Source organism: Rhinolophus sinicus, linkage group LG02 (assembly GCF_036562045.2).
Source record: "Rhinolophus sinicus isolate RSC01 linkage group LG02, ASM3656204v1, whole genome shotgun sequence".
NCBI classification, from domain to species: domain Eukaryota; kingdom Metazoa; phylum Chordata; class Mammalia; order Chiroptera; family Rhinolophidae; genus Rhinolophus; species Rhinolophus sinicus.
Window position 1 is genome coordinate 35,780,123 of NC_133752.1, and position 144,179 is coordinate 35,924,301.

The 144,179-nt window shown below is 35.0% G+C and overlaps 1 protein-coding gene and 1 pseudogene across 2 annotated transcripts; both read left to right on the forward strand.

Annotated features, from left to right (window-relative positions):
- The first annotated feature begins 15,226 nt into the window (after positions 1-15,226).
- EMCN (endomucin) lies at positions 15,227-112,947 on the forward strand. Of its 2 annotated transcripts, XM_019757679.2 has the most exons (12): positions 15,227-15,491; positions 55,062-55,178; positions 63,523-63,600; positions 73,532-73,642; positions 84,480-84,518; positions 90,565-90,657; positions 91,397-91,450; positions 92,991-93,086; positions 97,102-97,126; positions 99,311-99,372; positions 104,386-104,459; positions 110,368-112,947. In XM_019757679.2, exons 1-11 carry the CDS (start codon positions 15,425-15,427, stop codon positions 104,418-104,420), a joined length of 777 nt encoding a protein of 258 aa, XP_019613238.2. In that variant the 5' UTR covers positions 15,227-15,424; the 3' UTR covers positions 104,421-104,459; positions 110,368-112,947. The 2 variants fall into 2 exon arrangements, with proteins under 2 accessions (XP_019613238.2, XP_019613237.2); XM_019757678.2 differs by lacking the exon at positions 104,386-104,459 and having other exon boundaries at positions 15,243-15,491; positions 110,368-111,701.
- LOC141570315 (U1 spliceosomal RNA) lies at positions 80,244-80,392 on the forward strand (annotated as a pseudogene).
- Positions 112,948-144,179: the final 31,232 nt, after the last annotated feature.

The following is a 144,179-nucleotide window of genomic DNA, read 5'->3' on the forward strand; positions in this document are numbered from 1 at the left end:
ATGGAGGGAACCAACCTACCAGAGAGAGTTCAAAACACTAGTTATGAGAATGCTTAAGGAATTTAGTGGGAAATTCAACAAAGAGATAGTAAGCATAAAGATATAGAAACCATAAATGAGAACCAGTCAGAAATAAAGAATACAAAAACTGAAATGAAGAATCTACTAGAAGGAATCAACAGCAGGTTAGATGAAGCAGAGAACTGAATCATCAATTTAGAAGACAAAGTGGCAGAAAACACCCAATCAGAACAACAAAAAGATAAAATAATTTTTTAAAACATGAAGATAGTTTAAGGGACCTTTGGGACAACATCAAGCATAACAACATTCACATCATAGGAGTGCCAGAGGAGAACAGAAGACACAAGGGATCGAGAACCTATTTGAAGAAATAATGACTGGAAACTTTTTCCAACCTGTTGAAAAAATACACATACAAAGCCAGGAACTACAGAGTCCCAAACAAGATGAACTCAAACAGGCCCACACCAAGGTACATTATAATTAAAATGGCAAAGTTTAAAGACAAAGAAAGAATCCTAAAAGCAGCAAGAAAAAGACAACTAGTTACTTACAAGGAAGATCCCATTATACTATCAGCCGATTTCTCAACAGAAACTTTGCAGGACAGAAGGGAGTGGCAGAAAATATTCAAAGTAATGAAAAACAAGGGCCTATAACCAAGACTACTTAATCCAGCAAGGCTATCATTGAAAATTGAAGCAGCGACAAAGAGCTTCCCAGATAAGAAAAAGCTAAATGAATTCATTACCACAAAGCCAGTATTACAAAAAAATGTTAAAAGGACTTCTTTAAGAAGAAGAAGGGGGGAAACAAACAAATAAACAAAAGAAGATAAAAAATATGAATGATAAAATGGCAATAACTAGTACCTATTGATAATCACTTTAAATACAAATGGATTAAATGCTCCAATCAAAAAGCATAGAGTAGATGAATCGATAAGAAAAAACCACGCATATGTCATCTACAAGAGACCCACCTCAGATTGAAAGACACACATAGACTGAAAGTAAAGGGTTGGAAAAATATATTTCATGAAAATAGAAACAAGGAAAAAGTTGGGACTGCAATACTGATATTAGATAAAACAGATTTTTAAAACGAAGATTATAATAAAAGACAAAGACAAAATAATAAAGGGATCAATCCAATAAGAGAACATAACCTTAGTAAACATCTATGCACCCAACATAGGAGCACCTAAATATATAAAACAAATATTGACTGACAAAAAGGCAGACAGTGACAGTAACACAATCATAGCAGGGGACTTTAACATGCCACTGACACCAAAGGACAACTTTTCCAGACAGAGAATCAAGGAAACACCAGCTTTAAATGGAACATAGGACCAGATGGATTGAATTCATATTTTTAGAGCATTTCATGCCAAAGCAGCAGAATATACATTCTTTTCAAGTCCACCTGGAACATTTTCCAAGATAGACCACATGCTAGGCCACAAAACAAGACTCAATAAATTTATGATGATTGAAATCATATAAGTGTCTTCTCTGACCACAGTGGTATGAAACTAGAAATCAATTACAATAAAATCAATTACAAAAAAAACACTTGGAGGCTAAATTAACATGCTACCAAATAATGAATGGATCAAAAATGAATTCAAGGTAGAAATCAAAAGATACCTTCAGACAAAGGAAAGTTAAAACATAATGACTCAAAATCTATGGAACACAGTGAATGCAGTTCTAAGAGGGAAATTCATAGCAATGCGTGCCTACCTAAAGAAACAAGAAAAATCTCAAATAAACAGTCTAACTGTACATCTAAGGGAACTTGAAAAACAACAGCAAACAAAGCCTGATATGAGTACAAGGAAAGAAATAATAAAGAGCAGAGCTGACATAAACAAAATAGAGGCTAAACAAGCAATATAAAACATCAAGGAAACCAAGAGCTGTTTTTTTTTGTTTTTCTATTTTTTTAAGATAAACAAAACTGACAAACCTTTCATCAGACTCATCCAAAAAAACAGAGAGGACCCAAATAAATAAAATTAGAAATGAAAGAGGAGAAATGACAAAAGAAACCATAGAAATACCAAAACAAACAAACAAACAACAAAAAAGAAAATACTACAAGCAACTCTATGCCAACAAATGGACAATCTGGAAGAAGTAGATGCATTCCTAGAAGCACACAATCTCCCAAAGCTGAATCAAGAAGAAACAAAAAGTCTGAACTAACTAATTACTACTAATGAAATTGAATCAGTAATCAGCAAGCTTCCAACAAATAAAAATCCTGGAGTTGACTGCTTCACAGATAAATTTTATAAAACACTCTAAAAAAGGATTAACACCTATTCTTCTCAAACTATTCCAAAAAATTCAAGAGGATGAAAGCCTCCCAAACTCATTCTACAAGGCCACCATTACCCCAATTACAAAACTAGACAAAAACATTACCAAAAAAAAAAAGAAAACAATAGGCTGATATATCTAATGAACCTAGATGCAAAAATCCTTAACAAAATATTTAAAAATCGATTCAGCAGTGCATTACAAATATCATACACCACAATTAATTAGGATTCATTCCTGATTTGCAAGTTTTGTTAAATATCCACAAATCAATTAACATGATACACCACACAAACAAAATGAAAAATAAATTATATGGTCATATTAATAGATGCAGAAAAAGCATTTGACAAAACCCAGCATTTATTTATGATAAAAACTCTCACCCAAGTGGAAATAGAATAGAGGGAACATAGATCAACATAATAAAGACCATATATGACAAACCCAAAGCTAATATGTCACACTCAATAGGGAAAAGCTAAAAGCATTCTCCTTAAGATGAGGAACTAGACAAGGATGCTCACTTTCACGACTTATTTTCAACACAATACTGGAAGTTCTAGCCACAGCAATCAGACAATAATAAGAAATAAAAGTCATCCAAATGGGAAAGGAGGAAGTAAAAGTATCATTATTTGCAGATGACATGATATTATATAGAGAGAATTCCAACAATTTCACCAAAAAACTATTAGAACTGATAAATGAATTTAGTAAAATAGCATGACACATAATTAATATTCAGTGATTGGCTGCATTTTTATACACCAATAGCAAACTGTCAGAAAGAGAAATTAAGAAAACAATCCCATTTACAATTGCATCAAAAAAATACATAAGAATAAATTTTACCAAGAAAGTAAAAGACCTGTACTGAGAAAATTATAAGACATTGAAAACAGAAATTAAAGGAAATTCAAGTAAATGGAAACATATGAGGTCTGACAATTAAGTTCATGAACTTGTCCTAGAAAAAGTGCTACCTACCTCATTGCTGAATATCACCACAGTCACCTTTGAAATACTCCCCTTGGGAAGCTATGCACTGACACCAGCGCCTAGTCCTCCCTTCAAAGCAATTTTAGAACTCTTTTTTCTGGAATGGACATCAAAGCTGTCATCATATTACTCTTGATGTCCTGAATGTCATCAAAATGTTTTTCTTTCAAAATTTTCTTTATCTTCAGGTAAAGAAAGAAGTCATTGGGGGTCAGATCATGTGAATAGAGAGGTTATTCCAATACAGTTATTTATTTACAGGCTAAAAACTCCCTCACAGATAGTGCCGAGGGAGTTGGTGCACTGTCGTGATGCAAGAACCATGAGTTGTTGGTGAAAAGTTCAGGCTGTCTAACTTTGTCATGCAGCCTTTTCAGAACTTCCAAGTAGTAAACTTGGTTAATTGATTGTCTAGTTGATACAAATTCACAATGAATAATCCCTCTGAGATCAAAAAAGTTTAGCAACATCATTGCAACAAGTTCACAAACTTAATTATGACACCTCGTATACCATGCTGATCAATAGGAAGAATTAATATAGTTAAAATATCCATACTACCCAAAGCCATCTAGAGATTCAATGAATCCTTATCAAAATACCAATGGCATTTTTCTCAGAACTAGAACAAATAGTCTTAAAATTTATATGGAACCATTAAAGATCCCAAATAGCCATGGCAATCCTGACAAAGAACAAAACTGAAGGTATCATGCTACCTGATATCAAATTATACTGAAGGCCATAACAATCAAAACAGCCAATGATATTGGCATAAAAACAAACACATAGATCAATGGAACAGAACAGAGAGCCCAGAAATAAATCCATGCTTATATGGTCATTTAATTTAAAGATAATTTATTTAATAAATGGTGCTGGGAAAATTGGACTATACATGCAAAAAACAAAGAAACTGGACCGACCAAGTTCTTACGCCGCGTACAAAAATAAACTCAATATGGCTTAAAGACTTAAATGTAAGACCTCAAACCATAAAACTTCTGGAAGGAAAGATAGGAAGTAAACTCTCAGACATTACTCTTAGTACTATTTTTATTGATATATCTCCTCAGGCAAGGGAAACAAACGAAAAAAATAAACAAATGGGACTACATAAAACTAAAACATTTTTGCATAGCAAAGGAAACCATCAACAAAATGAAAACACATCCTACTGACTGGGAGAAGATATTTGTCAACGATACATCTGATAAGGGGTTAATATCCAAAATTTATAAAAAACTCATGATTCAACACCAAAAAACAATCCAATTAAAAAATGGGCAGAAGATCTGAACAAACATTTCTCCAAAGAGGACATACAGATGGCCAATAGACACATAAAAATATGTTCCACATCATTAATCATTAGAGAAATGCAAATCGAAACCACAATGAGATATCACCTCACACCTGTCAGATTGGCCATCATCAATAAATTAACAAACAACAAGTGTTGGTAAGGATATGGAGAAAAGGGAACACTTGTGCATTGCTGGTGGGATTGCAAATTGGTATAGCCACTATGGAAAACAGTATATAGGTCTCTCAAAAAATTAAAAATACAGCTCCCTTATGACCTAGTAATTCCACTCCCGGGTATTTATCCAAAGAAATCCAAAACACTCATTCAAAAAGATATATGCACTATATACAGCACTATTCACAATAGTCAAGACATGGAAACAACCGAAATGCCCATCAATAGATGATTGGATACAGAAGAGGTGGTACATATAAACAATGGAGTATTACTCTGCTATAAAAAAGAATGAAATTTTATCATTTACAGCAATATGGATGGACCTAGAGGGTATTATGCTAAGTGAAATAAGTCAGACTGAGAAAGACAAATACCGTATGATTTCACTTATATGTAAAATCTAAAGAACAGGCTAAATGAACAAACAAAACAGAAACAGATTCATAGATACAGAGAACAAACTGATGGTTACCGGAAGAGGGGTGGGTTGGGGGATGGGTGAGAAAGGTGAAGGAATCATGAAGCACAAATGATAGTTACAAAATAGTCATAGTTATGGGAAATATAGTCAATAATATATATAAAAAAACTATGTATAGATAGTACCCCGAGATCACTTCATAAATTACATAAATGCCTACCACTACACTGTATACCTGAAACTAATATAAAATAATACTGAATGTCAACTATACTTAAAAAAATATATAGTCACAGAATGCAAAGTACAGTATAGGGAATATAATCAATAGTATTGTAATAGCTACTTATGGAGTCAGACGGGTAGTACTTGTTGGGGTTATCACTTTGTGAGGCGTAAAAATGTCGAATCATTATGTTGTTTTATACACCTGAAACTAATAATTATTATTATAATAAAGTATTTGTAAATGTTAACAAGAGCATAAATCAAAAACCATTTTTCTTTAGAAATAAATAATTTATCAAATCAGAGTTTTAATGAAATGAAATTTCATCAGAATTTATAAAAACAGGAAAGCAAGTTTAAGGAAAAATGTCAACTTTTTCATTAAATTCCAGAATTCAAGGCTCAGAGAAGTCATCTTGGAAGTTTAAAAGAGTCATTTGGAAAAAAAGAAAAAAAGAAAGTAATACATTTTATATAGTGCAGTTGATAATTAAATTTGGGGATTCTTATTGTGACGGGAACAACAACAATACAAATAGACATGCCATCCAGTGACACTCAGGCAGGGTTTCCATAGAGGAATGACTTTGTTAGGTCACAGTGAATCAGCATCTAGCTTTTAGTTTTATATACTCAGAAACTGAAATTTGTCAGATCTGGAGAATTCAACCAACCAGTGATATTCAAGGGACTGGTTGTATAGAAACACAAATGCTAATTTATTAATTTATATAGAACATAATTACTGATTAGGAATTGAGACACTCGCCTTATGGGTCAGCATGGCATTTTTTTTTTCCAAGAGGATAATTCTACTGGGGTGGTAAACTGATAATTAGAAGATTATTTGGACAGCATGCAATGAAACATGGTATAACTAAACTGAGTAGACAGAATACCATTCTAATGGAATCACACCTTGGTCACCATGTCTTAAATTTGAGTGTTTACCTCAGCCAAACAAAACGGAAAAAAACTAAAACTACTTGGAATATAACCATCACCTCAAAAGGTGGGAGTATTTTATTCTATTTCTATAAATCAGAATGCAAATATGATATTCAAAAGGGGATTCATGCATGTTTGTTCAAGGAAATTTAGAATATTTGGGATTTAAGGGCTCAAAATCATAAAAACTAATTATGTTTTTCTATAGACTGGACTCATTGCCACTTGAAAAGATCAAGCCAGGTCTAATTAGCTGTGAGTTTGACAATATACATGGAATTTATATTTTAATTTAAAGCAGTGAAAAATTCTGTAAAAGTGAGCTTCTAAAATACTGCTATTGCTTCTAAAAATTTTATTATACTGATGTTAAGAAGTCTTGATATGAGTCAATTAGAAAGATTTATAAAATATTAAAATGAAAACTTTTGGAATAAATGCTGAGAGTAAGAACCAGAAAATATAGCTGCTTCCTTTTAAATAGTAGCAAGCACACATTTAAAAAAATCTTTTTTACAATGATCTAAATCATTAATTATTAACTGAGGGTAACCATCAGAATCACCATATATATATGTGTATTTTTTCTTTCTTTCTCATATGTATTCCTGACACTCACCCTTAATTTTATAAGTAAGACAGAAAAATATATTTAAAAAAAAACTCCATAGGGTGATTCTAATATTAAGATTCATGAATAAACATGGGCAATATGGCCAGTGGTACAGTGTCAGACCAGTCCAGGATATCAGACTCCAAGACCTCCTAAGACAGGAAATTTGGATTCTGTGATTGGAAATGTGCTCAGCTCAGCACTAATCTTCCTGTACAAGCTATTACTATGTCATTTCTTCTGACCAAATTCTGGTTTTGGAATGATTGGTCAAAGTGGGTTTCAGCTTTGTTGTTCCTCCAAGATATTTTTATGTTTAGTTACACAGGGTGGGATAAAAACTAAGCCAGTGCTAGTTTAATAAAGCTGAAAACAGTTATAAACAATTCTAGTTGGTGATGAAATGGAAAGGATTAATTTTGAGTAGCTTGGTGCAAAAATCATTTTCATCTTGCTAAAGTTGTTTGCATTCTAGCAAGGCAAGCCTTTAATAACGGCCATATTGTTAATTATTAACACCCCATTTGTAGAAAAATTTGGATTACTTTATGAAACATATTCTTAATTTTCAGAAAACTTAAAAAACAGTAACTTGTAGGTAAAAAGAAACTAACAGGTTTTAGAATACTTCCATTCAAATTTTCTTTACTTTTTTGAAGCAACACTATCAGCTTAGGAGTTTCAGAACCAAGAACTGTCATTGTCACTTTGTAGATGTAAACTAAGATTCAAAGAAAAGTTATTTCTATTTCTATCGTAGTAGCATATAACAGGACTGGCATGTGAGAACTGTCAACTGCTTCAGGTAATTACATATATAAATCTCAGGTATTATTTCAACAGCCCCATGAGAAAATTGTTTATTTTCTCTATTTTAAAGATGAGAAATTGAGTATTAAAGGGCTCTGTTAATGTGCCTTTAGTCACATAGGAAAAATGACAGAGCTAAGACTGCTTGCCCCCAAAGCTCATATTCTCATGTTATACTAAAGTGTCTCAGTAAAATGAGGAACTCCACATGTTCTCCAAGAACCTATCTGGACCTCTTCCCTCTGCACCTACCTCCTGGACCAATCAATGAGCCTTCAATTAGACCAATCAGGTTTCCACTGCATTTTATTACTGAAGGAAAAATGGAGCAAGTAAATGTAGGGGAGGAAATAAGACTTAATATAAGACCTTCCTAAAAGTTTGGGATCAGAGCAGTTGATATAAAAATGTAATTATTTTGTGTTAGGCACTGTGCTAAACTATGGTGATAGAAGACCAAGACTAATGGTTTGCCATTGAGGAGTTTACTATTTAGTGTGGGAGGCTGATGATCTTCAACAACTATAACCAATTTAGTTTTAATTCTATCAGATTAAGATTTTTAGAAGGTGTCATGCAAGGACTCTGATCCTACTCCCAGTGGGTGGACATAGAATATTGTGAAGCCAAAAAGGAGCAAGAACAGAGACATAGACAGGGGAGTTCATACCACTATATTCTCTACGGCGGCTGGTCAAGACACAAAAGCGAACATCCACCAGTACCCCAACGAGGGGTCGTTCTGAACTCCAGTCTCACTGGCAGCCGGGCGAGACACAGGAAGTAGGATCCACATGATCCGCAGTCCGCCATCCTCGCTTGCTAACCCCACTTGCTAGCCACAATCAGCCATCCGCTTCTCTGCCAACCAACCAACCCCCTAGCATAGCCATGGCAGTTATATTAGTGGCTAATGGCTAACTGGTAACAGCTGATGGCCACCTAGCCACAGTGGATGGCCTTCTGATTACAGCTGATGGCTATCTAATAACCGAGCCAATACCTTTCCACATGAGGCCGAGAGCCTGGAAACTACTCTCTGGGACTCTGTCCCCTCAGAAGGTAATAGATAAGATCCTCTACGAGGCGTATGTAACAAGATAAACTTGGAATCTCAGTGGTTTAAACAATAAATGTGTATGTGTTGCTTATGTAAATTCAAAGCAGATATACGGTATTGGTGGTGGAGGGCTCTGCTCCACACTGTTACTCAGGGACCCATACTGCACCATTGGGAATATAGTCTCAAATGTTGCCGTGGAAGGGGAATAGAAAACATAGAGGACTTATACCTGCTCTTTTATGTATTGTTCTGGAAGTGACACGTATTAACTTTTATTGAAAGCCTCTGGCCAGAAGTAACCACATGAACCTACCTAATACAGAGAGCTGGACATTCAGCAAGCAGTAAAAGTCTACAGATCTTAGCCAGTTTTGACAAGAGTTGGGGTAGAGTGTATAGAATATCATCATCTGGGAAAACTCTCTACAGGTTAGCAGAATGTCAACCTGAGAAACAGCATCCAATGGAAAACCAAACTAAAATAATTGTAGGTAGAGGCATAGACTAGGCTAAAAGTCAATCCTAGAAGGAAATGACTAAAGAAGATTGGGAATGAAATATAGACAAAGAGCAAGCAGCAGTTTTTTGAATCCCTAGGGTATATAGCCCAGGAGCCACCAGTAAGGTAACTCTTTCATGGAGCTATGTGTACAGTGGTTTAAGAGAAATGAGCCAGTATAGACTTTCCATTTCTAACTTTAAGTTTATATGTTTCTATGAATACCAGAAAACTGTGCCTGCAGTTGCCTTTCTTTATTTGGAAAAAGAGAGAAAGAAAACAACAGTTTTTAGAGAATTAACTTCAACTTCCGTTCATCTGGAGTTTGGAAGGGAGGTATAAATAAATCACCTCATCATGCTTTTAAATTGGTTCAGATCTGGTCATGTGAAAGATTCTTTTGAGTATTACGAAATGGCCACAGAGATGGACAATGCAAAAAGGGGTTTGGGAAACTGAGAACAAGAACGAAAATGAGTGAGAAAAAAAAGAGTAAATTATAAATAGGTAAAAGAGTAAAGCAAAATTAATAAATCATCAGAGCACATATAGAGTGAAAAGTAAATGGTCTTAGATGCCATTCATTTGTATGTCACACTTTTGTATGAACATATCTATAAAAAAATCCTGGGCATATACTACACACTTGGTAACTTTTAATAGGTGTCGCTTGACATAGAAAAGAATATTTCCCAAAGATACTATTTCTGGCACACAAAAAATTAGACATCTGAACATAAATCTCAGACATGGGGCATATGGCAGTGGCTCAGCTAAATGGAAAGTTGTGTAAACCACTGAAGAACTTTATACTTGCTATTTTATTTTTTAGTTTATTTACATAGTCCAGACAGGAAGTAATAATATTTGTGATTCATTAGATATAATTAAATGAATTATATGCCATCTTATTCCCCAAAAGATCTTGGAAAAATCTCATTTCCTTATTCATATGACCTACATGATTAATGGAAAAATACTCTTCAATTCAGTTTTGTACATGAAAAATCAGTTTATGATTTTTCATCAATTCAGTGATTTCCAGAGCTTCTTAATGCAAAATAAGGATGAAGAAATGGCTTTTGAACTGTTTAATAAGAAGAGTGGTCCAACAGGAGAATGGACTGCCTCACAGAATAACAAGGTCCAATCATTTCAACTGTTGACATGCAGGCTCATTCATCACTTGTCAGGGTGATTCTATTAGATAAGAATTTGTACTAAAATAACTTTTTGTATACCTCATCTCTGACATACTGTGCTTTTATGATTTCCCCCCTGTTTTTATGTATTAAGAGAATTAAGAGATTAACCCCTATGAAGTTAGGGAGTTGGTGTCAGGTGAGAGACTTGTCTTCATAATGTTGAGGAGTAAAATTGTGATGGACCATTGGAAACTGAAAAATAAGCTCTTTGGAAGATTCAAGAATCAGATTGCCACATCTTCTTTTAATCTGAACAATAATGAAATAGCACTGGCCCTGGGCCATGGGAGTTGATTAATAGAAATGTAGTAATTGATGAAGATATTTGGCCAAATGTCTGGGCCCACCCACTATTCCTGCTCATTATCCATTTTTGCTGTGCAGCAGAAGGATTTAATATCTCTAGTACCATGGGCCTAAATATCTGTTTGTCTTTAGCTCTGTTTCAATACTTTTAGGAGATTCCTCAATTCCATTTCAGATAGGCAGGTAACAAAAATAAGCTGTGTAAGTTCTATCTCCACTGAAGAAAGCACCTGGTATTTAAAGTACCTTAAAGTAGAGCATAAAATAAGTTCATGAAAAAAAAGAGTTGGGAGTCTGTTTAATGTGTTCTCAACAATATTTGGGGGCTCTCATCATCTGAATATTTCTTAAGAAGTTGATTAAACAATCTGGAATGAGATGATTTTTATATAAAATCCTAACAGACCAGACCACACACTACTGAACTAAGACAATTTCTTTAGCCTTAAAGATTCTGGAAGTTTACGGTTAGTTTAAATGTTTCTTTGTTGTAATATACACTTTTAGAAGACTTTCTGGAATCTTTACAACATTTGAAGTTGCCATTGTCCCCATTTTTTTGATGGGTAAACCAAGGCATAAAGAGGCCAAGTACTCAGTCAAGTCTATGAGAGGGAGTAAGGATTTAAACCCAGAGCTCATGCTCTTTACCAGTTCATGAGGTCACCTTTTGGCATTCCCTACCATTTTAGATGATTATTCAGTGACAAGCTGGCAGAGAGGAAGAAAGCAAGTGTGGAAAGCAAGTTTAATTAGGGGGCTTAATAATGGTGCCAGCTGAATAAATCTTCTTAGCAACACATAAGTTAATATAAATTCATCAGTGTTGGAGTCTTCATTACACAATTTCTTCAGTGTCAAAGATGTCAATGACAAACTTGTTATATACTTGGAAAGAACTCTGAGATTGCTTTTACATGACCTCACAATAGCTTATCTTTCAGATTAGATCTTCACAGTTCAGGAGACAAAGTGTGAAAAAACAAAAGCAAAAACATCTTTTCATCTGTCAGGTTAGGGTGGTTTAGTTCTCTTCACATATTTTCTTTCATTAAAGTACTCTTAAATCACACACTTCCTAATGATTAAAATATTCAAGTAAGGTAGAATAAAAAATGTTTGTATAAATATTCCCTCAAAATATTAAATTAAAAAAAAAAAAGCAAGTCAAACAAAACTTTTTTTTCTTTTTTTAAAGACAGAAATAATGTGTGTTTAGAAATTTTTTAAAGAAAAATAAACAAATATAAGATAAAAACCATTCGTCATTCACTATAGGAGTTAAGCAGTATTAACATTTCATCTTTTACTCTCTTTCTACATATATATGTATATATATTCTCTCTCTCTCTCTCTCTCTCTCTCTCTCTATATATATATATATATATATATATATATATATATATATATATGTATGTATTTTCAGGGGTGCCAAAAGAATATATACATGACTTGTATTCATCTTTTGTTATCGGTATATATTGACTATTACAATTTTAGTACAGTTTTTCCTTTCTTAAAATATGTATACATTTTTTGGCTATAGATAGATAGATAGATAGATAGATAGATAGATAGATAGATAGATAGATAGAAACACATATACACATATATGTACATATTACATGCATATGTACATATACATATGTACATACAATGAAGTACGAGTATATTTATACATGTATAAAATGTTTCTAATACTATTTTGTGACAGAATAATATTCCATCTTCTTCTTAATAATAAATGCTGCTGCCAAGTGTTTGTAATAACATTAACTTTAATGAGCATCTTCATTCTTGGAATGTTTCTAAACATATAATTGGAAGTTCAAAGGGTGGTTCTTTAAGAATTTTGATGTATATTGCCAAGTCACACCCCAGAAAGTCAAACCCCAAGAATAAGATAGTAACCGCCCTTGATCATTCATCAAAACTCAGTTGTCAGAAAATATACCTAATTATATTTGAAGGGCAAAAAGTTTTCTCAATTCTTAAATATCCATTTGTTTGATTTCTAATGAGAGGAACATATGTTTCTGTTTGGTTGTTCTTCTGTTTCTTCTTTTATGACATTCTTTTGTCTCTTTTTCATTCGCAGACTCATTGTTTTATTGTTGATTAGTAAGAGGCCTTTACATATTAAAGATATCAAATCTTTATTGTGTATTATTTTTATAAGTTTTTTTATTTGCTTTGCATCTTATGGTGTGTTGAGCCAAAATCTTTTAATTTTTATGTAAGAAAACAGATCAAGTCTTTCCTTTATGTGTTGTACTTCTGGTGTCATGCATAAAATGTCCTCTCAACCCAGTTATATGCAAATAGTCACCCACATTCTCTCCTAAAATTTTGTGATTTTGCTTTTTACATTTAAATCTTTAGAATATAAAAAAAAATATTTTGGTATTTGATGTAAAATAGAGACCTAACTTTTATTTTTTTAAAGATGGTTAACAACTTGTCAAAAATCACTTACTAAATAATACATCATACCACATTTACTATATATATAAAATCTCTCTCTACATACACAGACACACACATATCAGTAAATATATTTTTATTTATATCTCTATATCGGTATCTGTAGCTGTTGCTCTGTATCTATATTTACATATATTTCTGTGTCTGTGCATTCTATTTATGCCATTTATCTGTCTTTTTGGTGGCTATTTTAATGAATTATTTTGCCTTAAAAATACGTTATGAGCTATTAAGACAAAGCTGACCCACAGTATTACTCCTATTTTTTTCTATTTTTTTGCCTAATCATTTAAAAACATATTTTCTTAGTTTTAGTTTTGTTTTTCCATTTACTCATCCTGTCTTTTAAGTAGACATAATATGCTATTATCAAACATTCTTGGAATAGGTATCTAGTTTATTCCATGCCAATGCCTAGAAGTCAGGGCTGAGAAATCAAAATGCTAATGAATTCTGGTAGCAGTGATTGTGACCAATATCAGTGGTGACTCTGTGTGCTGAAAATTCCAGAATTAGAGCAAAGCAAGGAGCAGGAAGTGAGGCACTGTGAGTGTTTGACTGTGAGTTCATGGCCACACCCCAACTTATTTATGGAATGTGCATGTGACATCTATTCACATACATTGCTATCTTTATACTCTCCCGGATATGCCAAAAAAAGTAACAATTCCAAAGGCAGTCTGTTTTAGAAAATTAATTTAAAAAGAGGGTAAAATTAAGTCTTGCTTATGCACAAAATCAAAACTTGGAGACTCAATCAAAAATGGAGACTTAGCATAACTTAGGATGAAACAAGCTAGTGTTCTGGGGTGTTTTGATTAGTTGACTTGCTCTAACCACTCTTTCAGTGAATCCTTCCCAGCACAGCACAGTAGTGAAATGTGTGTCTTCTTTATAAACAGGTAAAGGTATAATTGTGGAATAGCTGGGGTTCCTTGGTGGAGCAGATGAATCTATACCGACCCTCTGACAGTCTTCTGTCCAGGAAGCTTCATTGCTAAAGGTATAAAAAAGGATGATTGGCTGAGATTAGATGTGCAGCCTGTGGCTGAGGGAAAGTGTAGTTACTTGGCACACACAGGGGTTGTAGCCAGCATTGTGGTTGTGTTATCACCATGTTTTAATCAATTGTTACTAACATCAAAGAGACCCTTGACATAGAGAAAGTATCTTGCCATTCTGGTTTGAAGAATCCATCTCTCCAAACATCACTGATTTGTTGTGAGAGCATTCTGTCCCAGTGCCATTCCAATTGCATTTCCTAAAAAAAAGCATCCAGGAAGTATTATAAGTAACTTTTCTGTCCTCTTCATCAAATGCCACCAATAAAAACCAGAATGAGCAGTGAACACTCACATATCTTTGTTTAATTCTATTAGAAATATCCTGAAAAGTCTCCCTGGATATCCCTAAGAAGTCTCTGCTTGCTCACAAGCACAGCACAATCTGTTCAATAAGGTTTTGCACTTATATCCAGAAGGTGGTCTTTGCTAATCTGGATTTTAAGTTGGAAAGAGAGAAACGTTGATTCCTGGTGGATTTTGCTCTAAAATTTAACCCTCAGGCAGTTAAATCCTCTTTATCCAAACTGAGTCACCCTTTATAACGACTCCAAAGTGCACTTTCAAAACAAAAGTTAGAACGCTGTATGATCCATTCTCAAGAAAGATCTGTTTCTGTTCAAAACCCGCCCTGACCTTTTTGTTGAAGAAGAACAAAATAATGTAGTAACAAAAACACAAGTGGCTGCCAAAGGAAGAGAGAAAAAAAAAAAAGTTCCTGTAAGGGACTGAAACAATAAATCTCCTCTCTGCTGAATTCCCAAAGGGAGTGTGTGTATTTCCTCCTGTTCTTTATCAGAGCCCCCGAAATAAGTAGGAATGGGCAGTGGCTGTTCACATTCAGCACACCTTTTCCATTTGCTAATAAGGTCCTGCCAGACTGGAAGGGAGTTGTCCCTGGCTGACTCTGGAGTGAGAAGCCACTGCGACGATCCACGGGTACCATGAAACTGCTTCAAGTGACCGTCCTTTGTCTTCTGTCCAGTCTTTGTAGCAGTGACGACGACATAGGTACCGTTTTCTGTTATTCCTCTGATGGTGTGGTTCAGATAAACTGAGGGCTGTTAGCCTCAGTTTACCTTCAGGGAGCTTCCCCTGAAACTTAGATGCAGCAAATCATTTGCTGAGTGGAGCGTGTGGGTGTTGACTAGTTGTATATCGTGAAAGCTCCACAGAGAGAATGTTTGTTTTCCCTGAGGGGAAATGTTTGCTAGGGCAGCAGTCTTGAAGTGTAGTTGATGGCATCATAAAGGTACTGTGGATATACAATGACCTTTTTAGAGAATAAAAATCTGGGGATTAAACGCTGGTTTCAAATGTGCTCTCTTCAGACAGAAGTCTAGAAATAACAAGATTGTCATGTAGGGGGAAGGCTGTAATCAGAAATACTGCATTGCAGATGCTGGCCTACATTTGTCCCAATTATATTTCAGCTTTGATAAATTGAGAGGTTGAGTAAAGCTGCCTAGGGGAGTGAATCCTAGTATCTTGAGGAAGTAGGGGTGGGTAAAGAGGAGAGTCATTTGATTAAAGTTTATAGATGTTTGCTTCAGAAATATGCACATGTCTACACACATTTTTGTGTAACATTTAAGGGAATTATAGACATAAAAACTTTACCCATTGATTGCAGATTTTGACACTCAGACAAAGAATATATATATATATATATATATATATATATATATATACATATATACGTATATATGTATATATATATACATATATACATGTATATATGTATATATATCTACCTAAGCCCTGACTATATTACTGCAATGACCAGTTACAAGAAATGATTACATTTGACTCTTCACCATTCCTGAGGGATTCACAGTAAGCAATTATATTTAATCAATATTTATTAGGCTCTTACCATGGTCTCAGCAGTGCAAGGAACACAAAAATTAGCAAGACGTTGTCCTTGCCCACAGTGGTAAATGTACTTCTGGGAGAAATGAGCATGTAATTCTAACATAAGACAGACTTAATAAATGTGAAAAACGAAGTACAAACTATCATAAAAGAACACGGTTGGGAAAGATTCATTCTGACTCTGAGAAGCCCTGGGGGGGGGGGGGAGAAACTCCATTCTTATTTTATTTTCCAAAAGTTTGTTTCCCACAAAATTCCAATTTCCAGTGATAATGTAGGAAAAAATAGGCATACTCCTTCTTGAAAAACATTTGTCATTAATTTCTTAAATATGTATATGTAAATTTAGCACAAATTCTCAAACACTTCAAAATCACATATGATTGCTTACCATGCTTCTTCAAATTTTCAGTGTTAAGCTGCTATGGATATCAATGCCATAAAGTTTAACTTAGAAGAGTTCCTAAGAATATGGTGTCTTAAAATAAAGAATATGTATGATGTGTCACAGAAATCAATACACTAGCTTACAGGTAACTCTTCAGTAAGCATGGGAAAGATTGATAGAAATCCTGATGCCATGAAAAATACTGCTCGCAAACAGGTGTCATGTCAATCAATATAAATTCTGGTAATCTGGGTTAGGCTGCTTGCCATTTCAGGTTTGTAGGCATCAGTGAGGACACTACTTTCCTGACATTGTTAAACTCTGAATGGATTACATGTCCTTCTGAAAGCAAAGTGGAATAGGACCAACAGAAGCAGCCCGTGAAACCTGGCCATAAGGAAGATGGAAAGTTCAAGTACAACCCAGAGATGACCTCGCAGATTTTTCTATTATGGTCATTTTGGGAAAATACCAACCTCCTTTAGCTTACTGGTAATGAGTCCAACCTTTCTGTTAACTGGTGTCCTCTTTCTAATGAACTATTAACCCAAGTAAGATAAATTCCCATTGGAACAGAGACAACAGTTACATAATGACTATATTCTTCAACTTCTGCCAACAAGCCTATCTGTTAACTTCAGGCGAGTGTCTGTGAAAACCGCTCCATTTATCTGAGAAAAGGAAGCTCTAACTCGGGAACATAAATTGACCATCTGAGTGGTGCCCAGAAGGGATTAGAAGAGATTTTCCCACCCACGTATATAATTTTGTTGCACCTGGCTCTGCCTGTTTTATGTCTTCCTTTCCAGATATGGTGCAGGAAATGAAGCATTTCCTAAGCTGATTTATTAAGTTCTTCCCCTAACCCCCTGTACCAGAAACACATTGATATAAAAGCTTTGTATGTTCCCCAAACTTAGAAAACTAAACATATTTCTTTGGCACAGTTGATTATTGGGGGTGGAAAGGAAGGCATTTCATCTGTCTTAAATTTACAAGTTGTCAAAAAGATCCATGCTTTCTTGCATAGTAATTTATTCCTAAAGAATGATCTTTTAGAAAAATTGACTGCTTTTCTTTTTCTTTATGATGTTTTTGTTACTCCGAGATTTAAATACATACAATATATTCTTTTGTACTCTTTGTGAAAACCAAGGGTATCTTTCTACATGGCAGTGAGTGACTTTCTATTACTTGGTTGGTGGTATAATATTTTACACTCTCCAATTTGGAACGTTGCTCTGTTGAGATATGTATGGGAGGTTCCTGAAAAGAAACTGTCATTCTTTCTTGAGGTTTTTTAAATTACATTTCAAACTGAGTTGACCCCTACAGTGGCTTTTAAGCCCCTTTGGCTTTTAAGGCTAGATCGATAAGCGTTTTTGACTGTTAGGAGTGAGAGAAGTCAATGAAGAGGGATTCCAAGAAAAAGAAGGCCCTGGAAGCAATTTACTCCTCAAGTGCCATTTGCTTTTTGAACTTTACATTAATTTAGAAAAGATTAAAATGTCTTAGGCATTTGTAAGCAATAACTTTATTGGTATATGAAGAAAGATTCAATTGCTTGGAGAAATTCATTTGTTAGTGATTGAACATTCAATTTCATGGGGAAAAATAGATTGAATACACTGTAACACAGACACTATGCTAAATGGCATAGGTTTATAGGGATCAGTAAGTCTCAGACCTTGCCTTAGAAGTGGGGGAGAGAGTAATTATAAGTTTGATTATACTGCAGGCCTTAGGTGGTAAATAAAGAATATTTATTGAGAATTCACAACCAGTTTAGTTTTGAGTGTAGGGACATCAGAAAAGTCTTCATATAAAAGTGGAAATTAGGATGAACTCTGAAGCTTGAAAATGAGGAGGTTTCAGATGGATGTAATTTCCTGAGTAGGAACATTAAAACATCAGTATATTCTAGTCTACAAATGTGAGGAGGTCACAGGTTGGGCATAGATACGTAAGTGTTGGGAAATAAGATTGGAAATATAGGCTCAGGATATGTTGAATACTGGGATGAGAAATATTGACTCATATAGTTAGTTTAGTGCCTCTAAATGTGTTTGAGTATGAGAATTACATTACTGGGGTGATAGACTGAGAAGAGTAATCTTCAGCAGGATGTAGATTAGACTATTGCAGTCAGGAGAGGTCGAAGTTAAAGAAAATAGTTCAAATGTAATTGCAAGTCTAAGTGTCTGTCAATAAAATAAAAATAAAGTTCTGGGGAAAAGTTTTAAGGAAGTAGAAAGTTTTTGATTTGCCATGTCATTGATTGGCAGTCAGGGATAAAATGAATGAGATGTACAGAGAGGCTTATTTTAACACTTAGACGTAGGGAGATGGCTTGGGAGCAGAGGTAGGGAAAGATAGGAGGATATGGTTTAGGGAGAAAAACGATTTTTTTTCTTATTTGGGACATGGTGAGCTTAATACTAATAAGACATTCAAATAGAGATGTCCAGTGGTAAATTGAAATTGTCTGGTAGGCAGTTGGAATACCTCTGGAGGTGGAGGTGATGGTGAGGGAGTGAGTTTTCTTTACTCTTGAATCCCAAGAATTCTTAGTGATGCCCATTGTAAGATTAATAACATAGAGAGCAATTTATTTCTCTTCTAGATGATCATATTTCCAACTCTCTTATGTCATTTATTTTCCAAACCTGTCATAGTTATTTATGTGCATATCTTGTCTCCTTTACCAGACTATAAGCACTTTGAAAGTAGGGGTCATAGTCATTATAGGTTTTCTAGTAATAGTCCAAAACACATAATAAGGGCACAAATTAGCTAACTGAATGCATAAATGAATGATTGAGTTGTTTTCTTATTGTGTACATTTATAATTTCTTCCTATGACAATCACTTATCAATTTACTACCTTGTCTTTATGAAAAGGTTATGGACAGGTACGAATCACAGAACATGGATACAAGTGGATTATTTTGATTCTTGGCTATGAAAGTAGGCACCAAAATATAAGGCAAGGGATTTATTATCAAAAGTAAGCCAATTCCCAAACTCCAGAAGGAGAGAAGATGCTAGGGACAGATGGACATCCTAGTTCCAGGTGATAGTAATTTACAACAAATCTGGAAGAAGAAACTACTGCATCTATAATCCTTGGAAGGAAGAATATCTAAATAGAATTGACTACTTTTTTTTTTTTCCTTTTTGGGTATCAAATATGTTATGTAATATCTCCATACAGTTAGAAATATTCAAAGAGAAATTTTATTCTAAACCAACTTCTCAAAAATACAAAATGTTTTTCTAAAAAAAACAAAGTTCACAAAAAGAGAAGCTGGAATAAAGTTAAATAAATACTGTACACTGTTAATTCATCTGTTATTTTAGGTAACATAAGTTGCTTTAGAGCAGATCATTTTACTTATCCTTCCGTTTAGCTTAATTACTATCAGGGGATCTATTATAGGATCTTTTATAGGAAGAGTGAACCAATACGGAAACAAATCCAGTGGAAAAGTATTCAGTCCCCAATTCATTTGTTTAGCATTCTTTCTTCACTACTCATTTTTTTGAATGGTCTCTATCTATTTAAGGTAGAAGTGATCATTCCAGAATTCTTATTTTCAAGAGATTCATAACAGTCGTCACCAGCAAATTCTCTGACAATTTTATCTTGCTGATTGTAATTATTCAGATAATGAGAAAACTCAGTGAACATTTGAGAATTTCAGAAGGCTTTTAATGTACTGGATAATTGCTCACCTTTTCCTTTTCATTGATAAAGTTACATTTCAAGCTTCAGGTAAATATTTTAACTTGTAAGCAATTATCTAATCCAAGTAACTTATACTATTTTTTTCTTAGTCATCACTTCCCAACTTCCTCTTCATCTCTGAGAACAATTTGAGATGCACATTTGTAAACAGTGAATGTCAGAGCAGGAATTTACTCTAAGGGACATTCAATTCCTGTGTAGTGTCTCTTTTCCTGTTACTGAATTCCTGTGGGTCATAATAGCTCTAACAAGTAGGATCATAATGCCTGTTGGGTGTTAGAAAAAGCTCTTTTAGTTAGCAAACAAGATCCTTTTTGTACTGTTACTCACAATATCAGCACCAGCACGAGAAACATTAGTGGTGTCAATTATATCTAAAAAGGCCACTACACAGTACCCAAATTTCAGGCAACCATAAGAAAAATAGTTTTCTAAACGTGAATAGAGATTTTAGGTCTTGTAGAAGGACATAGTCATAGAGATAATCATAACTAGTCTCTAAATAGAAGCAACCACCATGTAAGTATTAGACACCCGTTGTGTTTTCCCCTTATTCTCTCTGGCCATGTTTAGTCCAGCCATTGCTATGGCAACCTGCTATGCACATGTATCACCTCACAATACCTTGCCTCACATGAGTGCATTTCTCTAGTTTTCCTGTCTGCTGTTATTCTGATATCAAGGCGTGCTTCATCTGCAGAACCGCACTTAGCACTGTTGTATGTTTCAGCTAGAAGTGCAAGAGCAACAGCACTCTATGAGACAGCTGTTGCCCAAAGGGGGAATGGGGCCAGTGAATACATGCTTTCCTCTTCTGTTCCTGCTACAGTTTTACTATTTAGACCTCTATTCCTTTCCCTGAGATCACTTTCCTATCTAAACTATCTGCACACAAGCCCTCATCTCAGGTTCTTCTTTCTGGAGAAACCCAGGACTTATTATTTTGCTTAATTAGAACATTTTGGGTTGGATGATTATGTATATACAGGTATAAATTAGTTACAGTTTCTCTGATACTCTAATTAATATTTACTACCTTTCTTCTTCTTCACTTCAAAAACAAACAAAAAAGAAACCTAAAAAGCTTTGACCAATCTTTTGTTACATAAGTTAAACAATATTCTAAGCATGTCCAGTTCTAAGGCAATCATTTGTTTGTTTGTATAGAGTCAGTAATGAATTAAATTGTGATGTTAATAGTCAAAAACGTCAATGTCATTGATTTAATTCTTGGTGTACTGCTCATCTGAAATGTGAACTGCGTTTTGGGGGGGTTTTTTTGGACATTTTAATTTTTTTTATTTTTCAGTTAAAGATTTTAAATCAGAATATTTCACATTCAACGTCTCCTATTGAAATCTATGGAAAAATTGGAATATATGGCCAATACTGAGTCCCAATTCCACTCCCCACCCCAACTGAGAACCTGGAATAGAAGAGCCAGCTGTCCTTTTAGATGGGAACCTGTGCCCAGTCCCCAGTGCTGGCATTGCCTCCTTGGCACTGAAGCCCAGCATCTGCAGATTTGTATCTGAACTGTTTTTAATCTTTTTCATCAATCATATTCTGGCTTAAACCTAAATTAGTTGTGTCAAAAACTAGAGACTGGAAATCACCATTGGGTTTGGTACAAGTTAAACCAAATAAGTACTGTCATAACATCAACTGACACCTACCACTTTTGTGCCTGGCACTTTACACACATTACTTCCATCATAACATTTCAAGGTCAGCTTTATCATTCCTATTTACTGATTAGGAAACAGAGGTTTGGAGGTAATATAAAGTTACACTAGGGTGATGCGGCTTACAATTAAACCAAAGTGTATTGTTCTTCAAAATTTTCCTCTATAGTCTGCTACCTTCCAATGCAGTGAAACTGCAATAAGTTGAGTGTTTCTGATTGAAAATAATAAGGATAGAGATTTGCCATTTGAGTAATTCAGAAGCCACTGCTATCTCTTGGCACTTCTAAACCAACAACCAAGACCACAGAGCTATGAATGAATTTGTACTTAGTGATAATCCTCTTAACATTCTGGATTTAATGAATTCTTAGAGAATGGGTTGAAAAAAATCATATACATCTGCCTACCTACCCATTTGTTATGTTGGTTGGAAAAAATAAATGTGCTTGGCTCTAATATTAATGTCAGTGCAGCTAATATGGGACTTGAAGGCAAAGGAAAGAAGCCAAGAGGAAATAAATTTCAGTGAATTAATAGCTATTATAATTAATAGTTAGTGTCACATTCAAAATTCTTCTGGAGCCAGACTGTCTGAGTTCAAATTCTAGCTCTGCCACTTACTATTTGTATGTACTTGGGCAAGTAAATTAAACTTCAGCTTTTCTCAGCTGTGAAATAGAATGAGTACAATCCCTACATCACAGGGAATTGAGAGGATCACATGTGGTAATGTACATAAAACATCTAGAATAGTGTTTGACATGAGGTAACCCCTCAAGTTTTGCTGAGTTTTAGAATGCAGAGTCCTATAGTTTATTATATCCCATTGCTTAGATAAGCGACTTTATTTGCAAATTGATTCCAACCCAGAAACAGAAAATATTTAAATAATTTTGTTAATTCTCACAGAATGAAAAACCGGCACATGAAAATTTTTCATAATAAAATGATATTGCATAGTAGGAAGATGGTTGCCAAGTTATATTCTTAATCACAATAGAGAGAGGCACAATTGGAGATATACAGAAAGGTATATTCTCTAGAATTCCTTTCAGATTTGTAAGTTATTTAACTCACTGTGTAAACTAATCACTCAAATTAATAAGCAAAATTGTATTTGTATTTAATGAGAATTATAACTTTTTAGTCTGAGAATCATTAATATCCTTGAATTATAATATTACCTACCTTAAAGTATAAAGCATTGCTTAATCTGAGAGGTGGAATATGTTAGTGGAAAGAACCTAGGTCTTAATGTGAGACTTTGAATCTAGCTTCTTAATATGATGAAATTGGTCAAGACACTGAATATTTCTTAGTCTCAGTTTACTTAAAAATGAGAAAAATATTTGGTGACAGTATTGGTGTTACATGAAAATCAGAATACCTATTTTAGATGTTGGGCAAGTTATGTTACTATTAAAATATCAATTATTAATATGCAAACTAACATTTAACTCACAGAATCAATAGATAAATAGGAAGGCATTTCATAAATTTGAGAATTCTTCCTTACTAGCTGAGCCTTTAATTGCCAATTCGCTATTGCTTTTAGCCACATCTTTACATATTATTTTATGGCTGGCACACATTCAAATTGCCATGTGTTGAAATAATGCCTGAGTTATAGAAATCACATACACAGAACATGGGAAAATGTTTGTATAACACATTGAATTTATTTTTAACTGAAGGGGGAAAATAAATTATTTTTTGCTAAGAACTATGAAATTGTCCTCCTAGGACATTCAGCAAGTGTGGGGACACAATCATTGAACTCTTGGGCACTCTCCCTAGGGTACAGAGGCCATTGTTGCATTCATCAGCTCAAGGCTGTTGTGACAACTCCTCTGTCGTACAATAAGACACACCCAATTATCTATCTCCCTGTAAATCCAGTTTTAAAAAGTAAGACTCACCTTTTTAAATGCATAGAATTGGTTTAAAGATTTATTAATAGTAATTGCATAACGGATTAGGATAATTCAATGATGCAAAGCAATAAGCTTTCTGTTGTTTTCCTTTCTTTTTTCTTTTTCACTTTCTGACAGCCTCATTTGTTGGATACAAGTTTTATATCAATTAAGTTTAAAAACTATAGAATTGCAAAGTAGAAGAAAGAAAAATGACTACGATGCCAAACATTTTAAAAACCTGTTATTAGGGTCCATTACGACCTAACCAAATATAAATCTTTTGGGAGCAAGGACAATGCCTAATTGATTTTTCCCCCCAGAATTCATCTTTGAACACATTGATGATGCTTACTAATTAGTTCTTGCTTTAATTTGGAGAACTATGTTTCTTCAAAAGTCAGCAGAATTGAAAATACTCAAGGCATTCTTGGACTTGTTTTCAATAACTTGAGGGCAATTTTCATTTTAATCCTTAGCCTGTGTAGTGGAGAAGCTGTGAGTGTCATTTTGGGATACTCTCTTGGTTAGTGGGATTTATTCAACTTGCTTTATGAAGTTGACCTGCCATCTTATTATTGTATAAATAGCAGAAAATGTCTGCCTACGAAGGCATGATTATCTGAATGCAAGTCGTGATTCATTCCTGAATCTTGCTCACAAGAGAAAAAAAAATGGTATCCTATAATTCCATGCATCTTTCATCAGGTAATCCTGAACCATTTAGATCAGACTAATACTCACCCTCGCTAGAATGAAGTGTAAATTTATAGAAATTCAATTGTAAAGACACATTGATTATAGATTTCTCTCCTCCACCTCTGAAGTTTTGGTTCAGTATGTTGAGTAATTAACTTTATTCTAATTCTGTCCAGAAACAAAGGCATCAGATAATTCAGGTATTCCCAGATTTTTAAACTTCTGTTGATTGGTAAATAACCAAAATGTCCTTTGGAGAGTTGACATTGGATCAACAGCTTTTTATTTTGTCAAATAAAGACACAAAATCCTTACAGCACATATGCTGTTTACCAGTATGTCACATAAAAGCAAGGCTACTTTAGCTCATACCTATATATTTGGCAATATGACAAAGTTTTCATATTTTATTCTCACCGAGCTCTGACTGGCGTCATAAACCAACACTGTGCAATGGTGGATAGTGCACTTCTTCTGAGCCAAGAGCCATTGGCTTTCATTACCACAGGTCACAAACTTACTATTTGACTGAGGCAAACAAATATTTTAGCCTCTTAGTGCTTTAATTTTCTCATCTACAAAATGAGTGTGGTTTAACTAAACAGTATTAAAGTTTTCTTCCAGATCTACAATTATATGATCTTACTGTAAGCAACAATTTCGGTACATTTCTCCCCAAGTTAACTTGCCTCACTTTCATCCTGTTATTCCTAGATATGTTCATGGGAGCAAGGTTTCAATTCTATTCCCTAATGTTTACCTCCTTGGGGAATCTTCAGATAGGGCTGCTGGAAAGAAACTGCTTTGCATGTGGAAGGCCTATTCTCTGTCATAAGAGATATTTCTCACGCTATACAGGTACACCAACAAATAATACTTCATTTTTCATTTTCCATGTGGTATTATTTGTATATAAATTGGAGAGCTTTAGTGGTGGGAGAAATAGAAAACAAAAGGCAGAGACAGAGAGACAGAGAGGAGAGAGAGAGAAAGAGATAGCGAGAGAGAGAGAGAAAGAGAGAGAGAGAGAGAGAGAGAGAGAGAGAGAGAAATTAATTGACATCCAGAAGAAAATTGAAAGTTATAATGAGGTTAAAAGAAATTGAGATAGCGATAGAGACTGGGAGAAAGCGAGAGCTTCTCTCCAATATGTTTGTGCTGGGAAAGACCAACAATAAGAAGGGGAGGGAAAATAATAGAAATGTGAGGGGCGTACTAAATGCTCTTAACAATTTGGGAGGAGTATTCCCCATAGTCTTTCTAGCCACTCTTATAGGCCCAGTACCCAGTGAATTTCTTTCTTTTTATTAAATCTCTTGCCAGCCCTTCATTTTTCCATTCATTCCACTTGCAGAATATTGTACATTTTCATTGATCAAGCATCTAATTGAATCTTTGCCATTGCCCAGGGGATTGGGCAGGCTGGTGTTATTTGTGCTCATTATCAGAGGAGGAAAGCCCAAGGACAAACACTATGTGACACAAACCAGTAGCTCTTAACATTTATTACTCACAGGGACCACATAAAGTATCTGTTGAAAATACATTTTCCCAGGGCTCACCCCAGAGATCCCAGGATCTTTTTCAGTAAAAGCAAAAAACACTGTTTCCAGCAGCACTACAGATAATTTTTACACATTGGTACATCAACACACTCTCTGGACTAGACTCAAATTTCCTGACTGGTCATCTGAGCTCTTTTTACTACCCCCAAGACAATCAGAGATGTTTACCTTTCAATAAAAGTGCTGGGATTTAGTGCATTCAGGGAATATTTTGTTATTAATGCAGAGCTATTTTAGTTGTTATTGTTTTTGTACTAGTTTAGTATAATCAGAAACTAGATTTGGCCAAGACAAATATTAGTTGAAGCACTGGAATCATCCTGGGCACATGGGCTTAAATTCCACCTTTTTTGACCATCTCTTTAAAAGGAGATACCCTTTACTCCCTACTCATTATACGATCTTACTGATTGCTTTCAATCCTACTATTAATCTCCCTCTGTTTTCATTAACGCTGAAAGACCCTGGGCCTCTGCCCTGTAGGCTTCTCAAGAAAATTAGCCACCTTGAATAATACAGTATTTTAATTAGGGAAATAGCCACAGTACTCCCCTCAAAGTTTCAAGTGGAGCCAGGATATGTTTGATAATCCAAACACAATATTTTCTGGTTTCCAGAAAACTGTTAACAGCCAGAGGAGTTTGAGAAGGTAGAGAGGATTAAATGACTAGTGTTAATAAATATTTTGTGAGCATGAAAAGAAAATCTGTGATGTTATGAATCTAAGCTAGACATGTAAGAAAATGTCTAGTATTGAAAATGACAAAATGAAATTCATCAACTGGTTCATTATTCTGCCATTACTTAACAAGTTGGGATAAGTTATAAAAAGTCAACAGCATTTCTTCCAAAGTTCACAAACTAGCAACCTCTGACATAACCTGCAGGTGTGTGCTGTTTGGTCACACAGTGTTTTATGATTACAAGAGAATAGTACTTAAAAATAAGAATATTTCACAAAACAACAGTAAGACAGAAAAAAAAGAGAAAATCATGTTTTTCAGCTCTTCTGGCAACTCTGGGCCTCACATTTCCTCATGGCAGCATACAATTAAATCTGAGTAATATGTCCCTTTAAATTGAGACATTGTCTCTCTCCTACAAGCACGTGTGCCCTTATACCCTACTTGATTCTCTCATTTACCTCTCTGCCTGGCCTCTGTGGGTGCTGAGTTCATCCATTTACCTTTTTCATAGAATTTGTAGGATTTCATCAAAGCATTAGGTATGCAGTTTGCAAAGCTATCAAATATGAATCACCATGTTTGTTGTGTGGTGCAATGGATTTTAAAAGGACAGAGTTTGGGGGCGATTTCCAACAACTGACTAGGCTTGCCAGCTCAATCTGAGAATTTTTAAGACATATTCTAGTCACCAATTGATTTTATTTTACATAAAGAACAATGCTTTTCTTAAAATATTTCTATAAATAATTAACAGCACTGATTACTACTCTAGTTCCATAGCTTTTAGAAAGCATAACATTTAGAAAATGATTTAAAGAATGTATAAAATGTGATTAAAATTCTACTTTATTTTTAATTTCTGCAATCTCTTTAACACTTATTTGGACATTAACTTTCTGCCTTTGATAAAAACATTGGAAGTCCATGACTTTTTTGTTCATTCTTAATAAATGGATAATTCTGTTGAGAGCTAAATTTGCATAGTGTATCAATTCAGAATTTGAATGTACAATCCAAAATAAAAATTGAAAATTCTCTTCTGTTGCTGAAGTTGGAATTGTATTAGCAATGTGAAGTTGGTTTAACACTAGGGAATCAAACAATGTAATTCACTACATTGCTAGATCATAAAGGAAAATAATGATCATCTGAACAGATACAGAAAAAACACTTTTAACAATTCAAAATTTATTCATGATAAAAACACTTAGGAATTAAGACTATAGGGGATTTTCTTAATCTGATAGAGTAGCTTCAAAAATGTAGAGTCTTCAACATGCATAATGCAGAAATGTTAGATTTCCTTTAAGAATAAGAACAAGGCAATTTTTCCCCAGCAATGCTACTTTTATGAAACGTGGTACTAAATATTCTGGTGTATGTTGTAAAAAAGAAAGAAAAATGAATATTACAATATTTAGAAAGGAAAAACCAAAATTGTTAATGTTTGTAGATGATATAATATGATTGTATAAGTAGAAAATTCACAAGAATTTACTAATAAATTATTAGAATTAAAGAATTCATCAAGGTTTCTGGATATAAAATTTATATAAATTAATTGTATTTCTATGCAACAAATATTTGAAAAAGAAAATTTAGCAATATGCCATTTACAGAAAATCAAAAAAATAAAGTATCTATAAATAATTCTAATAAAAGATATAACTAATTCTAATAAAAGAATAATAATAAAACTTTATTGTATGTCATTAAAGAAAACTTTAAATATTGGAAAGATGTACCATGTTCATTGGGCAACCCCATATTTTAATGATGTAAATTGTCTCCTAACAGACCTATCAATTTAATATAATTCCAATTGAAATCCTAATAGACTTTATTATGGAACATAAGAAGCTGATTACAAATTTTATGTGGAAATGCTTAAAGTCAAGAAAATCTTAGTAATTCTTGAAAAAGAAATACAAAAAAGGAGAACTTGATCTATCAGTTATCAAGTCCTATATCACAGATAGAGTAATTAAAACTGTCAAATCGGTGCATGGTAGACATATTAAGCAATAGTGGAATTGATGCCACATAGGTCAGTGGATAGAATAGAGAGCTCTGAAATAGCTCTACCAATATATGGATCTTTGATATAAAACAAAGATGGTACAATAGAACTGGGAAAGCCTTTTCAATAAATGCTGCTGACACAATGAAATAGCTATTGGGAAAAAATTATGTTGGATTCCTATGTAACAATTCAAGTAACCAATTTCAGATGAATTACTTACTAGAATGTAAACTTTAAAATTTTTTAAAGAAAATATAGGAGAATATCTTTGTTACTTTATTCTAGGAGAATACACAAAAAGCACTAACCACAAAGGAAAAGACATACATTTCATTGCATTAAAATTAATTACTCTATTTATCAAAAGACACATTCGCTAAAGTAAAAAGACAAACACAAAATGGGAGAAGATATTTGACATGGATATGACTGACAAAAAAAACTTCATCTATGTATGTATACAAAAAACAACAAATCAGTAAGAAAAATAAAAACAACTGAATCCAAAAACAAAAGCAGACTTAAATAGGTACTTAACTTTTGCACAAGAATAGATATACAAGTATGCTTATAGCAACATTTTTATAATACACAAAAATTAGTGACAGCTCGTGCCTATGAACTGCAAAATTAATAACTAAATTATGGTTTTTCATTCAGTGAACTGTATACAGTGACTGTGAATGTACTATAACTATAATAAATAAAATGAAAGGTCTTAGAACATAATATTGAGCAAAACGCAAAAAATACCTACAATATATTTCCTTTTGCATAATGTTAAAAACAGTCAAATCTAAGTTCTATCATATCACATGTACACATAGACAGTAAATCTATAAAGAAAGGCTAGAAATGATTACCATGAATCAGATTAGCTATGTGTTACCTCTAGAGCAATGGGAGAGGGATATAATTCATAGAACATTCCCAAGGAGCTTCTGAACTGCTTGTAATATCTATTTCTTAATCAGGGACATAATTACACCAGGTTCTGGCTAATATTTAGTATTTATATTTATATTTGCACTTTTCTGTCTGTGTTACCTTTTGGAATTATAATAAAAGTTGGGAGGAAGGAATAAATCACAGATCCCAAACTTAAGAAACTTAAAAATTAGATCTATTAAAAGGGAAATAAGCTGTCTTATTGGGTGAATATGATAAAACTCATCAAGGTTTTAAGAATTATTAGTACATAAAAGAGGACGAATATATTTAATCAGAAAATCTTAAGAAACACCAAGAAAAGAAAGCTATGAAGAGAAATATCAGTAGCTTTCTGAAGCATTTTGTGACAAGAAAATCTCTTTTTAGCAAATAAATTTCTATTGTTATTTATCAAAAATTATTTGTAAATTCTCCATTTCCCTGCATTTCTAAAGAAAATCTCCTATGAATAGGGAAGACAGTATGTCTTCCCTATTCATAGGAATTAAACTTTAATTTAGCTGTTTTCAATTTCCTCTCAATTTCATTCTGTTATTCTCTTGAATTTTAGGTTGTCATCCACCCTTACTTATTTAGGGTCACATGCCTTCCATGTAAGACTTGCCTCTGCTCAGGTTTGTACCTTGTATTTTGGTTGCCTTCTATAAGCTGTTACTACCCAGAATTTCAGCAGTCAGAGGCCTTCATTATCTTTAATTTGATATGCACTGATTGATTTGTAAGTCTGTCCCACTGCACTGACGGCTAATCCCAAATACTCATGCCTAGCAGTACACCCTAAGATCTCTGGTTTCCACCAAGACCTCTTCAAGAACCTATCTTCTGATGTGTAAATTGAAGCTTGCTTGGTATACCTTTTGGTATTTAAGACAGGCAGTCATGAGTGGCACAATGTGTAATCCTCCTGAGGACTTTAATTTCATTAAAAATCAACTTTCTCCAATCTGCATCTAATTCAGGACAAGAGAAGTACTTTAAAAAAATGTTTTAACCATTTTTAAGAAGATTCTATGTGCTTTGTTTTCCATAGAATCATTTCAATATGGTAGCACATCTGACTTTATAATTTAATAACAAGAATGTCATATTTGTGTATTAATTGAGAGCTTACAAAGTACTTTTTTCATGTGTTCTCTCTACAAAAGCCTAAAAGGCAGGCAAATTGGTATATGTTAACCATTTCCAATTTATGAATAGAACTTTAAATACTTATGAGAGTTTAATTAACCAAATATATAAATGAGATTAAATGTTAAAGTGTCCATGTCATTGATAATTTTTCTATATTAACAAATAGAATAACATTACAAAATTGAACTGAAAAGCTTGAGAGAGAAATACATTTTTTATTCTCTGAATTAAAAAAAAACACCACCTGAATATTAACTTTCAAAACTGAATTAACCTCTGAAACCCATTTTCTGCACTCAAAATGTATACTTGGGGACATTAAAAAAACCCAAAAAACTTACATTTAACAATTTGAAGACTATACTCGCAAAACATATATTAAATATTAGCATCATGAATATGCGATATACAAATGAATTATTTGGATTGATAAAGAAAATAAATAATTCATTTTATAGGATCACCTAATACAGGCCTGGTACACACTACACATTCAGATCTTGTTTGTGCTAAATGAAAGAAAAGGACTCATTAAGTGTTCAATTATGTTTAAGCATTGTATATATATATATATATATATATATATATATATATATATATATATATGCACTGTAGATGGAAATAATAAATAAGGTTTCATGCAGATGGTACAACTTCAGTTGAGCCTTAAGGAAAAATTATTTATATTCTCTAGGAGTTTTATGAAATATAAATAAAAAACAGAGGGAAAACATGAATAAAACTACTGCATAGCAAATAAAAATGCCATATTTAAGGGATAGCAAAGAAATCAGCTTATCTGTTGGGAAGCAATGGGAAATTTGAGTAGGTAAATTCAGGTTATAAATAAAACTTTGACTTTTTTTCTAAATACAGAATTTTAAAAAAATTTAATCATGTCTGTGCATCAAAGTAATTCACAAATTGTAAACTTGTGATAGCCATTCTCCAAAATGGCCTCCAGTGATTCTTGCCTCTTGATACTCAAACATTTGAGTGGATCATTCTCGCTTAGTTAGGGCTGAATTGTGTGACTCACAGAATACAGAGGAAGTGATGTGTGATTTCCAAGGGTAAGTAGTAAAAGACATTAGGCTTCTACCTCAGCCTCTCAGATTGCTTTATCTTGGGAAAACTAGCCATTGTGTTGTGAGAACAATCAGGCAGCCTCATGAAGAGACCCAGTGGAGAAAAACTGAAGCCTTCCACAAACAGCCAGCATCAACTTGCCAGAAAAGTGAGTGAGCCACCCTGTAAAGAAATCTTCCATACCCATAAAGCCTTGAGCTAATTGCAGCCCCAGCTGCAAATTCTAGAGGCTACTATCTCATGAGAGACCCCAAGCCAGAATTGCTCAAAGCTTACACTCAAGTTACTGCCCCATATAAACTATGGGAGATAATAAATGACTGGTGTTTTAAGACACATTTTTAGGTATAATTTGTTGTACAATGATAGATAACTAGAAGTGTCATCAATTAAAACTTATAATATATTCAAGCTTTTGATACAAATGTGATTGATAGATCAACAGAAAGGACACCTGTATCAAGGAAATTTTTCTAGATTGCAAGGTAAATTTTTTTCTCTCAAGCTACATCAACAGTAAATTTCAATTAATATTGGCTGAATTTATTTAATTGATTTACTTGCTTCATAAAGCCCAAAACATCTTTAGGATCATATGCCTTGCCTATTAAGTTCTTTAAGTTCATATCTTTAATTTATCATTGAAGAACTTGGACATTTGAATTAGAATGATGTTTTATCACCATCTCTGTAATACTATAATAATAATAGCAATAAATTTTATAAACATTACAGTTTTTTCTAGTCTTCCAACATAATTAAAAAGTTATACATTATAATTATGGAAGTTATCATGTTATTTTCACAGCAGGTTTATTTTACTAATGAAATTCGTTTTTGGTTATCATTTGCACTTCTTGATGTGCTTACATGAACATAAATTTGTTAATGAACTACATTTGTCTATTTATTTTCTCTGAATATTAGTAAAATAATTAGTGATTTTTTTATCTAATGAAATACCAGAAATTCTAAGGTGAAATTTCTGTTCACTTTCATTCATGCATTAGGAAATGAAGTTAGAGAGATAAATGATATAGAAACTTTAATTTGGAAAGGATTGAGTTTAGTTTCAGACATTGTTTCCTTATGTTAAACAGTCAATTATTCCAGTTCCTTTTCTTTTCCTCCTGGAACCCAATTTTCATCTGAACTCACATTAGCTCCTCTTCTCTGACAACTTTGTTTCTATACTTGTATGAAATGCAGACATAGAAATTGAATTCATGTTTAATAAGAATCTAACCATTATTGAGCAAAGTAACAGTATTTACTTTTCAGTTGTAAAGTATGATCTCATCACTACAGTTCCATTTGCAAGTACAATTTTAAGATAAAAAATATTAATTATTCATTTTTTGCTTTGGGCTTGCTTTGGGCTTTCTTTGGCTTTACATTGTTTCCTGCTGTATTTATTCATATACTGTTTTACTAAATTGCATATATTTTGCTTTTGCTCTTTTGCTATTTATATTTATTCCTACAGAACTTTATCCTGTAAATAAACAATAATTCATCTAATTATTATTTTCATATTGTCATTTTCTTTACTATTATCAAAGACATTAAAAATGCAGTTCAACATACTGTCCTTTTAAAACCTGACCTGGATTTTTTTAATATAAAGATCAGATTCATTTGAAATACTGTACTAAATATTTTTCTGAATTGATTCTATCCCTTATTGGCTTATAGTTTAGTCTAGTTTGTAATTTCATAAATCAAAAGTATTACACAATGTTAACTAGATTATTGTAGGCTTTATGATTTCTGGTTTGTATAGCAGTACCCCCTAACTGTGGGTAATACTTACAAGGTCTCCAATGGGTGCCTAAAACCACAGATAGTACAGAATTTTCACCTTTTCACTTAACAAAAGTATTTTATGGCTACTCTTTGGCATATCTGAATTGTTAGCATCATTATTCTTGTCCTTTGGGGCCATTATAAGTAAAATAAGGGTTAGTTACTTCAACACACGCACTGTGATGTGATGATTGATCTAATAACTGAGAAGGCTACTACATGACTAATGGGCAGGGAGCACATACAGCGTGCAGACACTGGACAAAGGGATGATTCACAATACAGGTGGGAAGGCTAATGGCATGAAACTTCACTGTACTACACAAAAGGGTGTGCAATTTACAACTCATGAATTGTTTATATCTGGAATTTTCCATTTAATATTTTTGGAGCATTGTTGATTGTGGGTAACAGAAACTATAGAAAGTGAAGCTTTGGATAAGGAGGGGAAACAACTGTATATAATATTTTCTCCACATAGGTATTTGACATATTAAATGATTATTAATCACCTTATTAATCACCTTATTAATCAGCCCTTATTTTATAAGTATATTATAAATCCCTTAAACAATACTCATCTTTGGACTCCTTTGACCTTGGTTCTTAACGTATGGGAACTAATGCATATTAGTATGAGGAAACAGAAGGATAAAAATGGAGTCAGGGATGACTTTCTGCCATATGGAGAAGCTATAATTTGATGCATTACAAAGTACTTTAAGACTGATTGGGTGCCTTAAAAGGCTTTCGCCTAAAACAGTATTTCCAGAGTGTGTAATGGGTATAACTGGTGATACTTGAGATAAATTTAGGTAGCAATAACCATAGAATTAAATAACATTGACTCAAATCTCTATTTTACTTCTGGTCTTCTAAGTGTATATTTAGTGTTCTTATGTCTTTGTGCCTAATACCCACTAATTTTACCTGTCAACATAAAGAGGGCAAAACTCAAGCATGGAACCATCATGGTATCTTTAATGGTATCTGTATAAAATATGACTTTTTCATAGTATTTATTTTTAAGGTTACTTCAATGATGAGTGATCTTATCTTCTTTTTATGATAGTATTATAATATTTATTTTAAAAACTGAATTTAATTATAAATATTGATTTTAAGAAAAAGAGTAAGGAGCTAATAGTAGATAAAGAATATGAAAGGGGGGAAATCCAAGATGGTGACGTAGATAACCACTGTGCCTGCATCTTTCCATGAACACATTAAAATTACAACTAAATTATAAAATGATAAACCTGGAGAACCATCTGAAGTTAGGCTGAACAGAAGTTATAAGACTAAGGATATAAAGAAGAAGCCATGTTCAGACTGGTAGGAGGGCAGAGATGCAAAATGGGACAGCCCCAAACCTACGTGTGGCAGTTGAGAACCGGGATGGGTATCTGAGCATGGAGGTTCCCCCCAAAGGAGCAAGAGATCTCTGCCTCACACCAATCTCCCCAGCCCAGAGTACTGGTGCCAGAAAGAGGAGACCCCACAACATTTGGCTGTAAAAAACAGTGGGGATTCCAATCATTCAGGTTGAATGGAAGGCTGTGGGAAACCCAGATGTCCTCTTAAACAAGCTGTGTACAAACTCTCTCACTTACAGGCACTCACCTTGGGCTCTGATGGAGGGACAGTAATGCGGGGAGGTGTCAGAGGCATACCAGGGCAGACTGAACTGTGTGTCTTAGAGCGAGGGCTAGAGGACAGTCGCAGTTTTCCCTGTGTGGGGTCCTTCTCCCATGCAGCCCACAGGTGGGCACCATTTTTCCCGTGTTGAACCCTCCTTCACTGGTAAAATCTGAATCTGATTGGCTTAGTGAGCTCCACTGCTCCATCCTGCTGACTCCCTGAGACCACATTCTGCCCAACTTGCTCAACAACAATGGCAGTTTCTCTGAGAGCAGCCAGCCTCACTTACATTGCACTCTTTCTTAAAAAAACTATTGGAATCCATGGGCCCCAGGCACGTGAAGACTGGCCTCAGTGTGCTCTGAGAAATTTGCTGTGTAGCTCCAGGCTAAGCACTGGAATCAAACCAGAGTCTACATTAACCTATTGACACAATTCTTCCCACCCTAGTGACTCCCTGAGACCCTGACTCACCCAACTCTTATACCTCACAGGCTATATCAGGGGTTGAACAATAAGGGAGTTGGAAGGTGGCAACAAACCTCGGGGTATCCTGGCTTTTTGCAAAGCTCCCCAGGTCTGGTACTGGTGGCAGCTGTCCTGAGTTCGCAGTATAGCCTCTGCCACACACCTCTAGGGTAAGTATAGGCAGTGAACAACCATAGATCACATTGTAGCACCTACCAGGTAGTCCCTCCCTGGTCACAGGCAATGGCTGACCTGGGCCTGCACCAGATCACCTCCCAAGAGACCTCAGAACTAATACACTTGGAAGTTGGTTTTAGACTATAGCAGAGCACCACCCAATTAGCCCCACAAGTGGCACACCCAAAGAGCAGTCTCAATAGGCACCAGAGACTGCTGGGGCAAATCCCAATCAGTGGAGTAAGGCTCCCACAAACCAGCCTCTAAGCTGTGGATAAGGCCAAACCCCATAGCCAATCAACCTAAAAGTGAATCCCACCCACTGACATGCGATTAGCAATAGGCTCAATTATAAGAGGAGGGCATACACAACCCACACAAGAGACATTCCTGGAGCACCCAGAGCACTGTCCAGAGAGACTGTGTCACTGGGCCCCACAGAACACTTACTACAGAAAGCCACTCACCCAAGACTTGGAGACATAGGAGATCTCCCTAATACATAGCAACAAACAGAGAGACAGCCAAAATGAGGAAACAAAGAAATATGTCCCAAATGAAAGAACAGGGAAAAAAACTCCAGAAATAGAAGTAAAGAAAATGGAGGAAACCAACTTACCAGAGACAGGGTTCAAAACAATGGTTATAATTGTTTTGTAATTATTTTATTCCTTGGATGCTCAAGAAATTTAGTGAGAACTTTAACAAAGAGACAGCAAGCATTAAAAAGGATATAGAGATGATGTCATAGAAATGGCAGTGTGAGGTAAGCCTCTTGCAAGCTCCCCTGGAATTCACAACAATTGAACAGAATTCTACAAAGGACTCCCTGCACAACAGGCAAGACTAAGAGATGTGCAACTGAAATCATCTGAAGGTGGGCAAATTGGGCAAGCAGGGGAGGAGGGAAAGGGGAAGTTGGGAGATACGGGCTGTGGGTGGGCTGGAGACTGGAGCTCTAAGCTCCCTGCGTTCCAGAACTACTGCAGTTCCAGGAGAGGGAAGAATTCATACTGCTAGCGCTCCCCTTATGGCCCACACTCTTGCCTGATGGATCAGCATATAACACAACTGAACCCAATACTCATGGCAGAGACCTCAGAGCAAAGACTGAAGGAAGAAGGGTGAAAACAGCAGTCTACGCCCTCACTGCCAAGCAGAGGATGAAAGGCATAGGCACGGAGCCTGGCTGACCCCTCCTGGAGCTCACTGCACCCCCACCTGCCCAGTGCTAGAAGCAGAACAGTAGCAGTGTCAGATCAAAAGAACAGAATATTTGCAGTTCTGAGAACTGTGGCCTGCAGTCTAGGAATCACAGCTCAACTATTTCCGGCGAAGAAAAGACAGACTTTGGAGCAGGACTGACTGTGCTGGTGGTAGCCACCATTGTTCAGAGCCACCCCTCAGGACCCATCCCACAACTGCCCCCACCTATGTGGGGGGGGTCCCGCAGGGGTAAACAGAACCGCTGAAACACACGAGCACTGAAACTGACACAAAAAGAGTTTTGGAACTTCAGAAGCTCTCCACATCCCCCCACAGAGGCTGTGCCCTGAGACACTGGTGACCTGCAAACCGAGGAGAAGTCCACCTTCCAAGGAATCCCCCCATTGTGTGAGAAGATGGAAAAGTGCAGAGAAAATATAACACTACAGTGTAGTATTAGAATAAAAGGCTACAGTTCGTAGAGAAAATAAAGCATTCTACCAACACCTACTGGAAAGCAAAAGAAAGACCTATTCCTACCATCTTATTGCAGAAACCACTCCTGTAGATGCCTAGGAAGAGAAATAATAATTCATTAACTGCCATGAATAACAAAGGTAACAAAGTAGCAATGAAAAAAAAAAATGAAAAGTTTCCAGAAAATGAACTTAAAGACATGGAAATTTATGACTTAAATGACAGAGAATTCAAGATTGCAGTTCTCAAAAAACTCATCGAGATGCAAGAAAACACAGACAGGAAGTTTAATGAACTTAGAAACACAATCAAAGAACAAAATGAACATTTTACCAAGAGATTGAGATTTCAAAAAAAACCAAATAGAATTTCTGGAGATTAAGAACTCAGTAAAAGAAATGAAGAATGTAATAGCCAGCTTAAGTAGTGGAGTTGACCAGATGTAGGAAAGAATCAGTGACATCGAAGATAGAATTCTGGAAATGACATGGATAAAAGAATAAAGAGACGTGAGACTTAAAAGAAATGAAAGAACTCTACAAGAACTTTCAGACTCCATCAGAAAGAGCAATATAATAATAATGGGCATACCAGAAGGAGAAGAAAGAGAGAAGGGAACCGAGAGTATATTCAAACAAATAGTCGAGAACTTCTCAAACTTGTGGAAAGAACTGGATCCCTGAATCCAAGAAGCAAATAGAACACCCAATTGCCTCAACCCCAACAGGCCTTCTCCAAGGCACATTATATTGAAGCTGTCAAAAATCAACGACAAAGAAAGAATCCTCAAGGCAGCCAGGGAAAAGAAGATGGTAACCTACAAAGGAAAGCCCATTAGATTATCATCAGATTTTTCAGCAGAAACTCTGCAAACCAGGAGGTAGTGGACTTAAATATTCAAACTATTGAAAGAGAGAAATTATGAGCCAAGAATAATATATCCAGAAAAGATATCCTTTAGATATGAAAGAGGAATAAAGACCTTCCCAGACATACAGAAACTGACGGAATTTTATAACACATGACCTACCCTACAAGAAATACTGAAAGAGGCTATTCCACCTGAAACAGTACAGCAAAAGAATACAAAACCATGAGAAGTACTATGAACAGTCAAACAGAAGCAGGAAATGGCAACCCCTACACCAAATAAGACACTATAAATTTAAACATAACATACAGGGTAAAGAAATAATAAAAAAAAAAAAAAAAAAAAAAAACCTTAACAAAAAGAGCAAAAGGATAACTTACTACTACAATGCAGAAATCAACTCACAGCGTAAATAAGGATAATTTGTGACAGCAAAACCATGAAAAGGGAGAGAGTAAAGGTCTGCACTAGCACAAGGGAATGGAGAAAGTAAGCATGCCGAGGAAAATGAAATATGTAAATATGAAACTTTCTTTTACATAAACTTAATGGTAACCACTCTAAAAAATTCCAGAGCTGAAATATATAACATAAAGAAAGAAGAAACAGAGGAAAAAAGTCATAGAATACCACCACACTGAAATAATAGACAGCAACAAGAATGCAAAGAAACAATGGAGACACAGTCCTACCAGGAAACCAAAGATAGAATGATAGGAAATCTTCATATATCAATAGTCACCCTAAATGTAAATGGATTGAACTCACCAATACAAAGGCACAGAGTAGCATATTGGATCAAAAACCTAAACCCAACCATATGCTGCTTCCAAGAGACACATCTCAGCTTCAAGGACAAATATAGACTCAAAGTTTTGGTATATATACACAATGGATTACTATTCTGCCATAAGAAAAGATAAAACAGTGCCATTTGCCACAACATGGATGGATCTTGAGATTATAATGTTAAGCAAAACAAGACTGACAGAAAAAGTAGAGAACCATATGATTTCACTGATATGTGGTATATAAAACAACAAAGGAAAAAGACAAAGAAATAAAGAAACAAAAACTCATAGACAAAGACAATAGTTTAGTGGTTACCAGAGGGGAGGGCATAGAGGGAGTTGTAGATGAGGGTAAAAGGGGTCAAATATATGGTGATGGAAGGAAAACTGACTCTGGGTGGTGAACACACAATGTGATATATATAGATGATGTATTACAGAATTGTACACCTGAAACCAATGTAACTTTACTAACAATTTTTACCCCAATAAACTTTAATTAACAAAAAAAAGAAGAAAGAAAATGGATATAGAAGCCATAGAAAGGAACCAGTCAGAAGTGAAGAATACAATAACTTAAATGAAGAATGCATTAGAAGGAATCACCAGCAGACTAGATTAAGCAGAGGATCGCATCAGTGATTTGGAAGATAAGGGACCAGAAAACACCTAATCGAAATAGCAAAAGGCAGAAATAATTAAAAAACATGAGGACAGTTTAAGAGACTTCTGGGAGTACATCTAGCATAACATTTGCATTATAAAGGTACCAGAAGGAGAAGAAAGAAAGCAGGGGATTGCAAACCTATTTGAAAAAATAATGACTAAAAACTTTCTTAACCTAGTGAAGAAAATAGACATACAAGTCCAAAAAGTGCAGAGTCCCAAACGGGATGAACCCAAACAGGTTCACATCTAGACACATGATACTTAGGATGGCAAAGTTTAAAGAGAGACAAAGAGAGAATCCTAAAAGCAGCAAGAGGAAAGCAACTATAACTTATAAGGGAGCCTCCCATAAGAATGTCAGCTGATTTCTCAACAGAAACTTTGCAGGCCAGAAGGGATTGGAATGAAATATTCAAAGGGATAAAAAGCAAGGAAGTACAACCAAGATTACTCTACACAGTAAAGCTATCATTTAGAATTGAAGGACAGACACAGCTTTTTTCCAGATAAGAAAAAGCTAAAGGTGTTAATCATCACCAAACCAGTAATATAAGGAATGTTAGAGGGACTTCCTTAAGATGGAAAAAAAAAAAAAAAAAAATTATGAGTAATAAAATGGCAATAGCTATTTTTCTATCAACAATTGCTTTCAACGTAAATGGATTAAATGTTGCAATCAAAAGACATAGGAGGGGTGAATGGATAAGAAAACAAAATCCTTACATATGTTGCCTACATCAGAATCACTTCAGATTGAAAGACACGCAGGCAGAAAGTAAAGGAATGAAAAAAGATATTTTATTAAAATGGAAACCAAAAATAAAAAATAAAATCTGAAGTAGCAATACTTATACCAGACAAAACAGACTTTAAAACACAGGCTATAACAAGAGAAAAAAAGGACCCAGTAATCCTATTTCATGGTATTTATCTGACGAAACCCATATGCTTCTTTGAGGGGACATGCATATCCATATGTTCATTGCAGCATTGTTTACGATGGCCAAGATGTGGAGGCAGCCTGGGTGTCTGTTGATAGAAGAATGGATAAAGAGGAGATAGTACATATATACAATGTAATATTGCTCAACCATTAAGGGGAATGGGTTCTTGCCATCTGCGTTGGCATGGATAGACCTGGAGGGTACTGTGCTGAGTGGAGTGTAAGACAGAGAAAGACAGATGCAATGCAATTTTGCTTATATGTGGAAGCTAAAGAATAAAATAAACCAGAAACACACTCATAGACACAGAAAACATATTGATGGTTGCCAGATGGGAGAGGGGTTGGGATGAGTGAAAAAGGGGAAGGGATTAAGTACAATTGTTTGTTACACAGTAATCATGGGTATGTATGGTATAGCATAAGGAATATAGTTGATAATATTGTAATAACTATGTCTGGTGTCAGATGGATACTAGATTTGTTGGGGTGATAGATGGGAAAGGGTTGGGGGCATGGTGAAAAAGGTGAAGGGATTAAGAAGTACAAACTGGTAGTTACAAAATAGTCATATGGATGCCAAGTGAAGTACAAGGAATATAGTCAATAATATGGTAATAACTATGTATGGTGCCAGGCAAATACTAGACCAGTCAGGGGGATCATTTCTTAAATTATGTGAACTCTAACCACTATGCTGTACACCTGAAATTAATATAAAATAATATTGAATGTCAACTGTAATTGAAAAATTTTAAAAGGGAGGGAAAGTTGAAGAGGACTAAGAGGTCCAAATTTCTAGGTATAAAATAAATAAGTTATGTAATTATAATGTACAGCACATGGAATATAGTCAATAATATTTTGATAGCATAGTACAGTGTCAGGTAGTTGTAGGACTTACCATGGTGATCACTTCTTAAGGTATATAAATGTTGAATAACTATGGTGTAAACCTAAGAATAATATAATACTTATGTTAGCTCTATTGTAATAAAACTCTTAAAGAAAAAGTTATGAGGGAAGACAGCCCTACCAGATGTGTAAACATATTATAAATCAAATCTTCTATAATTGAAACAGTGCAGTGCTGGTGCATAAATTTTCAAACAGACCAATGGAATAAAATATAAAGTCCAGAAATAAACCCAAGTAGACATGCAAATTTAATATATGCTAGAGGTAACTTTTCACATCACTGGACAAGAATGGACTTTTTCTAAGTGGTGCTGGGACAACTGTTAATCATTTAGAAAATGATAAAAATAGATCCAAACTCCACACCATACACAAGAATAAATCCAATAAATAGATTAGAGAACTAAATGTAAAGACATGAAAAATGATCACTTTGTAAGGTATATAAATGCCTAATCACTATGTTGTACATGTGAAACTAATATAATATTGTACGTCAACTATAATTGAAAAACAAGTTTTTAAAAATGTGTTTAAAAATTTTTTAAATTAAAAGAATATAAAAAATTCAAAAGTGGTACAGGAGTGAATGATTTTTTTTTTAATTAAAGTTTATTGGGTGACAATTGTTAGTAAAGTTACATAGATTTCAGGTGTACAATTCTGTAATACATCATCTACATATCACATTGTGTGTTCACCATCCATTCAGTTCTCCTTCCATCACCATATATTTGACCCTGTTTACCCGCTTCTATGAATGAAATTTTGGATACATTTTCCTGGAGATTAAACTTTAGGAGGCAGCTACAGTCAAATTTGACATTTCCTTTTGTTTACTCTTTTTATCTCACTAGTAGGCTGCTAAAATAGACAAGAGTTTTGAGGATACTTTGGTTGTTAGTAAGTGACTTCTGAATTTAGCAAATACATTTTATTTCAACCTTTACCACATGAAAGAATACGAAATGTAATGCTTTCAAATGTTACAAAAGCCTCACTAGAGATAAGAAAAAAGGCCAAGAGCACACGAAATGACCCACAAATTCTTCCCATATTTTAAAGTGACCCTATATCAGAAAAAAAGAAAATCATAAATCCAAATTTATCCAGCATTCAACACTATTGAGGTAACAATAGAGCAGAGATATATTTACAAATAAAAATAAATAAAGCATAAGGAATACTAAAGCACAAGGAATAATGATTTACCAAGCAATTTAAACCCAGAAATTTTATTTCAATTTAAAATTTCAATAGTTGATCATATGTTTTCTCTCTCTCTCTCTCTCTCTCTCTCTCTCTCTCTCTCTCTCTCTATATATATATATATATATATATATATATATATATTCAGCCCAAGGTTCTCCTTTCTATTTTCAGCCATTGGTAATTCTGTTTATTATGATAGAGTAATTGTTATATTTTGAAAATTCTAGCAATTCAAGAAAATTTACTTATATCTAGCAATGAATAAGTATTTAATAAAGGCCTATGTCAAGTACCACACTCATAAATAAAAGATAAACAGATAAATGTTAATGCTATCCTAATATTTAATTCTAATTGCTTGAAAATTTGTCACTCTGGTATTGTTACATAATGATTCTGAACAATAAAAATATTTCATTATACAGATCACCATATTTCTTGGCATTTTGGACAAAATAAGCTGATTATATATTAATAATAAGAAGAGATTTTATCTGTTGATTTTTCTTAATATCTCTGTTACTCTGTCAGGAAAATAAATTTAATTGTTCTGGTCTGAATTTGTCTTCAAAACCAGAAAAAAATCGGTTTACAAATAAATGTCAACTGTGATTTAATGACAGCCTTCTCACTTAGAAAATATTTTATTACTTAATGCTGGTGATATCTCAGATTTAAGTAATTACTGCTGCTACATTGAAATGTTTATTACATAGCTCCAGAATCTGTTTGTTCTGGTTATCTGTCTTGCCACATTTGTGAAGCAAACAATTTATAGCCAACTCTGTCTGGAATAATTTGCTAGAGAACAAATTTACAAGTATCCTCTGCTCAACAAACGCATAATTGTGACTCAGCAATTCTGAATCTAGTGAACAGCATTTAATAAACTAAGAAAATAATTTTATATAACTCAGATGTCACCTGGATATCTCTATCCTCTAATATAAAAACATGTTCATGTGGAAGACTTACTCTCTGCTTCAGGGGAAAGGCCCAGTGCCTCACATTTCTGCAAATGCTTTGCGGCAGAGGAAAGATTAAGCTCTCCTGCTCACCTTTCCCCCAACTTCCTGCATCCTTCATATCTTGTACTCCATTTGATATCTTGCAACATTTAACTTTGCATTAGCAACAACCAAAATGTAGTTCACCTTTCCTTCATGCATGCCCGGTAAGAGTCACTTAACTGAAGTCTAGTAGAATATTTGCAGACTTCGTGCGTTGTAGCTGACTTTGCAAAGAAGGGAGGTTTTACATTACAGTGAATCAAAGTTAAGGGTGAGTTTTAGATATCTCTGTTCCTAAAAGTCCTTCTTTCTTAGCCTCTTCTCTTTCCTCTTCTCCTACATCTTCCGTTCTCTCACCCTCAGGGATAAAAAATACTCTCACCCTCAGGGATGAAAAATAAGAAATTATTTCTATTTTCCTGGGCAGAGTAATTTAGTTCTCTTTAGCTCTTTTTTTATGTCTCTTACTATCTGTCTGGATATCCTTTTGAATTCCAAAATCACCTTCAGCAGGGATACACCTGACGATGCGTTCTTAGATAAGAACAAATTTTCAATCCTAGTCTTCATCTTGGCATTTGGGAAGGGAATTTGGAGTGGTTCATTCTTCTAGTTAAAATTGGACGACATCATGCAAGAGGGTACCACTTTTAAATAATGAGAGAAATTTAAGTTGATTGAGAAGTAAAGTGTACAGTTTACTTCTTGCTCTTCTTAAATATGGATTTCTTGATTTCTCTTCCTGTCGGCAGAGCAGATAACTTCCCAAACAGACTTTGAGAGCATATTCTGGAAACATGTCTGTGGCTTACTATTAAGTACAAAAATCTGTGGCAATGTTTAGTGTAAGCTCTTTCTTTTTCCAAAGGCTGCATCTGTCCCACCACACAGAGAGCTATTTTTAAATGTGTTAGATTTAATTAACACACCACAAGTGACTCCTTTGATGGCATCCTAATGAAATGTTAAAAATATTTTTAATTTGGAAAACATACCATATTAAAGCTGGTCTTTAAAATCAGAAAGTAGACACCATGACTTCTTCTCTGTTCTTGTATAAATACACGATGGGCTGGCTCCTTACAGGGCATGCGGTTCAGAGTGGTGTTTTCATCTCCAACATGGAAAAACTGTGGGGAAACAGATTCACAGAAAGCACTTAGAACTGGGGTATACTGGAACCAAAAGAGTTATAAATGCCCTGTTCTGTATGTCTTTGCTTGTTTGTTTCTAATTAAAAAGTATGAGTCACAGATGTTTAAAGAGCATCCCTAACTATTTGCAGGGAAGGGAGCAGACAAGATATCAAATTCTGATTCAGCTTGTGGTGCTAGATGTAGCCTTCAGTCAAATTAACAAAATTGTACTGTTATTAATATACTGAAATCCACAAGTAAGTGGACCCCAATTGTTTGACGATAAATACCTCATTTACATGGAAATTATTGTGAACTCCCTAGTAAGATAATAATTTCATGCACATATTTAAAAACAGAATGCTTTTAAATATTTCACAATTTAAATTTTTTTTGTATTTTATTGATCACAATAGAATCTATACATATTTTAAAAAGGTAGCATATATCTGTGAATTTTTTTCAATATACAGAAAATGAGGAGTGTGAATACAGATTCAACGTTCTCTGGAGAAACTTTGCAGACCTCAATAGTACCATACACACAGCATGGCAGCAACCATGGCCTATGTCACTCCAACATGTAAAATCTCTTTCTTCTACTACCAGTTTCTAAGTTTTCATTTTCTTATGATGCAATCTTTGCATTCTACCGCCATAATCTTAATTCCTTTTAAAAAATGATATAAGGGTAGTAAAAAAAGAATAATAAAAATAACATAAAATCTGACGAAATGTTTATCAAAGTTAGGACATAAATGGGAGACTCTGGATATTATTTAGGGAGGAGCTTAAGCTTTTTTTCAGAAAGACTTTACTAACTTAAACCTACTGACTGTGTTGAACACAAAGAGGAAAAGAACATGAAAGATGGGATTGGAACATCTGAGCTTAAACAAGGTACTCCACCATCTAACTCTGCATTTTGACAAGTTACAATTAGTCTCCAGAGACTCAGTTTCTTCATCTATAAAATGGGGATAATAGTAGTGTCTGTTGAATAGTTTCACAAAATTATTAAAATCAAATGACAAGTGAAAGTAATTATTGTTACACATTCTTGTGTCCTTGAAATATCCATCATTTAAAGATTTTTGTCACCATATATTGAATCCCTTTTACCCTCATCTACCCCCCCACCCCCCCACCCTCTGGTAACCACTAAACTATTGTCTGTGTCTATGAGGTTTTGTTTCTTCATTTGTTTGTCTTGTTCCTTTGTTGTTTTCAGTTTTATATACCACATATCAGTGAAATCATTTGGTTCTTGACTTTTTCTGACTTATTTCGCTTAGCATAATAATTTCAAGATCCATCCATGTTGTCTTAAATGGCACTATTCTTATGGCAGAATAGTTTTCCATTGTGTATATATACCACATCTTCTTTATTGAATCATTTATCGAAGGACACTTTGGTTGTTTCCATGTCTTCACCACCGTAAATACAGATGCAATGATTAGTGATGTTGAGCATTTTTTTCATATGTCTATTGGCTACTTGTATGTCCTGTTTGGAGAAAAGACCTAAACATAAGACCTGAAACAATAAGCTGTATAGACGAAAACATGGGTATTTGGGTTGAAATTTATGGACCTTGGGTTGAAAGAGGGATTTATGAATTTGACTTCAAAAGTAAGGAAAATAAAAGCTGAAATAAATGAATGGGACTATATCAAACCAGAAAGCTTCTGCACAGCAAAAGAAACCATCAACAAAATAAAGAGGCAACTAACCGAAAGGGAGAGGACTTTTGCAAACAATGCCTCTGATAAAGGGCTAATATCCAAAATACATAAGGAACACATACAACTCAGCAGCAAAAAACAAACAACCCAATTAAGAAAATGGGCAGAGGACCTGAATAGACATTTACTTCTTCAACATTTTTAAAAGAGAGGAAACTGAGTCCCGGGGAGGTAAAGTGGCTCACACAAAGTTACATAGTTAGCTAATGGCAGAATTGCCAGGTCAATGTCTTCCTTCTACGCCCCCTGATGTCATTTCATGTGTGTAAGTCATTATTCTAAAGTAATGTGATCTGCTGGGAAAAGCATCTTTTGAGACCTCTGTTTCTGAAGAAGTGCTCAGGGGAGCCTATAGTTGAGACCCACAACTTCAAGTAGCTGCATTCTAAGTTCAGAGGAAAGCTGGAGGTACCACTAGAGAGATCAGAGGACTGCACTGTCCTCTATTATTGCTACCCTGTGTGGAGCCCGGAGAAGGGACAGAGTAGTGTTGTTTCTCCCAGGATTGAGATGGTACCCAAATTGATCCTCTTTCCGAAGTCATGAAATGGGCCCAAGTGATTTGCTTGTAAAGATTGCTGGTGCTTACAAGTATGTGTAAAGCCTAATAAGTATCTTGTTTTCTTGAAAGATACTTTTTGAGCTGCAGAACCACAGTTCCTCTCTGGAGTCAGGGCTTGTTGGAAGGGACCATGGGACAATTGTCTAAGAGCCCAGAAGTATGGCCAGGTTGTTCCTTTCCCCTCCTACTCTAGCCCCTATACATATCAAATAAAATCTGTGCCTCTTTACACCTAACAGAGTTGAAACTTCTCAATCAAATTTAGTACGGTATACAAAAAAGATTATCATAGAGTTCACAATTTAAAAATATCATGGACAATGATTTTTAAAGAATCACAGTTATTTTGGGAAGGAAAAGTAACTGCATTACCCCATAATTTCAAACCTAATACCTGGATGAGTGGAGGCATTTACCTTGTACATTTCCATCCTTTGTCAGCAAAACACCTGTCTCAGGTCCATTTTGCAGATATTGTTGTTTTCTTTTTAATAAACTCACCAATGTAATGCTGCCTTCCTGTTCCCTAGAGGAACCAGGTGGCTGAGACACCTGTCCACACTCGGATCCTGCCAGGCTTGGCCATTCCCTCCACACCTCAACAGATGGCTGGCAACCTGAGGAGATTCCTCTTTCAGGCACAGCTTTCTCCTACTGATCTGAATATTTTCCTCTGTGAGAAATGAGATTTTCTTCTTACTTATCCCCCAAAATTCATTCCATCTAGAAAATGTAAACATTCTCACAACTTTGCTGCTTGCGACAGTACTTTGTTAGCTTAATTGAAAATGTACTTTAAATTTAAAATTCTTTTTTTAAGAGTAGCCACCAGATCTGATGTTTTCATTGAAAATGGGATTTTCCTCATTTCCTGTGCCAAAAGAGTCTGCTGATAGTGTCTAATATCACCAATGCCCTTACTTTACATTATATTTGACACTGTTCACTTTCCCCTTCTATTTGAATATCCTTTCTTCCCCCCATAAAACATTTTTTCCTTGTTGTGCTCAATTATCTGATTCCTCTTGAAAGCTCTTCCTCCAAGAAAATGATTCTAAATATTTCAGATACATAAAGAGATATCGCCTTCCTTTGATTTTACTTAACCTTCTATAGAACCAACTATGTATAGTACTAATGGTATAGCACCATTTAATATGGCACCTTGGCATAATCTTACAGTTGTTTTTTTATATGTATACACACGTATATGTATACGAGTATATAGCTTGAATACCTAAAGAAATTAAGTTTCTTAGTTCCTCTATGCAAAACATATTTTTAATTTTTGCTTTTCTTCTATTGAAATTTATTCTTAATAAAAGTTAATTAAGGTAAATAAATTATTAGTTAGTGAGTTACTTATTACTTCATAGAGGATATTATGAAGTTTTTGGACCAGCGCAAATAGAAGAAAACCTCAAAAATACATCATTGCATTATAACTTTTTTCATTTAATTGAGAAAATAATTAACTACATTTAATTTGATGGGCAGTGGACCAAAGAGACTTTTGCTATGTCCAAAGAGAAGGACTGCCATTAGTATAAATATGTATTGATATGAAACTAATAATGAAAAGAATTGGTGTCTTATCTTTCATGAAGGCTCTGTTTTGATGGGAATATTAAAAGTCGTGCCATATTTTTTTTATTTATTTTAATTATATATAAACATATTTACTTTTACATATAGGTTTATCTTATAGTGTATTTTTATATGTTAATATATTTTAACATATTTTTTATTGAGTAAGAGAAAATTGAAGTTTTCAATTTAAACTTTACTAATGATCGTTTATTAACAAAGAAGATACAAGGTATCGGTTAAACAAGATTATAATGCTAACAATTACTGACAAATTATTACGAAAAGGGACCCTCCTACTGTTTATAATACCCTGATTTATGCATTTCCATCACATGCAAACTTAAGACATGGATCCGTATTCATTATAAACTGTGATGCATAAGGGGATAAGCATCTGCAAATCATAATTAAACAATGAACCATCATTTTATTTCACAGTAAAATCTGTGTCACATTTTTAATAGCCTGAGGGAGTAGGGATATATAGGAGGTGGCATTGCATGAAGGCAATATGACTTAGTGGAAATAACACATAGGCTCTTGAAATATAGAATTATCTACTTTAGCTTCAATTGTATAGATTAGTTGGTCGAGGTTATGAAATCATTATCTAATAATGGTACTTTGAGGGTTTATAAGACTATTTAGTAATTAGCTGTTTGTATACACTGTAATTATATATTTCTAAATAAACCATTCTTCTGTTTCCTTAAATCATTTAAAACTTTCTTCTGAAATTTTGTTTATGGTTAAAACTGATAAAGTAAATGTTTTCTCAGACATAGTTCAAGGGGTAACTTAGCACTGTCTCTGTCAGAGTGCATTTCACATGACTGAACAGCAGAATGAGAAAAAAAATAATATTTTTCTACCTTGTATAATAGTGCTAAATTGGGAATCAAAGGAACTTTTTTTTTTTTTAACTGAAGAGGTGATCTTTTGAAACTACCTTAAACTCATGTATTTTCTAAGCCATAAAATGTAGATATTTAAAAAGTTCTCATCAGGTTTCAAGTTCTAGAATTCTAACTTACTGATATTTAGTGTTCGTGTTGACCTAGAAGAAGCAAGATCTCCCCTCTGTAGAAGTGGATTTCTAGTGGATGTCAAACACAGATTTGTTAGGGGAAAAGATAACTGGTGAGAAAGCTGCTCATTATAAGGATAGATGATATTCTAACTTTTAGAGACTATTTGTTGAGTTACCTAGAAATGTAATTACAAAGCATGTCTAAGAAGATTGGAATAGATGACTTGGGCATTTGCAAACAGGAGAAAACGTGGTACTTGGTTTCCAGCCATAAGCTGAATTCTTAAAGACAAGATACACAAGTTCACAAGAAAGGTCCTTTGTGGTGTTATAGGTGAAGAGTGGACATTTCCTACCTTGAACTTCAGAAAATGGAGGACTATTTAGGATATATGTAAATACTTTACCATAAATCTCCCACATAATTTCTATAATTAAAGTAGTGATTTGAATAAAATCAGCAATGCTTCATTGTTTCATAGTCTAGGAAACTAATGTCATGGTATCCTTGTACTCTCTGTCTGGGTGTGTAGGCATAGGGTGGAGTCAGGACAAAATGTCATCTGTTTCCCCTATAACATCTCAAAGCAGTTTATTAAGACATCCAATAAAACCTGGAGGAAACATTAGGTAATACAATAGAAGCATAACTGCTTCTTGCATCATGGCCAATAAAACCTCCAACAGCCGTATTTAGAGAGAATAATTCATTTCCACCATATCATAAGAGAAAGTTTCTATTTGCAGACTCTTTCAAACTGAGTAAATCTCTGTTTTTATTTTTTCAAATATAAATAGCTTCAGCAGATTGAAATTTTATTTTAAAGTTTTATGTCTAATATGGAAACATTTTATATGTGTGTGCATGTATATGAAAGAATGTTATTTTTTAACAAAAAAATGGTGAGTTATTATGTCTGTTTCCTCATTCTGTGTACAGAAAGGCAAAACATCTCTCTGTCTAGTCACTTCCTTCTTTTTTCATATCATACCTTGTTCAAGGCAGAGAGCAGATGGGGCTGGGGTATGTGGCTTTGCATGTAGTCACCTTCCCATTGCCAGATGTGTAGTAGTTAAGGATATCTTCTCTGGAGTCAAAGCTGCCTGAATTAAAATTTTGACTGTACTACTTCCCCATGTATGATGTGGGCAAGCTGCTTAGTCTCTCTGAGCTGCAGTGCCCTCATCTGTAATATGATGCTCATAAGATCATGGGCATTGTAGCATCTTCATTAGGATTAAATGCGATAATCCACAGAAAGAGCTCACATTGAACATGGCACATGGTGACACTCAATATGCTTAGGAGTTGTCAGTCCTTGCCAAAAGAGGGCGTACTGTCTGCTGAACAAACTGAGGAAATAATAATGGAGGAGATGTTAATTACGAGTACTAATGGATTAAGATTTTATTTAGGGGAATCAGTGGCTAAATGTGTGAAAGCATAGTAAGGAAGAAAAGCCTTACAGTACATTTCAATCTAACCACATCAGTGGTTAGAAATTTGCCTACTTGTACTTTGTTTCAAGTCATTTCATGGGTGGAAACCCATTAATCTCACCTGATGACTTCAAGAGGGCAAAGGACATTGGTAAACATAAAAACTGGGACTTTCAGTTCAGTTCAACTGGTGTCTTTTCATTCTCTGCGCCACCATTTTCCCATCATTTTTCCTACAATAGACTTTCTGTTTGGTCATTTTCCCAATCTCCCCATTGACTCATTGATAAAGTCTCAAGTACCCAGCTTGATGTTCAAGGTTCTCTAAAATCTGACCTCCAGAATTTTACTAAACAACATCTACTGCATCCTTCCATAGGATATCACAATCCAGCCAAAAAGAACTGTTTGCAATCTTCTCAGTTACTTCTCATTTCCTTACTCTAGCTCTTTGCTCATGCCTTCTCCAATCCCTGTGTGAACATACTACTTACTCTTTGAGTTCCAGCTCCTACGTCAACTCTCTCCTGAAGCATTCCTTGCTCATGCCAGCAGGGTGGTCATCTTTTATCTTATAAACTCTTGCCCAATTTTTTGTCCAGTAGCTTTCAAATTTTTAGCTGGAATCACAATAATAAATATATTTTGCATTGGCATACTTCTCATTCAAACTCACACACACACACATACCCCTAGACAAAAGCTTCATGAAATTATTTACAATATCATTCCAATATTGCCCTTTTTCTTTTTCATTCAGCGAAAGCTCTGACTATAACCTGCTAAACAGATTTTTATCACTCTTCAATTGCATCATAGCCTGCTCTTAGAAAAACATTGGTCTATACCATCCATACAAAATATCATTTACTATTTATTGTGTATAGGCATTATGTTTCCTACCAGACTGAAAGCTATTCAAGGGTGATACTGTGTGGTACATTACAGAGATTTTTACTGTATCTTCTCATGCTTTTCATATTAGTTCCTTACTGTTTGTGAAGGGAAAAAAGGAAAGGAAAAAGAAAGGGAGGGAAAAAGGGAAGGGGAGAAGGAACGAGGGAGGGAGAAATGGAGGGAAGAAGGAAATAAGAAAAATGTCTCTGGAGATGTTGATTATACTCAGAAATTAAGGCTGTTACTATTTAGGAAGTCAACAGACGGGAATCGTTTAAGTTATTTATATTTTGCAGTCAATGTGGTATGTGCTTCTTTGAATAACTTCTTCAACCTCAATTTAAACTTAGAAGTTAGTGTCATGTCATGGACTCTAGGACAGAAAGAGAGACAGTGAGAACAAAATGACTAACAGCCATGCTATATTTCTTCTCCCTGATGAATATTGTGGGAGTGAGAGGGGTGATACAAAGGGTATGAAACGAATCTCCAGAGGTGAAAAAAGCTTTTGATTTGATTTTCATAAAACCTGTGAAAAGGCAGTTCTGTCATTTCTGTAGGTACTGAACACATCTATACATGCTGATTATATCAAGCAATTCCTGTGTACTATCTATAAACAAAGTCATTGCTAAGTGTTAACACTTCAAAACTATAAAGTGAAACAGGATATACACCCTATCTCATTACATCAGAAATATTGCTATTCACTGACACGAAGGATTATTGGTATTTTTCAAATTCACAGGGAAAAAAATTTAAATTAACTTTATTTGTATTAACTATAACTGAAGAAATTAACACATTGTATTTTAATATAACAAAAGGTTTTAATCGATTAGTTTTTAATCTACATTTTAAAGGTTTATAACACTTATTTTAGTACAGTCAAAGACTTAATATTTGAATTTTACCATATTTGAAATACAAAATGCACAATTATAATATCCAGGCTACATATCTTATTTTTTTAATATTTCCTAATATTTTTCAATTACAGTTGACATTTAATACTATTTTAAAGACAAAAATTTCAGTTGAAATTTAAATTTGAAGTCATACTAATGGCATACATTTACTGAAATGACATAGCCAGTTTGGGATTTGAATTTTGTTATTCAAAATTCATCCTCTTAACTAACATGCTATACTATCTTCCATTGACTATACAAAACAACATAAAAATAATAATAACATTTCAACAAAATTTTTAAGAATTGTTATTAAATGTTGAATTTCTATTGCCAAAAAAAGAATTACTGAAAATAAATCACAATATATTGACTTCAATATAGATCACAATATATTGACTTCATTTCTGTGCCTTTGGTTGTTACAATTAATAGAAGTAAAACATTTGAAAATGCAGATTAATGGTGACTTTATCATCAAAAACTTAGGCATGTTGTAATTATTCAAGTTCTTTAAAATTTATTCTTTCTTGGAATATATATGCATGTACTTGGAGATACTGTGCTTCCCCAAAAATAAGACCTAGGCAGACCATCAGCTCTTATGCATCTTTTGGAGCAAAAATTAATATAAGACCCCATCTTATTTTACTATAATATAAGACCAGGTATAATATAATATAATATAATATAATATAATATAATATAATATAATATAATATAATATAATATAATATATATATATAATAATACCGGGCATTATATTAATTATATTAAATTTAAAATATTAATTTTTGCTCCAAAAGATGCATTAGAGCTGATTGTCTGTCTAGGTCTTATTTTCGGGTAAACGGGGTATATATTACATCATCTATTACATATGTATATATAGATGCATTTATATATGTACATATTACATATACGTGTATCTTAAAATTATTTAGTAAATAATCCACTGTCCAGAGAGTGTTTATTTATTTAATCAGAAAATGTTAATTTAGTTGACTTTAAAATATTGTTAAATTTCAGATTTACACATTTATTCCTCACTAGTTTTGTCAGATGTTATTTTGTTTCAGAACCTCAGATTGCTCCTGCCAGCCATCTTGAAAATGTATGCCATTGGTGAGAAACAGATGGGATTAGTGACAATATTGCGCTGAAGGCTGAATTCATAACAATTAGAAAACTAATTCCAAATTCATGCCCTACTGACTGGGTTGGGAGAAGTTCACATACATTTACTTATATATAATAAAATAACTATAAATAATAAATATAAATTTTAATGCAACTACTTTAACACAATTTACTTTTTTCAGATCATAAAAATGTAACTACTCCTGGACCACCACAATCGAATTCTACAACACAAACATTTGTACCAACAACAAAGACAACATCATCACCAAATCTTATAAATTCAACATCTCCCAACGGTAAGATTGATTCTTAGTGAAATTTATTCCAACTTTAACACCTGTGTAATTTAGTCACAGGAAAATAATTTGGGGTCTTATATCTATTTTAATGAAGTTCTGTGCTATTTCATTATTTTGAAACTTGTGTTATTTTTGGTTGAATGCAGAACCCTGAGATCTCAGTGAGCTTCTTTGACAATATCCTTTTGGGTCACTTCCTGTTTAAGAATTATCCTATTGTGAATGTTACATACACAAAGTTTATTTTTAGAGAAGAAAAATTTCCCATTTCCTAAGTCATAAAAATATCTTTCTAAATATTCCAGTCCTCCACTTAAGCAGCCGATGCGATGAAAGTGGATTAATAAACTGATTTTGTTAGTTGTATTGGGTTGATAATTGGTTTAATTTATAGGTTTCTGTAGCAATGTCATCATTGTTACTGGACCAAGTGACAACTACATCATGTTTTATGGCCCTAAGTATTAAAGTGGATTACCTTACCATCCATGAAAAATAAAATGAGCCATTAGGGTCATTCAATTAAAAACCCAAGAGGTTATCAATCTCATGAACACTGTATTGTCCATGCTACAACATGCCAAAAATCAGGCATATCTTTCAGGTCCAGTAATCAATGGAGGAGTAAGACAGAATTATTTGTTGATTGCCTGTGGGCAGAAACCCTGGTGAGAATGCTAAGGTCACAGAAAGACCAGAAAATCATATACCCTAATGATTGGATGACTGACATTTTCACAGCTCTCTTTCTTGCTTCTTTATTTTCATTTGTCTTTCATTCTATGACCAGGCTCAGACACACACAGAGAAATGGATGTGGGCTAGTTTGCTGGGATTAAATAGGGTGGTAATTCTCAGAGACAAAGTGTATTATGAATGCAGTCCTTTATATCTGAAATATTTAATTTTAAGGTGAAACCAAACCAATTCTCCTAGAACTTCTCTACCAACCCAGGAAAAAGCCTTACACAATGAGGGCAGCACAGAGAAATTTTTGTCCAGAATGTGATACAACCTTTATTTCCAACCAAGGGAAACTCCACATCACATAATCAGGAAGCCAAGGGCCCATGGGACCTCCAGCCAACTCCTGCATGCTATATTTTGATTTTACTTTTAAAAGGTGTCTCATATCCATGTTTCCCAGGTTTAAACTCCCCTCTCTCTGTCTTTTCTGTCTGTCTCCCTCACTGAGTTGCCAGCTGAGACCTTGGCATAAAATGCACAAATTAGGTAAGAGTATATTATTTTTGCAATCAATGATGCCCCTCCCCACACCAAAATATGTGCTGACTTTTCATGCAGACCCAAAGCATTGACATTCCACAGTTTTTATGTTAACTACTTGGAACTTATGCTTCTTCAATGGGAAGGCTCCTAGCCCCATCTATAATGATTTATGATGACTAACACTGTCCAAATAATAACAGAAAACCTAACTATTATGTTAAATGACTAAGAAAGGGCAGAGGTGGCGGGGGGGTCAATGAAGGAATTCAGGCAGAATTGTTGTTTGTGAAACCAGGAATGCATCAATGCATCTTATCTTTCTTTCTGATTTGGAAAGGAAACTCTATACCAACTCATGTAAAGCCTAACTGGGAAATATTTCTAACAACTGTACAGTTGCTGACTCCTGTAACGGGGCACTGAAGTACCTTCTCTAACAACTGCTAGAACACTTGAAATTCTATGTACGCACACACACACACACACACACACACACACGCACAAGCATACACACATTTCTATTCATTCGTTTTCTTGGGCACACTTACCCAATTAATAGTACCCAATTAACAAAAATTAATCTCTAGTCTGTGTTCTTCCAAAGTTCTCCAAGCTTTAAATTATTCACACTCAATTGTAAAAATTGTAATAGACCAAAGCAGCTTTTCTTTATATTACTTTTATTATGAAAATGTTCAAAGTAGAGAGTACTGTAATTAATCCCCACGTGCCCATCTCCCGGAATTAATAATTATCAAGATTTTACTACATTTGCTTCATTTTTTCCTCCTTCCTTCCTCTGTCCACCCTCTTCCCCTTTTTTCCTTCCGTCCTTCCTTGTTTGTTTCCTTCCTTATTTTCTTCTTTCTTTTTTTCTTTCTCTTCTCTCTTTGTATTTTGTTGTCAAAGTATTTTGTAAGGAATCCAGACTTTATGCCCTTTTACCTCCACACACTAAACGTGCATCTCAAAAAATATGGATAATTTATTACAAAGCTGCAATGTCATTATGAAATCCTACAAATTAATAATAATCTTAGAATCATCTAATATCTATTTAGAGGGATTTTAAGGGCTAAAATCTAGTAACCATGAATACAGCAATGAAGAGGGGTTTTACGAGAAGTCCATTCTGGGGTCTCTCAGGAAACCAGCTAAGAGTGATGGTGGAAGGCTGATGAAGAAAACGCAGGCTCTGATGGCCAGAGTCTGCCCTGATCCAGTATGAGAAACAGATAACCTGGCATAGTAGTCTGGGTAGGTGGAGGCATGAGGTAGCGGGGGTCCGTGGTGCTTATAGGAAAATGAGGAAACAGTCTGGTTTACTTCATCACCCTCTGTGTATTAACAGTGTAGGGGAATTGAACTATGTATGCTGGATATTGCCCATGCTCTTAAAGGCAACATAATTAATACACAGATAATGAAAATGATGGGAAATGTTTCTCGAATTCTCATATTATAAGCAGTGTATCAGTACAGATGTCTTCTTAACTTCAGGCTCATGAGGGATTTACATTTTGGGGAGTTTTCTAAATTGTCTCATCCTCCAAAATAACTGTCATTAGATTACACAAGAATACCACAAAAGGTATGTCTATAGTGTAATGATTCCATATTCTCTCCCTTCTTCATGGCCAACATGATCATTTTTGGCACAACAAAAGTATTTAGCAAACAAAGAAAAAGTATCCCATTGAGAAGATTCTTTATTTTCATTGCAAGACTTCGCTATCAGACTTCTTTGTTTAAAGGTCAAAAGACACACGATTTAATAGTGCTATGTCTATCTAAAGCAGAGATTTTCTTTCTCCTGAAAATGGCAGAATTTTTATCATCAGAAAAGTGGAAAATGTGCAAATTGCAAATTAGATGGGAGTTCTTCTTGCAGTGACATAGTCACAGTGGCAGAGGTGATGGATAGAACTTTGCCCAGAGCAGGGCTTGTTTTCAGAGGTTTACCCAATTAGAAAGATGGGACTTGATCTCTTCCTAGGTGCGTATCAAGTGCCCTGCCCATTGTTCAAAGGCCAATGGCCAGAGTTAAAAATCAACATTTGGCAGACACTGAATATCATTATCATAAAATGAACTTCTAGGATACAAAAATAAACCTGAAATTTCATTCTAAAAATGTAATTATTTTTCAGCTTGATTTTTAAAACATTTAATAGTGAAAAATTTTAATGAGCCGAATTAAAATGCAGGAATAAAAATTTCTCAGCACTGATACTAAACATTTCTGATATTAAATACATGTTAAATTTCAACTGAGGTCAATAGAGGAGCCAGATATTTTGGCCATCTCTTCCATATCGGTTACCATTTGTGGGGATGTTTAAGATGCACTTCCTTTCTAGAAACTAAGATGAATCTACAAAAAGCAGGCTTTTAGGGGGCAATTTTACAAATTTTCTTATATTACTAATGGGAAAAAAAATTGGTTTGGGTAGCTCATTTTTTCCCATATATTTCTTTTTTGAATCAAATGTTTTTTTCATTCCTTCATTTTGAATTAAAGATGAATTACCTGAGTATCTTTGTACATGTTTTTTCAGTTTTTCCTTTTTATGTAATTTCAAAGTGCTAAAGACATTTTAGTTTATCCTCACAAAATATAAAATGTTTATAAATTGACATTTTCTTGAAATCCTTGTGTCTTAAATAGAATTAAACAGAGTTCTAAAAGGCAATTTTGGAAAATTATGAACAATAGTTTACTAAAAATGTTTACAAAGAGTAGAATTATATTTTAATGATGTAATCTTTTATATACATTTGTTGACTCAAAATGATATAATATTCTTAAAGATATATAGCTATAGTATGTTTATATTAAATATACTATATTATTAAACATGCTATATTAAATATTTATATTAATGTCTATACTAAATTGTCTATTTCTTTTATTAACCACTTTAATGTAGTAAACATTGTTTTGTACATAAAATTAACAGCAGTCACAGTTCTCATTAGTTCCTACATTTTAATTTGCAATAAGGACGCGTCTACACTTCAGAATTTTAACACATTTAGCACACAAAAGAACTTCACTATAAGTTATATGTAGACTCCTAATCCACATTTGAAAGTCAGTATTTGAACTGAAAACCAAGAAATGAACTCACATAAATATGGACAGATAATTTTCAACAAATGAGCCAAAAACATACAGTGGAGAAAAGACAGTCTCTTCAATAAACAGTGCTGGGAGAATTGGCAAGCCAGGCACAAAAAAAAAAAAAGAAAAAAAAGAAACTAGGCTGTTATCTGTCATCATGTACCAAAATTAACTCAAAATAAATAGAAGACCTAAACATAAGACCTGAAACAATAAATTGCATAGAAGAAAACATAGGTACTAAACTTATGGACCTTGGATTCAAAGAGCATTTTATGAATTTGACCCCCAAAGATAAGGGAAATAAAAGCTGAAATAAATGAATGGGACTATAACAAACTAAAAAGCTTCTGCAGGGCAAGAAATAACCATCAACAAAATAAAGAGTCAACTAACCGAATGGAAGAAGATTTTTGCAAACAACGCCTCCAATAAGGGGCTAACATTCAAAATATATAAGGAACTCATACAACTCAACAACAACAAAAGAACCAAACAATCCAATTAAAAAATGGGCAGAGGACCTGAATAGACATTTCTCCAAAGAGGACATACAGAAGGCCAATACACACATGAAAAGATGCTCAACATCAACAATCATCAGAGAAATGCAAATCAAATCCACAATGAGATATCACCTTACACCAGTTAGAATGGCTATCATCAACAAGACAAATAACAAGTGTTGGAGAGGCTGTGGAGAAAAAGGAACCCTCATCTGAGGTTTGACAATTAAGTTCGCGAACCTGTTGCACCAATGTTGCTAACCATTCTTGATATCAGAGGTATTATTCATTACGAATTTGTACCAACTGGACTAACAGTTAACCAAGTATACTATTTGGAAGTGCTCAAAATGCTAAGTGGGAAAGTTAGATGACCTGAACTTTTTGCCTACAATTCATGGCTCTCGCATCATTACAATGCACCAGCTCACATGGCACTGTCTGTAAGGGACTTTTTAGCCAGTAAAGAAATAACTGTATTGGAAAACCTTCCCTCCTCACCTGATCTGGCCCCCAATGAATTCTTTCTTTTCCCAAAGATAAAGGAAATAGTGAAAGGAAGACATGTTGATGACATTCAAGACATAAGGGAAATACAATGACAGTTCTGATGGCCATTCCAGAAAAAGAGTTCCAAAATTGCTTTGAAGGTTGGACTAGGCACTGGTGTCGGTGCATAGCTTCCCAAGAGGAATACTTCGAAAGTGACCATAGTGATATTCAGCAATGAACTATGTAGCACTTTTCCTAGGACGAGTTTGTGAACTTAATAATCCGACCTCGTACACTGTTGGTGGGAATGCAGATTGGTGCAGCCACTATGGAAGTTCCTCAAAAAATTTAAAACAGAATTACCATATGAACCAGGAATCCCTCTCTTGGGTATATACCCCCCAAAATCCAAAAACATTTATCCATAAAGATATATATGCTCTGATGTTCACTGCAGCTTTATTTACGGTGGCCAAGACATGGAAACAACAAAAGCATCCTTCGATAGATGATTGGATAAAGAAGATGTGGTATATATACACAATGAAATACTATTCTACCATAAGAAAAGATAAAATAGTGCCATTTGCGACAACATGGATGGATCTTGAGATTATTATGCTAAGCAAAATAAGTCAGATAGAAAAAGTCGAGAACTATGATTTCACTGATATGTGGGATATAAAACTGAAAGCAACAAAGGAACAAGACAAACAAATAAGGAAACAAAAACTCATAAACACAGACAATAGTTTTGTGGTTACCAGAGAGTAAGGGGGGTGGGAGATGAGGGTAAGGGGAATCAAATATATGGTGATGGAAGGAGAACTGACTCTGGGTGGTGAACACACAGTGTGATATACAGATGATGTATAACAGAATTGTACACCTATGTAACTTGACTAACCATTGTCACCCCAATAAACTTTAAGAAAAAGAAAAAGGAAAATGAAAAGCAAGTGAATATTTATACATTAACAATAAATCTAGAATGAACTGCGCCCTGTTTATGTTATAGATATTGTTACACTGAGTGTACGATGCTCATCAGCATGATTACAAGGTCACTGTGCACACAACATAAGGTCAGAAACATCAGAAAGGTATGGCCATTTAGCTCTTCAGTTTTCCAAAGACCAGGCTGAAAGCAAACTCAAATAGAAAGTGAACTCAAATACTTGGGCCAAATCTCAACTTTGTTACATCTATCCCACCAAACATGAAGTCAAGATAGGTTTAAAGGAAAGGGTCGAGAACTTCAGAAATTCAAAGATTACACGCAGTTTTTCTATTTGTATTATACCATTGTGTGTGTCCTAATAATTACATGTAATCATCTCTGTGTCTTGAATTTTCAACCAATATATGAGACATATGTCACTAAAACATAATGGCAAAGTGATTGTACAAAATTAATTCAACCTGGTTTTGGTACCAAGAGTCCCAAAAGTAGGGATGAAGTGAAAACAAAGGCACCATGTCTGGCTGGAGGGGACACTTCATGCATATGATTATATTTTCACTTTAAGATGTTGGCATCATGGAAATGAGCAAAGCAAAACCTCAAACCTGGCTTTTATAAAGAACATTTCATTTGTTAGTTTCTTCTTTTAAAATATAACCACATATGGGTGAAGAAAACTTTTAGAAAGCCTTAAGTGTTTGTTGCACTCCACATTATAATTTGTATAATCCACCTATCAGGGCCACTGTCCATTGCTATAATAACCTATATCCCCTAATATGCAACAAGGATAGAGGGGTGAGTAGTGGACCAGACCTTAACTACTGTGTTTCCCCGAAAATGAGACCAGGCCTCATATTAAGGTTTGCTCCAAAAGACGCATTAAGTCTTAGGTTCAGGGGATGCCATCCTGAAAAATCATGGTAGGGCTTATTTTCCAGTTAGGTCTTATTTTCAGGGAAACATGGTACCTACTTACAGGTGTTTGTCCTCAGTAATCCTGCAAAAGTCTTATCTGCTTGTGGTTCCTTACTGTCTTCTGATACACAACTCCAGCCAGTTTACCCTTGAAAACTCTCCTCTGGACTATGGTTTTAAAGCATTAGGTAAACTATATAGAGCCAAATAGTTCCTCCCCCAAATACAGCATGCAAGATATATAAGAACCAAGATTTTATGTACATCACAGAGTTAAAATGGGACCTGGGCCCTAATAGCAAGGTGTTTTAAAAAAGAAGAGAATGCTAACTATTATGGGTATCTAACTAGTGAGCTGTGTTCACTACTTAAAGGGCATCTTTGTCCTTTTGTTGGTCCCCTGCTCTGTATGAGTGCCACCTTGTTTGAAACAACATTTACTACATGTAGGCTCTATGCCAGGAATTATTCTTGATACTCATAAGATTTTTAAAAAATGACTTAAAGTGAGATAATGCCCTCTAGAATTTAAGAGAGGGCCTTGTACAGAGTGGGAACTCAATGAATGCTTCATAAGTAAACAAATTAATTAATTAATTGCATGAGTCTGCAAGTTTATTTTTGGTTTATGTTTATTTGGAAGTTTGAATGTAATAACTAAATTAATAAAATGAAATGTAACTTGGGAAAAAAATGACCAGAGAACAATAAAATGATTTCATATTATTTGTTTTTACAATAATATTTTTTGTACATTTAAAGACACCCAAGTAACAATCTGAAAGGAAATTTTGCTTTTTGGGCCTATCGTATAAAAATGTGTGTGTGTGTGTGTGTGTGTGTGTGTGTGGTGTGTGTGTGTGTGTGTGTATGTTCACACAAGTGCGTGTGTCTTTTGATTGGGCCACTCAAGCATTCTGAACTTACACTTCTCACTTTGGAAAAAAGGAGCTGGAAAACGGACAAATTAAACATAGATAAAGGTTTACCCAGTATCTCTATAGACGGCTTACAGTCCACCTCCAGATTTGACTTTCTTGTATTTATTCCTTGACAGGTGAGATGAAATTGTGATTAATAATAATGTCATCTATCTTATCAAACTAGGAACAACCAACAGGGAATCCTCACAAACATTACCGCTGACAACACATTCTTCACTTACCACTACAGCTAAAGGTGAAGGTAAGTAATGATGTGTTTTGCCATCCTTTTTATATATATATAAACAGAAACATGCCACTAAATTATATGTATATATATATATGTGTATATATATATATATATGTGTGTATATATATGTATACATATATATATATACACATATATATGTAATTTGCATACCATCATAGTCACCCTTTTAAAGTACACAATTCAATAGTTTTTGTGTATTCACAAGATTGTCATCCATCACCAATATCTGATTCCAGAACATTTGTATCATCCCAAACAGAAACCCTGTATCTGTTATTAATCACTTCCCATTCCCACCTTCCCCCAGGCCCTGGCAACCACTACTTACTTTCCGTCTATATAGATTTGTCTATTCTAGAAATTTCACATAAATTGAATCATATGATCTATGATCTTTTGTGTCTGGTTTCTTTCACTCTGCATAATGTTCTTAGGTTCATCCATGCTGTAGTATGTATCTGTAGTTCATTCTTTTCCATGACTGAGTCAATCTTCATTGTATGGATCACAACATTTTGTTTATCTGTTTATCAGTTGATAGATATTTGGGTTGTTTCTACTTTTTGGCTACTGTAAATAATGCTGCTAAGTACATTCCTGTACAAGTTTTGTGTGACCATGTGTTTTCATTTTTCTTGGGTATATACTTTGAAGTGCTGAGTCACATGGTAACTCTGTTTAACTTTTTGAAGAACTGATTTCCAAAACAGTTGCACTACCTTACATTTCCAACAGAAATGTATGAGGAAACAAATTCTTTATCCTCTAGCCAATACTTGTTGTCTGTCTTTTTCATCATAGTCATTCTAGAGGGTGTAACATGGTATATCACTGTGGTTTTGATTTACATTTTCCTAATGACTAATGATAATAAGCTTTTTTTTTATGTTCTTGTTGGCCATTGTAAGTCTTCTTTGGAGAAATGTCTACGTAAATCCTTGACCATTTTTAAAAATTGGGTTATTTGTCTTTTTATTGTTGAGTAGTAAGAGATTTTTATATATTTTGGAGTAGATCGTTATTGGATAGATAATTTGCAAATATTTTCTCCCATTCTGTAGGTTGTCTTTTCATTTTCTTGATGATATCCTTTGAAGCACTAACCTCTCTAATTTTGATATAGTAAAATTGATCTGTATTTGCTTTTGTTATGTAAAGGAGGCAAAACTTTACCTCTACCCATCTTAGGTTTTCAGCTGGGACTGTAACAAAAAAGACAAACAAACAAAAGAAAATGTTTATTAACGCATGCAGTGCACATGAGTGAGAAACACTAAGTCAGAGGCAGCTTAGAATTCAGGTTATATACAATCTTCAAAAAACTCCAATAAATTTGTAAAAAAAATAAAAACAACAGGACAAAGAAAAACATTTAAGGCTTCCAAGGGTGGCAAATATATTATCTTCCGAGGGAAGATAAATATATGAAAGGAAACTAATGAAGCAATATTTGCTTGCAAATTCCTCTGGTGCCTTCTCTGGGCTGATAAGAGTCTGTCTCCAGTACAAAGAGAATTTATATCCTGTGTTTAGGCAGAAATGATGAAGCTTTTTCTGCATTTGCTGTTTCTAATTGACTTCAGATTTAAATTTTTATGTCAAAGAGCCTTATTTGGGAGTGACATATTCTTTTTTCTTTAGCTGCTTATGTAGTGGGGGTCAAATCTAAGAAACCATTGCTCAACTCAAGGTCATAAAGATTTACACAAAAGCAAAAAGAACAAGACAAACAAATAAGAAACAAAAACTCATAGACACAGACAATAGTTTAGTGGTTACCAGAGGGTAAAGGGAGTGGGGGTGGGAGATGAGGGTAAAGGGGATCAAATGTAGGGTGATGGAAGGAGAACTGACTCTGGGTGGTGAACACACAATAGGATTTATAGATGATGTAATACAGAATTGTATACCTGAAACCTATGCAATTTCACTAACAATTGTCACCCCAATAAATTTAAAAAAAAAAAAAAAATATATATATATATATATATATATATATACTAGCAAACCAAATCCAACTATGTATAAAAAGTATTATCCAACCTACCTGACCACTGCACTGTACATCTGAAGCTGAAGCTGAATAATATTGTATTTCAACTATAATTTAATGTATATATATATATATATATATATATATATATATATATATTAAATTATAGTTGAAATACATATATAGTCACGGGATACGGAGTACAGCATAAGGAATAGTCAATGAAATTGTAATAGATATATATGATATCAGAGGGGCAAGAGATTGGGAAGGGGGGTTATCACTTTGTGAGGGGTGAAATGTCTAACTATTACATTGTTTTGTACACCTGAAACTAATTAATTAATTAATTAATTAATTTTAAAAAAGATTTCTTCTGAGGATTTTATAGTTTTAGCTCCTGCATTTAAGTCTTTGATTTTTGTAGGGTAGACATTTGGTTTCCTTCTTTTGCATATAATTATCCAGTTGTCCCAACAACAATTTTTAAAAGACTATTCTTTCCTGATTTGAATCTTCTTGGCACCCTTGATGAAAATCAAATGGCTATAAATGTATGGGTTTTTTTCTGGACTCTCAGATCTACTCCATTTATCTACATGAGTATATCTATCCTTATACCAGAAGCAAACATTCTTGATTACCATACCTGTGCATTAAGTTTTGAAATTAGGAAATGTGAGTCCTCCAATATTTTTCTTCTTTTTCAAGATTGTTTTTGCTATTCTGAGTCACTTGAATTTCCATATGAATTTTAGGGTCAATTTGTAAATTTCTACAAAACCCAGCTGAGATTGTGATAGGGATTACATTGAATTTGTAGATGAATTTGGGAAGTATTACCATTTTAACAGTCTTAATTCTTCCAATCCATGAATATGAGATGCCTTTCCATTTATTTAGGTTTTATTTAATTTCCTTTGGTAATATTTACAGTTTTCAGTGTAGAGACTCACCCTTCTTCTGTTCAATTTATTCCTAATATTTTATTCATTTTGATGCTATTAAAAATGGAATCATTTTGTTCATTTTATAGTTGGATTGTTCATTACTACTATATAGAATACAACTTATACTCACATATTGATATTGTATCCTGCCATCTTGTTGATCTCATTCATTGGTTCTAATGTGTGTGTATGTGTTTCTCAGGATTTTCTATATACAAGATTCATCTACAGATATAGTTTTACTTTTTATTTTCTAATCTGGATGACTTGTATTTTATTTTCTCACCCTGGTTAGAACCTTCAGTACAACATTGAATAAAAGTGGTGAAAGGGGACATCCTTGTTTTCTTCCTAATTATAAGGGAAAGCTTTCAGTTTTGAACCATTAAGTATGATGCGATTGTGGGTTTTTCATAGATGCCCTTTACCAGGTTGAGGAATTCCTTTTCCATTACTAGTTTATTGAGTGTTTTATCATGCAAGGGTGTTGAATTTTGTCATATGGCTTTTCTTAGTATATTGAGATTATTATGTAGTGTTTATCCCTTATTTTCTTAATATGACATACGACATTGATTTCTGAATGTTGAATCAACCTTACATTCCTGGATGAATCATAACGTTTGTTATATGTTGCTGGATTTGATTTGTATTATTTTGTAAGTAATTTTGTGTCTACATTTATAAGATACAGCTTTGCAGTTTTTTTGTGATCTCTGTCTGATTTTTGTATCAGGTTAGTACTAGCCTCATAGATGAACTGGGAAGTGTTCCCTTCACAAATTTTTCGAAGTGTTTATTGGAGGTAATTAATCTTTAAATGTCTGGCAGAATGTATCAGTAAATTCATCTGGTCCTGAGCTTTTCTTTGTGAAAAATTTTGGATTACTATCTCAATCTCTTTACTTATTAGACGACTATTCAGATTGTCTACTTTTTTTTTTTTTACTCAGTTTGTTGGTTGGTGATTTCCTAGGAATTTGTACATTTCCTGTAGGTTATCTAATTTGTTGGCATACAATTGTTCATAGCCTTGTCTTATCACCCTTCTTATTTCCATAAAGATGGGAGTAATGTCCTCTCTTTCTGCTCTTTTTTTTCCCCCTTTGTCAGTCTAACTAAAGGTTTATCAATTTTGTTGATCATTTCAAAAAAACCAACTTTTGACTGTATTGATTTCTCTATTGCTTTTCCAGTCTCAGTTGTATTTCTTTCCTCTCTAGGCTTTATTATTTCTTTCCTTCTGCTTCCTTTGGGTTTAATTTGCACTTCTGTTTCTAAATTCTTAAGTTTGCAGGTTAGTATATTGATATAAAATATTTCTTCTTTTTTGATTTAGGTATTTATACCTATGCCCCATAAATTTCAGTATATTGTGTTTCTATGTTCTTTCATCTCAAAGTGTTCTCTACTAGACTTTGTGATTAATACTTGATCCATTGGTTATTTAGGATTATATTGTTTATATTATATTTCTACATATCTATGAATTTCTTCCCACTATGTTTTTAAAAATTATTTTCCTCTTCTGTGTATTTACTACCAGATGCTATCCCCTTTGAGCATCTAATTTTAAAATTTAATTTAATTCTTTAAATGATATAGAGACTATTCTAAAGTATATTATTGGATATCCTTAGGCAGAGCATAATAAACATGACTTGCAAATAGTTTGAAGCTTTCTCAAAGTACTATTTTTACTATAGTGCATTTGGCCCTCAGCTTAAAGAGTATGTTATCATTTATAGAAGATTGTTTAAAAGTTATTATTTAAAGATGAAAAAGCTGAGTTTCAGAAAAGCCAAATGACAATTAAAAATGTACAAAATTTATAATAACAGTTTGGAATTTGAAACCTGGCCCTTTAACTTCAAATATTTATGTCCACTTAACTAATTCATAATCAGCTATGTCTTAATGAATCCGTATTATTATTTTAATCTCAATTATTACACTTGGCTATTAAATATTGAGCCCCTCAAATATTAACAAGGTTTATATGGCAGTTTTTCCCCTCTCGCTACAAAACTGTCAGCAAATTCTGTAACTTTTTGCTTTGCTTTTCTGTTTTTGGTGCATGTTCTTGCTTTTTTCCCCTGTTGTCAGGGTATACCTTTGGTGAGATTGCCTATCTATTATGGATGGTTATTTCTTTTAATTTGCTCCTTTAAGTGGGAGCACATTAACACACACAGCAACAACAACAACTTGTTGGAATTGTGTTTAGAAAAGAGTAAACAAGTCCAGGTGAAAGGCCATGTTCTTGAGTGTAGTGTAGAAACTTTATTCTCTCATGAATTTTACAATTAACAACAGATCATGTTATTTCTGCCTTCTCTGATGTTCTTCGTTTTACTTTTAGTGTGAATAGAGAAGGTTACCATTTTGGAAACTGATTAGTAAGTAAGGCAATTGTTATCTAAAATATTTTTAATTGGCAGAAACACATCTACAGAAAACCTTATGAGGAAGTCCAAAATGCCAATATGTCAAACAAATAGATGTTGAACGGCTCAGTTTGAAACAATGTGGTAGTGTTGTGTGTTTGTGGGCAGGGTGGACTTCTACCATTTCTCCTTTTTATTAGTAAAGGTAGTCAGTCCATGAGGCTTCCCCACTGAGCCCTTAGGCCTACAGTAGTGCAGTTAAAAATTACTGAAATAAGATATTATATTTATTTAAATTCCATTCATAGTTTTTAGAAAAATGTGCATTCTATAATTGGAAAACAAACAAAGCAACTCTTTTTCATTCACCACTTAACCTGAGAATACTCCATTGGTAATTGTTGTGAACCACAGTTTTCAAAAAGGGTAACTCAAATGTTCCAGAAGCTTTTCAAGTCCCCATAAGCATTGCTGCTAATTATTCACTGATATGTAAGATCTTGTGGGTAAATAGGACCACTAAATATGAGAAAATAAAGGAGAAGCCCCTACCAGTATTTGCTCTGGCTCCGAGAAACACTGCTGAAATAGGTTTTAAGGGAAGTAAAAAGTCAGTATCTACTTGTTAATACAGTCTCTAAGAAAGAGCAGAAGGATTGGAAAAGAATCCCAAATTACTAGATCCCTCTGAAGTCACCAAACTCCCGCTACCCATTTGATTTCCGGGGGACATATGCAAAGAGCCTCTCTAAGTACAAGTATAACTATTCCTGCCTGGGATCAGTCCCAAATTCCTATATCAACTCACCTTGGTAAGATAATGGATAGATCAGGAGACACCTAACCACCCTGTGAGGCAAGGCTTAAGTTGCAGGGAGCTCTACAGTGGTCGATTCTGACTCACTTTCCTTGAGCTTATACCCAGGTCCTAACTGGTCTTGCAAGAAGGAGGACAACAGTAAGCACACAATTCCAAAGGGCCTGGAACCCTTCCCTTAGCCCTCCATTGAAATAATACGAAGAAAATATATAAAATTCACATGGAACTAAAACTCCTTTTTTTGACTCCCACTGAAAGCTGTAGTTCTACTTTACCTGTATTTCTCCATCACCAACATTTTGTTTTCTTAAAAAATCTTTGTAACTCCATTATAACCCGGTTCAGTTATTTGAGTTTCTCTTCCTTAGGACAAAAGGACTAAAGGAGATGCAGTCTTAAATTCTTCTTGAATTTTTCAGGTGTTTGGCCTTTAGTACTTCACATCTCTTTATTTATTTATTTATTTATTTATTTATTTATTTATTTATTTATTTATTTAGAGCTTAGCAATTCAATTTATTTAGTCTGGGGTACTGTTTCTTACTCCAAGAGAGGAGATCAAGTGAATCTAAGTAAAACCTTAAGATGCTTCTTTTCCAGTCTTCACCAATGCTTTGACACATCTCCCTAGGACAATTGGTATAAACATTTATGCTCCTTATAATCTCTCTATGAATGGCTCTTTAATATTACTCCAGAAGTCAGTTAAACGCATCAAGACATTAATTTAAATAAGTTTATCTCAGACTACCACGTTGTCATGGGACAGAATTCTATGGAATACTAGTCCACAAAATGATCCCTGAAAATTGAGGTCCTTAGAAATTGATTTAGAAAATACTACCCCTAGGGTTTTACAATGCACAATAACATTCTTTTTTTAATTTTAGTAATCCTAAAACAAAGACATTTATTTGACTTTAAAATCCATGCAGCTCCAAATAACTTGATTATAAAAACATCTTTTTTAAAACACAAAACTAAATTATATACCAGAACACTAGTACTCTATCTCATATGCTTTAGTAAATGCTAACTGAGTCAAAAAGTCACTTATCCAATATTTATTTCTGAAGACAAATTGACTACACAAGAAGCTTTTGTTATGTGCATTAGATAAAACAATAGTGTAATTCAAATCACATAATTCCAGAAGAATAAAGTTGCTTAGTCCCCTTCCCTGTACAATTTAATTTCATAATCCATCCTTTTCTACTCTATCTGTTGTGAACACACCTTAAATCTCTAATATAAATAATATCCACATTTATTGCTGCCTCCCAAAAATTTAATCTCCCAAAATATACAAAATGAATCTCATATTAATAATCCCAAAACAATTATAAAATAGCCCCTATTTCACACTCATTCTGCTCATCCTGGCCAATGGTTCTCACTTAAGGGTATGGCTGCAGCCACTTACACTCTGGTATTGATGTGTCTCTGTCAAGTATCTCTAGTGTTAGATTTTCCCTATTCCAATTTAAACATGGATTAAAAATTTCTTATATTTTTTTCATGCATTCTACTCATAACACAATTCTAAAGGACATGAATTTCAAAAACACAAATCCTAAAAGTAAGCCAATTAATATTGATGTTGCAACTTAAGTATTTCTCAAGTAAAATAGTGTTCATCAAACCTAATACTTATATTATTTCCTAGACTTATGGTGCAATGTGAACCTAGATCAAAGCAGATACATAGTATAATCTGGGGTGAAATGGCAGATAGAAAAACTGAAAGAGAGCAAACCATCTAAGTTTGAAGAACAGCTTTAAAGTTGTGTTTCCTTTTTTCTCTGAGGTGGCAGTCACTTTTGGGCAGGAATCCAGAATCTACTATGCATGAATCCAAAAATGCAATTGAGACAATTTTTCTAACAACATGTTAACACAAGACTATGAGTCTCATCTTAATAAATGTCAATCACCCAATTTTTTCTCTCTTCAGACGAGGATTTGAAACATTTCAGTATATTAGCAAAATTTGAGAATTTACAGCTGTGTCAGCATTAGTCTCCACATCTTTTATTCCATTCATTTTAGGTCCACAATGGATATTTAAAAATATTTTGATTGCCTTTAAAACATTCAAGATTCCTTCCATTGCCTAATTGGCACTGTGTAATTGACAGCCTGTCCTGAATTGAGTGTGAGCTCTAATTCTACTCTGATTTGTGAAGTATATTACACATTAATAATAGGCAATTTTCTAAGCAAAATTTTTGGCATCGCATACCCACCTATCCCATTGTTATATTCCTCCCTTTGTATTTTTTGATCTGACAGCCCCCCACATCTTTCGTAGCTATATATTATTTTTTCTATCACAAAGACTCTTGAGTTGGCCTTATTCTATGATATTTTTAAGCCATTGGCATAGCTTTTTCATGTTTTCCAATGTAGAAGAATTCCCCAAAGATTTCTGAGATTCTTCTGTTCTGATGGTTTCTAAGCATATGTTTTTAGAATTCCAGTGAGAAGCAAACTTTTTACCCCCATAAATTCCTCTATCATCAAATATTAAGTTCCTCCATGTTGGGTGATCTCCCCACTTCCATGCTATCACAAACATCAATTTTGCCTTCCTACTACAATAGGAATGAGTGGATATGGGTATAAACATCCAAGGCATCTCAAAGTATTAAACTGAGAAGCTTCCTGAAGTATTTCTCTCTCAATTTAATACTTCGAGATGCTTCTGAAATTTATTCCCAGTTCCACTCATTTTTCTCATATACAGTGTTAATGCTGTAGCTTATATTTGAATTTATTTCACTTCTGTTTGCATGCCAAATCCTGAAGCCTTTATGCCTGAAGTCATGTTTACCCACTGTCTATGAGGTCTTCTTGCAAACTATTAATTTATTTAGCATGAATTACTCAACTACACTAAGAATTTGCATTACACAATAGATGCTTATTGCCACAGAATGGAAAGCACCAGCAATTCAGGGGTCCAGCTTATTTTGTGAGAGGAATCTAAGAAACTGCTTCCCCCAGGCCGACGTCATATCCAGCTTCACTAGGCATACACTACTAAGTGGTATGCCTGCCTTTTCTTTACCACTAACACAATGTTCCCCATACTAGATTTTGAAAAGACTAAAGGGCATCAATCATTCTGTTTTTATAATATTTGTGCAAATATAGGTGTTTTGGGTAATCTTATTCCAATGTTACTTTTGAAAGATCAGCATATCTTTTCTTTTTTAATAAATTTTCCTTTTTTCTGAAGAAATGAACTATTATTAAAAATCTATTTACTTCCTGTTATCCCTCTCCTCCTGGCTATTCTACCTACTCGAAAGTTGTTTCCCAGACAGCACGGGAACCATGTTACCATCTTCAACTACTATTATTTCCTTACCACACCTTTCTAGGGTAGCTGAGTGATTAACTTTTGCATCAGAAAGGCTTATATTCAGATCCTGGCTTTCTCCTGTTGCAAGTTATGTGACTGTGGGGGAAATTATTTAACTTTTCTGAGTTTCATATGTATAATTATGATCATAATTGTTGCTTACTTCATAAAGTTTCTATTATGATCAAATGAGACAAACTTTAACAGGGTTTAATCCCCCCCCATTTCCTTTAATATAATTAATGGAATCACCAAAAGGTAGACATCGAAATGCTGGATTTCTAAATCTTGATCAGAAGACTTTTAGTAACTAATCTTCAACTTGTGACTGGATATTAATATTAATACTAATGAGACTGTCTAGTGATTGCTTATACCCTTAATCTGCTCTTTTTACATAATTAGGAGCCAAATCCAATGGTGTCACGAAGAATGAGTTCATCACCACGAAAGAAACAGTGACAAATCTTCCATTTTCAGATGTTGTTTCAATATCCCAGAGTTTTCAACACAAGAGTAAGTATACAAATTTGTGTTGAAATGCTAAACTAGTGTGTTGGATAGAATTAGACTCAGAATGTTTTCTAGCTCACTGTTATCGAAGAACCATGCCCTACCTGTATTCTCTCCTAGTCTCTCCTAAACAGTGCAACCACTTTGCAGCTTTGCTTTGCACAGTGATACTCTATCGATCCATAGCCACAAATGGGTGGGTGCCAAGGAAGATCAATTCAAGGCTGGGCAGTAATCTATGATATCACCTGGCACAAAAAGGTGAGCTTGGTCAACAAATTAGACAACTTTGATGAAATGGAAAAATTCTTGGAAACAAATTACTAGAACTGACTCAAGAAGATAGGAAGTCTGAAAAGATCTAAAACATTTAAAGACATTGCATAAGAAATTTTAAATGGTTCCATGAAGAAAACTTCCATGTTGGCTTCTCTAGTGAATTCTATAAAACACTTTTTAAAAAGAAATGACAGAAATTTTTCTCAAGCTTTTTTAGGAAGTAAAGAGGAATAAACACTGTATAAGTAATGATCTAAGGCCACTATTACCCTAATACCAAAGCTAGGAAAGAATGAAAAGAAAAATCAAGTAAATGAAAACTATAGGCCAAATTCTTCATAAACACAGGTACAAGTATCCTTAATAAAATATTAGCAAACCAAATTCAGTAGCATATAAAACAGTATATCAAACATGAACAAGTGGGATTTATCCAGAAATGCAAAGTTGGTTTGGTATATCAAAATCAAGTAATGTAATACACCATATTAGAATTAGCAGGCTCAGAAAAAACATTTGACAAAATTTAACACCCAGTCATAATTAAAACTCTTAGTGAAACTCTAGAAACAAAACGAAACTTTCTCAAATTGATAAAGGGCATCTATAAAAAACATACAGCAAACATCATACTTAGTGAAAAATTTAATACTTTTCTCTAAAGATCTGGAGCACAGCAAAGATGTCCATTATCACCACTTCTATTCCAAGTTATAATCAATGATTCTAGAGTACAAAAAGGTGATAGATGATAGATAGATAGATAGATGATAGATAGATAGATAGATAGATAGATAGATAGATAGATAGATAGATAGATAGCTATATTAGATAGATAGATCCATTCATCCAGATTGGAAAGAAAAACATAAAACACTTTTTCTTAGCAGACTACATTATTATCTATGTAGAAAATCCAAAGTATCCACAAAAACTGTGAGAACTAATAAAGAGTATTTCATTTCTATATATTAAAAATGTATAATTCAAAAATAAAATGAAGGAAATAATGTCATTTACAATTTCATCTGAAAGAATAAAACATTTAAGAATAAATTGAACAATAGAAATGTAAGATTTATACACTAAACTACAAAAAATTTCTGTGGGGAAATTAAATATCTAATTAAATGGGGAGATATTAGTTAAATCCATATTTATGGATTAGAAGATTCAAAATTTTAAGATGACAGTTTTTCCCAAGTTGATAAATAATTGATGAATATATTCAGTGCAATCCCTATAAGAATCATAGTTTGTTGTTGTTTTTTTTAATTGATAAGCTGATCCTAAAATATACATAGAAATGAAAAAGAGCTGGAATAGCCAAAATACTTTTGAAAAAGAGGAATGAAATAGGAGGATTTATACAAGCCAATTGCAAAACATACTCTGAAGCTGTAGTAATCAAGACTGTGGGTTACTGAGATGATGAATATTAATAGTAGCATTATTCATAATAATCACACTGGAAACAATCCAAATGGTCATTAACTGATGAAACGGAATCCCATTGCAATGGGATTTTCCATTTGGAATGGATTTGGAGTATTTCAAAACATAGGCTATCCATACAATGGAATACTTTTCAGCAATTTAAGAAACAAAATACCAACATATGCTATCACGCAATGAACCTCAAAAGCATCATGCTCAGTGAAAAAAAGGCTTTCACAAAACATGACATATTGTATGATTCCATTTATATAAAATATCCAGAAAGAGCATTTTTATAGGGATGGAAAGCAGATAAGTGCTTGCCTAAAGCTGGAGGTAGGAGGGGGATTAACTTCAAAATGGTTCAAGGGAGTTTTTTGCATTGATGAAAACATAATTTGGATAAAAACTGAATTATAGTGATGGTTGCATAACTCTATAAATTTACTAAAAATTATTTAAGTTGTGTACTGAAAATGAGTGAATCTAGTTGTAAATTTCTGTATAAAACATTGTTTAAAACCAGAAGAGAAGAAAATATTGAACTCAGCCAATCAAATTTCCTTTCTGGGTAATCTGAACTACAAAACTGAATTTAAAAAGTGATTAGCTGTGGGAACTGAAGCAGCAAGGTTTTAGTAGAGTGAGAGAGTCTGAGAAAGCCGTGGTGATTTCTACGCATGTCTATGACATAATGAAGCAAATGTTTTAAGTAGAGTTGACAGAGAAGAATGGAGAAAGAGTACGTTGGAAATGGAGAGACCATATGATCAAGATAAAGTTGTTTATGAGAGACAGAGAGGGTAGCAGGACCTAGAGCTCCCCAATTTCTGACAAATTTCCAGTTCTAGTCCACATATATCTTTACAACAAGCACCTCCCACATCCTGGCCTCCATGATATGAAGTAATATGTACTTTTAGTCAAAACATCATTACTAGAAGTCTAATAATCTGCCATAACAGCATTACCAGATATCATTCATTATAAGTAAAGGATGCATTTTTGGCATAGCCATTGTCCTTAATAAGAAGCAACTACAAATGACTCACAGTCTCCAAGTTTCTTCTTGGGAGACCTCTAACATAGAAGGAGATGGCAAGTGGGAACCATGGATGTCCAAGGCCCCACTCTTGTCTCAAAACACATAAAAACATCAATATTCTTCCTTTTTATTGTAATTATCTTAAGCACAACAAAAAGGAGATTATCTAGAAGGAGTCTAATTTCACATCATAATTGTGAACTAATAATTTTGTTTCATGAGACAGTCGCCACATAGATGAATTTGATGAGCTAGGTCATTTCTTCATATGATGAACATTTCCTTGTGGCAGTGTTTTTGCTTCTCATAAGTAGAATCTATTTTGTAGGCAATTTATGTCTGAAAGGTGACCTTAGCAAGCCAAAATCCCATTCATCTCATAATATGATTGCCCCGAATACAAACAAGAATAAAAGTAAATATTTTATCTGCAAAATGTGTAGCAGCTGAAGATTACACTTAAATAATTTATATGCTGCACTAATACCCATTCAGTGACTGATGAGGAAAATGTCATTCAGAGATCATAGTTTATTAAAATTAGCAATTATACAGAAGTGTGGTCAGCCTCATGAGCCACTTACGACTTCTAATTTTACTTTGATTCACGCAGTAAAATGCCCTCTGTATCTCAGTTCTGGGAAATACTGTATTTATTCAGCTTCTAAACACAGAAGTGGCTTTCTTCCAAGCAGCTTTAAAAAAAAAAAAATACAACCACAAAGCTATTTCTTGAAAAAATGAAACACCCTGGAAAGCAAGATAATGAAATAAGTATATTTACTGCTGCCCTTTGCATTTGTCACTTGATTAACCAGTTCTATACTAAGCCCTTTAGATTTTTTTCGGTACAAAACTCATTCCTCCCCACCTGCTTCTCATTCCTCAAGGTGCTTCCTACTTAGCATGGACTCAACCTTTCCATTTGTGCATGATGAAACCAGGAGCCTGCCCAGATTCCTGGTTAGAAGATCAATGTTCCCTTTCCATCTCCACTCCTCATACACACAAACATTCAGAATTAGTCAGAGAATTAGACAGACAGAAAGAGAATAAAACATCCTACTGATTGGGGGAGTTTGAACAGCTGAAGATTCATCTTCCTCTTAAACATATGGGCAATGGGTCCTTGAATAGTGATTATCAGATAAAGGCATTGTGGGTACATCATCTCAAGTGCAGGTTTGATTTAGAGTAGAGAAGAGTTAATGAGATTTGCTGCTTTATTCCCCAGAAAGGTGGAATGTAGGTCAAAAGAAAGCATAGCCTCAAAGCATTGCTCTCTAATCTTTTCCCATTGTCTTAAAACTCTTAGCATTTCTCCTGTTTTACTCTTTCATTCTGCCTACAGAAGACACATTGCTAGAATCCTAGAAGTTTTATGGTAGAAATCCTCATTAATTCAGTGCTCTAACTGTATAATTAATGAAACAAGGGCCCTTTGAATGAACTAATACATTGATTTAGTCACTAAAAAACCTTGGGAGAGAGCATCTCTGTGCCCAGCATGCCACACAGAATGCAATCCTCTGCATTCCTAGGTTTGGCTCTAGTCTTTGCCTCCATCTTCACATGGCCTTCTCCTCTGTGTCTCCTATTTTGTCTGTGTCTTTTCTCACATAAAGACACGTGTCATTGTATTTAGGGCCCACCCTAATCTAGAAAGATCTCATTTCAAGATCCTTAATTTCATCTGCAAAGACCCTTTTTCTACTAAGGTCACAGTCACAAATTCCAGGTACACATATCTTTTCATGGACGGAAGCAGGTCACCATTTTACCCACTCCAGATCAGATCCTGAATTTACCTTGCTACACCTAGATTTCATCATCCGTGCATTTGTCGTTGTTTATGTGCAGGGCTACCTTGCTGGGCACTGAAGGGGTGATTGAAAGGAAATGTCAATTACAAGAGTCCCCGCCCTCCAGGATATACACTGTGCAAAGACTGGGTATAAAACTCTGTCATAAAACTATTAGGTTGGTGCAAAAGTAATCGCATTTTTTGCAATTATTTTTAACCTTAAAATCTGCAATTACTTTTGCACCAACCTGATACAAATCTTCTCCTCTTCCTGAATTCCCTATTTCTGTTAATGTCTTAAAAATGTGGCATCCTCTCTGACTCTTCTTTCATTTCCTGTGCACATCCTGATGGTTTCTGAGAAAAGAAAAGGAAAAAGAAGATGGAAAGAAGAAAGAAAAAATATGCTTTCCTTGCTGGGAACTTAGTCATTCAGTTTTCTATAACCAGATTTGAAAGCAGTCATGGTGTACCACGCCTGACAGATTGGCGAAGAAGAGATTATTGCTCTTTCTTCCTTTGGTGAATTCTGACTTGGCAGAGGAAAACATGTGGAATAAGATTTTAGGTAGAAGGCAAATGGAGATGGGCAAAATGCCATACATAACTCTACTAAGGCAAGTACTTGAATAGAAATACTTCTAAGGGTTTTTCCAAGCCAGAGCTTCTGCTACCACAGCATATATAGTATTACGGACTTGAAATCTGAGGGGAAAACTTGTTAAGTAGAAATGAATAACATTTATAAGTAATCTTACAAGTTATTACAATAGGTTATTAAGTAGGAGTTAATTGTATTTACATATAATAAATAGTTTATTATATATTTCCTTTTGCATAATTTATCTTAGTTTAATATGGAGTTTATTTTCATACAAAAAACATAGACAATTGTACAATAACCAAGTAGACATTTTAGATATATCACTGGCTGAACATGAGAGTAGCTTACGTGCGAGCCTATGATTTGCAAGGCAACACACCCTTCTTAAAATAAAAAAAAAGCACATTCTAATCATGCCAAGAGGAACTTAGCTTATTTGTTATAAATAATGATGCTTAAGTCAAATTGCTCAGGCTCAAATGATAGGACAACAATTTATTTGGTCTTTGGTAGTCTATTTAACTCCTCAGTTTTCTCATCTGTAAAACAAGCTTAATAATGTTACACCCTTACAGGATTCTTGTGAAGATTAAAAGAGATAAAAACACATAAAGCTTAAAACAGTGTCTAAAAAAACAATTAATACATTTTAGCTGTTAGTTTATTAATAGTAGTCCTTGAAAAAGCCAGGCAAAGTTGATAATACCAGTTTCACAAATAAGGAAATAGGTTCAGAAAGGTAAAATAACTTGGCCAAGGTTAAATTAAAAAGATGAAATTCAAACACAGTTTTTCTTGTCTCAAACCCCATAAACTCACTATACCATATTTGTTTATGTCACAATTATTTTACATAAAGTGTCTAAAGGAAGTAGAAAACAACCAGCTTTTAATTGGGTGTATCATATGATTGACAAGTAGGTGTGATAACACAAAAGATTGACTAACTGACTGAGTATAAACCTTCGATTCTAACCATGGTTGTTCTCTCGCTGTTACCCACCATGACAAATTTATTCGTGTGTGTGTGTGTGTGTGTGTGTGTGTGTGTTTCCTGCCTTCCTCATGTGTATGGTCCTTATTTCCTCTTCCCCTTGTCCTTCCCCCAATTGCTTATTTGAATTCTACACATCCATCAAGGACTGCTACAAGATTTTACTTCAGTATTTCCCATAACTTAATGAGTATTGCCAGATATGTGTACCATCTGCACTATTTTTTATTTAGTATTTTCTTCAAGTTGATGCACTTTTTATTTTTAAATTTGTTTGAAAAGGAAACCATCATAAATGAAAACTCAATTTCAATTGGCATAAATAGGAGCTATAAAATCACTATGATGTAAGCAAAATAAAATTAAATTTTAGCTCGATTACTTGCCAAAGGCTCTGAGTGTAAGGCTTGCTTGTCCTAGTTTTAAAAATAAATAAATAAAACACTTACCTGACAGGGGAGATATTATGATCACAAAGATGGTTTTCCTAGAGCCAGGCTTGTCTATTGCACTCCAGATGTGCTGACCCCTGAGATTTTGCCGAATGTGGGAAATGACTGCATAATCTGTGCTTGTGATGCACTGTATCTCCCTTTTCCCCTGAAAAAAAGGGAAAAAAAATACAAGATAAACCCATGTTAGGTATTAATGACATAATTACATCAAACTGAAATTTTAAAACTTCCTCATTGAAATAATCAAATAAACTGAAAAGAAGCTGAAAAGAAAACAACTTTCTAATTGAGCGTTTCAATCTTATTTAATGCCACTTTCCAGTATCACCTTTTAGAATCTCACATCCAATGCTATGCATCACATCCTTTGGAAACATTAATGTATCTGATATCCCAGCCTCATTATTTCTTTTGTGAATGGCACTATTTATCTATGCCACTTATTTGGGAACTTAATCATAATGTTTCTTATATGCTACTTAATTAGGTTGTATCATTTCTTGTAGGCAGATAGATACAAGAGGAATCCACAAGATAACAAAGTCTTAATCACAAACCACGGTTTAGACAAAGGAGAAATAATCTCACATATAATGACTCAGTCAATGCCATGTACTTGAGAATGATAAGGAAAACTTCAAGTGTTCTTTGTAAATTATTTTTAAGCAAATCAATAAAGAATTATATATGGGAATGACTGCATATATTTTTTCTCCCGGACCTATATCACGTTCTGCATGTAACTATATACAGCTCTATATAGCGGAAAACATAATATTCTTTGCAAAATAAGAATATTTAGCAAAGTTGTGTGTTTATTGTTTAAGCTTTCTATTTTAAAAGCTAATTGTTTGAGTAAAGTTTAGCTTTGGATTAATGTGGATTAAAGTTTAGTACTTTAGAAATTCATTTGCATTTCATAAGACTTTAGTTTCATACTAGAGAATTAAAGTCAACAAACATTTTAATTTGCCAACCACCCTGACTAAGGTTTTGGTCTTTACTAAACATCTAAGTTTGAGAATATGTTAACAGAATGCATTACACTTATTTGCTATTTGACTTTACTCACTTCCTCTATAGATCAGAGCTTGACTCTTTCTCAAAACACATGTGTACCATGAAGGCTATAAATAATAACCAGGGATAATTATAATTATCTTCACTTTTCATTAGTACCCATGACTTTAGCAATATTCATAGCACTAATCACTATTAAGCTTTTATATCCACAAAATTGAGTCCAAATTTGAAAGTGGTATACCATATGAAAATGCTGTATTATCTTCAAAATAATAGCTCTTGATTTCAGAAAAAAAGGTATATATCTCAGTGTTGATTAAATATTTAAGATTTGCAGAATTTTGTCCTCAGAATAACAACAAATTTATTTAGGATTCAATATAAGAGTTTTGAATTGGTATATATACATATATATATGTATATACACACACATATATATGTACATACATATGTATATATATGTATATGTATATGTATATATATATATATATATATATATATATATATATATATATATATATGTAGTATTCTGGCACACCTTAAGTCATACTTATTTTTTCTTTTATATGATAAGTCCTTCTAAAATTGTTATACATTTTTGAAGCCTGATAAAAACACAAATAAAGAATATGAATTGAAAAATTTTTCATTATCAATTAAGTCTATCAGCAAAAAAGCTTATGATCTGATATTAATAGCAAGGTGAACAAAAGGTTTAGATTGTCTTTGTATTCTAATCCTCTAGCAGCTATTATAAAGATTTTTAACTGTATCTTCCAAATACAAATTTTGCCGTGTTCAAAGCTATTTTAACTAGTTATCAAAAGTAGGACTAAATTACATAAGTGTTCATTTCAGAACAGTTTAGTGGAAGGAAATGCTATCTATTTTAGTAAAAGAAGATGGACACAGACCTGAATTATAATCATTGCCCACCCCCTTGAGAAGTTGTTTCACTTCTCTCAGAAAATATTTGCAGACGTGCCAAATGAGAATAATATCTCTCTTGTAGACATCAACAACCAATATATGAAACTGATCATAAGAGTTGATTTAAAAATGGTATCCATGATTATCCAACTAGCTTTTTTAAATAAAGCAGTAATTTTCCCTTAAAATTAAATTTAGGTAGGTATTATTATTATTATTTCTCATTTGTTCATTCCATATGTGTTTACTGGAGACATATTTTGCTATGTTCAGGCAGTGAGCACTAGAATTGGCTTGGAGTAAAACAAGAAATCTTGGATGGACCTAGAGGGTATGATGCTCAGTGAAATAAGTCCGACAGAGAAAGACAAATGCAATATGATTTCACTTATATGTGGAATCTAAAAACAAAACAAATGAACAAACAAAACGAAACAGAAATAGAGATACAGAGAACGAAAAACAGACCCACAGATACAGAAAACAAAATGATGTTTGCCAGAGGGGAGGGAAGTAGGGGTTATGGATGAAAAAGGTGAAGGGGTAAAAACTTCCAGTTATAAAACAATAAGTCACAGGGATATAATATACAGCAAAGGGAATATAGTCAATAATATTATAATAACTTTGCATGGCAACAGATGGTTTACTAGATGTGCTGTGATCACCTAGTAATACATAAAACTGTTGAATCAATATGTTGGATACCTAAAACGAATATAATATTATATATCAACTATACTTTAATTTTAAAATTCAATAAAAGGAAGAGAGATCTCTGTCCTCATGGAGTTTACATCCTGACAACAACAACAACAAAATTTTAATAAAGTGAATGTCACTGTAGTTAAAAAAAAAAAAAAAAAAAGTACTGTTGAGCAAGTGATGCAGAATGGTAGACTAGTGTGAAGGGAAATGTAGAGACAACTTTAGATAAGTTGGTTGGAAGAGACTTCTCTGAGTGGTGACACCTGAGCAGAGTCGTGAAAGGTAAAAGGAAGCCAATACAGGTTTGAGAGAACAACACAGATTTAGGGAAGAGCAAGGAGAGAAGCCTGAGGTGGGAAGAGCCCCTACCCACTTTGATCTAAATGGGCTGAATGGTTGGAGATGAATTTAGGAGCAATGCATGGACTGCATCCTATAAAGACTTGCCAGCCTTAGTCGAAAGAATAAGGAGCCATTGGAGCAGCCAAGTTTAAATTTAAAAAGAGTTTTCTAGGTGGCTGTTGCAGGTACTAAGGGAAGAAATATGGGTTCCAGATGAACAGTAGCTGATTAAATGGTGAGACATATTTGGAATATATTATGAAACTAGAGCTGATGGGGGGTGAGAAAAAGAGGAGAATCAAAAAAAGGCCACTACTTTTTTGACTTGTGCAACTAGTCGGGGAAATTGTGCTATGCATTGAACCAAGAAGGCGGGGGTAGAGGCAGCTTTAAGTCTACCAGTCAAGAGTTTTGTTTTGGGCATGTTAAATTGGAGATGCTGATAAACAGTCAAGTGAAGATACAAAGGAGGCCAATGGATATTTTAAACATATTAATTGGGCCTCCATTTGTTTCAAAAATATTTTCTATATTTTTCACATGGCAAATCTTGTTCATGGTGCATATACTCAAAGTTGTTGAATTGAACTTTGAATATAATTCTCTCAAGTAATTTTACTTCTAGAAAGTTTTTCTGGATTGTACTGACTTTAAAGGAATTCCCTAAGTTTCAAAGGTATCTGTCTAAACCTTCTTGAATCTTCCCCAGGTCAGGAGATGCATCAGATCTTACTAGAAATAATGACACATGGCAGTGCCACTCATGAAGCACCTGCCAAAGGATCTGTAGTTGTCTGTGTTATCAGGCATATTCAAGATGTGAATTTGTACCAGATGTTCTAAAGTAAGGTCAACAACAAACTGTGGCCTGCAGACCAAATCTGGCCCCCACCTGTTTTTCTGTAGAGTTTCATTGGAATACAGGTATTACGTAAACCTGCATTCAGACGACAACAGCAAAGTTGCTACAGAGACTTAGGGCCCACAAAGCCTAAAATATTTACTCTTTGGCCCTGTTAGAAAAAGTTGGTTGACCCCAATCTAAAGTATCTTTTAATCATGAAGCCTCATGATTTTATAATTTGAGGAAAAGTGAATCAGAAATGAGTGAATCAGAAATGAGTTCTATATCCATTTGCCACCTGAAACAATTATGACAATAGATCTGACATTCAACATTTAATTTTAATGATTTTCTTTCCTTTTCTTTCCTCTAAAGCTGAGAATCAGAGTTCAATCAAAACAACAAAAATACCAGGTAAGTTCATGTTTTTGCTTTTGTTTTTGCTTTTCTCTGAGGATGTTCATGTGTAAAATCCCAAGAATAAGTTGATCAACAAGTTTGAGGGCAGGGTGAAGTAGTACAAGGAAAAAAAAAAGAAAGCAGACCAGAAGAACATACAAGGACGTGCCTGAATGCTCTGTGGCTGGAGTGATAAATGTATGAAGCCCGTGGAATTGTCCTCTGCCCAGAACCCGCTGTTCTTGCTCTGTTTCAATGGTTGGCATGTCCTCTCCCAGAAGCGTAGTGTGTTTGTGAACTGCCTTCTCAGTATTTCCTAACAAAGCCTAGTCCTGCCATCCAAAGAGATGATGTTATAAACCACAGTTAACAGCCTAAAATGTTGGCACTCCAACAAGTGCTTGTACTTTGCCATCCTTAGTTTTAAACCGAATGAATTTCGGATGATGGAGCAATGGGAACTGGAAAAGATCATTGGCCAGGGGAAGATGGTAACATTGAATCTTCCTGTTGTTTTGAAATCACAATTATTTGGGGGATTTTTATGTTCCTACATCCTACCTGGTATTTTAATAAATGACAAATCTCTTAGATTCTCAATCCTAGTCACCTTTGGTATTTATTAGTTTGGTGCAAAAGTAATTGCGGGTTTTGTCATTATTATTAACCTTTTAAACCACAACTACTTTTGCATCAACCTAATATAAACTGAGAAATATGTGAAATAAACCTAGAAGATCATGTAATGTAAAAAAATTAAAAATAAAGCCATGAAATTTATGAGTGCCTTTAATAAGATTTCGATTTCCACAGCAAATGTCCTAAATAATCATCATAGTTTACCTTCTACCGCTTATATTCGAGGAATTCAAAGCTGAAATGATTATGCTTTTAACTTTCATTTGTCTTCTACAAAATATAGCTCATGAATGAAGTTACTTTTATATTATTAATACTCTGTATTTCACCTCATCACCATTTTTTTTATTTGTATTTCCACCTATATATAGTCTACAAATGCACTAGAAAAAGCACTGGGGAAAACAAAGGGAAACAAAACATAAAATGGTCCATCCAGGCAAAGAGGCTTTGCATTGGCCAATGCTGTACATGTGCTGGAGAAGTCCTTCCCCTCTGCTTCATGGATTTGTTATCCTGGAGAAGCTACAGATGGAGAATTGAGAGGCTGCCAAAATCCTCAACTCTTTTAAGGAGGGACTGAAGCATCCTTTATTTTGTTCACAAAATTCCAGCTTTAACTATAATGGGTTTTTAAATGTAATGAAAATCCACTTAGGCTATTTTAATTTTGAATTATGGAAACTAGTTCTCCTAAAATAGATAGTAAAACAGGCCATTGATTTGAATAGTGGACTAGCAAGAAATGAGACTGATTTCATAAGCCTCAAGACAAGTCAGTCTCAAGCTTCGGATATATGTTATCCGAATATTTGGATATATTATGTCTTTATTAACAACTGCAATTGTGTTTGTTTAAAATCTCCAGTTATATATATTTATCAAAGATGTTCAAATATCAAATTGGTAAAATATTCACCCATATGATCAAGGATATGGATCTTACTTAAAATAGTATTTCTTTTTTAGGTAGAAGTTGAGGTAGAATTTCAGCCTATAGAATTATTAGTATACTTCTTTTTTATAAATATGAGCTAATGTGCATTTAGTCCTTCAATAGATGATACATAGTTCTCACATTTGATAGTTTTTCATATTCTGTACCCAGCTTTAATTTTATTAAAAAATTGTTTTTTACCACCCACTTCAAAAACTATTAGTAAAAGTCTAGAAATTGATGACTGTTTTATATAGGATTTTTGAGGGGAATTAAAAATAAGTAAGGCAACTCTAAATAAAATGTGAATTATAAGAAATTATACATAGATATGATATCATAATTATATAATAAAGATTTTAAAAAATAGTCATAGTTACATGGAAATTATTGATCCGGGTCTGAGGACATATCTATTCATTCCACTCAATAGTATAAAGTAGATAGCTGTATTTAACAATGCTAAACATGAGGAATTAATGTTCAATGTCTAAAGCATGTAGAAAAGTCAAACTTCAACTGCCCACTGTAACAGATCTGGTAAGAGTTCAAATTTAGTATGATACCCTGCTAAATATACAGAATAGTATATTCAACCAATCACTACTAACTGAGTCGTTCAATAAAATCATTCTGTTCCATTAGAGTAACACTAGCTAAGAGTTGTAAGTGATAGATATATGGAGCCTGTCATTAAGCATTTCCAAGGAAGACTATTCAACATTATAAATAACTATAATAACTCTAGTAGTCATGTTGGTATAAAATGATATGTCAATAGATAAGCTTCAGGTAACCTTAGGTTAAGATTTGCAGAGGGAACGATTTTTTTTCCTCTGTAGCTGTGGTTGTGTTATACGTTGGGTGGGGGGAAAGCAGTTTAAAATATACTCGTAGTTTATGGAGAAGTGACCTTCTAGCTGCCAGATTATTCTACCTCCTCATTTTTCTAACTCTAAGTTCAGAGCTCATGAGGAGCTGGAAAGACCTACTAAAAAATGATGAAAGACTGTTTATTCTCTAGATATATATGCAGATATCACGTAGCCATTACAATTTTAAGCAGAGATGGAATTCACTTTTCTTTAGTGTTATCATTTTTCCACAGACTTGTCCTTGGAAATAAACCTCTTTATTTCTTTGATAAGAGATCTTAGCTCTGAAGAAAAATGGACCAGTATGCCTCAGTGTATTAGAAAAAGAATAAACTATCTGTCCTTAATTTTCTGGAAATTTTACTGTATTAGTGTTCTCTAGAGAAACAGAAAAAATAGGATACATAGAAGATAGATAGATAGATAGATAGATAGATAGATAGATAGATGATAGATAGATAGATAGATAGATAGATGATAGATAGATAGATAGATAGATAGATAGATAGATAGATAGATAGATGATAGATAGATAATATAGATATATACAGATAGACTTATTATAAGAAATTGGCTCATGCATTGTGGAGGGTGAGCAGTCCCAAGATCTGCAGTCAGAAAGCTGGCAGCCTGGAGACCTAGGAAAGTTGATTGTGTTATTCCAGTCCAAGTCCAAAGGCCTGACAATCAGGAAAATCAATGATTAAGTACTAGTCTGAAAGACAGCAGGCTTAAAAACAAAAAAGAGTCAGTATTTCAATTTGATGTTTCTTGATAGTCTATTTCGTATATTTTTACATTTAAAATTTTTGAGAAAATTAGACAAATCTACTTTGATTGAAAGGTACAACTCTCAGGGGCCTAACTACAATATAATAACAGGATATTATAAAATAATATATATTAATAAAATATAACTTAACATATTATAATTTTATAATAGTGTTATATATAATATAAACATATTAGTATCTAGAACTCTTCTAGGCAATTTAAATTTATTTTTACTCATTTAATTTTCACAACACTGTGATGTGGAACTATTATAATCATTACTTGTAGATGTGAAAACTTAGATGCAAAGAGTTTAAGTGACTTGTCCAAGATTCACAGCAAATAAATGCTAGAGTCAGATTTGAACCCAGGTACTCAGACTTCAGAATCATGCTCTTAACTATCCACTGTACCTCTCTTGTACCTCCTCTGCCAATGCTACTCTAGTTGTAATGTAAGATAACAGAGTCTCAGCAAAACCCTCGGAGATCATCAGCTCTGAAACCATCATGGTTCCCACTATCTTAGCCACAGAAAGAATCACATTAGGCTCACAATTGGTGAATTTAGTGAAGACCCATAATTTCATCAATATGATCATGCTAAAGGGCAGGGTTTCTCAAGTTGTGAGTTAATTCCCATTCATGACCAGTATTTTAAACAATGAAATAAAAGAAATAAGAAAAGAAAACACCAGAAGACATTACATGTAATAGAGGTAAGGGGTGTGTGTGTGTGTGTGTGTGTGTGTGTACTAGATTCAGAAATAATTAACTGAAGGCTAAAATTAAAACCAAAGGAAAAATTTTGAGTCTTTATTCAAGGATCAAATGAATCCTCCATTTTAGAAGAGTTAATTATCTTGCCTACCTATATATCAGTATCGATAACAGTTGGCACTGGACCATCAACACATTTTATATAGGAAAGCATAGAGTTTCATCTGAACCAGATAGATTATACTCAGAATTATAGCTACCACTTAGCCTGTCTGTGAGAAGGTAATAAGGTAGGAGTCTTGAAACAACCTTTGGGAAATCCCAGATGGATCAATGCCATTGTTTATTTAATCAGCCATCTCATTCTCAACCAACACAACTGAAAGAGCATTCATCCTTACTAAAACACTTGACATGGGAAAAAGCAACTAAAAGTACCAAAGTTTCAGCTAGTTCCCACTCTTTCATTTAATATTCTTTTCTCTGTCTGCTTAGTACACTAGCTTGATATTTTTCTTTGTTCTTATAGACATATATCTAGCTTCCTCCCACAGATATCTTGCATGGCAAGAGCAGTACAGACTCTTAAACATTATTCTTCCCCCACAGATGTCAAAAATGCCTGAGCATGCAATGCGTACTGTACTGTGGGTGGCAAAGAAGGAAAGATCCAAGGCAGTCATAGGTGATATCAATTTCTTTGATACAATTATACATTGTCTCAATACTCCTGAGAGGGCCATAATTATAAGAGATGCCTCTTAGTTCAGCCAAGCCATCAGCTACGTTTCACTGCACACCCACTGTGGTCAGAGCTCCACGAATATGTGGGCTACGGTGGGAGTTATGGCTTTCACACTCCAGGAACATCCAATTCAGTAGAGAGACAAGGCAAATAGGTGTGATAAAAAGATGTCACTTCATACTATAAGAAAAAGAGAAAGATTTTTCAATATTTTTCTAAATACAAATTACATTTTATTCCAAACGTACAAGAATAAATGATATGCACTTATAAAACATTTAATTATTTATATTTCCTTGAAATGTACTGAGATTTGTGGATTTTGAATAATAAATTTTTATTTTTCTGTCAGTCCTTCTGACTAAAGATGGCAAAGGTTGACTTAAGCAAGCAAATAATAATTATAATAAGTTTAAACTATAATAAGTTTATAATAAGTTTAACATTTACATTTTCTTTGAAAGAAGAGAACACGGACCGTGGTGCCCTGTTTCCCCGAAAATAAGACCTAGCCAGACCATCAGCTCTAATGCGTCTTTTGGAGAAAAAATTAATATAAGACCCGGTTTTATATAATAATATTTTATATTATAGTAAAATAAGACCAGGTCATAATATAATATAATATAATATAATATAATATAATATAATATAATATAATATAATATAATATAATATAATATAATATAATATAATATAATATAATATAATATAATATAATACTGGGTCTTATATTAATTTTGCTTCAAAAGACGCATTAGAGCTAACGGTCCGGCTAGGTCTTATTTTCGGGGAAACACGGTAGAAATGCAACAAAGCAGCAGTTACTCTAGATAAAGCACTTAAGCGTAAACTACTGCTGAGCTTTAAGGTGAACACGAAGGAATCTTTGATTTTTCCCCAATCCTTTTAACCAAAGCTTTGATTGCAATCTTTCTCTTTTACCAAGAAACACTCTAAAAAAAGAAGTCCTGTGCATTTATGTTCACTTTAAGTATCTGTGGTAGAAACACAAAATCACTATCACTCAAAGTTATAATATCTGACATGTGAATAATGCTTTTGCATAGATTTTCATCCCATAAGAATCTCGTACAGTACGGGATACCAGCTGCAGCCTAGAATAAGAGATGTACTCAAGTTTTCTTAACAGTTTTTGAAGATATAATACAGAAACCCAGGTTTTGTGATTCCAAATTTACTCTTTGTTACAAGAGAACTAGATGAAGTTAGGATTTAGTGCACAATTGTATGTATTCAACAAGAAACAGTATTCACAGATCTTCAGAAATGCAAACTGTTTGAATCGCAAAGAAATCCAATAAGAAGAGTTGATACTATAGTCTGACTGGATTTATGATTTTGCCTGCAGTTAGCTCTTCACAACCAGATGCCTCACCTTCTGAAACCAGTATATCACCCTCAGTACCAACAGCAATTATAGACAACATCTCACAGTCTCAAGGTATGACTTCTGTGTGCATGAGTGCAAACTGGCTTTGCTTAACCCCTTCTCACCAAGAAAACTGTTCCAATCTTTTTTTTTTTCTTTTTTTTTTTTTTAATTTTATTTTATTAAATTTATTGGGGTGACAATTGTTAGTAAAATTACATAGATTTCAGGTGTACAATTCTGTATTACATCATCTATAAATCCCATTGTGTGTTCATCACCCAGAGTCAGTTCTCCTTCCATCACCATATATTCGAACTGTTCCAATCTTAAAAAAAAGAAAGAGAAAAAGAAAGAAAGAAGGAAGGAAGGGAGGGAGGGAGGGAGGGAGGGAGGGAGGGAGGGAGGGAGGGAGGGAGGGAGGAAGGAAGGGAGGAAGGAGAAAGAAAGTTTTATTTAGGTATAATTGATATACAAAAACAGAAAGAAAAAAAAAAAGCACATCCACAAAAAGAAGCGGGGGCACAAGGAAACTTTTGGATGTGATGCGTATATGTGTCTATTACCTTGATTGCGGTGATGATTTCATGGGTGTATGTCCAAACTCATCAAATTGTATACATTAACTCCCTACTAATCTTGATTTGCAAAATAGAGCTCTTTAAGAATGAGATCAGATATATTCACTCGAAGCATCATACCTACAGATCCCAGAGGCTTACTTAAACGGGAGGAGGGATGAAGGGATGATTGTGAGGACTGGCACACGTTAACCAAAGGTCACTGATGTTTTTCTTTCTTCAAATAATAGGCACTGAGAATGCAAAAAATGTAAGCTCTTCTTCAACCAGCCCCTCTTATTCCAGTGAGTAACAGACGTATCTTCTTTCATGGCAGTAGACATGCAGAATGTTTGAATGTTACCAGTATGGGAAGAGATTTGATTATAGATAGATTTTTTATCAGCTTTACTGAATATGCAGTCTCATAATAATGCTATCTAACTGCCACATGCTTTGAAAATTTCCTACTTGGGAGTCTGGTTTTAATGAGCACAGCGTTAGGATTATTTTCTTACCTTAATGCTAAGCAATTACCACCAAGGGTCAAGGTGAATTGATGGGGTCAGTCTCAGATAAGCCAAAGTGCACAGCCAGAGATACCCATAAAAAAACAAATTGTTCACCTTTACAGAACTTTGTCTTAATGCTAAAAATGGCTTTTAAAGAAATATTCCATTTTAGCAAGAACAGATGTATGTCATATAACATACACGTGTATGCTAGAACTAAGTAGAGAATATTAATTAATTTCCCTGGAAATTAAAAATAAGATGAATATATATGAATCTGGGATGATAAAAGGTGATCTTAAGTTTAGGTAAGCCATTCCATTCCAACGGGTCATCATTGCATTTATTGACCAGCTGGTTCGTAGCTTCCTCATTTTGGAAGGCACTGGTGATCTCATTCAAGGTCTAATATGAACCCAGCAGGACTTACTTAAAACAAATATTTAATCATAACAATGCAAGTGTAAACCACCCTACAAATGAATTTGGTAATTATTCCCATTCCCTAATAAACATGAGGAACACATAAGCAACCATTTGAGAATACCTAACTAATTAGTAACTATAACTTCTATATCACTAGTTATATCCCTAGGGCAGTGTTTTCCTTTCATCACTGTTGTTTTAATCCGGGAAATGACTGTTAGAAAAGAAGGCAGATGCTGAAAAAACAAACAGCAAACCCTCCTCTTAAAACAGAAAAAAAAACACCCTAATTACTGCAGCAACGCACTTCCCCAAATAGACATTTACACACACACATGCACACACATGCACATCTTTCTTGAACTATGCTGCTCATGTTTAGAAATCATATACACTGTGCTATCCAACTGTATCCATTTATGTTATTTTATGCCTTTTCTAATTCTAAGATATTATTGTGGAAAGATGCTTGAGAGATTTTTTTTTAGAAAACCAGCTTTATTCACTAGAGCACTTCTAGTGCGGAATATATATACTTTTTTCCAGTAACTTTGTTATAAGGTAGTAAAGAATCTAATGTGTGAATGTGGGTCTGACTGTAGGTCTAGAGGACATCTCTGCCTCTCCAGTCTTCCATCTTCTGACTCCTCCAGTCTACAGGAAGGGGGGAACTATCTCCCTTAGGTTTGAAATTTTATTTCAGAAAGGCTACAAGACTGACATCAAGTGGATACGTCAGAAATGACAACTGGAGCAAAACTCTTGAATCAGATCAGTCTTTGCCTAAAATACAACATTTTAATAGAATGATGTTTAAAGAAGAAAGCATGCATGCATTTGTTCGGTGCATCAACTATTTATTGTGACATTCAATAGCCACTCTGACAATGTCTCCTATACTTCCTAGGTATTATTTTGCCTGTAGTTATTGCTTTGATTGTAATAACACTTTCAGCATTTGCTCTGGTGGGTTTGTATCGAATGTGCCGGAAGACAGACCCAGGTAGGTAACAATGTTTTGTTTCATTTTGTTGAGAATACACATGCTCAGTCTAAACTCTGAAGGATATAGAGGAATTACAGAAAAAATAAAATGCCATATTGCTTGATACCAAAAATAGAGACAAAGGGGTAGAGAAAGCCATTGCATGCTGGTGAAGTAAGGAGTAGGGATTAACTACTAGTGGCAGATATTATCAAATATGGAAAATTTCTTTTTAATCAAATAGCTCCAGTTTTGTAGGTGGTTGGGGGAGTATGGTAGTAAAGAAGACAGAAAATGACATGCATTATCTATGGTGAAGATGTGTTCCTTTTCCATATAACAGACGATAAAGGGAAGCTTGTTAAGAATTTAGTTTAGGGGCCCATAATCTCAAGAAGAGTGTTCTGTGATTTTGTTCTTTCCTGGGAGGCACCAATTCCTTTCAATGAGGGTGGCTTCCACGACTGTGGGCTCCGTTAATTGAATTAGTTCCTCAGGATTGAACACAACTGCAATTTTTAGTGGGATTCTAGTCTGAAATTCTTTATTATCCTCCTTAATCTTCCAATAGCATTTAGAAGTCTTTCCTCTTTCCTTTAAAATGACACTGCTTTTTTTAAAACATCCTCACACTTTGTTTTCTTCTTTTTGCTGTTTTTACCTTCTCCCGACCTCTTAAATATTTATGGTTCCCATAATTACACTATGTTGTTGTGTTTTGTTTAAGTAAACTTTTTATTTTAGAATAGATTAAAATGCATTAAAAAGTTGCAAACATAGCTGGACTTGCCATACACCCCATACCTGTTTTTCTTATTATTAATATGGTATATTAGTCACAATTACTTAACCAGTATTGATCCAGTATTATTAACTAGGGTCCCTACTTTATTCAGATATCTTTCAGTCTTCATTCAGTCTTTTTTTTCTGTTCCAGGAACTTGAGCTGTTTTTATTAGACACTTCATCAGAATGCCCCTTCAGTTTTCATGGCTCAGTACTCCTTTCTGTTATCTTACACATCAGTCTCTCTTTCCATTGCAGACCCCTGCCCTGGTTGTGTAATGCAGTGGTATGTGCCCCTGCTTTCATCCCTGCTATTTCTTCCTCTAGAGTGTCCAGCCCACCACTTAATTCTTATAACATATTTAATCTCCAATTTATCCATTAGCATCTAGTTCAAACACCAATTTGATGTATCTTTGTATAACACACTATCTCTTTAAGCACACTGGAGTGTTCTCACTTTAAATTCTATAGAATTTTGTGATATTATTCATCCTGCTACAGTGCACATAGTTACTTCTCTATGTGCCGGTTTTCCCTTTGTCTGCTCTGAGTGCTATAACAAAAATACTGTAGACTGTGTGGCTTAAACAACAATTTATTGCTCACAATTCTGGAGGCTGAGAAGTCCAATCAAGAAGTCATCAGATAGGGTGAGGGTATTTATTCTTCCTGGTTTATAGCTAACTGCCTTCTCTCTGTGTCTCACGTGTTGGGAAGAACAAGAGAGTTTTTTGTGGCCTTTTTATAAGGTCAGCAATCCCATGAAGACTCAGGTCTTGTGATCTAATCACCTTCCAAAGAACCAACATCCTAAATTCATCACATTGGGCGTTCAGATTTAACATATGAATTTTAGGGGGATGCAAACATTCAGTCCACAACTTCAGGCAACCTCTCCAGTCACAAAACACATATTGTTCACATTGCATCATGCATAACGCATAGCAGAGTCTTACTGTATGCTTGCTGAGTTAAATTTTTATGTTTTCAGTAAAATAAAACCTTGCCTTTCCTCACGTACATTCTAAATATTTCACTAGCGGAACTCTACCTAAATCTCAAATACTATGAAAAAGGAAAAATCGGTTATTTGATGAGACACAGGGATATAAGCCACACTATCCTTTGTGTACCCCATGGACAGGGTGTCTCCAGGACACTAATGAATGCTGCTCCTGAGACGGGTCCCTACCCACGCCCACCACATAGACAGCTGGGTGAAGGCATGACAGTGAAGGGAAAGTTAAGAGACAAAAACAGTAGTGTTCGTTTTAGCTCTTGGTGGAAAATAACAAGAAAACAAATCAATTACTTTCTCTTTGGGAGTTAATGAATAAACTTCTTAATGTAGAAAATATGTTTTCTTACTCAATTTCCAGAGGGGAAATGGCATGTTTAAACATCAGTTTAATTTCTCTAAATTGCTAAACCACCAATCCTATCTTTTATGTGAAATCAACCATCCAAGTTGAATCCTGTGGGTGTTGACTACACAAGAAAGGTTAAAAAATAAATATATATATATATGAGAGAGAGAGAGAGAGAGAGAGTGCTAAATCCATTTGTAAAAATACCCTTTCCTGAAAAATGGCTTTGCATAGGAAGATTTGCAAATAAGTTATTTATAAAGTGGACATTGTCTATTAAAGAGGACTCTGTGGATGAATTGGATCATTCGGGGGGCATAAAATGTACCAAATTCCTACCACTGTGGAGAGTTATTCTGAAGACATATGATACTTTATAACCAAGTTTAACAATTGTACCATTAGCCAAATCTTCTTGGTTATGGTTAACTCTGTTTTCCAAACAGAATTTATAACATTGTTATCATTCAATTAGCACCATTATGAACCCTCAGTTAATTGCTCTTCAATATGTCGGTAAGACTTCATTAAGTTCATAAAATTTATAAACTAACTCTGCTTTCTGGAAGACAACATGAATCAGATTTTAATATGAAATTACACTTATCTGGATAATGTTAACAATAGTCTGAGATTTAATCCAAATAAGAACAGCATATATGCAGAAAGTAGTCTGCTGGTATGCATCTATGTGCTAATGAACCCATGTTACAGTATTCTAAGAAAAAAAATTAAATAAGCATGCAAAAGATATCAACCCATTTTGGAACACAGCTATGAGCATCACAGGTGATATCACACATAGCATTTATAACAGAACTTTTTAAAATGCTGTTGAAACCCTACTTATGGTAGGGAAGACGAGCTTAGATCTAGTTGGTCTATATGGCACCCTGAAGTTAATTCCTAAGGATTAAGTGTCATGATGGAAAACCTTAGCCAATGTAACAGAAAAAGAAGTAGCCAAAAAGCTAGTGGAAATAAAGGTCTGCATAAAACCATGATGTTCAAAGCCAGGAGAACTATATTCACAGGGCTTTGTATATACACATCCAATGACATGAGCCAGATTAGAGATGGAATCCAAGAAACAGGAGCTGAGTAGTAATGAATTAAAACCACAGAAAAACTGGGAACAAAACAAAGCTATTACATTATACGAGTAGCTTGCCTGATAGGTAGCTCACAGTTAATGCGAGGTTTGACCACCAACATCAGCTCCTGGAGGCCACGTTCATGTGCAGAATGAATCATCTGAGTCTCACTCTAAGCCCACTTTGTTTCTACCAGTCCCTGTGGAGCAGCCTGGCAAAGCACACAAAAGATTAGTTGCCATTAGTAGCCTCAGTGACATTGTGGGCATTTTTGAGAGGCTGAATCAGTGGGATTCAGATGCAATTAGAAGCAATATCTACATGATAGTTCATCACAGATACAGTGATTTGTGTCCTCAAGAAGAGCAATGTACAAAGGAAAGTCACAAATTTGATTACCTGGTCTAAAAAGGTAATTTGATATTCGAAAGAAAAATTTTGTTTTCAGAGATACTGGTATAAACTGAGACTTTTCTGGTTTCTGAGGGATGTGTGATAACAAACAGCAGTTTCACATAGTGATGAAATTATAAGACTAAAATTAGTCTGGAACTAAGTTCTGTGGAGTTGGCCTAGTTAGGACTATTTCATGAATGTATTAGTCATACCTGAGAAATGAATGGTAACCATATCTAAGAAAATGGTCAGTGGGGCAGGGAGTGGAGAAATAAAAAAAGTTAAAAATTGTCTTTAGCAATATCTCTGCACAGAAAGTTGCAGGGGTCTCAGATTTTTTGTAGCCAAGCTTCTTGCAACTCTGATAACAATTCTCTCCTCCCCTAGGCACACCAGAAAATGGAAATGACCAGTAAGTAATGCCACATCATTTTTATTTTTTTCCCTACAAGCTCTTACCTTATCATTTATACAGGGAAGAGTATTGATCCTATACTTATACTTACTTTTGGTTTGTTTCTTAAAGAATTTGTGTAGAAGACACTATAAATGGAGTTTGGCTAAGTATTTGTCAGGGCTTTCTCTATTCAGTGGAGAAATTCCAACAACTGAAAGAGAACATTGCTCTTAAGCTTGGGTAAAGTAGTAAAATGGAGAATCAAAAGATGAAAGGTAAACATAGAAGAATGAATATAACTACATGGATAAATATCACAGGAAACATACCTAGAGTTTTTAAATAGTTTTCCCAATGAAATTTTCAGTATGTTTATCACAATTAGGGAAAAATCATGCCAGCACCTTGAGACAGCAATTAGTGGCTTTACCTTAACAGTTGATGCTTGTTCTCCTTTAACTTTTTTTTTAAAAGAAACAGACTCAAATACATCTGTTGGTTTCCAGAGGGCAGGGAGTTTGGGGCATTGGGTGAAAAAGCTGAAGGAATTAAGAAATACAAATTGGTAATTACAAAATAGTCACGGGGATGTAACGTACAGCATAGAGCAGGGGTGTCAAAACTGCGGCCCGCGGGCCAACTGCGGTCTGCAATCCATTGTTAATTGGCCCGCAGCAACTTGCAAAAATATATTTAGTTTACTTAAATAAACCAGGTGAGGCAATACATACTTCACCTCCAGTGAGTGGCCTGGCTGTTTGTGTATTTTACCGCATATGGCCCTTGGTGAAAAACGTTGAAAAAAGTTTTGACACCCCTGGCATAGAGAATATAATCAGAAATGTTGCAACAACTATGTGTAGTGCCAGGGATGTGCTAGACCAATCAGGAGGATAACTGCATAAATTATATGAATGTCTAACCACTGTGCTGTACACCTGAAGCTAATATAAAATAATATTGAATGTCAACTGTAACTGCAAAAAAATGAAATAAATAATTTTTTAAAAAGCAGTTGTTACCAATCCAGCCAACTGTTGCAATGCAGGTGCTACAGAGAGACAAATTGTTTTAGTGTCAAAACCCAATTCTGTGGTTAAGTTTTCTTTGTTGACCTCAATTTGTAGCCTGCCTTTATGTAGGTGCTTTTGTTCATCAGGCTGTGAACTTTAGAAATTCTATCCGTAGATCACCTACCCTTCTTGTAATAATTAGAAATAGAGGCTTTTGATGTGTCCAAGGAAAGGAACTTGGGTTTGACACAATTTAGAACCTGAGAAAGGATAGGTGGGAACTTTGGATTAAAATAGTTCAGACACTATACTGCGGTATCCAGGACCTCATGAAAAAGGACATCCCCAGAACTCAACACCAGCCCAAAAGGTTTGGAAACATTTATGTGTCTTCCCCTTCTTGATTCAGGACTGGAGATCGGTACCATATAGACCTTGTGACAAGTGTTCACATGACCTATCTGTGGGGACAGAGCCAGTAGTGCAGTTTCCAGGCTCTCGGCCTCATGTGGAAAGGTGCTGGCTCAGGTAGTAAATGGCCATCAACTGTGATTGGATGGCCATCAGCTATAACCAGTTAGCCATTGGCCACTAATATAACTGCTGTGGCTACGCTAGCAGGAAATGGGGGTCTAGCAAGAAGGTGGTGGCTGAGCTAATAAGCGCGGATTGCAGCTAGTAGGTGGGGTTGGTTGGTTGGCAGAAAAGCAGACGGCAGGTTGCAGATCATGTGGCTCCTGCTTCCTGTGTCTCCAACCCAGCTGCCAGCGAGAATATAGTGGTATGACTCCCCTACCTATGGCCCCGTGGGTGTTCCTTTTTGGCCTCACCATGTCCTGCGTTCTTATGTGGGGAGTGGGAGCAGAGACCCCACATGCCACCCCACATGACACATGGCACAGTGAGCAGGGTCTCCTGAATGACATATCTTACTGTTTAATTTACCTTATCATTGCATTGCTGTAACAGAAGGATGGAGATTTATTGGCTTGATTCCAGAAGTACAAAGTGCTATAAAAGTATGTGTGTGCCTGTATGTAACAAGACACACGTTTTGCCATAGAAACACATAAAAATACATATGTTTGTGTATCTTCTTCATTCTGTGTATATCATGTTTACTTTCTTTCACAGATATATAATGCTAATTCTGTGGTGCTAATTGAATGTTTTCTGTTCCAAATAGACCTCAGTCTGATAAAGAGAGTGTGAAGCTTCTCACTGTTAAGACAATTTCCCATGAGTCTGGTAAGTTCCCAGATTGATGATTAGACAAAAGATGGTTATTTCAAAATCTAACTTGGATTTTGTTCATGTCTGAAATTTCAGCTTCTTTAGAAACAGTCAATAACTCCCAATAAGTACGAAAGTCTCCTATAAAGGAAAGATTAGCCCTAAAAATATTATTTTTGGTAAAATTATCAGTCTACTTGGCTTTCAGAGGTTGCTTTTCATAACATGTAGATGTGTTCTAAAGAATGAGTGGTAATTAGAAGTATTTTCCATTCTGTAGTAGTGTCAAAGAACATTATATGTACTAGGGTTTTTTTTTCATTATTATTGTTATTTTGCTTCATTTTTGGTAATGGCTGTGTATAGTTCACTGGAACCAGGATTCATCAGTTAAAATATAAATCATATTTTGTATAATTTCATATAATTTTAATTAGATTTCTCCTTGAGGACAAAACACAATTTCCTGTTGATAAAATTTACATTTCTTTTTCCAGTTTCTTAGTTTTAGATTTCACTTGATTTGAAATGTAAATGTTCTCTTCAAAATGTAGATATGATTTGTATGAGTTATATCGTATCAAGAACAATAATAAATGAGATGCTATGTAGCTTTTATATAAAAAAAGCACAGATTACTTTCTTAAAGTTTTGAGTAGAACACTTATTTAAAACAGTGATATCACAAAAACAGGTAAATAAAAATTACTAACTTTACAAAAAATCCATGTTTATATATCAAGTTACATTAATACATTTACCATATTCAGTTCCCCCAATTATACCTATACAAAATAATCCCAGAATACAGATCTTATGTAGAGTGAGAGCTACAGAATGATAAACTACATTACAAATATGTAGCAAAATTTTTTTGAAAACAAAAAGCTATATTGTTCCAATTCAAGACCAAGATATCAAAGGCTGAAAATGGCCCCAATTTCAGGTAGGAAATTCTAACTAGAACAAACTACAAGAGGCCGGCAGAAGACTTGAAAAGTGAGGGCACCCAAAATCTGCAGAGATATGCCAAACCCCTCATGTGAGCCATTGTCATTTAAGAGAGACTTTCCTCATTCTTGTATCTCTTCTGCTCTTTGACATACACGTTTTCTTTATTCCTACATAGTTCTCTGAGGTAACCATCTGCAGGGGCAGAGGAGTCAAATTCACTCATAACGTAATTGGAAACCACTCACAGGTTTCCCCTGGCTACTTACTGGCCTTAACTAAGTAGCCAAGCCTATTAATAGCTACTAGGTCAGGGAAAAGCAGCCTAAAAATGAACTAGTCCTGAGTAAGCTCATGAAGGGTCCTGAGTATGCCTATGTCATTTGTCAAGAAGAGTTCTTGAATCTGCCTGTGACTTGTGAGCAAGCATCATAATAATTTCATGCACTCTCCCTTACTCACTCCTTTGGGAATTCAGCCTAACACTGAAGACTCAGGCCTCGCCAAGCTGTAGGTGGCATGCTGATCAGCTGGCCCTCCTTGTACGGAGGGGGCTGCAATCAGAACCACCTACTTTAGCACCCTTTTCTACCAGGATAATGACAACTGACACCAGAATCAAAACATCCAGAAGAGAAAACTCTGGAGAACTTTGCGTTTCTTGGTGGTACATTTAATATCTGATTCTTCTTTAAGGCCCAAGAAAAGTTCTAGATTAGCTGATATCCCCACTCTCATAATAATAGTCGTAATAAGGAGAATAGCCTATGGTGGGACTGTTAAGAAGACCCTTACTTCTCCAAACTCCATTTTCTTCATAAGCAACTCAGGACACTGGTCTAAGGAGGCAATATTATCATCGCAATAGTAAGATCTATCCTCTGGTACTTTTATTTCTGCCAACCTCAATTTAGGACTCACACCTCATTTAATAAAATAACCTGTCAATGGTTACCCCAGTTGGTTACTAAGGAAAATATTTGGTGAGAGGACAAGAATGAAATTGGTGATTCAGAGCTGATTTCAGTAGCCTAGAATTAATAATCGAAACCATAACGATCTCCAAGTACTCTTTGTTTTACCACAATTTTTATTAAAGTCTGGCTCCTGAAATACTCACCAACAAATCTCTTTCCATTGCATTTCAAACTTATTCAAATATGTTTTTTTGTGATCATCATACTCAACAGAAGTAACAATATTATAATTGTTTTTACTTAAATATATTTTTCCCAATAGTGACATCTTTCCTAAAACATAACTAGAATAAAATCTGAAATGATTAGGTGTGTTGTTAAGTTCACAGGTTTAGTCCAATGGTCCCCTATCTCCTTTATAACAATTTTCAGCAATTTTAAAAATACAGAAAATAATTTGATAGAACAAAAGTCTGACTACGCACCACTCAGAAGTGATGAGTACTGCATTTCATGTTATTTGCATCATGGCCTAAGAAATATAGCGGGAATTAATGTGCCTAAGTGGTAACAAAATGAAATTTGAGCTTCAGTGTCCATAAGGATTCATTGGATTGGTCAGTACTTCCATTTATAAACTCTGGTCTTATATCTGAAAATAAATTGTACCATTTTAGAGGTCAATAAATCATGCTTCCAAGGAGACAGAGCTCTACAGCCACCCAGCTTCAGGGGAAATGCCAGTGGATGCTACATTGCCTGGGTTTCTAGAAGCCTCAGTGAACCACAGTTATTGTTCTGGTCATTGTCTTCTGATAAAACAGTTTCTTGCCCCAAAGCCTCCTCTGACTAGGCCCTGATGTTCACGTACAACACTCCCTACTTCCTTTAAATGTGTTCTTTCTCAAGCAGTGTTCTTCTGCTGAAAATGCAGCCCACAGATGTTTAAAATTTGATTATTTACATTAGAAGTTCTCTTTAATATAAAGGAGAAAGCCTACTAGAGCACAACAAGGATGAGCTTTCAGGAAAAACTGAACACCAAACGTGGCAGATCAAGGTGTCCTTTATGATAACATATAAGATCCCAGGCCGCTTCAGTAAGGAATCTGGCCAAGCTGACCACCCCCCGACAACGGACTGCAAAATATACATGTGACATAGTGCATGTCAAATATGATTTTGAAAAATGTGGAAGAAAAAGCCATCTGAATTCATTGCAATATTGCTCTGCTTAGAAAACTCTGATAAGCATGTGTTACCAAGATTAAGTTCAAACACTTTGGCATGTCTACCAGGATGCTGGGATGCGTGGGGCTTCTCCTGGTTGGTTGTGAGCCATTGAATAAGGCATGTTCCCAGACATCATTCCTCTCCTGTCCCTGTCCACGTCACTGCACTCAAGCTCTTTTGAAGGCGGAGTCGGTGCCTTGGTCTTCTTTGTCCCACCTCCCCCTCCTTGTCATTGTGGTAATTACACATTATTAGTATAGTATTGGTACACTAATACTAATTAGTATATTACGGTAATTAGTAAATGCACAGTTGCTTATTTTGCTTATTTTTACAAATAAAAGTTTGTTAACAAAAAGAAATGAATAAAAATGTAAAGATCAGCAAAAAGATTCATAGATTTATAAAGCCACACATAGATGCAGCTTCTATTTCCCAACCCTTCAATATTTGGCTCATTCTCTGCATTTCTACCAAAGCTCCCTTGACTGTCCCAGCTGTACATGGTCTTTCTCTCCTCTTATAATAACTTGGGAAATCAGTATATATTACTGCCTTAAACAGCCATTTTAATATTTGACCACATTGTGCATAATGGAAGATAGAAAAAATACAGAATGGCAAAGAATTCAAAATTACTCATGAAACACAACCTTGGTGTAACCACTATTGGCATTTGCTGTATTTCCTTCCAGTTGTTGTTTTTTTTTTTTTTTTTTTTTTTTTTTTTTCCGCACCACAGTATGTGTTTCATTTGCTTTTACCACAGATATCATTGTTATAACTGTTATTGGAATCAGGCTGGTACTGAATCTTTCTCACATTTTCTATTCCCAGTTAGACAGACCTTGAAGGAAGATATTAAGAATTGTAAAGATTCTCATACGATTTGCTTTATACGACTTCTGGCTGACAGTAGTGTTTTAATAAATGTTTTTTTGTTTACTTCTCACTGCTGTACTTCATATCTATGAATTCCAAGAGGTGCTGTGCCTTTTGCAACACAAAAAATAGTGAGCAAAGGGTTGTATCTAGGGTAGGGGCTATGAGGGCTGTCACTCTGTTCCTGACATTTCTCTGAGGACAGGACCTAAGGGGCTCTTGAAGAGAAGTTCCGATTTGTTCTCTTCATAATTCTCTGGCACTATTTGTTATCACCATGACTGTGCAGGTAATAGGGGACATCAATGGAGTCTCCATAAAACAGGTTTCCTAACTGGCAGCTAATAAAAGCTGGAGCAAAATGATGACATTTATTCTCAAAGCTGGTTTTATAAAGTGTGGCTGATATTGATACGTGAATCTATCAAAAGATACAGGTAATGTGAAATGTGATGATCACAAGTAAGGGGCATGTAGAACTACTTGGGGTTTCTCAGCTTCCCATCATTGCAGGCTAGTATTTATCTTTATATTGGATGATGGGATAACACCGTTATTTAAAGTAATGTCCTCTGTGCTGCTCTGGATGTCACCAAAGTGTTCATGTTGGCCTATAAATTCATTTTCACAAAACTTACAGAATTATTTAAACAGAGGATGCTAGAATGTTTTCCTGATAAAATAGCACTTTAATATATGACACAGTTTTGCTTAGGCAGAGCCAGCCCATGGAACAAGCAAAAATCAATAACTCATTCTCTAGGGCGACTCTCTTGTTATCGCCTCCCAACCCTCACATACCCTCATGACCAAGGAGTTAGTTAGCTTTGCTCCTTTAGGGTGAAAACAGACAATGGCCAAAAATAGCTCATAAATCTTGGTGAACAATTTCTGGGCCATACCAAAAGGCAAACTGTGGCTCTAGTGACATTCTTGCAGGAAAATTGGACCTTTCTTGAAAAACATAAAACAAGCCAAGAGACTTTTATTTTCGTCCTTATTCATTCTCTGAGCTTATAGGTCAAAGTGTATCTTCTGGTTTCAGGTGAGCACTCTGCACAAGGAAAAACCAAGAACTGACAGCTTGGTGAACCCTCCCTTCACCTGGGCAGTAAATATGTAAGTTTCCTGACTTCATTCACTGAGATGCTCATTAATATCTGTTTTGTTAGCCTGCTGCAGCTTAGATTATTTTTAAAGATTTTTATAAGCTGCAAAGTTAATGGTTTGTGTCAGTAAAGCCATCATTGTCTCTTTGTCTAAAAACAAATGCTAAAAAGACTTGCTAGAGAAATGAATGTCTTGGGAGCTGTAAAAGATTCTTCCAGTTGTTCTGTTACCTCAAGAATGACACAGTTCACTCTTTGTGCCTGTTGGTAATATTTCCTTATAAATGCAGTTTGCCTTTCCCTGGGTCACCATACACACACTGACAGTGGCAGTTAGACAGGGTTCTATGGCTAACAAAGACTCGTAGGACTCAAAATGGCAATGCTTAGAAATTTGTAGTTGATTGCAGAAAAAGGACATGAGACAGCAGCTGCGTAAAAGATACACATCACAGCCAAAGGCTGGCTCAGGCCACGGGGTCCAGAAAAGCCAGCTAGGAGGTCTTACTGTCCTCCTTCTGCAAGGACCAGACCAGGGCGGACTTCATCTCTGGGGCCAGGAACCATGGATGTATGCACAAAACACCTCAAACAAAGGGATCCAAAATTTATTCTCATGTGGGGGTCTCTTAAATTTCTTGCTTCATAACTAGCTGAGTGACAGAATCCTCCACGTGTTTCAGTGGAACTAGATGCAAATAATCAATTTTCTTACAATTATAGTTAATCAATAAATACTTGAAACCTCTCAAAACTATGGTTACAAGCAACACTGTTATTCTTCATGTTCCATGATTTGACCAGGAATCAGTGCAAAAGCAGGTACATGTCTTGTTTCAGTAAAACAGCTCAGGCCAATGTCAGGTCTGCTGGAATTAACCCTCCCAGCTTACCATGGTATTGTCTTTTACTTTCCTAGAATTGGCTAGGGAGATTTTCTTCTGGCTTTAGTTTATTTTTCATACGAATCATTGATTAGGGGTCAGCCTCACAACTAGTGTTTGATGCTTTTTGAACCTGCAGAAGAATTTGCCTTTTGGCAACTAAAACAGAAAAAGAACAAATGAATATGTATATGCCCATAATTGGCCTGGCCACAATGGCAGTCACTCTGGGTAATGTCCAGGGGAAAGACTGTCCTTGTTGTGTCTACTACCTATGGTCTCCTGCCCAGCCACTAATGCGATGCTCTTACAGATACTCAGCAAGTGCTTGTTGCATAAATGATGGTTGCCGTGCTTCTCTGGCCAGTAGCAGGAGACAAACAGAGGAGTGCCATCCAGACATATGCATCAGTATCAGAATTCTGTCGCTCTCCACTCAACAATTTGTGGATTAGAATGAGAAAAATCTGGAAGTTTATCTATCCTTTTGCAATGGACACTTGTGGGTGCAAAGTTTGAGGAGCTGAGAAGTTTGAGAAGTTTGTGGAGACGTGTGCATGGAAAGCTCTCTTCCATACCAGCTATGGTTTCTTTGCAACCCTGTGGCTAGTAAAAGGATGTTTTCTAGATCATCAAAATGCTCAAATCTTAGTAATTAATTGTCCAATTTGGAGGAAGACAAAGACTTCCATTCAGTTGGTAAGAAAAGAAAGAAAAAGTGTATAGCAGACAAGGAATAGTGCTGAACCAAACAAGCTCAACAAAATAGATTATTATCCATCTCCCATTCAAAAGTTGTACTTTAAAAAATACTCTTGCCCCTAATTTCATGTCTTTTAATTTGCAGTGATGCATAGCTTTTGTTGCTCTTCTACATAACTTTGGAATTAGATAACGATATTCTGAAGAGTAAAGATCAGAAAATAATGGGAACCAGTTTGACATCTGTCAATTCTACTGTTTGTCTTACTTTTTTTCAATGTATTTCTCTTAGCAACTATTGCACTTTAAATGTAGTAACCAGTGAGTAATTACTTTCTATGTTATCAACTAAAAATTAGATATCAACTCAGAGATTTAGAATAAATAGAAATATATTCATTAGAATTAGAAATTTTGGGAAAAGAAGTTTAGAAATCTTTGCATCTGTATGCAACAGCAAACACTAATATGGAAATATTCACTCGTTAACATTTTTCACTTCAAAATAAAAATATAGATATATTTAATGTTTTCTGCTTCATATATTGATCATCTATTTTGTACAGAGTATTATATTTATTGTGGTTTGACAGGGCAGATGGAAATTCCAAAGTACTCATAATCTGTGGTTCTTGCCCTCTGCAAATCTTTGTCTAGTGACAGCGTGACACCACACACAAGAAATAAGAAAATAATTTGAGAAAAAAATTAAAAATCTATATGGGCATGATTGATACTGATTCACCAATTCAAACCAGTTCTAAAATCTCCAAGACTTTTATATAAAAAATAGGAAGGTTAATAGGTGTTTCAAGATTTTTTTATCTTTTCACACCGATTCATTGCTACATTTAGGGACCATCATTTCTTTAAAATAAGAAAAAAATATATTTTGGCTTACATTTTCTCTGTATAATTCACTGAGACCCCTCTCAAAATAGCTATGAATACAAAAATAACATTGTTCGTTTTGAAGGCCACCGGAATCAAAGATTAGATGCACATTAGCTATATACATTTCTATGGATATTTGTGCTCATTTACAAGGCAAGTGTGCTGTTATTTCCTCAGATTAATTTTCTTATGACAAGGAGTGGCAAGGATGACATCGCTAAAGGATTTGCTGTTACATAGAACTTCTGCCAAGGCCAGAATGTCTTCGCAAAAATGTGCAGCAGGCAAACACATTTCTTTCTTATTGATGCCAATAAAATATCTGAACAAATTGATCAATAATGAGTGTGCAGGTGGGGATATTATCTAATAATATCTCTACAGAGAAAATGTATAAAAACCGAAAGGCAAAAAAAATTTAAAAAGAGAAAATAGAAGAAAAATTAGGAATGTGTTATTAACTGAGTAAGAATTTTCAAAACATAAAATAATATAAGAAAATTCAATAGAAAAAATATAAATTCTACCATATCATGAGTTAAAACTTCTAAATATAAAAACATTATCATAATAAAAAGTTATGACAAGAAACAAATTGGGAAAATGCATAAATTTGACATCAATTAATTAATATCCTAAATATACAAAGATGTTTATATATATTGGAAAATAGAAAAACGGGCAAAGACCATGAATAGATAATTCATAGAGGAGGAAATAGAAATGGTAACATAAAATTATATAGAGGAGTTCCTATACTACTACTATTCAAAAATGTGTATCAAGACCAAAAAAATTATAACCTTCAATTTACTTGAGTTTTTTTGTAATTTTTGAAAATCATACTGGTGAAACAAATAGTTTCATATGTTGCATTTGAAAGAATAAGTTGGAATAATTTTTGTAATGTAGGTTCCGCATCTATAAAGCCAGGACAGAACAATCTTTTCTCAGACCATTGTGCCTCTTTGTTTATAAAGTGTTGTCTATATTCTTAAAGACTCTATCATGATACTTTGTTATAAACGTGATCATTTATACTTTGTAAGAATCACAAATTTATAAAATTATAGGATTGTGAGAGCTTCAGTGACTATAAAGTCCTGTGTTATTGTTGTTGTTGAAGCCAACACACTGAAGTTTAGATGGATTATAATGTTGGAAACACAGCAAATTATTAACTAATGAAAAAAATTATTAATAAAGCAAGATCCATTTCTTCAGAAAGAGTATCAATATGGAAGACACTGTGATAAAAACTCCTGTTTGTTCCTCTATTGGTTGCTGATACTTTAAAACAAAGGTCAATATACTATTAATCATGAGCATTATCCTACTCATATCAATCCAGATGTTTACATAGCTGTGATCTATGCTGCAAACTCTTGACTTCACTTGGAAACTCACCTACAGAGGAGTATGGTTCAATTGAACAAAAAGTGACAGAGATCTTATTTCTGCCAAGTACTAGGCCAGGTATAAAAAGATATATGACATGTTGCTGTCCTCAAGGAGCTTATAGAAGTGAAGAGAAATATATCTAAGGAAGATAACTTTAGCATAACAGTAAATAGTAAGATAGTGGTATGGAAAGATAGACATGGAACATTGAAGTTTAATGGCAGATTTCTTAGTGAAGATGGTATTTGATCTGAGACTTACAGAATTAGGAAAAAAAAAAGTGACCTAGGTTTTTCTAGGCACAGGGAACAGCATATACTAATGAAAAGAATTGTGAAACAGTATGGTATATGAAATAAGTTAGAAATAATTGGTTAGCCTAGAGCTGTGCTGTACACATCTGCTGCAATGTCAGTGAACTATGGATACTGTTGTTCCACAATAAGATTAAGAACAGAAACTGTGTGTAAGCATTTAAATTTTTTAGAGCAATCTGATATTGCTGCAACATTCTATGCATGTTACCGTGTTTTTTAAAATATCAGTTGGCAGCTGAGTATAAATTTAAAAACAACCTAGTCTTTCACCATAGATAGCTTGGGAAGCACTGGCCTTCAGTTCCATGCTAGAAGGGCTGGGATATCAGGTTGAAGCAGTAGAGGGCAGCAGATCTCGGGAGGTCTTGTTTCCCCATGGTAAGAATGGACTAGAAAGGACTTCACAAAGCAAGAATGAACTACTTTCCTTTTCTAAGCAGAATAAAATCAAATTCTTTCTTAATGCCATCAAGAAGTCATTTATTCCTTTTGAGAGGGGGGCCTGTTCTGCTGGCATGCCGATAGTCATTGTGCTCTTTCTAGAGCTACACCACACTCTGGCAGGTGCTGGGCCCTTTATCAGCCACAGAGGCTCTGGGAGAACATCAGAAATACCCTGTTCTACAGTCCTTCCCATAGACTAAGTCTTCACATGGATCCTGTGGTTACTCTGCTCTTCAAACTGCCCTCCAAGTCATGGCAGCCAGTGTCCAGCTTTCTCCCCATTCAAGACAACAGTGCAACCATCCCAACCAAAGACTCTGCCTCTGCCAACCACGCCATGAAAGAGCAGGGTGCCAGTCTCCACTCTGACACCACAGCCCACCTAACCCCCAGCATATCATTCTCCCTCCAGACTCCAGCAAATCACCAGTATTGCCACAGCAGCAGACAATATCTAACCCCTGCCAGGTCCTGCCCCTTTCCCACTTGGGCCACAAAGCCTCCATCTCCTGCTTCTCTTTGGACCAACAGAGAATGTAGTTTCTGCGCTGCAAACAAACAAACAAAAAAAAACAAAATAACCAACCAAAGCCCTGGCCCTCCTTCCTGTGAAGAAGTAGAGAGTTGCCTGTTCATTCTTCTCCCTAATAAGTAGTCTTCTCCCTATAAATTTCTTAAGACTCACATTATCACCCCAAGCAACAGACCTCAAATTGTGTCCCGTTAGTGACAGGGTACAGTTAAGGGCTTTAATCAGAAGAGGAATATAATGGGATTTGCGCTTGAGACACATCACTGATGTTTACTGGGGTAGATTAATTCAAAATGAGTGAGATTGGAAACAGAGAAGTCAGAAGACTATTGCAGTGTTCCCTAGGAAAAGAACGAGGGCCTTGCCAGGTCTGCAGGGACAGCAGGGATGGAGATGAAGAGACAGAATGGAACAGAGAAATGTCTGGCAGATAAAATTTTCCAGAAGGTGGTTGATTGAATGTAGGCAGTGGGGAATGAGGAAGATTAGGACTGTAGATGAAGCCATAGAGGTTAAGAGCAAAAGATGGAAATTATGGGGTGAGGAGGAACAGGTTAGGGAGGCAGTACAGGGGTTTTCCTTTCAGACACGTTGAGTTTGAAGTGCTTGGGAGGTGTTCAAGTGACTCTACTGGGTGGAAAAAATTCTGCTAGCCCCTAACTTTTGTTACCAAAAACAAAAGTCTCCCCCAACATCTCTACTTATTTGCTTTCGTAGAATCTGAACATTTTTTTCCTCCTACAGGCTTACTCTTCAGCTTCAATGCTCCGGGGGTAGAAAGAGAGAAAGCCCTGTGGGAATAATCCTGACTTCCAATCCTGCTCGCCAGTCTGCACCAGTCACCTATCCCAAAAAAGCGATGCCCAGATGACATGCGATAATCTGATAGAATCAAAAAGAATCTTGGGCCTCGCCTATCCTTCGAGACATGAGAAAGCACATTACTACATCTTATAGGAATATTCTCAGAAGAGTAAATTTTAGGAAGGGCGTTTGTGAGCAGTTAATTTGACAGCCAGGCACGTGGATTTACTGATGACATGAGCTTCCTTTGTGTTTAAAGTTTCCAGAGATGAGTTTTTATTCATGGGGGTCTTTCCTTCTTTCTTGGTGTTCTTATATTATCTAATGTTTGTATTTATTGTTTTCTACTATAGTAATGCAGAGAAAATTTGCAAGTGTATTATTAAATGTTAGGTAGAAATCACAATGTGCCACTTTGTACATAAAGATATTTTATTCATATTTTCATGTTACTTTTAATAAGTAATTACTGTATTCAACACACTAAAAATATCATAATATGAATGTGAAAATGGTAGTGGTATTGTCTTCCCATAATTATGAATATTTGTATTGATTATTAGTACATGAGGACTCAGTAATGAAAGGCATCTGTAATAAGTGAGAAAGGGACAAAGAATTCACATATCAGACCCTGTTAGAGGGAAGCTGTACCATTTCTTTGGTCTTTCCACTTGTAATTCACACTATGTGACAAGGATATAGGGCATTTATGACACATTGAACTGCATTCATTAAGAAGATAACAAACAAGATCAAGTGGGTTTTTTTTTTCATAATTCTTTTGGTTAATACTCTCTCTGTGCATTTTTTATCTTTTAAAAATGTAATGATTTGTTCTAGCAATGGTTGTGAAAGCTCCAGTTTGTAGAAACCAGCACTTCATGAATACATAATCGTGATATTATCTTTCAGTGTAACCCTTTCCTGGAAATACCACATGCTTATAGCTGTCACTCCACCAGGAGCACACTCGTCTGTTGAAAGCTAACTGATCGACCTGAACCACTTCTTTGACACATGCGATCAAAATGTCACGTTGGTTGAAGTTTTGTGAAAAGCTTTGAAACTAATAAGCTACCAGTGGCAGCTCTTTAACTTTTATGATTACCTAAGCTGATTTCAGTGCTAAATCATCTTAGTGATGTGAGGGCAGTGTAGTGGAGACAGAATGGTGTGTATAAAACTGCCTACTAAAGTTTCTTCCATTGCAATGTATTTGAAAACTTTCAGCTTTAAGGATTTTATGAATAATCATCTTGGTTTTAGCTTCATGATGTCTCGACTATTTCTAATCAAGGACACCAAGCAAGCATATCTCTGTTTCTGATTAGTGTCCCCTCTGTTTCTTTGAGAAGAAAGATGGGGACTTGGGGGGGTGGGCGGGGAAGGAAAGTAAGAGGGTAGAGAAAATGGCCAAGATCTCCAACACACACACTTTCCCTTGAGAGATGCTTTGTCTACGCGTAACTTCAACCTAGAGGTCTTGTAAACGAGTGCAGCAGTGGCTAGAGCATGCCAACCATCGGGCGTTTGTCCTCAGAAGAAAAATATTCCAACACCCCTTGGTATGCTTTACTGAGCTCCTCAGCAGACACCTGTTACACAGAATGTATTGCAAAGAAGCAAGCTCTTCTGCAATTTAAATGACTGCAAGTGATATTCTGGCTTTTGGAAAAAAATGTTTTCTTGACTTTTCATAAGTATTGTTGGAAGGGTTTATTATAACAATCAGGAGGAGGGAAAGCTTTTTAATAGTCATGAAAGAATGAAATTCATTTTGGTTCAAGAACTGTACATAAAAATATGCTTTATACTAACAATTATAACATTAAATCTTTAAAAAGTCAAAGGGATAAGAGGATTGAGGAATTTGCAGAGATATTCATGGCATTTTTGTAGCATCATTCTCAGAGGTAATGTCTTGATTTTTATAAATCAACTTAAATTTCTGTTCAATAGGGTATTTTGTTATCAAGACAAAATTATCCTCACTAATTAAATGTGTTTTTTTTAATTATTTTATTTAGATGATCTACTTTTTATGCCTGACTTGCCATAAGCTTTTTATTGTTATATATTAGGGTGGTGCAAAAGTAATTGCGGTTTAAAAGGTTAAAAATAATTGCAAAAACTGCAATTACTTTTGCACCAACCTAATAGTTCACGTCACTGCAGCAAAAGAATGGCTGCACTTAGATCAAAGGCAAACTTTTCTATGTGTTTGTTCTGCATGAGAATATGAATATAATTTAAGTCTATCAATAGTCAAAACATAAACAAAAGCTAATTAACTGGCACTGTTGTCATCTGAGAGTCAGCGGATGTTGTTGGCTGACACACTAGCTGTGATCAGCCAGCAGAAAAGACTTCTAAATTCCCCTTACTGAGCTGAAATATTCCATTACACTTCTAACAAATCTGTGTCTTATTTCTTGTCTACCTGCCATACTTAAGTTCATGAGGATCAATTCAGGACATCACCGAATCTTCAACAATAAACCTGCTAGCTTTCCCTGATTTTTCTCTGTTGAACTCTATTTATGATCATTCAAAATTTTGGGGGGGTTCTAAAAAGAAAACGGGATATGTCCTTTAAAAGTTGTGTTTTGAGTAATGAAGTCTCAAGACTATAAAACTATTAATTGTTGCTTGATAGTAAAGATATCCATCATTGTGATTAATTAAATAATAAGTACCCTGAACTGAGAATTTGTGATGAATTATCCACAAATCTTTCCTTAAAAATTTCCCCATAAACAATCTTGTTTAAGAATTCTCATGTTCTGGCCGGCCCGGTGGCTCAGGCAGTTGGAGCTCCATGCTCCTAACTCCAAAGGCTGCCGGTTCGATTCCCACATGGGCCAGTGGGCTCTCAACCACAAGGTTGCCAGTTCAATTCCTCCACTCCCGCAAGGGATGGTGGGCAGCGCCCCCTGCAACTAAGATTGAACATGGCACCTTGAGCTGAGCTGCCGCTGAGCTGCCGGATAGCTCAGTTGATTGGAGCGCGTCCTCTCAACCACGCAGGTTCAACTCCCGCAAGGGATGGTGGGCTGCGCCCCCTGCAACTAGAAATGGCAACTGGACCTGGAGCTGAGCTGCGCCCTCCACAACTAAGACTGAAAGGACAACAACTTGACTTGGGGAAAAAAAATACGTCCTGGAAGTACACACTGTTCCCCAATAAAGTCCTGTTCCCTTTCCCCAATAAAATCTTTAAAAAAAAAAAAAAAAAAGAATTCTCATGTTCCATTAAATGAGTATACTTTGTCCTTGCTTCAAAGAGATTTGTCCTATGGGCCTGAATATACCAATTTCCTGTTCTGGATACCTTTTAAAGGAAACACAATTTTGATAAATAATGGAAAAACATCTTGTCCGTCAATGTTACATTCCTGAAATTGAAGTCAGAATTCTACCAAAGTGATCATGGATAATATCACTAGTTAGCTAACACCATAGCCAAGACTCACTATGTGTCAAGGCCTGCGCTAAAAACTTCACATTCATCATTGCGGTTAATCACCACAACAATGGTAAGAGATAATTTCTAACATTATGTTATTATTTCAATTATTATCATCATTATAACCATCATCATCATCATCATAAGCAATCCATTTTTCAGATATAGAAACCAAGACAGAAAGTTAAATAACTCACTCAAGTTTATACAACTGGTAAATAGCAAAAATTTGAATTCCAACCTAAATCCCAAATCCGTTCTTCATCACTATACTACTTAACCTTTCTAATTTCAACTTACTTATCTATAAAAGAGGTTAAAGTATTATTCTCCTGGCCATAGTTAAAAATAGAGACCAGATTTATCATCCCACTACAAACAATTAAAAAACTGACTGCTTCACACAGTGGACAAACACAGAGATGAACTGTGATCCATGAGTGGAGAGAGAAACAAAACTGTGAGCCCCACGAATGCCCCAACTTGGAAACATTTCAGACCACAGGAGAACCCCTATGTAGCACCCAACAGTCAACCAGAATTGAGAAGACATAGACTGGAGCAAGGAGACTAAGGTAGCTGGAATTTGTGGAGCACAGTACTAGACAGGAGGGAACTACACAGAGAAAGACCTCAAAAAATCTACATATAGGTGACTTTGTATCTGTTAATGGAATATTACGCTATATATATACACTTAGGGTAAAACTCCATGAAACCAGACAAAGAACTACTGAGAAGTTGTATGCTGAAAATTCCTAGGTATCATACAGGGCAGAAAGACATTCAAGGTCTGATTAACCATTGTGGAAAATCCTCATTGGTCACCTTGATTAATGACCCCAGAAGATTCACACCTTAGTAGTTATGCTAAAATACTCCTAGAGGAAAGCTCCAGCACAGCCTAAAAGAATGAAGCTGCTAATCCCCAAAATATTTGAAGGCCTCAAGCCCTCCCAAGACAAAGTCTGACAATCTTTTATTCAAAACAAAATACAGCAAAACAACAACTCAACAACATGAGGTTCCAAATATTCATTATCCAATCTAAAATTATATAGATGCGTCCCCCCAAAAAAACACAAAAAAACTGTGAAACATAACTGTGAGAAAAATTAATTAATAAAAATGAACTCAGAAATGGCAAAGAGGATGGACATTTCATAACTAATTCCATGAGAATAGTACCACCCTGATAACAAAACCAGCCAAAGACTTCACAAGAAAAAAAAGAAAAAAATAGAAAAAACACCTATGGGCTAATAGGCCTCATGAACCAAATACCAAAATACCAAAAACCAAAATACCAAAACTATTAACTAAATATTAGCAAAAAAATCAGCAATATAAAAAAAATAATAATAAGTGAGATTTATCCCAGAAATCTAATGTAGTCTACCATTTGAAATTCAGTCACTATAATTCAACATATTAACAGAATAAGGGAGAAACTCCATATGCTTATTGCAATAAATATAGAAAAAATATTTAGCAGAATTCAATACTTATTTATGGAAAATGTTTTATTAAACTAGGATTAAAGGGAACTTCCTCAATCTGAGAAAGCACACTTATGGAAAACCTTCAGCTAATTTTTATATAAATGGTGAAAAATTAAATGCTTTAGACACTTAGATTGGAAAGGAAGAGAACCGAATGATACATAAAACCTATAATATCTACAAAAAAGCTACTAGAATTAATAAATAAATTTGTTATAGCTGCAGAATATAAGATCAATATACAGAATCAACAGATTTATTTAGTAATAAAAAATGAAAATTGAAAAAATATACCATTTAGAATACCATCAAATATAAAATTCTTAGGGACAAATTTTACAACATCTGTGCACACCTTGTACATTTAAAATTGTCAAACTTCTGAGAGAAATTCAAGAACACCAGATCATAGATTAAAAGATTCAATATTATGATGTCAGTACTACTTAAATTGATCTATAAATCTATCACCATTCCAGTCCAAATCCAGTTTTCCTCTTTGTAGAAATTGATGATTCTTTGTTTATATGGAAATAAAACAAACTTAGAAGGGCTGAAACTTTTTGTTTGTTTGTTTGTTTGTTTTTTAATTAGAGGACTCACACTACTGATACAGGTTAGCTAGCATGTCCCTAGGTAGACAGGGAGGTCCCTGGTGAAATAAACACAAGACAGCCATATCCTAAAACTCAAGGTTTTGAAATCACTTCTTTGCTCCAGGACATAATGTAACATGGTCTTGAGATGAATCATAAAATTCCTTTTGGCCTAACAGACAAGTGGAGCAGATCTGATAGATAAGAGTGGGTTACTTTGCTAATTCCTTTAGGATGGGCAAGCAGAACAAACCTGGTAGACGAATTTCATTAGAAGGCGCCAGTTCCCTTCTTCAAACAGCTCCCCTTCCTGTTTGGGAAGGTATAAAAGTAAGAGCTTTTGCCTCAGTCACAGGGCCACCCCCATTCAGGACCCTGTCCTGCTCTAGAGCTTTGACTCTTTGTTTTCAATAAACTGTCCTCTTTTTAAAACTCTGCCTCTCCTGGGTCCGTGTTTCCATTCTTCTGGTCTCAGGAGACATGACCCCCCCTACACCCAGAAACTGCTGGCAGATCAAACATCATCACATCATTTGGGGAATCACAGGAAAATATTTCTCCATCACTACTAGATTTAAAGACTTACTATAAAGCTACAGTAATCAAGACAGTGCAATATTGACCTGAGAACAGAATATAATCAATGGGATGAAATAGAAATTAAACAGTAAGTGTATGCTGTCCCCCTGTATACATGTGCATATATAGTCAACTTATTTTTGACAAGGATGCCACAGTAATTCTAAGGGAAAAGAACAGTCTTCTCAACAAATGGCTCTGAAACAATAGAACGTGTGTGCAGAAAAAATGAAGCTCAACACTTACCTCATAGCACATGCAAAAACAACTTGAAATATCTCATAAATTTAACATTAAATCCAGATCTATAACATTTGCATTCTTTAGAGTCAGTAAAAATTTTCTAAGTAGGGCACAAAAGACCAAAACTAAAGACAAAATGATAAGTTGAACTTTATCAAAACTAAAAATTCTCCTTTTAAAATGAGCATAGTAAACTGAAAATGCAACGTTTTTGCCTCCAGAATTAAGGGGGAAAACATTTCTGACATTTAAGCCACTCAGTTTGTGATACTTTGTTCCAGTAGCCCAAGTAAACTACTACATTTTCCTACAGGATTGGTGATATAATTAAATGAAATTATGATGTATAAGAAATACTAACTTTTTTCTTCCTTAATTTTCTCAGTGACAGTCAAGATTGGAACTATTAAGTTGGTGCTAAAGAATCGTTGTTTAAAAGGTTAAATATAATTGCAAAAACCGCAATTACTTTTGCACCAACATAATACTTGTATTTATATTCAAAATTAAGTGGCAAGTCTGATATCCCTTTTCAACAACTGGGAGAATTTCTAAACCTTTCTCTTCTACCACTAGATTAGAATCGTCTACATTTCTAAGTATCATAATTCTAATACCACCTATTAATATAAATGAACTTTTAACCAAGTTAACATTTGTCTGAAAACCTGTGAAAATACTGAAATGCTTCAGTGCAATTGATAAATAGCTGCTATCCTGAGCTCACTCCATTATCAAGTGCCCACCATCACAGCACCCCTGGTACTCTCCCCTGGGACGTTAGATCTCCTTAGGATCCAACACCTAAAAGATTAATGCCTGGAAAAATTGAGGCTATCTGTTCTTGAAAGTCAATGACCCATACATACCTATGATCAGATAGTTTACATGGCACTGGTGTTTAGTGCCGTGTTTTGATCATGAGGAAGAAGATAATAAGAATGAGTAATTTTAGAGAACTTTTTTCTAAATGTGGATTTGTTTTATTTCTGTAAACATGTTTATTTGTTGACCAAATGTAAGCCTGGATCCCCTCAATGTAAGAAGAACACCTACAACACAATAATTTTTTGCAATGTTTTAAATATAAAACCTTATATGTGCACTCAAGTTTAAGGTCAGGTCTTGATTGGCCTTCACTAGTATCAGGTGTTTGTGATATCCATTACCTTCCTTGCGCACAAATATAGCAAATGTGTGTGTGTGTGTGTGTGTGTGTGTGTGTGTGTGTGTGTGTGCTCTGATAAAGAACACAGCTTTTTTGGTCTACTGGTGATAATATTAGCAGAGGGCTTCTCTTGCTGGTGATGCAGTGCAGTATAAGAATACTGTGTGCATCTACATTATAAATGTAAGCACTGTGCAGGATTTATATAGCATTTTGCTTGGAACTAAAGCAAATAAAGGCATTTAAAACAAATACTGTCAGTCACTACACCGCTGTTTCCATCGCAATGCCATTTAATTATCTCAAAGAGCTTAGACGATTTGATAGATTGGAAAAGGTACTGATGAGGTTTCCTCTGGCTCTGCATAAAGCCCACTTATCTGCCGAGTGCAATACCACTGTTTGTCACATATTCTGCAAGAGGCAGATTTTAATTAATGCCTATATTATGTTAGAATCATGGGTCAGAAAAGTGTCGAACTGCACTTTGGCATTCCAGAAAGATGTGCTCAATCTCAGCTCCACCCCGTTATTATGATATGGCCCACTCCCCAGGATCGGCATACATCTTTATTTCAAAAGAAAAACAGTGACTCTAAAGTTCTGATAGCTGAGTTTCTCACTCTGTGGAGGTTCAAAATGTGAAGTATGGAATTGAAATCAGACTGTCTGGATAGAGAAGTGTGGGAAGCTTTCAAAGATTGAAGCTTTAAGAAATGTGTGTGGGAAGGGAATAGAAATTGAATTCATCTATTAATACCAAGTGCTAATAGTTGTTATCTTCCTTATCATCAATATAGCTTTATTACCTCCTTCTAGTCCAAGGTATTATTTTAGGCACAGGAATTATGAAAAGATATCATAAGTGATAATTTCCTGTAAGAGCTTATTGTCTAGTACAAAAGATAAGACATATAGCTTAAAGGGGAGGGCTTTTTGATTTACCGCTAATATGGGCAGGTGAACTGAAGTGATTAAATGGAACACTAACAATTATGTGACATTGCTTGTTCTCAATCTGCATACAGTGGGTACAGGGCACAGGAGTGGAATTAGCGATGAGCTCTAAGTTAGACATGAGCGTAAGTCCAGGTTCCATCAGTTATCCTCTCAATTCTAAAATGGCAGTATTAAGGTTTTGAGAAGATTAGCACAATGCCTAACATGTAAACTAAGCATGAAAAACGGTAACTTCAAAACAAACAAAAAAAAGAGAGCTATGTAATAAAGTAATTAGGTGTATAAGGTTGGAGTGTAAACAGGAGCTGCCGCTTTTTCTGTAGGCATTGAAGTTCTGCCTCTTTTTCTGTAGGCATTGAAGAAACTCTAAATGTATTTCAGCTAAGTAGTATCTTATGGAGGCCAAGAAATTGTTTAAGAGAGATGCAAGCGATCCTTTTAATTTTGCTTTGTTAATTATTTTTTAATGCAGAAAGGAAGGAAAAACACAGTCAAGAATGTTTCCAAAAGAACCTATGTGATTTTGATACTTAGAGTAGTGTATTTCAAGTGGAACAACTGAATGACACAGGGTTATGTTTCCTGCTCTTCGTCTATTTTAGAGCATAGTTTTGGCCAAAGATCAAGAACAACTCCCTCTTCCTTGCTAAGCCCAATTAATTAATAAGGTATTTTACTAAAGCAATAAAAAATTTCACACCCTTAAGATACAAACATTAGTCTAAAGATTTCCCAAAAAAATCCCTTTATTTGCTACACAGTATTAGTTAATAATCAACTATCACACACAGGATTCTCAAGCTTCAGACACCTGAGTCTCTCTTAATTGTTTCAAAGGCCTGAGGTTTTCTTTTACTCACCCCACTCTGCCACCATTTAAAAAGGGGTGAAGTTTTTTTTTTTTTTATTTATCCATGGTCAAGGTCTACAGATCACTGAATGTGTCTTTTGAGGTAAGCTGCCTGTTCTTTTCTCCCAAGGTCATGGACAGTAATAACCAAGTACAGTCTGCACTTTCCTATTAATATTATGGAAATCAGGAGGCAGGTCTCCATTACTCTCTAAAAGACACTGCAAAGTTTCATGTAGGAAAAAATTCTTATGAAAGTGCAAGCTATGATGACTTAAGTGCATCTTGTACTGTAATTTTCATCTTATCCATAAATTGTCTGTTGGAATAGAATAGCATAAGGCTTTCTCTGTCATACCTAGGTATGGTTTTTTAAGTCCACAGGAAGGAAGCCTCAGAATTGTCCAAAAACCCTTTTAAGAAAAGTAAACCTTCCTTCTAGGTTCTGCTGTGTATACACTTTACCTAATCGTGATAATGTAAGATGTGTTTATAGTTTCTCGATTTTGGAATCACTCAGTAAACAGAATTCAAGACTGAACCAAAACTTTGAAGATATAAAATAATTGTATAGTTAAAAAAAGTTATGAGATGGAGGGAAGGAGAGGTGAAAGATACAGCAGGGACCTGAACGCCTTCGTTTTACACAGGGAGAAACCAAGAGACACTGCGAGGTTAATGAAAAAGAGAATGATGCGTTTCATTATATTATTTATAGTTTAAAAAAAGAAGCAATAAAAACAGTAAATAGTGATTTGGGTTATATAACTTGAGAGGTTAGAGGAGGGAAAGTGCAAAGTAGTGTTAGTGAGCTAAATTCTTTTTTATTCATAGCATGGGATCATTAGCCACTGTCAAAAGTTGTTAAAGAAAATGATATACATTTATTATTTACAATTGTGGTAATAAGCCTCAGAATAACTGAAAACAGAAACAGCCAAGGTCATTATCTCTGGCTGAATTTGAGAGCAGAAAGTAAAAGTAAATAACAGCTTTGGCAAGACCTCTACTAAATAAATATTACATATGTTTTTCCCCCTTCAAATAACATAAAACAAACATACATATAATCTCACTGTCTGTATATTGAAAGGTAATAAAATCTCATCTTATTTATGCAATGAGGCTTTAAAAAAAAAAACTTAGTGAACACTAACAATTTTGATTCCATTTGCCACAACACCCTTGTGGATAGGTTAGATTGCTATTATTAATTTTACCCTCTTGTAGGTATGGAAATACATTGTCGGCTCCCAGTAGGATAATTTATTACTGGAGAACATACAGAAAGTTTGTAAGTGGCAAAAAAGGTTTTGGCTTTACCTAGGTCTTCTGACTTCCAGTTAAGAGCCGTTTCTATCAGAGAAGCTAAAATGTTTGCTATCCCTTGACATGAAAGATCAGCTACTACCAATCCTGCCTGGAATGTAATAGTGACTGGATTACCAAAAATTGTCATTATGTCAATAAGAAGCCATTTAGTCACCAAAGACTTAAGAGCAAATTCTCTTACGAATACTTTAGCTTCATGAGGAAAAAAAGAAGAATTTAATAGGTATATATTTGGAGACACTTATTTTCAAAATGTATTGGGCTAATGGAATTATTAAAGCTCAGATATCCACTCACATCTAAGCAAATTATATCATTAGACTCACAATCCTATGACAATTTCTCTATAGTCTAAGACCATCTATTCAATAGAAATAGAACGTGAAGCACATATATAATTTTAAATTTTCTAGTAGCCACATCAAAAACTGGAAACAGATAAAATTAATTATTTTAACATGTATTAATATGTAAAAAATAAAAACATAAAAAAAGTATGAAAGAAATACATTTTTTTAACTCAATTTTGATACCGGGTGGGCATTTTAAACTTACAGCCCATCTCTGTTTACACTCACCACATTTCAAATGCTCAATAGCCACCATATTTAATGGCTACCATATTAAACAGCACAGGTTTAAGGAGTCTAAGGATCTGAATCTTGAGATTTATAAACTTCAATACCCAAAACTGAAAAGGGGGAGCAGGGAAACAGAGCAAATACTTTAAAATATCAAACAGTTGATATCCAAAATGGTGAAGTACATAAAAGCTGTGCTTGCCTCCTCCCATGACCACATTAAAATTATAACTAAACTGAGGAGACCCAAGATAGCAGAGTAGATAAACACTGTGCCTGCATCCTTTCGTGGATACATTAAAATTGCAACTGAATTATAAAACCTGGAGAATTATCTGAAGTCTGGCTGAACAGAAGTTTTATAACTAGGATATAAAGAAGAAGCCATGTTGAGGTTGGTATAAAGGGAGGAGATGTGAAACGGGTTGGTCCCAAACCTTCCTGTGGTGGATGAAAACTGAGAAGGATACCTCAGCCACAGAGGTTCCCCCTGGAGGAGTAAAGGACCCCAGTGCCAGTCCAGGCTCTGCAGCCCAGAGTACTGGTGCTGGAAAAAGGAGCCCCCACAACATCTGGTTGTGAAAAACAGAAACAATCTTATAGCTACAGAGAACATTTTGATAATCGTCAGATGGGTGTGGGGGCTGGTGGTGGATAAAAAAGGGAATGAAATTAAGAAGTACAAATTCGTTGTTACATTAGTCATGAGGATGTAGGGCATAGCATAAGGAATGTAGTTGATAATATTGTAATAACTGTGTATAGTGTCAGATGGGTACTAGATTTATTGAGGTGATAGATGGGAACTGGGTTGGTAGGGAGGGTAAAAAAGGTGAAGGGATTAAGAAGTACAAATTGATAGTTACAAAGTAGTCATGGGGATGTTAATTAAAGCATAGGGACTATAATCAATGATAAGGTAATAACTATGTATAGTGCCAGACTAGTCAAGAGGATCAATTCTTAACTTATTTAAATGTCTAACCACTATGCTGTACATCTGAAATCAATGTAAAATAATGTTTAATGTCAACTGTAATTGAAAAAAATTTTAAGTAAACAGATTATCAAATAGTTCAGAACCTGTTCTTAGTGATGGAATCATGTTTATCAAACTACCCAAGTAATTCTTTAAAATAAAGTTTTGTATACATTATCTTTATAAAGAAAACCTATCTTAATTTATAAATCAGTTCCCCTATTAGATATTCCCACTCTCCAGTTTTCTTCTCAAAAAATGTTGCAACTAGGTTTTATATCTAAAATCCTACACATAGACCCAGCAGATATTTCTGTTTGGTATCAACAGTGAGATAACAATTAATATAGGTAAAGATAAGGGTAGATTATTTTTAATTTTACCAACTACTCATCATGTAAACATCCATTGGTAATGATGTGAAAATCAAGCCTATGTTCTAAAGTCCCCAATCTGAAACATACATTTAAATAGTTACTACTAGGTGAGTGGATGTATCTGCTAGAGCAATCGTTCTTTGCTCAGTTGATAATAGTTTTACTATCATAAGTAGGAGATGAATTAAAGAGAGCTGAATATATTAGCTGAACAATATCCATAACAAAATATACACATACAAATCTCCATACCAACTACATTAAAATTTAACTCATTATATTTGCAAATACAATTTAATTGAAAAATATTAATTAATCTTATCAAACAGATCAACTTATTCAGTGCTTTGTCACAAAGTCACCTATCATGAGGATAAAGTCATATTAAAACATTATGAAATAATTATCATCTGAACTTGAAAGTGTTTAAATCAAAATTGCCTCTTGTAAATCAAATGCCTCAGAATTCTGGGTTACAAACCATTACTTGTGGACAACCTGCAGTAAATTCTATGCAGATATGAAACACCCTCAATCCAGATGACAATGGGAGTCAGGCTTTTACCCATTCATTCATTCATCCATTCATTCACTCAATCATTTATGTGTTCTGCATTCAATTATTTGCATCTGCATTGAATCTGTGATTCTTTTATCAAGGTGTATTCCCAATTAGGCAAGAAAAAGTCATTTCATGTTATATCTTCCATATCTCTTTTCTTCTGCATGTGTTACTCAACACTTGCAGGGTATTTCCTGTCCAAAACAACATATTCTGAAATCGCTCATTTCTGTCATACCGATTTTACTCATATATACATTTACCTTTCTCAAATCTTCTCCAAAGTTTCTCAGAGTAAAAAGGCCTTCCCAAGCCTTATCTCAAGACTTCTCTTACCTCTCTCCTTCTTCTTATCTTAATTCTCTAATACAAAATCCCAAAGAACCGTCCAATCTAACAGAAGCAGAAACCTCCAGAAAGCTGAGGAAAGGGAAATGAAATGATAAAACCTCTAACCTCTTTTGAAAAAAAGGAAAGATAGAGCCAGTCATAATTCAATTACTTTCTTTTTGTCCCATTACACACCCATCTAGCAAATATTTAGCACCTAGAAATAAGTGTCAAGAGAAGCAAAAAATGAGACAAAAATTCATGCTGTTAAGGGGCTCCAGTCTAGTGTGTGTGAGGGGGAGGAGTTATTATAATAGTTCCATTTAAATTTTATTAGTACCTGTACTACGACAATTACCCTAAAGGAAGAAGAATTAGAAAACTGACGGAATTCTGTAATGTAAGATATGAAAGATGAGCAAAGCAGATACATCCTGGATGATTCCCTGGTTGGCCTTCTTGAATGACTGGCTGAATAGTGTTATTAATTTAAGAAACATAGAAGTGAGAATAATTTAATAAGTTTGATTTTGAAGAAGTAGAGTTTGCAATATATTTATACAAACATACATTCTTCCAAGTGGAGATGTGGTGGAAATTAAAAGCCTGGATTTCATGAGAGATGTCCCAACTGGATCAGCACATGCATGGTGGTTGAAGAGAACGAATACTCTGTCACAGGAAGAGTTCACACAATAAGAATAAAACAATGAAAAGTACCAACATGTAAAAGATGGACAGAAAGAAAATCAAGATTGAATAGTAAGAAGGTGGTGAGCAGATTGAGATAAGCATCAATAGAATTCTCAACTCCTGAGAGTCAAACACGTGAGTCCCAATAAGGCAGATTCATTCAATAATAGCTCTACTCTGGGTTCTTATTAGATAAACACCAAAAGTCAACTCTGACCATTTTTGAATGGATCATTTTAAGCAACTGATGTCAGAGAAATAACATAATGCCATTTAAACAAAGCATTCTCCTCGATTCCCTAAACTTAATCCCTGTATTTAAAAAGACCAGTAGGACATAATATTCTTGAATCAAACTCATTTTTTTCAGAAGAAATGCTTTCCCTGAGTGATACATAAAACTCCATTTTGAATAACATAGGTGAGCCCTTTGCAAAATCCTGATTGAAAACAATGCTAGATATGTTACCCATAGCCCTTACATAAAGGCTCACACAATGGATGCCTCTTTGAATTTATGCCACCAAAGTTTGTCTCAGCCGATGAGCTGGTATTATTTCTCTTACTAGATAATATTAAACTAACATGCCTCCAATTTTGCCTAAGTAATCAGGAAACTCAAAATTAAATCAATATATTAATTCATTAATTTAATATGCTTCGTAACAAAAAGATGGATTTATCTCGTTATTTTTATTTGTTTCTTTTAAAATTATTTTTAGTTTTTAAAGCAAACTTAAACACTTCTTAGATACAAAGCAGCTCCCACTCCTCTCACCCAGGTATTCTGCCACACACCTCTGCCCCACAGGACTCGGGCACCTTTGAGCAGTGACCCCTAGTGGTTGTGATGCTGCACGTGTCTTTCTAGAAAGAAGTGCAGAAATGGAATTATATTAAGGAAAAAAAATCTTCGTGTTATCATTACCTTGGTCCCTGTTACTACGTCCAGTGGCAGATGTCTACTAACTGGGATAATGATGAATTCTTATCGTCCTTGAGAGAGCTATCTCAGCACTATAAATATTCACTGTGGGCGGGGTAATAATTTAGGTAACTAAAAGATATGACACAATAGTGACAATTTTTATCTCCACCCACAGGATACTTGGACACCTTTATAAATAAAAGCTCAAGAACATTCTTGGGTATACTATAGTTTCTAGATTTAATGTAAAAGCTATTTTAAAATCACCTGAGTGTGTGTGTGTGTGTATTCTCATTTAGAAGTGGAATCCATTATCATGACCTCTATAACAATTTAAAAGGTGAATATTATATATGTGTGTGTGTGTATATATATATATATTTTATATATTGTGTGTGTAATATATATATATATATTAGAGGTCATAACAATGGCTACCACTTCTAAAAGAGAGTATGAAGAAATAAAAGTTTAGAAATCCTAGATTATACCAAAGGGCACAGGTAAGGGGTGTAAGAAATGAAGCCAATATTGGTAGGAGAGGAATTTGGTTGTGAATGAAGTGGTACAGGTTTGGTACTGTCACGACGGGGTTTATACAAGAGTTTTTAGAGATAAGGAACTGCACTGTGAATAAAAGTAAGTGTTCATTCTTGTGAGTGGGTGTCTTCTCTATGGATGGTACCAGATGGGTATTAGACTTATCAGGGTGCTCATTTTGCAAGGTATATAAATGTCTAATGACTGTGTTGTACACCTGAAACTAATATAATATGGTATGTCAACTATAACTGACAAAAAGAAAAATCCATTCTTAGTGATTTTAACATCATAATTCTCATATCCTAATTTCCCGGACCCACTTTTACTCTAAACCCCTTCCTTAGCTTTATAGCAGCTTTCCATCTTTATATTTACTATTTAAGATTATACAGCCCCTCAGTATCAGCTCAAAGTCCTTGAAGATCTGTGATGATGTTTCTCCAAAAACTTTACTGACAGTTCATTTTGTTCTATTCTCCAAGCATTCTGAGCTTACATTTTAATTTTATCTGTACTTTTCCTGTCTTGGATTTGAGCCAGTGTTTTAAGCCACGATTCCATGGGATACCAAATAAATGCTGGCTGACTGAAGCAGCAACACAGCTCAAATTCTAGCTCAAATGTGCTTATGATCACACATACACATCTCTTCCGATAAGTAAAATAATTGTTCACCACTCTCTCTTCTAGACTATACAATACTATTTTAAATCCACTTCCTCGTAGTAAGCTTTATCCAATTATATAAACTTACCCACATGTACTTCTCATAGCCCCACACTCACATGTCTTCCCCAATCATTGTCACCCTGGTTTATGGTCTACAACCCTTCGGAATCTAGTACCATCCATGCATTCTAGGTAAAAGTTATCCTCAGTCATCCATAGATAACTGTATTTTCAAAACCCTTTCAATTAGCATCCACATTATTTTTTCAATCACAATTAACTATATATAATTCCCGGAATGTTACAGATTCTGGGTATTACTGTCTTCCCCAGAAACGGTCCTTCTCTTGGGTCTCCATTCTTCATACTATTAACCTTCATTGTTCTCTCTAAAGACCAATAGGACAAGTTAAATGTTACTCCTTCTGTATCTCACTGCACATTTTACATAAGCCTATTATATCTCATAATATATTATAATTATGCTTAATATAAAATACTGATATTAAATGTATTAAAATATATTAAAAATATATTTAACCTACGCTTTTCATACTTATTTAGCCACCCACAAACCCCTATCCCCCATGGAGCTAGAAAGAATATTGTCGTGGCACAGTGTCAGTGTAAATAGGCACTCAGTACATGTTTGTGGAATGAATCATTGATCTTAATACAATTTCTTGCATATCAAAGCTTCCAAATCAAGCCATTAACCTTTGTTATAGTTATAGCCATATTACAAACTGGGAAGGAAATAAAATTGGCACTAAAATTTAATAAAACCAACCTCAATAGGAAAACCTAGTTTAAAATTTCTTCTAGTTAATTGTCCTAATAACCCAGTAATATAACAGTGGCGACATGCATCAATTTATTAAATGAATTATTTATATGAGCACCTAGCGTATTCCAGACACTGTGACTATGTCAGAAGTAAAATGGCAAGACTGACTGCCACTAAGAGGTCAGAGAGAATGATGAAAACTCACACAATTGTCTGAAACTAGAATTATAATGATGAAATGGGACTGCACAACGCAACTATTGTCCCACACATATTTTGCTTCTGAAAAGAGAACAAATCTGTTGTTCTGCAAAAACAAGATAATGGAAAGGAAAATATCATTTTATTTCCTGACTGTTTGTCTCAGTCAAAACGAGGATGTGAACCAATTAAAACATTGAGCATGACTCTGGCTGCTGCATGGGTTTTATTTTTTGAGGCAAGCAAGATGATATCCTCATGTTTCTCCTCCCCCTGGGACATCATATCTCTCTTTCTATATCCATATAGAGATTGTAACACTCAGAAAACAACTGCCCAGAAAGTAGGAAGAGGTCTTAAGCGCGTGCATAAAAATAGCCCATGGAGTAGAATATTCTGAATATTACGCTTTTTCATCTAGTGCTCTGATTCAAATTGTTACAAAAGGAATTGGGGTGAGGGAGCTTGAGAAGGGGTGTCACATGAATGAACTTCAATAGGGTTGCATTAAGTAAAAGGCTGTCAAACTCCAGCAATGGAAATGGAAACTGTGCAAAACAGTTTGCTGTCTTATAATGCACATGAGAAGACTGAACAAACAGAACAAACACTCAAATGGCTTGTGGTGAGATCAAAGGCAACCCATACACTGTATTTGTTTATAAATACCAGGTTTAGATCTATTTCTTTCAAAGAAGAGTAAACAATAAGTTCATTAAAAACAATGCAGGACAGGAGAATAGAGCATAATGAAGACTCAGAAGAAGAGCACAGATTTGAAACTGGGAGAATCAGAGGGTAAGCCTGGAGAAAAAGCACAACCTTCGTGACACACAGAAACCCACATGAAGAGCACAGATGAGAGGCAATGGCAGCGTGTGAGGGCACGTGTTTTGAAGATTCCGAATGAACCAAATATCACAGAGGAATTTAAATTCCTCTTTTGAGGCAGTCAAGTGTAGGGAAGAAAAACGAGGGAGAAAACAAAACAGGACTGAGAAAAGGTCTATAATAATTACAAAAGATTTTTTTAAATTAGAAAAACAAAATCTGTACAATTAGGTACCAGTCATTTTCAAACCTTGGTGAAATGGATGACTTTATAGAGAAATATAAATAGCTCAGATTTACTCAAGAAGGAATAAAAAACCTGAAACTGCCTAAAATGGCATTTGTTCTCTTCTGTGTACAGTGCTCTTGCATAAAAAACAGGAGGCAAAATGGGTGTTTCTTCAGGGCAAGGAAAGAAGACTTTTTGTCCTGTGTCAAAGCCCACCAAACCAGAGTTCTCTAATGGAATTCTGTGCCAACCAAGCCACGCTCACAACAGTGCTGCAGTCTTGCCTTTGGTGCATACCTTCCTTGAGTGTCTGCAGAAGAGTGCTGTGGTTTGAGGGAGGATTTCGTTTCTCCTGGGACTCCTTGAACAATGCCATCTAATAGCCCATTCTTGCTGTAAGTTATTAAGAACATTCTGGTGGGTTCCTCCTCCCTCATTGGTAATTATCTCTCTGAACCCTCAATTCTCTTCCCTCATTAAGATGTTGTACTAGTTTGCTTGGGCAGTCATAAAAGAATACTTTGGACAGGGTGTCTTAAGCAATGGAAATTTCTCACAGTTCTGGAGGCTGGCAGGGTTGACTTCCTTTGCGGCCTCTCCTTAGCTTACAGATGGTGACTCTCTTACTGTATCCCTGTGTCTCTTTTTGTATGTCCTAATCTCTTCTTATGAAGACACCAGTCAGAATGGATTGGGGTCTACCTAACAACCTCATTTAACCAGGAATACCTCTTCAAAAACCTCATCTCCAAATATAGTTACTCTTTGAGGTACTAAGTTTTCAACATTTGAATTTTGAGGGGCCACGATTCAACCCATAGCAGATGCTTTCAAACAATGTGCATTATAGATGTACATAGCATGAGTTTAAGCTTCCCAGGTACTTAGCCTATGACCTTTCACTGAAGTATCTACTCATTTTACTCTGCTTTATATTTATCCCCATGTTACTGTGAACATGTTGCCTCTTACCTCTATGAATATCAAAATTTCACTTTTATAAAATAAAGGGATTTGACTAGATAAAACTTACGGTATCCTCAAGCCCTATCAGAATCAGCATCCTAAGTCGTTTTGTCAGACCAATGTGAGAGGGCAAGAGACTGAAGAAAAAAGTGCCAAAGCTCCAAAGAAAGAGATAATCAAGTTTCTTTCATATAAGTAAAAGCTCTAGCCTTCTTCTCGCCGCCCTACAGAAGCATGGAGGGGGAGGAAGAGGATGCAACTCTCCTCTAAAGCTATCAAGGAGCTTGTCTATAACCAATCAGCTGTGGAAGTCTCATATTTCACAGACATATTGAGCACAAAATGTTATTGCTACTTACCTACCTGCCTACATATATACTCGCATAGAACTTCTTACATGTATTTCTGTCATTTACAGTATTCACATAACAAATGTCCTGTTTTTTTATTTCAATGTGTTCCACTTTTAACATCCCTGGAAATGGAATGCATCTTAAAATCACTTTGGCCCAGCAGCAGTCATGATGCAGTTATCATTGCCTGGGCATGTGTATATAAATACTTAACAAATGGGTATGAAATTTGTAAGAAATTCTGGGAGACAATAATCCATCATATTTTTAAGATATGCTAGCACCAAGCTCTTCATGGCACAGAGGATAATATTTGGGGGTGGAAGGAGGATAAAGAATACTTAAATTAAGTGTTACAAAATAAATCTCACAACAATGTACCACTGAACTCTACATTTAAAAGTAGTTAAAGCACTAAATTTTATATTATGTATAGTTTACCACAATAAAAAATAAAAAAGTCAGAAGACTCAGATTTTGAATATGAAGACAAGTTTAGGAAATATATTAACCAATTTATTTCACTTTTTTCTTTTCATATATGCATAAGAGTGATATGTGATTAAAAAAACCTTATATTTAAATAAACTAAACAAGATCTTCTAATAAATATAGAATAAAAATGCTAAATGATAAGAAAGCATCATGCCATAATTTAGTTGGAAGTCTTTTTTTCTTCCTTGGGGTATATGAAATACTGATGTGTCTTACAATCAATGCATCAAATATGGTATTTAATGAGGTTCTACTATGTGTCAGGCACTGTCGTAAGAACTGAGACTATAGAGTGAACATGGGTCTTGCCCTCATGTGTTTACATGATCTTAGTATATAGTGTTACTAAAAAATATAGTAAGAAAAATAATTACATGAGATTGTACCATAAAAGAGGAAAATATATGCTCTTGTAACATATCTCAGAGAATCTAATCCCATCTGGGGGATCATGGAAGCCCTCCCTGAAGAACTGACACCTAAGCCAGGACAGAAGGATGAGAAGGAGTTAATCAGGAGTGAAGAAAGAATGAGCCCCACAGAAAGGAATAACTCATGCAAAGGCCTGAAACTGCACATGAGCATAGCTAACTGGTATAGCTACAAAATGTCCAGCATCAGTGAAGGAGGAAGGAGAGAAGATGAGATAAAGCTGGAGATGAGAGCAGGGACCAAATCATGGCAAAGCCCCATGTCTTCCCCGGTTACAAAGGATGTGAGTTGATGTAGTCACAGTAGCATCTTGAGGGGAGTTGTGTTCAGCACCTGCATCTTTGCTTGTAGGTTGTAGAAAATTTCTCCAGGTCTTTTTTAGTAAACCACCTGTGCTGTTTCAGAAACTCCCCTCACATGCAAAGCTGTTTTGTGTGGCAAGAACTCTGCCTTCATTTATCAGTTTTAAAAGTCAGCTACCCAAGGGATGCATTAAAATTCTAACACTTAAGGAAAGTCCTCATATTGTTATGCATTGGCCTCCTTTGAGTATACTGTCTTCAGTCAACCCTTTATTCTTAAGCTGTCTAGTGCCCAAACAAGCTGTATCTCTTTGAGAAGAAATGTCTTTAAAATGTGGTTAAAATTATTTTTGAATAATATGTATGTTTTCCTAAAATTTTAAAATATTATACATGTTAGTCATATTAGCCACTTAAACTTGTCTATATTTCAATGTTGACCAGATTGATCTATTTGCATAGATTTCAGTTCTACAAAATAAGATAGTACAATAACAAAAATAACCATGATAGCTTGGATGGTTAATTTTATGTAACAACTTGACTGGGCCATGAGGAGACTAGATATTTTGTTAAACATTGTCTTAGTCCATCTGGGCTGCTATAGGAAAATACCATAAACTTATGAACAACAGAAATTTACTTCTCACAATTCTGGAGGCCGCGAAGTCCAAGATCAAGGTGCCAGCAGATTTGGTGTCTGTTGAGGTCCTGCTTCCTAGATGACTTTCGTTTTGCTATTACCTCACATGGTAAAAAGGGCAAGGGGTCTTTCTAGGGTCTTTTTTATAAGGGTACTAATCACATCCACAGGCCCCACATGTGTGACCTAATTACCCCCCAAAGCCCCTATCTCCTAATACCATCACCTTCTGTGTTAGGATTTCATATGGGAATTTTACAGGAATATAAACATTCAGTCCATTACAAACATTATTTCTGAGTGTGTTTGTAAGGGTGTTTGTGGGGACAGAGTCCCAGAGAGCAGTTTCCAGGCTCTCAGCCTCACATGGAAAGGTGCTGGCTCAGGTAGTAGATGGCTGTCAGCTGTGGCTAATTGCCCATCAGCTGTAATCAGTTAGCCAATTAGCCACTGATATAACTGCCCCGGCTGCATTGGTTGGTCGGTCGGTTGGTTGGCAGGCAGAGAAGCAGACAGCAGGTTGCAGGTCGTGTGGCTCCAGCCACCAGTGAGACGATAGTGGTATGACTCCCCTATCTATGGCTCCATGGGTGTTCCTTTTTGGCCTAGCCATATCCTGCGTTCTTATGTGGGGAGCGGGAGCTGAGACCCCGCAGGCCACCTCGCACGACAAATGGCGCAGCGAGCAGGGTCTCCCACACAACAGTGTTTCTGGATGAAATTTAACATTTGAATCAGTAGACTGAGTAAAGCAGATCACCTTCCCCAATGTGGGTGGTGCTCATTGATGGCCTGCAATGCAGGGTCTCAGCACCCGCTCCCCGCACAAGAATGTGGGATACGGTGAGGCCAAAAAGCAACACCAATGGAGCCATAGATAAGGGAGTCATACCACTATATTCTCGATGGCAGCTGGTTGAGACACAGAAAGAAGGATCAACAAGATCCACAATCCACAATCCGCTTGCTAATTGCACTTGTTAGCTGCAATCCGCTTCTCTGCCAACCAACCAACCTCCTTGCCAGTGCAGCCATGGCAGTTATATTAGTGGCTAATAGCTAACCGGTAACAGCTGATGGCCAACCAGCCACAGAGGATGGCCATCTAATAACCTTTCCACGTGAGGCCGGGAACCTGGAAACTGCTCTCTGGGACTCTGCCCCCACAAGGCCTGAATAGAATAAAAGGCTGGGGAAAACAAGAATGCTTTCTGCTTCATTGTCTTTGAGCTGAGACATCAATCTTCTGCTTTTGGACTTGAACTCAGATTGGAAATTGCACCATTGGCTTTCCTGGGTCTCCTGCTTGCTGACTACAGGACTTGGACTTACTTCTCAGCCTCCATAGTTGCATAAGGCAATTCCTTATAGTAAACATGCATATTTACTAGTTGTTCTGTTTCTCTAGGGAACCCAGACTAGTGGAACGGCTTTTAAAAAAAAAATGGAGCCCTTAGTAAGTCCCAGGTATCATCTTAAGGCATTTTCATTAAGTTTAATTAGCGCTGTAAGCATCCAGAAGGTAGATACTACGATTATCTCCCTTTTGCAGACAAACAAAAAAATGAAGCCTAGAAAGATCAGATAGATTTCCTAATGGCAGCTAATTTATTCAATTTCTTAGAACTAATGCGGTTCATGTATTTATTTTATGGACACTAATGTAGTATATATGCCAAGCATGGTTCTAAACATTATCTAAACACAGTAAAACTCATTTAATCCTCCCAACAATCCTGTGTAGCAGACGTGGAGGTTGAGTAACTTACCATAAATGGAGTAAAACAAGAATTCAAACCCAGATCACCTGGCTCCAGACGTCTGAGCCTAACCACTATGTCTCAGTCATTAGAGGCCAGACTAGCCAACAATTTCAACTCTACAAATAATCAGCTTTATGTCCTTCGTAGGATCCTTTAATCAGAATCAAACTTTGAGCCTAAATGTTCCAATCTATGACAGGGTAACCACACAGATGTTGTGAAAATCGAATGAGATTTCATTATTATTTTAGCAGTCATTGCGATCATCCTGAGCCCACCACTTTATAACTATTATTGTCACTAATGATTTCTATTAATTATATGCTATGTTATCATTAGTTTGATTGTTAAACCTCACAATTATGGATGCTTCGTTAAAATAATTGCACATTGTCAGCATTTTAAGATGTTCTGTATAAAGAAAGCTTTATCATCTATTACTTATTTTTATAGGCTTGGCTCTGCCTCAGCCCTCGACAAGCACCAAGAGGGAGCAAAGGACAAAGGGATCAGGGTGAAGTGCCAGAAAACAAAGGAACAGCTTAGAAATCCATTCTGAGTCACGGATCTTTCTCAAGAGGTAGGGCCAAGGTTTAGGCTGCCACCATCCCACATTGTTGTCCAAGAATTGAGGCCATTTTCTTTCATTCTGTCTTGGAGTTTGGAACAACAAGTGCCAAAGGCAATCCAAATAGGCCTAGTGCCCTTTTCTAAATCCTTTCTTTGAGATGGTACAAGTGTACTATCCAAGCAAGGACATAAAAAAGGAGAGAGAAAATACATAAAACATCAATCACAAAATACCCATGTTCACCACTGGTTAAGTATCAGGGAAGTAAAGCCCTTCCATTTCACCTGCAGCTGCAGAGTGCGTGGCCACTTGATTAACTGACCTCCAACCTGGGTTTATTCTTGGCCGTGGGACCTTTATTGGCTCTGTCTCTTTTTTCCCAACCCCTACGCCTCTGGGAAAATTTCAGGGTATTTTTCTAGCTAAAGGCAAAAGCTCAGTTGGCTGCATGCAGCATTTTTTTCTCCTCAGCTCCCACTCCTAAATGCTTTAATCCAAAAAAATGTGAGTTGCCATGGTGACTCCTATTGTAATTGCTAGAAGCTTTTGTAAGATGCAGTCATCTTCTTGTTATAGTTCAGTCTTAAAATGTCCAGCAATATGAAAAATGAAGAAATGTTTCATGTATTAGAATAGAAAGTGAAGTGCTTAGCAATTTGTAAGCAAAATGAAAGAGCTGGGGAGTGGGCACCACAGGGCATTCAAGACCCCTGGGTGAGGAAGCCATGAATGATGATTAGACGGTGAGGCATTTCTAATGGAGCAGATGCTAATGCAGAACACAGATCCACTTGTTCTCTTTATCTTAGGTTATCTCAGGTTTTAGGGGCCTAAATAAATGACTGAATAAATCAGCCAAAGGAAATCTCCAATATGAACCTGAAAGAGCAGGCCTCGGCAAGCTATAAACCACAAATGTGTCCTGATGCCTATTTTTAAAATAAAGTTTTATTGGAACACACCCATGTCCATCCCTTTAATGTACTGCTTCTGGGTGCTTTTGTGCTACAATAGCAGTGTTGAATAGTTGCTGCAAAGACTATATTACCCATAAGCATAAAACATTTACTGCCTTGCCCTTTACAAAAGTTGACTGACTCCTACTAGAGGGCTTAGAAGATGCAAAACAGTTAAGGGAGAGAGATGGTGGCACAGTCCAGAATTCTATTCTAATATTTGCCTTTTGTCCCTTGGATTTCCCTATCACATTATTTACATTCAGATTAGAGCTCTAAGCCATGAGAGGAAGTCTCCTTTCCTCCTGTGTTAGCTCAGGTCCTCTGAGGAGCAGATAATAAGACAGAATTGGACTTGCAAGAGATTTATTGGAGAAAACTCCTGTGAGTGGCAAAGGGAGGAGGCTGGCGGAAGCAGGGAAAGACTTCAGAGTGGCCCGCAGGTCTGACTCCTGTGGGACAAAAAAGAAAGGAGGATGGGTAGTAAGAGTCGCACGCACACTTCAGCACAGCTCTAAATGGCCTCAGCCAGGCCTAAAGAGAGTCTGCAAGCCAAAGTCACCCGGGAGGAGTCCTGCCCCTTATAGGTGGGCCTACCAGCAGCAGGGCTCTGTGCACACGATGGAAGAATCAGAAGGCGGCCGTGGGACCATCCATCAATTATGCTCCCCAGAGCAGATCCAAGTGGTGTGTTCATGGCCCTCATGCCACCCCCATCCCACTATCTCACATTTATCATATTTGCAACCTACCCACAATTGCCGATGTGTATACAGAGCACTACGCTAAAGTATAGTGATTGGGGAGGAAGAATAGAAAGGATAAAAAAGTCACTAAAAAGTTCAAAGCAGGATGAAGTTAACTGGAATCGCTGACAAATAGCGTAATAATCTCTGAGTGTTCCCTGCAATTGTTTGTTAGGTTCCCAGAGCACACATAAACCTGGAAAACGCCCTTCCTGACTTTGTTCTGAGCCTCTGACTAGAAGGACCATAGAATAAAGGGTCTATGTTTTGTTGGTTCTCGAGTGCCTGCACTCTGGGCTTCCTCTCTGCTGTCTAGAGTGCACACTGACAGAGCACACATATTACTCACATGAAGTGGAACATAGGTCCAACTGCTTTTGAGTTTCCATTATTATTTCTACTTTACAATGGAAACAGGCAGGGATACGAGATTTCAAAAAGATAAGCTCATACAATGTTATTTCACAGTGCAAATGCTTGGCATCCTTCATTATTTTTCTTTTTTTTTCTCTGCCCAACCTCCTTTTGATAAAATCTAACAGAGTTAATGTGACCCCTAACTGAATACTGAATATAATATAGCCCAGGATCACTCCAAAAGTGCCAAGATATTGTTAAATAAGTATGTGAATGAATGGAGTTGATATCAATAAGGTATTTTTGTACTCTGTCCAAACAACTGAAAAGGATGACCTGGAATCTCAAGAACGTGTTGGCTATTGTTTTAAAAAACAGAATTCTTCTAGAAAGTACTTTAGTTTCAAAATTAAAAGACACTATTCTTCCAGGAAGGAAAATCAGCAGGTCAGCCTTCTTCCATTTTTTTCTTATTGACACCTTGGAGATCAAACCAACAGACCCACATATTTGTTCATCTCAAACCTATCACCCTTGTCACGCCCCTGTTCCTCACTGCCAATTAACAAAGCGCTGTCACCTTTTGTCTTTTCCCCCTCCGATTCTATTGGGAGTAGAAAGAAAATAGAGAAAAGGACAAATAGCTTTCTGCTCTCCAAAAGTGAAAGGCTGGTAGCTTTCCAGGACTCCTATCTCTGTGCTATGATTTTCTTGTCTCGGTAACAACTTTCCTCAGTAACAGTTTGTGGGTAGAAATACTAACTCAATAAGAGAAAGAAAAAGACCCAAATGTCCAGACTTTAATTTATCATCCATTATAAAAAAGTACTAAGAACTGTACCAACGAGCATCATATTTGCAGATGTATTTTTAAGGTCAATCATTCATACCTTACATAAAACCCAGAACTTACTGATGATAGTAATTTTGTAAAAATGCATTCTGAACTTCAGCCTCCCACAGAATCATCACCCACAGCACCCATCCTAGGAAGAGTGAGGGTGTGGAATTCAAATGTACTGAAGATAAATAAAACAAGCATAATTTTAAAAGCTCATAATTAAAATTAATTAATGATTTCAGTCATTTCAGCTGTCAATATATAGAGAATTCTGTCCTTAATTAATAGGTGTGTTCTTTCTTCGGTTCTATCTACTTCGGGATAATATACATACCCATGCACTTATATACATGTAGCTGTTGGTATGATTAAGAAAGTTATTCATTAAAGAGAAATCAACAGATATTTTTCCTGTGCTACGTCCTACCTCATTTGAGGTCAGTGCTTTCCAAATATTTTAGCTAGCCCAGGCCCTTTTGATTAATTTTCTTCTATATATCCTATGTTTTGAAATGGTGTATTTAATCAAATGATCAAACTTAATTAAACAGAAACTCATTTTTCCCAATTCTATTCACCCAGAAACATAGAAGTGTTCATCAGAACTCCCAAATAGCTTGTGAGAGTTAGCTTAGTACCATGAGTTGATAGAATTTTCGCTTAAAGACAAGAGACAAGGTTTTAGTCAGCAGCTACGGGAACTTTATTGTCAGTAGATATAAAAGTTCCACAAGATTGTTTTAAAAAATCATGAACATCATCTGCAGCTCTCCATTGCTAAAACTTCATGAATCCCTGAAGCATGAGGCACATCTTCGAGAACTGCTGCTCCAAGACACTGGAGCTGTTTTCTCAACATTTTCCCCACTGCAATATCCAGGAGATACAACCCACTCTTATAAGTAACTGTTAATCACAGTGGCAAATTCTATCCAGGCTGCCCCACGGGCAGGAATGTACCAGAATCTTGGGGAAAATATGGGGCCTGTTGAGAGGCGAGAAAGTACAAGTTGAAAATACATCACAGGTGACTCTGATACAACCCTCCCTGCACCTCCTTAGTTGAAAATGACTACTGGAAGTTATACAATTGCTGAATAGAATTTGTATTTATTCAGTTATGATAATGAAATCCTTTCCTATAAACCCTAGATGTACCTAGATTACTAGGGAGACTCTCATGCTCTGAAATATTTTAATTCGTTTCTATGTATTTTGGAAAAGCAAAGTAATATCTTTAGTCACTTTTGAAACCCAATCCCTTTGAGAAGCAAACAGTGCTGCTCCAGAATTCCTAAAAGACAAGTTTGGTGGGTAGAACATCTATCTTATTATGAGCACTCAAATATTACTCAACATTGTAAAAAATACAGGAAAGGGGGCTTTCAGGGACTCTAGCCAGATTTCACCACGAATTCCTCTGCATGCTCCTTTTACTCCAGCTCCTGGGTGGCCTGCTCCTTTGGAGGAAGCCCCTTTGAATTTCAGATGCTAAGATTAAATAACATGAGGACACACACTGAATGTGGGAGGCAAAGCTTATTGTCCCCTTCCCTGTGATTATGAAAAATGCTTCCCACACTCCCAAAGTTAACATTCCAAATGAAATGATAAACCTGAAACCCACCATTCTATTTTGGAAATGATAGTCTTGGATATGCATAAGGTTGGTTTCGCTGAACTTTGATAATCTGCCAGTGTCTTCATCATATTTTCCAGGGAGCTTATTATTAGCAGTACTCAAAGTACGTGGACACCTTGAATACATTAGAGTAATCCCCATAGCTTTGTCTTTCAAAAGATTTTGAGCTAGGGCTTTGGCTAATTTTATTTTCCAGTGGAAGGCCAACCCTGCCAAGGATTCAAAGTTGGAAGCATTCCCAAAACCAAGCCTTTTTATTTCAATACATTATCTTTCTCAGTAGAGTTTTGCCAAACAAAAGAATCGTGCAAATTTTTAGCTTGTAGCTTATGGAATAAGTTTCACATAGATAATAATTTGCATTTATAAGGATAAGAAAGATATAGCACAGAAGAAGCTAAAAACATAAACAGAAGATAGCATAAACAAACTGATTGCCAAATTGAATAAGTACATAAGTTTACATCTAAATAACAAAAGGGCTATTACCAAAATAGCCTATATCCACCGAACTTTTCCTTCCTTTCTTTCTTTCCTTCTTTCTTTCTTTCTTTCTTTCTTTCTTTCTTTCTTTCTTTCTTTCTTTCTTTCTTCCTTCCTTCCTTCCTTCCTTCCTTCCTTCCTTCCTTCCTTCCTTCCTTCCTTCCTTCCTTCCTTCCTTTCTTTTTTTTTCCTTCCTTCCTTCCTTCCTTCCTTCCTTCCTTCCTTCCTTCCTTCCTTCCTTCCTCTTTCTTTCTTACATTAGAATACCCTGTGTCGACAACATAATAAATACAGAAATGTATTAGAATAATAGACTCACTGAACAAGATACATAGGGACTTGAAGCTTCATTAATCTGAAACTCTGATTTCACACATGAGGAAACTGAGACACTGAATGGTTAAATGCACATTTTAGGTCATACAATAGCAGACCCAGGCCCTTTGGGCTTAATTTCTTTCCTTTACAATATCTAATTCCTTATGAAGTTCCAAACCACATTTGATTCTTTACCAAAAAGTACCAGAGTGGAATAAGGAGCAGTAAATCTTGGCTGAAGAACATAGAAAGTAGTGATATCGACAAGGTGAACTGTTTATCGTATATTCTGTGGTTGTGCTGCTACGTGACATGTCAAACTCTTTAGTGCTAGGGAAACTTCTTGAACTGAAGTTTATTAAAACAAAATGTTGATTATTAATTGTCAATAAAAGACTGACTGTTATGTTATGGAATAAAAATGGCATTGGCTCGTCTCCGTCTGCCGGATGTTATTCCTCCACCGTGGAGAAACAGAATTGAGAAGAGTTTTCTTTAAAATCAGACATTTTTGATGCAACAAGTTCTCTATGTGGTTACATTATAGAGATTTACTAAACTTTATGAAGTTTGTTTTATTTATTGATGTGTGACATAAATAAGCTTAATTCAAACGTCAGTAAAATTGCGTCTGAGTTTGTGACAAATAATCCTCTAATGAATGATGCTTCATTAAAATATGGGAAGAGAAAACCTCTAACACTCTTAAAAGAGACTAGCACTTAGTATAAAACCTTGTATTGAAATTGGATTTTATTAGAATATATTCTCTATGAGTGCCCTGTGGTCCCTACAATATTTTAGCCACTATCGATATTCACAGAATCTAACATTGCATCTCAACAATATTAGATCCTATTAACATTTAGTACAATTTTTATTAAATTGAACTGAATACAATCATGTTTATTTCTAAATGCAGAGGATTGATTATAGATTAGATATATGCATTCCAATGCAGAAATGATCAAAAAAGTAAATCAAAGGGGGATCTGTTCTATTTTCTGAGGACAGTGATAGTTTATGTGGAAGAAGAGTTAACTCCCCTGCCCTCAAAACTGCCCGAGTACAGAAATGACTTTGAGAAGTGGTTTCATAGGCACAGATTCCATTTCCCAGCCTCCATTGCAGGTAGGTGGGAACATAAGACTAATACTCATTGAATTACTACCTCAATGAGAAATAACTTCTCTTATGTGGCGCTGTTAAGCTAGCAAATTTGGTATTTTTAATTACTGTGGCAGCTACCCTGAACCTAATATAGGCCTCAAAACATCAGCGTGCCTACCAATTCCTTCTATGAAACTCTGTACACAAACATTATTTTCTCCTGGAAACACTGAACTGGTAAGGTGAACAGTATGTCACTCAGGAGTTGCAATACTGCTTTTGAAGTACTGCATATGCAACAGGGTTTGTTACTCAGCTGAATTTATTATCAAAGTGACTCTGATGACTTTTCTGCCAGTGATAGATCTTTGAAGTGCTTGTTCAAATCTTTAAAAAAAAAAATTATTATTTTTCTCTTCAATCAAACCCAGTAGATATCTCTTCACTTTCCTCTCTTCCTCTCCTTTCATTCTCCTGCCAGCTACTCCTACTTTGATTCTCTAAATACTTACAGAGATTTCTTTTCTAAACAAAAAGCTTAATTTTAATTGCATTTTGATAATAATACAATCATCATTTTCCATATCTGATGAATTAATGACAATTGAAGAAGTTGGTATTAGCTTATATTTTATTTATGATTATGTTGCATTTTCCACTGCTTTTAACACTCAGACCCATCAGTGTTATTACCTACTGGAAAATCTTACTGTGGTGTTGGTCCTTTAATGAGACAGTAAGTAGGCTGCGTTTGGATACTGGAGTAACTCTTTGATGTTATAAAGATGTACAAGTCAAATTTCCTTTGTACATATTCAGCACAAGTTCAGATTTATGCCTTTAATAAAGTATAGCAGTGATTTGGTTGCATATCGAAAACCGACAATGTGCAGTAGAATTCTCCCTGCGGGTGCCATTTGCCTGCAAGCCATAAGAGTAGAAAGCTACATGGTCCCAACAGAGTAAAAACACTTTCCAAAATCCTGCTGGGTAAGTCAATAGTGAAATGGACTTCTAATGAGGAACTGGGCAGTTAACAACTCAGTAACCACTTAGGCATATATGTGTTGTTGGCTTGGTGCTATCACACCTCAAAACATAATATCTTTACTATTTGAATAAAATCTGGCTCCCCTTATATTGTTGAATTCTATCTGGCAAAAAGTTTCCCACACAACAAAGAGTGCCAACAAAGTCAGAAGTAATTGAAAAGACTTAAAATAATAGGCTGATGGAGAGAGAGAGAAATAACCAGTTTTAGTCATGAAAAATCAGACATCATTATAGATTCTACAGATAATTTTTTTTAAATTGCGTGAAATAAATTCTTAAAACATTTTATATTAAATTAATCAGGTCATTAATTTAAAACTTTCTACCATGAAAACTCCAGGTCCAGATTGTTTCACTGTTGAGTTCTAATCATTATTTAAGGGCGGATATTCTAAGTACACACAAATTCTTCCAAAGAATTAAAAGTGTTTCAATTCACAACTGATTTAATTAATTTTAGGAATTATAATTCCCTAGATAGCAAATTCCAGCAATGTCAGTAAAAGAGAATAAAGTTACAAACCAAGTACTCAAACACAGATACAAAGAATCCTAAAGTATTAGCAACTGAGAAACAGCAATATATGAAAAGAATACTAAATCATAACAAAGTGGGTTTGTATGAGAATTATAATTTGATTCAACATTTGAAAGTCAATCAATGTTAGTTTAAGGCAGGTAACCAAAAGACATACAATTCATAATTTCTAAACTAGTTGAAACCAATAAGAGAATTTTTAAAATTTTGAAAAATCCAAGAGGACAAAAAAAGAGTAGAGGGAGATGAAAACTTTGGAGAAAAAGAAAACACAAAATAAGGTTGTAGAAATAGTTTCAAATATACCAGTAATCATTATACATGTAAATATACTAATTTGCCAGGTAAAACAGAAAGTTTGTCAGATTAAAAAAAATAATAATAAGTCAAGAAATAGTAATATTAGCACATTATTTGAACATATAGAAGTAATAACAATAAGAATTGAAAATAAAACCAATAAAGGAGGAGCTGTACAGGACTAAGAAGTAGTGGATTTTTCTCTCAATTTAAAACTTTTAACTAGATATTTAGAAGTATCTACAAGTCACTACTAATATTTATCAATACCTAGGTCTCATCTACTTTTCCAACTTTTTTCTCATTTTAAAAGTTTGCTTAAAAGTTTTTAATGAGTTTGAGCTTTGATCCTTCTGTACTGCCTCATAACTACGGACACAAATTCTGTGCCAGGAAGTTTTAGAAGAAGTAAAGTTAGATTCTGGATTCCAGCATTTTTGGAAATGAAATTGCCTATAATGGATTGTTTTTTTTTTAAGTGTTTTCCTTAGTTGCTGACCAGGATCATAGTATGTCAAAGACACCCAGAAAATTGGTGATTTTAAAGACTCCAGCAAAAACAAATGTTAGGTGTCGCATTTTAAGTGACACCAATGATAATCACTGAAATCACATATTTAAGTGAGTACCTGTAATTGGTTTACCTAAGTGTACTGTAAGAAACTTTCCAAGAAATAATATAGAATGCATAATGGGAGAAACACAGGAATTATGTATATAAAATATAAGCTTAACAGAAATTTTTCCTGATTTGTGAAGAATTGACGTATGTGTATCAGAGGGACCAGATAATCTAAGAAAGGAATTTTTATATTCTTTTTATTTAAAATATAAGGTGCAATAGTTCTATCAATAGAAAGGATATTACAGAGGAAACAAGATAAATTATTTTAACATTAATAAATAACAAACACTTATATAATGCTCACTTTAATCCATACCTTCCGATCTAAGTGCTTTTTATATATTAACTCATTAAATCTTTACAACCTATGGGGAAGTTACCAAAATTATACCATTTCATAAGTGAGGAAACTGAGAGGAGAAGTTAATAACTTCTCCAAATTCACCCATCTGGTAAGAGGTGGAGCCAGGTTTGAACACAGATATATGGTTGCAAAGTTTGTGCTTTTAACCACTATGATATAAAGGTAACACATAAACATTACAGAAAATTAGGAACGTAAAGGAAACAGTAACCCAGAATCTTTTCATTTTTATATAACTATTGCATATTGTATAGTCTTTCTGTCTTTTCTATGTTCATGATTTTATATTATGATTATTATAGTATACACTCTCTGCTTGGTTTTCATCAATTAACATGTTATAACTATTTGTCCATGTTTTTGTATAATCATTGTAATTGAGTTTATGTCTTTATATTATTCAATCCTGTGGATGGAGTAATTCACTTAAATGCTCCATTATTGGACAATTGACTTCATTCAATATTTTCCTGTTGTATATGTAT

Excerpts from the sequence above, each read along its gene's own strand:
- EMCN (XM_019757678.2), top strand. The coding sequence starts at position 15,425 with ATGAAACTGCTTCAAGTGACCGTCCTTTGTCTTCTGTCCAGTCTTTGT. Across the intron at positions 55,179-63,522 it reads AAATTCAACATCTCCCAACG|GAACAACCAACAGGGAATCC; the intron begins GTAAGATTGATT and ends TTATCAAACTAG. Across the intron at positions 99,373-110,367 it reads GACAATTTCCCATGAGTCTG|GCTTACTCTTCAGCTTCAAT; the intron begins GTAAGTTCCCAG and ends TTCCTCCTACAG.